The sequence below is a fragment of the Emydura macquarii genome, unplaced genomic scaffold, assembly GCF_026122565.2.
Source record: "Emydura macquarii macquarii isolate MOO-44397 ecotype Brisbane River unplaced genomic scaffold, CSIRO-AGI_Emac_v2 contig_306, whole genome shotgun sequence".
NCBI classification, from domain to species: domain Eukaryota; kingdom Metazoa; phylum Chordata; order Testudines; family Chelidae; genus Emydura; species Emydura macquarii.
Genome location: NW_027130443.1, coordinates 13608549 through 13710552, shown reverse-complemented (window position 1 = coordinate 13710552; position 102004 = coordinate 13608549). Strand labels below are relative to the sequence as shown.

The 102004-nt window shown below is 47.2% G+C and overlaps 4 protein-coding genes across 8 annotated transcripts; 1 reads left to right on the top strand and 3 right to left on the bottom strand.

Annotated features, from left to right (window-relative positions):
• Positions 1–2656: 2656 nt before the first annotated feature.
• On the bottom strand, positions 2657–31327 carry HOMER3 (homer scaffold protein 3). The gene is made up of 9 exons (XM_067554921.1): positions 30758–31327; positions 18989–19145; positions 18275–18406; positions 17620–17727; positions 11091–11212; positions 10134–10290; positions 7224–7334; positions 5290–5370; positions 2657–3753 (listed from the first exon to the last, which is right to left on the bottom strand). The coding sequence occupies exons 1-9, from the start codon at positions 30760–30762 to the stop codon at positions 3565–3567; spliced, it is 1062 nt and encodes a 353-aa protein (XP_067411022.1). The 5' UTR covers positions 30763–31327; the 3' UTR covers positions 2657–3564.
• Positions 31328–35915: 4588 nt separating this feature from the next.
• On the bottom strand, positions 35916–53890 carry LOC137161374 (semaphorin-4E-like). Of its 2 annotated transcripts, none has more exons than XM_067560600.1 (15): positions 53461–53890; positions 51859–52191; positions 50905–51050; positions 49065–49124; positions 48377–48475; positions 47248–47347; positions 45758–45868; positions 44011–44162; positions 43492–43667; positions 40827–40983; positions 40214–40436; positions 38879–38994; positions 38232–38398; positions 38002–38054; positions 35916–36956 (listed from the first exon to the last, which is right to left on the bottom strand). In XM_067560600.1, the coding sequence occupies exons 2-15, from the start codon at positions 51965–51967 to the stop codon at positions 36172–36174; spliced, it is 2454 nt and encodes an 817-aa protein (XP_067416701.1). In that variant the 5' UTR covers positions 51968–52191; positions 53461–53890; the 3' UTR covers positions 35916–36171. The 2 variants fall into 2 exon arrangements, with proteins under 2 accessions (XP_067416701.1, XP_067416710.1); XM_067560609.1 differs by having other exon boundaries at positions 53564–53890.
• A 3826-nt stretch (positions 53891–57716) lies between these two features.
• SUGP2 (SURP and G-patch domain containing 2) lies at positions 57717–78155 on the bottom strand. Of its 2 annotated transcripts, none has more exons than XM_067560543.1 (11): positions 77873–78155; positions 76854–76975; positions 73229–74827; positions 71688–71805; positions 69578–70086; positions 69285–69396; positions 66742–67259; positions 65636–65700; positions 64849–64985; positions 61173–61293; positions 57717–57985 (listed from the first exon to the last, which is right to left on the bottom strand). In XM_067560543.1, exons 2-10 carry the CDS (start codon positions 76966–76968, stop codon positions 61173–61175), a joined length of 3294 nt encoding a protein of 1097 aa, XP_067416644.1. In that variant the 5' UTR covers positions 76969–76975; positions 77873–78155; the 3' UTR covers positions 57717–57985. The 2 variants fall into 2 exon arrangements, with proteins under 2 accessions (XP_067416644.1, XP_067416653.1); XM_067560552.1 differs by lacking the exon at positions 77873–78155 and adding an exon at positions 77636–77703.
• Positions 77787–89508, top strand: ARMC6 (armadillo repeat containing 6). 3 transcript variants are annotated; one of them, XM_067560577.1, is made up of 8 exons: positions 77787–77914; positions 79895–80055; positions 80765–80847; positions 82958–83528; positions 84236–84381; positions 85104–85235; positions 86199–86336; positions 87873–89508. In XM_067560577.1, the coding sequence occupies exons 2-8, from the start codon at positions 79935–79937 to the stop codon at positions 88083–88085; spliced, it is 1404 nt and encodes a 467-aa protein (XP_067416678.1). In that variant the 5' UTR covers positions 77787–77914; positions 79895–79934; the 3' UTR covers positions 88086–89508. The 3 variants fall into 3 exon arrangements, with proteins under 3 accessions (XP_067416678.1, XP_067416689.1, XP_067416669.1); XM_067560588.1 differs by lacking the exon at positions 77787–77914 and adding an exon at positions 78149–78341; XM_067560568.1 differs by lacking the exon at positions 77787–77914 and adding an exon at positions 78149–78443.
• Positions 89509–102004: the final 12496 nt, after the last annotated feature.

Here is a 102004-nt window from a genome sequence, read left to right as displayed (position 1 = left end):
CGCGCTCCATTCTGAGTGGGTGGAGGGAGCCCCGGGTGCCCCCCGATTGGATGATGCAGCGCCAACGTTTTAGGGTCTTGGCCGGCGGGCGGGGCTGGGGCTGCATCATTCAGCATCGCAAGTCAGCCTTGGGCCCCGGCCCCTGCATGGAGCCGGCCGCTCTCGGGCAGTTCAGCGCCTGCGGAGGTGCCTTTGCCGGCAGGGAGCTGCTGGAGACACCCCGCATCGCCCACTTTGCTCCGGACTGCAAACCAGTGCCAGGCTTTGCACCCCAGCGGGGCCCGCTGCAGATTAGCTGGCTACCCCCGGAGGGGGGCTCAGAGCCCTGCCACGTTGCCCTCTGCCTTATCCCCCCTGGAGGGGCAGCGTTGAATCAAGACAGGCATGGCTCCGTGTTGCCGGAGTGCTTCAGGGGTGAGCTTTGTCTTGCTGCTGGGCCATCATAAGGGCCGTGGTGCTGCGAAGTGCTGAGCTCCTGCTGACCTCAGCCCCTTGTGGCGGGACCTGCGGGGTGGTCGTTACGTGGTGCCTGAGTTTAGGTCACCAGCTAGAGGGGGTTTCCTGGTGTACTTTAACTGAATGTCCTGACACGCTGTTTACATTGGAGCCTCCGGCTCCTGCAGGGCGGGGGTGTAGGGGGGGATGTGGCCCCCAGAATGGATTGGGCTGGTTCAGGGCCCACACTTCACATTACGGTTTTTTTTAAAAGTGGTAAGGCCGCATTCTCCTGGCCCCTCACAGGCAGGCAGGGCAGAGCGTGCCCCATCCTGTCTTCGGGCCGCTCCTCCGCTGACTCACCCTACCCCGCCCGTCTGCGTCCTGCCTTCGCACGGCCGGCTGCGGAGGTGCGAGGCCGTGACTCAGGGATGCGATGACAGGGCAGCAGGAGGGAGAGCAGTCCCTGGACCCACGGGACGCAGGCCAAATACTGGACTCAGCCTGCCGCCCATGGCTCCAGAGCCGCGTGCAGCCGGGCAAGCCGGGCTAACTCCAGGCTGGCAGTTCAGGGTTTGCCATGCACCTGGTGCCGCGCGGGTGTTTGTGACATCACGGCATGACGGGAGCCCCCCCACTGGCTGTGCTTCCGTTAGGCAGGGAACCCGATTCAGCTCTGCCGGCGTTACACCAGCCGGGCCGGGCCGGGCCTGTGAGATGTAAAATGCTACCGAAGGGGGGCTGGGTCATTACACACTCTGGGGCACGCTGGGGCGGCTGCCAGCACCGCTCGGTGCTGCCCGGCACACAGGTGTGCAAGGAGGAGAGAGGGCCTGTGAAGCGGGCGGAACTGCAGTCTCAGCTGTGGCTTGCGTCTGCTCCATTCCCCCAGGGCGTAAGTCCTGCCCCGCTCAGCACCCCCTCTTCGCTCTCCCGGGAAGGGTTGTCTGAGAGTCGCCTCCCTGGAGGGAGCAGCTGACTCATCCGGGGATGCTGCTCAAGCCGGTCCAGCCAGCTTCGATCACTGGGAAACGCCCGGCTAGGCGCCAGCCACATGACAGAGATGGAGGATATGGCGGGGGGAGGCTGGTGACCCGCTGGAAGTTAGACCTGGCCCCTTTAACACACCCCTTCTCCAGGCAGTTTGCAGCTGGGCCCAGACACAGCCAGGACACGGGGTGGGGAAAGGCTGACGCAATACATGGGAGATGCCCGCTTACCTCACCCCCACCCCACCATGAAGGAGAGCCAGAGCCAATGCACCTTGCCTGCAGGCTGATCTCTATTTTCCAAAGGGGGCTGCCGCCCCCCCCAACCCCGGAACACAGTGCTGCACGGCCCCCAGCCCTTCTCATCCCCCCGCTCGCCCCCAGCCCCCCCCACACACGCTCTGCGGCTGGCTCACCTGACCACTAGCCAGAGCCCCCCACAGGCGTGGGAGCAGCTCATGCAAACAAGGGTTCCGGACTGCACAGGGCCAGAAATCGCTACATTCCCCCACCCCGTCTAAGCGTTGAAAGGGAGGAAGGGGGGGGGTCGGACTCACCTCGACACAAGCTCTGTCCCACCGACAAACATCACAACTCCTCTGCTCCGGGATCGCCCCAGACCCGCCTCCTGCATTGATGCATTGAAAGTGTCCGGCCAAATTCCCTGCTCAGGGCTGGGACTGCAGGGAACCGTAGGGCGCCGAGCTGGCAAATCAGAGCAGCACCAGGCCTGACCCTTCCTTCGCGTCAGCTTCACCCTGAAACTCCCTCTCAGGTAGACGGGTGGCTCACACCCAGCTGACTGACTCCTTTTAGCCAGGGGTGAGTGTAAGGCGGATTTGACCGCAAAGGGTAGGATCTGGGCCCCAGGGTTTGCTGGAGTTTTAGGCAGACCCTACAGCGTCTCCACAATCCCACCTGCACGTTTTCCAATGATTACTGCTGTCTACACTAAAAAACCAACCAGGCCATGGGCCCGCTAGCTACCGCTACACACACTACTTCACATGCTACTAGGCAACACAGGACCCACAAAGCCGTGGGGGGAGACGTTTCACAGGCCCTCCCCCCACAGGCTGCATGGGATTTATATGACTCAACAACACCCATGAGGACCTAAGGTCCCACAGCCCCTAGGGAGCCTGGGCCCAGCGCGCTACGAATGTCCAAGGCTCTAGATTCATCCAGCTGCATGGCCCAGGGTGGAGCATAGCATGGGGACCTGCACCCTCCACGGGACCTGTCCTCTCCCTGGACCGGGCGTCCCAGCAGATGACAACAGGGATTTGCTGCATGTAACTCAGGTGAATGGCAGCCCTTGAGAGATGCCAGCCTGGCAGCTGGTTGATCGCTCCCCTCAATCACCCATTCCTCAAACCCCAGCCACTCCCCCACCAGCTCTACCGGCTTCTCCCAGCTTAAAGCAGCTTCCTAAAGTAATAAAATCCACTGCCTGAAAACAAAGCACCTCCTGGAATCCGGCAACTTCTTCCCCCGTGGAGGATGAGAGTGGGCAGCCACAGGGGAACGGGGCTGGGTGAGGGTCCGTCCCTGCCCCTGGGGTTCCTGGAAGCCCCTGACAGTGAATACAAAGTGAGCAGAGTCTGTTAAAAGATGGGGCGTGGGTTCTGCTGGGGAGGGGGAGAAGGAACAGCTACCACCCATGGTGTGATGGGCCGTCTCCTCCCGGGGCTGGGACACAGGAGCCAGGTGGTTTGGTTCACAAGAGGCAAGTGGTTCCCTAGAAAAACTACTGAAAAATGCAAAGGCCGCTGAGCCCTTTCCCTAGAAAAGGAGTGTTTCCTGCTGTAAAAATGTCAGAAACATGGGGTGGTGAGCGAGGCCAGGAGAACAGCGTCACTGAGCAGCACGGGGAGACCCTGCCGTCCACCCTGCCGTCCAGACAGGCCTGGACATGACTCCTGGGCACCCCTTGGGTGGAAACACCCCACCCCTGAGTTCAGGTGCACAGCAGCACCCAGCCTGCGCCCAACACACAGCAAGCGGCTCTGGCCAGTCTCCACGTACAGTTCGTCTGTGGCTGGACCCTGCCCAGGTCAGAGCCAGAGCCCGATTCCGCAGCCCTGGCAGCAGTTTGTGACTGGCCCCGCCCGGGAGGGGTCTCTGGGACCAGCCCGGCTCAGTCGCTTTCCACCAGTTTGGCTAGTCCCTGCCGGAGCTCGCTGAGTTCGAATATCTTCACATCTATTAGCTCGGCCACCCTGGTGACTTCACCCTGCATCTTCTCCCGCTCGGCCAGGCTCTTGGCCAGCGTTTGCTCCGCCACCTGCAAACGGTGCTCCAGCTCCTCGCTGCGCCCCTCCAGCTCCTGGCCAGGGATGCAAACAAAAGGGCAGTGATGCAGCTACCCCTGCGCCTTAAAGGTGCACACCCCGCAGCCAGCACACGCCCAGAGCCAGCACACGCCCCACAGCCAGCACACGCCCCACAGCCACGCCTGTACCCGAACACCTGCGCACACACGCACATGCCCCACCTGTTCTCTGCTCCTGACACACACACCTACAGGTTATCCCATACACCACCACAGCTGCCCACATACACACCCCTACACATCACATACACTGGTGCACAATCCCCCGCCCTGCCCCTGCTCACAGGTGCACACGCAGTGCATGGAAAGCATGGCCCTTTATTGAGCCCCTTGCTGAACTCTCCCAGCAGCTCAGGCTGGAGTTTGCTTGCGGGTATCGGGGGCTGGCAGGCTTTTGCAATCAGCCTGAGTGGTGCTGGGCGCCTGCCTGAACCGCTGGTCTCGTCACCACCCCCGCCACACACTGCACGTGGCAGGCGTCCGGGAGCTCAGCGCCTCGTCCCGTGCCAGACATCTCACGGCACCAGCCGCTGGAGACGCAATGCTCGGGTTGTCCCCAGGCCCAGCGGAAACGATTCTCTCCAAGGCGTATGTCCAGCCTCAGAGCTGCAGGCCTAGGATAAGGGCATGGGGGTCTCTCTCCACCCAGCGCCCAGGCTCAGGGAGCAGCTCTTATTTATGAAAACTTTGCCCCGTAAAAGAGAGTCCTGTGCTGTGAGCAGCGCCCGTATCGGAGTCCCAGGCTCCAGCAGGCCCTGACAGGCACAGGCAGGCAGTCCTCTCAGAGCCTGGAGAGATGGATCGGGAGAGCTGCCATCCGCGTCCTAGCCTGGGGGCACAGAGCAGCTTGCGTCCCTCCCCTGTGAGCTGGGGCAGTCAGAGCTCCACCCTGACGGGTCAGCTGCAGAGATTCCGCTGGGCGCGTCCCCTGCCTCCAACGGGGCCCAGCCAGAACGCAGAGCGCACGGCCTCCTGGGGCTGCCGGGATGCAGGGCTACAAGGCACCATGCCACCCCCGCTCCACGTCCAGCGGGGTGCAGCAGGCTCTGGGGAGGAGTGTGACACCTTCATTATCTTTCCAGCGCCCGTCCCGCGTGTGCCTGTGCGTTTCTGGAGGGTGTGGCAGGGAGAGGAGAAGGCGGCACAGCCCAGTCCTCTTCCCCAGCACCCCCAATTACCAGGGGCCGGCCCCCGTCCTCCAGCGGCCCTCCAGTAACACACAGGCAGGGGGCGAACCCTGGCCACTTGTCTCTAGTGGCCTCTTGCTGGGCACGGCTGAGGAAATTCCTGTAACAGCCGCTCTGCAGAAAGAGGAGGAGTGTGTGGGAGGGGGGTCCCCCAGCCTAGATGGGCTGGAAGATGAGTGAGAACCCCGGACCGGCATCCTCACTGTCCCCGGGGAGAGGGGCGAGCCAGGACGGTGGTGCTGGCTGACGCTCAGTCCTTAACGGTGTCTCAAGATGGAGCCAAAGCTGTCCCCAGACCTGCCACTCTACCCAGGGTCTCCCCAGCTGACATCCCCTCTGGCACCTGCAGCTTCTGCAGCATTTCCTCGCGCTCCCCTTCCGCCGCCCACTGGCCGCTCTTCTGGCTCTTCAGCAGCTGAATTTCCTGCATCGGAGAAAGGAAAATGATCAGTGCCAGGTCCAGCCCGTCCTGTCTGCACCGGTGCTGCTGATGCAGGGTGACCCAGTCTGTGACCCGCACACACGCCACGCCCAGGAGAACACGGCTCCTGGGCGCCCCGCTGACCCCCATACGCAGAGCTATGGCCAAATCCAGCCTCCCAGCAAACCCGGCCCTGTCTCCAGGCCCTCCACCCACGTTCTCCTCCTGGCTCACTCCACGCTGCTCGCCTGACACCCCGGCAGGGCACGTCTACACTGCCCCGGGAGGTGGGGGAGGGGGGAAGGGACAGACTCACACCAGTGGGGCTCGAGTTAGCCCACTAGAAATGCCAGTGCAGACAGTGCAGCTGGGGCTGGAGTTGGGTCTCTCAGCGCCTTGCTGGACTTGGGAGCGTGAGGCTGTTTGGAGCCTGAACCCTGCCAGGGTGAGTCTGTCTCCCTGCGCTGGGAGACTTGCGCCCCGCGGCGGGTGTCCAGTTCCAGTGCTCACATCCACACCTCCGTCCGTGCCGCCCCCTCCCGACCCGTCTGCCTATCGCCCCCCTCCTCTGGCAAGCCCCTCCCCAGCCCCCACTAGCAGAGGAGCCCTCGCTCTTTACAAAACGAAGAGCAAAGTAACCCCCCGGCAGCCGGCTCCTGGCTTCCCTTCTGTACATCACCTTCTGCTCCCCGCTGCTCATTCCCAGGGGCAGGGCCCCCCCAGGCCTGCCGCACACTACAGCCACAGAGGCCTTTCCCCTCGCTACTGGCCAGGCGTCTGGGGCGGACGGAGCTCTCGCTTCTGACACACACTCTGAAGGAACGATTCCCCCGCCCCACCCCCCTTTGCCAGGAGCTTCCCCCGGCTCAGCGCCACCCACCCCACTTGGCACAGCTCGGGAAGAAGGCGCAAATGAACAAAGCCCGGCGTCTCTCTCCACATCCCCCCCGCTGCCAGCCCCTGTAATTAAAGCTCTGCTTTAAACCGTTCGTTTACACGCTGGGAGAGCAAGAGGCGATAGTTAGGCGAGCGGTTAAATGTAGCTGCTGAGGAGAAGGGCGCGGGTCTGTGCCATCTACCGCAGAACCAGCCACAGCACAGGCTGTCTTCGGAGGGGGTGAGCCAGGGGGTGTCTGACGCCCCAGCCGGGGATCAGGAGCCTTCACACGGGGACCGCCGGGGTTCACACCTATTCAGCCTCAATTCTCTTTTTGGAGCAGGGTTGGTTGATCGCTCCCCAAGGGACACAAGGGACCCCTGGAGTGCTGACCTGTCCACCCTCTTCTCCTTGGGAAACCGCCCTCCCCTATGCAGGGGCTTTTCTCACCACTCGGCACAGAGGAGGCAGAAGAGACTTCAGGAAGTGTCTTGGGGCCCCGGGCCCCTGGCAGACATCTGCTCCCCTTTACGGGGAAAGCCAAGTGTAGCAGATCCGTTCGCTGGGGAGAAGGGCACAAAGCCCACAGGGCGCGCAGAGCACACTGGAGAAAACGGCAGGGCATTGTTCTCGTGAGGAGGGCTGGGCTGCCAGGTAAGATTCGGCGCAGTGCCGCAGAGCAGAGCAGAGCACTCTCACGCTCCCAGCGGAGGTCACTATCTGAGCACCAGCATGGGGCTGCATGCTCTTCCCCCTGCTCTCGGGACAGAACTCACCTGAGATCAGTGTGAACGGACATGGGGGAAATATGGGTCCAGGATCTCAGGTCAGGGAGAGAGAGAGTGGGGAGCACGGGGTGGGGAGACAGCCCAGATGCACCCCCATTTTGGGCCTGTCCTAGCTGCCTCCCTTGGGGTACTGCAGACATTCTGGCCACCCAGCTTCTGCTCCGGGCCCTTGTCTGCCCCACTGCTGTTACCTCGTCTTTTGCCTTGATCAGCAGCTCCAGCTCCTCCAGCGTCTGATTCAGCTCCTCCTTGCCACCCTCACTGTGGGGATCGTGGCCTCTCTGCAGCTCCAGCTCAGCCACCTACATGGACATGCCGGGAGGAAGGGAATCGGGTCACTGGGCCACGTGCCGGCCGGAGCAGGGATCGCAGGCTGGGGAGGCAGCTACGGGGCTGGGCAGGGGCTGGAGTGCTGAGGCAGGTCGACACAAACCTCTCGGCCGGTGTAGTGGATTCAAGGGCGCTGCTGAGCAAGGTGATTATTCCTGCCCAGGAGAACCCCAGGCACCAGCAGCCACAGAGAGAGGGAGCCTCGTGGCTTCTAACTAGGACACGTCCACCCCACACGCGCAGGTTCTGTGGGCAGCTGAGCGCTTGGTCCTGCTCTCGGAGAATCAGGTGCCACTGCCCTAAAGCTCTCCTGGCCAGAGTGGGGAAGGAGCTTTCCTACGGTCAACGTGGGCCGCGAAAGCTGGGAAACTCCACCCCAGCGCAACTGGGAACAACGCAGCCGAGCCACTTCAGTTCTCCATGGCCTGCCCCTTCACTCTGTCGCTGCCACAGCCCTGCTCCAGAGGTGGCCTCCATCTATCGACGGTATTTCTGAGTGCCTGTCACCTTGGCCCTTCCCCACATCCACTCATCGCCTCTTCCCCACAAGCACCGCTCTCTTCTAGCAGAATCTCCCTTCTCCTCCTCCTCCAAATTCCAAGTCCAACCAGGCTGTCCCCTTCCCCAGACACAGAGACCCAGGCCTTTCGGGCAGCCCTTCAGCCCGTGACCAGTGACGGGAACTCTGTCTCCCTTTGCAAGTGTTGCAAACCCTGGTTCTGCTTCAAGCACAGAAGCAAGATCTTGTCCAATGGCTCCCACCGGGCTGACCCTGAACAAAGATTCCCTCCCTCCCACTGGTGCAGGTCACGCACTCCAACGAACATCAGAGCCGCTCTATCTATAGTCTGCTCCCCCTTCCCCTGCAGTCTGGCACTTCCAGTGAAGCTGGGCCAGCTGACATCAGGCACACGATCCTGAAATGTGCACAGAGCAGAGGGCTGGGTTCTGCTCTCAGTCACAGCGTGGTGGAACCAAAGGCTTTGCTGAAGTCCGTGGAGTTACTGCAGATTTACACCAGCCTAACCAGGGAGAGGGTTTGGCCCAGGCTCTCGCCATTTCTGAAAAATGCTGCACAGAAGTGTAAATAATTCAGCGGCCGGGGATTCATTTTTAAAAGTTCATCCCAGGACCCACACCTCGGAGGCAGCTACGTGACCTGGTCTGCCCTGAGCTCTACTGAGGCAGCTCAAACAGGGGAGCACGTGCCACGGTGGGGTACGGCTCACCACGAGAGGGGCCAGCGGGGTGGGGCTGGCTACAGCGGGGAGGCTGGGCCTGCAGTGGGGTTAGTTGGATGCTTGTGATCACAAGCTGTCAGACTTCCAGGATCACAGCTGTCAAGATCCCCAGAGGTCTGGCCCCTTGGAGGTCCTCACTGGCCCATCGATGGGTGCTCCTTGCAGTACTCTGCTTTATTAATGGGCAACTCTCTGGACACTTCATGACCTGTGATCTTTTCCCTGGTTCTTTCAAGTCACCGTTTATTGCACCAGCAGCCCCACGTCCAGTCTCATTAGACCCACGACCGTTTCTTTGGACGGGAAAACACTGACGGGGAGAGACCTTGGGTTCCGCTGCCCTTTGTTTTAGGTGATGCAAGCTGCCTCCTTCCACCGCCCGCATGTGCGCACACCCACCCCCATCTCAGCCACGCCCCAGAGGCCATCCGCTAGGGGTGAGAGAGAAGTTCATTCTTTGGGGCTCATTCAGTCCTTGGTGTCTCTGCTGAGAATTTGCATCAGGCCTGGCGACTGTCTTTGGGATGCTCACTGGACAACGGCCTGGAACGCGCCAACGCATTGCATCTAGGGGCCACCCACCAGCCCCAGATGGGAACTTACTACAGACCTGGATGTAATTCAAACAACCGGCCTCGTAAGCGGAAAGGCTCCACAAACCTTTTCCGAGGGCTCCGTAGCCCCTTCCCAGCCAAACCCTGCAGAGACTCTGTAGCCGTCTTCCTAAATGCTCTGCAAAATTCCTCTCCCCAATGAACCTTGCCGTGCAACTCTCACTCCTCCGGCCTGCTGCAGACACAGCTGATCCACGACCGCAAAAGACCCTATTGTTCCACCACAGGCTGGGTACAAGGCCTGTTTGTCTCACGCCGCCCGACTATCACGCTGCTGCTGCTGCTGCTCTGAGCTAATTTTAGCAGTGTGGCTTTCGCCCCGTCTGGTGCCAGGCCAGATGACTGCCCAGGTGCACAGCTCAGGGGTCTGGAGGGGACGTGAAGAGGAGCACAGCCCTCACTCACCAAGGGTGGCAGCTGGGGAACCTCAGGCAACGCCAGTGAGGGAGAAACACTCCTACATGCTTCCCTCCCCACCATCGCCGTGGGGCTCTGATCCCCCCGTGTTTTACCATCTGCCTGCCGGAGGGCAGGGGAGCAGGAGCTGCTGTCACTCAGCAGTGACGTCTCTGGCTCCTTAATGAATGCCGGCAACAGGCTCTAATGAGCGGTCCCACCCCACTGGGCCATTAGGTTTGGCGGGTGGAAATGGGAATCTAACTCCGCAGCCCTCCCCTACCAGCAGACAGCACCGCACCGCACCGCACCGCAGGCTAAACGGCCTATGGTCCGATCCATTATAGCAACAGCTCTCTTCCTCTCACACCATGTAGCACCCTTCATCTGCAGCCCATCTCCCGCTGACATCCCTGGGCTGCAGGCAGCCCTTGGCCCGCAAGCTCTGGGGGCCCATGTAGATTTGAAACCAGGGTGCCCCCTCGCCCCATTCCTCGGCAGGGCGCCCACTTGTGCTCACCCGCAGCCGCAGCGTCTCCGTCTCCTCCTGGTACGCGGCCAGCTGCTTCTTCCACTGCTCCACGCTGGCATTGGCTTCGCGCAGAGCAGCCACCAGCTTGTTGTTGTTGTCCTGGAGGGTGAAGAATTCAGCTTCCCACTGGACCTCGGGCACCGAGCTGCGGGAGAGGGGCAGGAAACACATGCTGGGAGTGAGGGGCCGGGGGTGTTTCAGCAGAGAGGCCTCCCTTCCCCCACTGGGCAGCCTCCTGATGAGCCAATGCCCAGCGTGACATGCCCTGATCAGAGCCCATACCTCAGTCCAACATAACCCCACCCACCCACAGGCTTCTCTAGCCTCGCCTCGCACCCTTCTGACCGTCAAGGAGGGAAGGAGCCTGGCAGAGGCTGCCATGGAGGCCAAGACTTCGATGCTGAGCAATGGTGACTTGCAACGCAAGACAGAAATGCTGCAAGCACCCATCAGAACCAGTCCTCCACCCGCCACTGCTGGTGACAGGGTCCCCTCCGGCCCTGCCTCATTGTCCTCCCCTGGCCATGCCTCTCCAGCAACGACTGAGCTAAAAGACCCAGCGATGGAGAGTCTCTTCTTTGATACCCCCAGAAGGGCTTGGAGCTACACGGACACCCGAGCCGTCTCCCGTTCCTCTGGCCGGTGCTGACAGACAGGATGGGGCTGCTTCCCTGGCTCAGGCTGCTTTCAGTCTGGCCTCAGTCTCTCTTCCCGAATCGAGACACTTGGGCCAGGCCTGAACCTGTGTCTCTTTCCTGCTGTTGCCGCGTTTGGCTTTGGGAACCGGGTGCGGGGCAGGGGAAGTGTTAATTCATCGCTGAAGGGAGATGCTGGAATCCCCTTCCCCACTGGGGCTGGCGCCCAAGCCAGGGTGCCTGGGCAGCGTGAGACTGCTCTGAGCAGCGGAGCGGGGACCTGATAGCCCCAGCTGTGCCCAAGTCTCACCCTTCGGAGAGCATCTTCTTCAGCCGCTCCTTCTCGGTTGTCATCTCGACGTCGGCGCTCTGGCTCCGGAAAAACTTATCATCTCCCGGTCCGTTGGAGCTGATGATGGAGCTGGGCGGCGCCTGCAGGGGGGTTAGCACACATCAGGAAGGGCTGGGCCACTTGGCCACGCAGCGTCTCTGCAAGACCCCAGGGTCTTAGAGGGGCTGGAGGGCGGGCTCAGGTGGGGGGCCCTCGGGTCAGTGCCGTGGGGTGACCCCAGGTTCCATTCAGCTCCTGGGGGTGCTGTGCTCATCTCCTGGGTGGGGAGGAAGGGGGATGGAGCCTCTAATATCACCAGCAGTGACCCCCTGTAGCCGGCCTAGACATGACATCAACAGGCACTGAATGGAGAGAGCCGCATCTCAGCTGCAGGAAGGCTGCCGAAGGCTGCAGGGCTTTAGACCGTGGAGGTTAAAATGGGGGACTCTCCATAGAGGGAGGCTGGAGGGGCTGGAACAGGACCGGGGGGGGGGAGGGTTCCTTCCCACCTTGTCTCCTGGTTTTGTTGACAGCAGCACTGATGCCCAAGACACCAAAGGATGGGCCCAAGATTTGACCAGACGCACAAACCAGGATGGAGGGAGGGATAGATGGACAGACACATAGAGGGGGGAGAGATGACTGATCGGTTTCAGATTAATAAGCCCCTCTCCACACTGCTCAGTGGCTCCCCCATGCACTGCCCTATCCCGTGGTGACTGCCTTGTGCCGCTGGCAGCAGTCCTAGCACAAAAATCTCTGAGCTGGTGGGCGCAGAGCCCAGCTGCTCCATTATGCGTTCCCCAGACGTTCCTCCCTCTTTATGTGCATCTCCAGACCAAAAGATTCCAATGGGGGAATGTTGAAATGCCCACAGTGATCCTGGGAGACTCAGCCTCCCCCTTCCTGCCATGGCTCATGAAGCCTTATACAGACAACATGGATAGCAGCAAGGAGCACTTCAGTCACAGGTTGAGCGGGTGCCAAATGACTGTTGAATGGGCACTTGGAAGATTAAAAGCTCGCTGGCGATACCTTTATGGCTGGTTAGACCTAAATGAGGAAAATATTACCATGGTTATAGCCACCTGCTGTGTGCTCCATAATATTTGTGAAGCTAAGGGTGAAAAGTTTCCCCCTGGGTGGTGCGCAGAGGCGGATCGCCTTGTGGCTGAATATGAAAAAATTGGCGTCAGGGCTATTTGAGGGGCCATTTGAATCAGGGAGGCCTTGAGGAACTATTTTGACAATCAGCACCAATAAGGTGTCTTTGAAAACAGCACTGTGCCATGCTATGACTGCTATCTAGCTTGCACTGTGTATCAACGTGAGGTGCAACCACCATGTGCAAGAGACAAATAAAGATTGCTTATCCTTCACAGAGTCTCTTTATTAAATAACAATTATTCACAACAAACTGGGCTGGGACTGGGTCGAACCCTCCAGGGTCGAGAAGAGGTCCTGGTTCCCCACGCCAGCAAACAACCCGGTCCCCTGCTCTGCATCATCCTCCAACTCGACCTCCTTGTCCATGACTTCTTCGTTGGGGTTGAGTCTGGTAGAGTCCACTGTCTCTGGGCCTGCAGAGGTATTCAAGGGTCTCTTGGCAGTGGAAGTAGGGTCGCCCCTCGGGATGGTTTCCAGCTTCTTATAGAAGTGGTAGGTCTTTGGCTTTGCACCAGACAGACAGTTTGACTCCATAGCCTTTTGGTATATCCCTGCCACAGTTCCTTGATTTTCACATAGCACTGCAGTGTGTCCAGTTTATAGCCATTCTCCACCATAAACGAGTAATTTGACCGTAGGTATTATAGTTCCTTCGGCTGGAGTGGAGCTGGGACTGCACAGTCTCCTCTCCCCAAATGCCGATCAGATCCAGAAGCTCTGATGTGCTCCAAGTGGGAGAGTGTTTGGTTTGTGGAGCCACTAGGGTCAGCTGGAAAGATGCAGTGTGAGCTCTCCACGCCATCCAAGCAGGAAGTGGAATTTCAGAAATTTCCGGGACTTTAAAGAGGGAGGGATGGGTGGCTGCATGGCAGCGGAGCTCAAACTGATCGCCAGAGTGGTCAGCATGGGCCTTGTGGGACACTTCCTGGAGGCCATTTACTGTGACAGAACCAAGCGCGGTGTCTACACCAACGCTTTGTCGCTCGAAGATTAGAGCAAAAAGCTCTATGCCTCTCGTTGAGGTGGTTTTATTTTGTCACAGAATCAGGGGAGTTGGGTCGGCGCGGGGGGTGATTGTAGTGTGTACACCACCCCTGTTTTGGCGCAAAGAACTGACTTTGGTCAACAAACGTCTCTAATATAGACCTGGCCTCAGATTGTGGCTCCTGGAGGGACCCAGTGGCTAATGCTCTGCCCTGCTGGGTAGAACACCTGGGTTCAGCTGCCCAGTCCAGTTTCTGGGAGGTGAGCGGTGAGCTCAGATGAGAAGGGAACCCCCCAAAGCCCAGGGATGGGGAAGGCAGGAGCCAGGGGCTATGATTACACATACTGCATCAGCAACCACAAGGCACTAGACACTTTCTGAACGCACAGGAGATGCAGTCCCTGCCCTGAGGAGCATCCTTGCTCTATGGCATTGTGTTGCTCTCTGCTTGCATCAGGACAGAACACCCAAGGGATTTCTCAAAAGATCCTCCCAGATTGTATCTGGAGAGAACAGATGGCACAGAGCAGGGATGTATACGCAGATGGCACGAGCAGATTCTATACCTCGCAGCCCCCTCGGAGCCCCCAGCTCCTCTCGCGTCTGCTGACAGCAAGGCAGGAACTAGATTCCGATGTTACAAACTGATCTCTCAAAAGACAGCTTGAGCGCTAGACATCAGAGACCCCTAGGCTGGGATTGACAGAGCCTTGGCCTTCCAGCCCAGGGGACCACTGCAGTCATCCAGGGTTTATAGGTAGCTCACCCGGTCACCTGATCTCAGTGACTTTCCAGGGTAAGGACAAACACCTGGCCTAGGAATCTGCTGATGCTGATAAACGAGTAAGACACGGGCCTGAGCGATGTCGAAAGCCAGTGTGTGGAGAGACCTGAATAGAAAGCTGCTGACCAGGACGGGTAACTGGGAACGTAACGGCTCCTCAAGTGCTTTATAAACACACAACCTTCTCCCTACTTACCTCTCACCCCCATGTTAAAGATGGGGAAACTGAGGCAGGGAAAGGGTAAGGGCTTGATTTCCAGAGGTGCTGAGCACCCTGAACTCCACTAGAGTTAATAGGTGCTGAGGTTACTCAGCACCTTGGGACATTTTCAGAACTGCTATTGCTTTTCGGGGCCTGCCATAGTTGGGCATCCACTTGGGATACCTTGGGTCTGATGAGCAGAAGCAAGCAGTGCTGGACGGGTCATAGGCTGGGGCCTGGCCCCTACAAAGAGGAGGGCTGCTGCCAAGTGAGACAGTGGCGTACGGAGGGGCTCCAGAGCCCAGGGGCCAAGCCTACATTTGTGTCCCACCCCAGGACTCACGCTTCCCCGCGCAGGGCAGCAGGAGTTCGGGCACCGCCCCCCAAATGCCCTGGAAAGTGGGGTTCTGTACCTGCAGGGTGTGTGAGGCTTCGGGGGGGCACAAATACAGGCTTGGCTCCGATACCTCTTTCCCCCCCGCACTTACCCTCCACGCAACGCCTGCCTCTCCAGCTCCAGCCCGGTGCTGGCTCAGACAGGAGCAGCCTCACCCTCTGGCCTGGGGAGAGGGGCCGCGCCGGCCCTTCACACTGCGTGGGGGAGGGGGGGAGGCACTGAGGGGTGCCCCTCAGAGCCTCCCGAGTTCCCCGCCTCCTATACATGGTCCCCCACCCCCGCTCGGTATGCCACTGAAGTGAGATCCACAGCTCTGAAAGTCTGAAGCCCAAGGTCGCTGGAGCTGAGGGAAATGCGGAGGCCTGAGTTAATTACAGGAGACAGAGCCGCTCTCTTCTGGCCCGCAAACAGTAACACAGTCAATTACTGCAGGACGAGGCTCATGTGAGAAGTCCCGCTAATGGACAGACCCCGAAGCAGCAGCCGCCCAGGGGACGTATGAGGGTGTGGTGCAGGCTGGCAGGGGTATGCGGGCTGAGGTGCATGCGTCCCCATCAGTGCTGGAGTGTGAGGAAGGGGGTGTGTGCAGGCCGGCAGAGGGGTGCATGGGACAGCCTGTGTGTGCTGGCTGGCAGTGGGCTGTGTGGGAAGGGGGCACATGTGTCCAGTGAGGAGGATAGAAAAGGGGTGTGTGTGTGTTCCTGCAGGTAGGTGGGGCTGCGAGGGGCAGCGTGTACAGACTAGTGAGGGGTCTGGCTGTGCATACAGACCGGCAGCATGGTTATGGGCTGGGCGTTGTGTGTAGAGGCTCTTGCCCACCTTACAGTGCTAACAGTACTTCAGCGCCTGCCCCGGGGACCACGCCTCTGACAAGTCCGGCAAACCCCCAGGCTGTGCTGCTCTGTCGGAGTTGTAGCCTCTGAAGTGAGTAAGTGACGCTGCAGCTGGTGGGATATTAATTCCTGACCTGGGAGCTGGAGTATCAGCCGCCTGCTGTGGAAACACACCCGCTTCCAGAACAGCATTAGCTAGGCTGACAGGCCATTATCCCAGAGACTAGCACATTCCCGGGCCGAGTGCCTGCCAGGACCAGACCCAGACAGAGGCACAGGACAGCCCGAGTCTCATCTCGCTCCCCCCGGTTTTACACTGATGTGGCTTCTCTGAAGTCAGTGGCTGAGGCTGGCGTGAGAAGGGCCTGAGGCCCCGTGTGGTTTCCAGAGGGGGTTTTACTAAGCGCCCCGGAGGCTGAGTGGCCCGTAGGGGCCGATGTGCACGCAGCAAATTCCAAAGAACCAGCCACACGCCCCGAGGGGCAGAGCCTGAGAGAGCTGTGGTTAGTGGGATGGAGGGCAGGGCCGGGCGCGGGGATCGGCCCTCCCGTGCCTCTGAGGAGAGAATGGCCTCTCCCCACGGGCAGAGCTGGGAATGAGACACGCAGGGTGCTGCAGAGGAAACAGCAGCTGACCTTTCTGAGCATGTGTGGGGTGGGGCGGGGGGAGAGAATTCTCCCCCCCACCTGCTCCATCCAGCCCAGCATCACGCCTCCTCCAGCAGCCGTCCATTTCGAATGCTGCAGAGGAAGGGGACCTTGCCTTACAATGCACCTGGCTCGTTGACACAACTTCCCCCACGCAGACACCGGCAGCGTGGCCTTGAGCAGGGGACGGGAACATGGATGCAGTAGAGGAGTCGGCGAGCGGTGTGTTGCCATGGCCGTGACCGGCTGCTCTGCGTGAGGCTGCCCACTGCCTGTCTCATCCCTCCCCGGAGAGAGGGGGGGGAGAGAGGAGAAGGAAGCATAAAGGGCCGATGCTTCATCCCCTGTGCCCTCTGCCCCCACCCCCCTTCACAGCAGGAGCCGGTGTGTTCAGGTGGCCGTGGCCCAGTTTCAGTGCTGCTGAGTCAAACAGGTAGCAGGGACCGAGAGACCCCGAAACCTTCCCCTGAGCTACATTTACACGGAGCAATGTCAACTAGCAGCCACTTTAAGGCCTCTGCTGCAAGCCTGCACGGCCCGTCAGAGGGGCTGGAGGTGTTCTCTCCCGGTTCTCCCAGACAGAGCTGGTATGCAGAGCCCAGACAGGTCCCTGGCCACGCTCACTGACTAGCCCCTGGGTTCTCGCTCCTGTAACTCATCGCCGATCACCTTCTCGGACCCCATTACTGATCGCCTTTGTGGATGCGGGCTCTGCGGGCCGCACTCTGCTCTCTCTCTCCTTCCACATTGACCACCCCTTAGGAGGCGGTAGGGAGAGACAATGGAAGCCAAGTTGGAGAGATTTCTCCCTTTGCTCCACCATGTACAACATTTCCAGCCTCTGCCAAGCCTCCTCCTCCTCCTCCTCCTCTTCTTCCTGCAGGCCAAGGTGCTGTTCTCACTGCCTCCTCCTCCTCTGCTGCCGCTCCATCTGCATCGGCCCAGAGAACGCAGCGTCCTCCATCTCCCAGCTCCCCTTCTGTTGCCAGGAGATCAGGGAAATGCACAGCCACCTCTGGGATGCACCACCAGGGTGCACAGCTCTTGAGGAGCCGCCGCGGGAAGACAGGGGGGGAGAATGCACCAGGCCCATCCTCTCTCCTCCATCCTGCTGGCACCAGAGGCTGGTTTAAGGAGACAGGTGACACTGGCAACATGCCACCGCTAGGGAGGGGACCTGGGATGGGGCGTGATCTCCAGGGGAGAAGGAAGTGGAGGGGCTGGCTGCAGACCACCTCACTCGGTCAGCGCTACCTTAAGGACGCGTCCCCAGCGGAGCCCTGGCATGGGCCATTCTCCCGCAGACGGGGAGGCGTTTTGTAGATGCATGTGAGCGAGAGGGATTGGAATTGCTACGGCCAGTTGGCTCAGTGCCTGATGCTGCCCATGGAGATCTGCATGCAGGGCCCTTCCTGCTGGCGGCCGGTACCCTGTGGAAGGCGATGGGCGGAGACCACTTTCCCTAGCAGCCCCACCCCTGGCGCCAAAGTTACCTGGTGAGATGCGATGTTCAGGGCGGGATTGGTCAGCTCCGTTTTGTCCTGCGATTTTTCCCTCGCCAAACGAGCTGCTTCTTTCACCTCCTGGAACTTCTCGGCGAACTACGGGGGTGGAGGTGGGGAGAGGGGCACTTACAGAAACGGCTGGCGAACCAGAATGGACGTTAGGGTTTACTTCCCTCCTCTCCTCTCTCGGTCTCTCTTTCTCTCCCTCTTTCCAGGGATCTGGCAGGTTTTTTGCTTCCTGCCAAAGCTGGTGGTGATGTCCAGAGAGCGGCCCCACCCCACCCAAGCAGGGCCAGCCAGTCCGTGCTGGGCTTTCCAGGGAGCCCAGTGCCTGCTGGGACAGGGTGTGGAGTGTCAAGCCCTTGCTGTGGGGATGCTGTGCTCAGCAGCACTGTCAGAGGGGGCTAGGTGCCATCCCAGGTGTGATGATCTACCAGAGCTGCTTTGATCCCCCTAGCTCCAGTAACAGCAGCGGGAAAGCTGCAGCAGCATGGCCTGGCTGCTTGAACATAGCCGGGGCCAGAGAAGGGCTGTCCAGGCATCACTGCTATTGTCACTGGTGGATTAGATCAAGTAGCGATCCTCCCCCCCGCTCCTCAACTACTCGGTCAGGTCAGCCGGCCGCCAGCCCCCGCAACGTTACCTGGGAGAGATGCTGCTCCGAGGCAAAGCCCAGCCCGTACACTGTGTTGGCGCGGCTGTCTGCCCATTGTCCGAACTTCTGCGAGGTTTTTGTGAAGGTCATGTTGGGGGTGATGGTGCTGTTGATGATGGCCTGGGGGGGGAAGGAAAGGGAATTCCTTTAGCCTGCAAGACGGCTCGTTCTCCCCAAAGTGCCACAGCGGGGCTGGCTCGGGGGACTCCCGCACATTTATTATTCACCCGTCGTGGGGCTATACAGGAGCCTTTTACCTCTCGGAGCCCAGCCCACGCCAGCAGTGACCATACGCCATTCAAATCCACCAGGCCATGGGACATGATGGGTCCTGCGTGTCTAGGGCCTGCCACCAAACCCACCCTCACAACTGGCCAGCAGAGAGCCCAAGGGCCAGAAGGACCAGAGCAGCCCTCAAGGCCAGGCTGACCGGAGGGAGGAAGTGGCTGCCCGTGCTGCGCAGCGCATGCTCTGTGCACAGGGACGTCAGGCCCTGCGCTGTCTTTCCACCGGCACTAAATTCACCTTGACCGTTAAACAGGTCAGCGTCAAGGTGCCGACCGTATCGCTTTTCATGCCCGCCCTCCCCGTTCCGAGGGCTACCCGACATGGTGCCCTATGGGAGCAGGAAGCGTTCAGAGATCGCAGCCCGAGAGACACTTGCTGGCTCGCTGCCTGGTCTGGTCTCCGTGGGGCCCTCACCTTGGTGCCGCCCACGCTGATGATCCGGTACACGTTGCGCGTGGCATCATAGAAGTAGGAGACGGTCAGGGCATGTTTGCTGGCCGGGATCCAGTTCCGCTTCGTGGCCGGGTCGATCTGAAACACGTGGGCCCTCGTGCTGAAGATCGGCTGCTCCCTGGAACAGAAGGAGCAGAGCTGTCAGGGCAGTGGGCGGTGCCGAATACAGCCTGGGGTGGGAAGTGAGCCGGCTTCCCGGCATCGCACTCCACGGAGCACACTGCCTCTCTGCCATTTCTCGTCTCTCCGGGGACATGAGGTGCTGAGCACCCCCAGATCCCACTGACCCAGCACCTCTGGGGAGCACATCCTAAATGAGCAACCTCCAGCCAAGCGTGGCCCAGCCAAAGGAAAGGCAGCGCTTCACCTCCTGGCTTGGAAGGACTCTAGCATCCCGCACTCACCCATAGGAGTCACAGCCAAGGTCACCCATTCTTCCTAGGGGCTCCCACTCCAGCTTCCTTCCTTTCTGGGACTCTGTGCTTCTCCAGAGGAAGACGGCCTAAAACCCGGACATTCCCTGATGCTCTTAGCCAGGACTCATGAACCACTGGGGGCCACCAGCCGACGCCAGCGCGAAGAAAACTAAGGCCCTGCAGCCCTTTTTGCTGGCTCCTCCACCCCTTCCTCCAGCCATGGCAGCCAGCAGCATGATGGCCACAGATTTCTCTGCACCCTGCAGAGCCCGTATTACTGCTACAGAGCAGCCAGGTCTACTAGTGCTCTGCCCCCTCCCTCCAGCCACAAAGTCAAGAGATCAGATCTGTCACGTCAGCCACGACCCAGGGTCAGTGCGTCACAGCCACACACACACCCCGCATGGAGACATGCAGCTTCCAGTGAGAAGAGCTCATAGGACACCAGGTTCTCACACACGGGGGCCCCTGCGGCATGGTCCGCGTGGGGTAGTTATGTTAAAGGGGAGCGGGCGCGTTATTTGAAGCCTGATTTGAACTGCCTTTCACACAGCGCAGCCAGCGCCACAGCAGCTAGCTGGCGGCTGGTACGACCATCGGTTCCTGGCATACGACTGCCCGACTGCTGCGCTACCTCTCCTGCCCAGAGGGCCTGGGGCTTGGCGCTCCTGAAGAAAATGTGGGATGGAGACTGGGTTGGGGATTCAAGCACAGGCAGTGCCTCCCCTGCAGCCCATCTCTTCCTCCTGCGGCTCACATGCGGGACCAGCACGCTGCAGCAAAGAGTCACGTAACGGGACTAAAGGCAGGTCACGTAAAATGAATGAGAAGGAAGCACTTCACCACCCAACGTGCAGCCAGAGTGTAGAATCAGCCGCTGCACGAGGCTGGCAAGCCACGAGCCAGGGCTGGATTTCATGACCAATACCACTCACGCTAAACAACGGGATTCAGATCTCAGGCTTCAAGCCCTGACTTGAGCACAGCAGAAGGCAGGAAGGAAAGCGTCTCCCTTGCTTGGCATGCCTTTCAAACCTCAGGCCCTGGGCCCTGCAGGCAGGAGCCATGAACACCTGGAGGCATGAAAAGAGCTGGTGCGGCCCAGAGACGACCCCCGTAATCTGAAAATTTACTTTCCTGCCCCAACTTAAGGCTTCACTGTTGCAGTGAAGCCAAACTGCCCTTCCAGCCAAGGAGGGCTGGGCCCATGGCGCCCGGAGCCTGTCACTGAGGCTTGAGAGTGGGTTAAGATGCTGCCTCTGCTGCCCGGTTGCCCCTCTCTCCCCGTTGCCCAGTCCTGTACTCATTCCTTGCACAGTGGCATGTCATGCTGATTCTGGAGTCCTGGCCTGCTCCTTCCAAAGGTAGCTTCCGGATTTCCCTCTGATCAGTTTGCCTAACCCCGATGGATTTTCCTCCACTAATACATGGTGCATTTTATCCACAGCTCATGGATTTTGTGGGGAGGGGAGGACTAATTCCTGCCTTACCGCTCTGAGACACAATTTGCACCGAGTGGGATACATTGATCCTAGAGTCCAGGAGAAGGGTGAGACAGAGACAAAGGAAGTTTGTTACCTAGTTGTTGACATTGGTTAGTAATGGTGAGACAGACTATTGGGTAGTTAGTACGCATCAGTCTTCCAGCTGCTTCCCTCCCAGGGCTCCTAGATCTTGGTCAGGCCTCCTCAGCGATTCATTTCCTGGCAATGGAAAAGTCAGCCATTATTTCTCACACAACACAGAGAGCGCCTCGCCGAGCAGCAGTTAGGAGACTCCTTTGGTCCCAGTCTCTCCAAGCCTGCGGTTTCACACCCTCGGGCAAGAACAGCCTGGGACACATTGGAGCGAAAAGTTTGCATTGATTCCACCGGTGTGTCCGGCACTGCTCTGCCCATGGCACTGACCGACAACGGGTAGCCAGACCCCGGGTGAGGCTGTGCTCCAGTGAAAACTCTCCCACTGACTTCACGCTTTAGATCAGGCCCAGAGTCACACCCGATATCCCTGAACAGTCATTGCCTCGCTGCCCCCCCACGAGATCACCCTTCTCAGGGGCCATGAGCTAGTCCACATCCGCTCCCCCACCCACCCTCAGGGTGCAGCAGACACCATGGTCTCCAGGGTCCTCCAGGGCTTGAATCAGCAGGCCCCAGGGCTGTAAGGAACCTTCGTCGTCGCTTTCTGCTGCTGTTCAGAGTGGATGGCGCGTGGGAGATGATTATTGCTGCTAATTTTTGTAAATTAGAATCAGGAGCAAACGGCCCCATGGTGCCTGCCGGGTTATTGTCTGCAGCTCTCCGTGTGACGCAGAAAGCGCAGACCGCAAAGGAGCCAACGTGTCAATCACCACTTGGGGGAAACCCCTCCAAGGGGTACGGGGAGCCCACTCCCCTGGGCCCGTCAGTCCTCGGGCTCTCTGCTGAGGCTGCCCTGGAGGGGGACCATTACTGCTGGCTTCTACTGCCTGGAAACCGCCAAAATCTTTGTATTGATTGCTCCAAGATGGGTAAGACTCAAGGGACAATCTGGTTGGCTGCTGATGGTGTACCCGTGAGACAATAACTGCGCAGGCCAACACTACTTTGCCTCCTGCAGATCCCAAGGCAAGGGGAAGAAAGCGGCAGCCCTGCCGCCCTGGCCATTTCACACCTTTTCTTTGCAGTGGCTTTCCCCACGTACCCCAGGCAGCACTGGGTGCTCTAAATCCATGCAACCGCCTCGCCCCTTACACGGCTCCAGTCCTGCACCCTCTCTCCCGAAGGCTCGGATGCACTGGAATAGGTGGTGCCATGCTGTGGAGGGGAAGTCTGGGACTTCCTGCTGATGGCTATTGTCCGGGCTCCACTCACGTGCCAGCTGATCTCCTACGGTCGTCCCTGGAACTACCAGACTTCAGGCTAACAGGGGAAGCGTCTGTCCCTCCAGGCAACATAGGTCCAAGCCTCACCAACTCCCCAAACCAAACAGGTACCAATGACCTCTGATGTGCCCCATGTGAACAGGTGACAAGCTGGCTGCTTCTGCAGGGGCTGCACCTCGACGCACATTTACCAGCTGCCAGGGAGGCGATTCCTCCATCAACACCGCTTCCAAGGGGCCAAGGACGCAGAACATGCAGAACCCAGGAGGCTGTCTTGCCACCCTGCTCCTCTCCTCTTTGCAGCTGGGAACAGCAGCCTCACACATGCAGATGCATTTGTGAATGGTGGTTAAAGCACAGTGCTGTATGACAGGGATCCGAGGCTCTGTTCCTGACTGTGTGGCCTTGGGCTCAGTCCCTACCCCTTTGTGTGCCTCAGTTTCCCCATCTGCAAAATGGAGCTAAAAACACTAACCTATCTCCTGAGGAGGCTCCACTCACTCATGCACCTTGAGACCAACAGCTGGAAAGTGCTAATGAAGGGTGAAGGATTAAGTGCATTGCATGCTGGGATATCAGGGACACCCACCCCATCCTTCTCCTCCCGCTAGACAGTGAAACTAACTTACACACTGCAGGACTGTGGTAATATTTGCCATCTTCTCTCTCTCCAGCATTCAAACGTTCCTCCGCCCCTGCTAACACAAGCCTGCTTCCTGGAATGGCTGGAACCAGTTTAATGGGTCCCCCATGCTGCTTCCTTCCCCTAAGTACCCCACTACTAAAGAGTCATGGTGCCTCTCTGGCACATGATCTGCGTAGGAGAACTACAGAGATGCTTTAGTTATTACGTCTCTCGTCAGCAGCACTTTCTGTGCCGCAGGCCCCTCTTCTGGTGCTGGAGTTGTGGGGGGAGGAGCAGGAGGCCTTCTCTTCACCCCAGCCAATAAGCGGGTACAGAAATTCATTGCTGAGGACTCTGGCTGGCAGATGAGATCTGCCTCTCGGTTTTGGCTTGTTTGTTCGACAAGACCAAAGCAAGAGCTGAGAAACTAAAGCCTTCCCCAGGGTCTGAGCAATGCAACGAAGCAGTGAGAAACAAAGGACAGAGAGGGGGGGGGGCAGGAAACAGACTCCACAGGAAAGTGAAAGAGAGAAGACAAAAGAGGAATAGGAACTGAAAACCTGCCAGTGAGAGACACCAGCTTTGGGGAAGTCTTGGTGAAAGAGCCAGGGACATGCCAAGACCTAAGGGCAAACCTTCCCGAGGTCACACGACAGTGACTTGCATGGCCTCCACCTATTCCTTCCCATCATTCTTTCTGCAGCTACACACCACCATGCTGTATGGGACAATTCGGCCCAGCTGTGCAGGAGGAGCCCCAGACAGGACTAGCAGGGGGAGGGGGACTGCGGGTCAGGACTGAGGGGCACCAGCAGGGGCGGGCTACGCCGGAGAACCCAGAGCTGGAATAGCAGGGGGGCTGCAGTTTAGGTGAGTGCTCAGCACCTGGCTGCACTCCGCTGGTCTCTCCTTTCCGGGAGCACCATAAACCATTTCAAAATGGCCTCAAAAGGGCCTGGGTTGGAATAGGGAGGTTGTCTATCCTCCCACCCCCGTTTTACATGCCAGTACACATCAGTAAATGGTGCCCATTCCTTTCTGGCTCCCAGCTGGGACTCCCTTTAGCGACACCGGCAGGGCTGTGGAAAGGGCATGTGTAAATAAAGTCACTTGCATCCCCCCAGCTCCGGGGCTGACCCCCTTGCTGATAATTAAGAAATGAGAAGCAGAGTGAAAGGACAAAGATCTGGCTCAGACTGAGACACGATCAGCGAGTGCCTGATGGTAACTGGAAGGGATCCAGGCCCCTCTGTGCTGGCATTTGTTTCCAGCCTGAGGGGGACGGGTCGAGTTTTGTTATTAAGTGTCCCACTGCTAGTTCAAGATGACCTGCTGTCGGAGGAAAGTGCCCTGCCATCCTGGCAGCAGGGCGTCCAACTAGCCACCCAGCTGGACAGAACTCCGCAGGTTCAAAGGGAACCAAGAGGTGGCCTAGCTAACCTAGCTATTTCTAGTGTGCCCAGCACCACGGTATCAAGCACCTCCTGCAAGAATTACAGCATCTCAGTGCTGTCTTAAGACTGTTGTTTTCTCCTCTTGCAGAGAGCTCTTATCCTGAGGGATCTGCCTCCAGGAGGAAAACGACTCCTGCTGAGACTGACTATCAGGTGTTTTGAGGAGACAGGCAATTGGACAAGGAGATATGGACCCATTCACCTCTCAGCCATAGATCTGAACCACAGCCTGGCTTGGCAGGCCCGCCAAAAGGCAGTTTATGTGAAACTCGGCTGGTCTCATTTCTAGCTAGTCTTGTATGGCTGCCATCACCACAGTTTCCGAGTTGAGTTCCTGACGGACTGGTGTCCACATGACAAACACCAGAACAGCTAATCATTGGTTTGTCCCCTTTGCCGGTGGTCTTGTCAGAGGAGCTAAGACCTGAATGGGCCAAAGAGACAGAATTCCCCTCTAGCCCCTAGAGGTAAGCCCTTCCACGTCAGGACACAATGTCAGTGAGGGAAGCCTGCCCGGGCAACGTCTGCCATCCGGGGATAAGGAGACCACGCTGATTTCTAGGACTGCCAATCCAGTGCTTTTCACAAGTGCTACATTACTGAAAGCAAAACCTGGGTTAAAAGAGGGTTAAAAGCCAAAGTCCACCCCCTTTATCCTCTAAGAATTATGGCATGACTGAGCCATGGGGGAGAGCTGCACATCCAGTCCATCCAGGACAGATGCACTACCATCTCCTTTTGGCAGCTTCTCCTACAGGCCAATTCTTAAGGGGTATCTTTTTAAATTGCCCTGACCCTGCCCATTCAGCCACCCCATGCGGGGAAAGGAGAGAACCCGCCTCCCAGTGCAGCCCCCACAAAAGGAACTGCAGCGGCTCCTCCTTCCAAGACAGCACTGGAGATCGATAGGCCGAATCTGCTGAGCACAGGGCGCAAATTAAATTCCAGTCAGACCCCATGTGGTTTAAGCCGTGTATGCATACACGCATCCCCATCTGTCCTTTCCTCCTCCTCTCCTCCCCCCACCCGCAAACACCCGGAGAAACATCTGACATGTGACCCTCTTGAGCCTGCCCTAAGGAAGTCTGCGTGAATGCGTCTGTAATGCATGCACTTGTATGGTTCGATATATGCACACGCATCAGAGATGCAGGCCTGGCAGGCTACACCAAGGCAACATTCATGCTGTAACTGAGAAGCCTGGCACAGCCACTGGGGAGCTCAGCTCTTGAACCCTTCTGTGAATCAGATCCCAGCGTTCACCATCACTGCCCCAAAGGATTGTTTGAGCGAGCATTCACACACGCACCTCGCTACACCTCCAGCATGCCAGCAAGGAGCCAAAGGCTACAGATGCCTTTGATCAGAGCAGCTTGCTATAATCATTCATTAACCCTCGTTATTAGAGCTGCAGAGCTGTCTTACAGGTGTGGAAACTGAGGCACAGAGGGGCAGGGACTTGCCCAAAGACACAGGAGTCAGTGGCAGCGCTGGGATTAGAATTTACTTCCCTTCTAAGCACTAACAACAACAATCGCTTGCCCCTCTCCCCAAGGTGATGGTGCAAAATCCTACAAAAGAAGTGGATTCCCATAGTCAGGAATAAACCAGGTTAGATAAAGACATGGAATTTCAAAAGCCCGTTCAGTAGCATTTATCTCTGGAGTTTCTACAGTGCCATAGCATCTCCACTGCTTCTCACTGGTCATCCTCTCTGTTCTCTCTTTTGACAATCCCAGCAGCCCTGCAGGGCCCTCACCCTGCCTGAGCCCTCAGGGAAAGGATGTTCAGCCACTGCTCTGCTCTCTCGGGATATTTCTGTGCAGGCAGCAGCAATCCGGGGAATTCCTGCCTGACATTTCCAAGCTCTGGCTTCAACTTCTCCCGCAGCTGTGAATTCCTATCCTAACCACAAGGGCATCTGTTAAAATGCAGCCCTCCTGCCAAGGTTCCTGGGGTAGGGTGGAGATAGGGAATCAGGTTCTTATTGGTTGCTTTAGATCCTTATTGGATCCAATGGGTTTCTTTGGTGGGTGGGAACAAGATGAGGGTGCAGAGAGCGGTTTCTTCTGTCTCCACAAAGCTGCCTTTGGCTCAGGCTCTCTCCTTGCTATTTCACTCGCTTCCATCTTTCTCCCCGGCCTTGCCCTGGCTGTGACACACCTCAGGGGAAGTTCTCCCCTTGGAGGCTCTTTTGTTCCTGGCTGCCACCGATCCCGGCCCCGCAATCCTGACTGTCAGCCTGTGGGGCCCACGTTTGGCACATTGCAGTGCTTATCACTGCACGTTCACCTGCCCTGCCCCTGGTGCTGAATGCATGCAAGCAAGACGTGTCTTTTAATCTTTCCGCTGGTGATGGGCCTTAACGCAGCTGCTCTTTCACCAGAAGCTGATGCTTAGTGTCCCGTTATAAATGCTGAAGGATGCGCATGAGCGGTTCTACCAAAGGGAGAATTGTCATCCATGAGTTTTTAAGAGGAAGATTCGCTCTGGCAGGTCTCTGAGTGAGGTTTCCGGGGACCACATAGCCCAGGGGATTCTGAATGAGCCATTTTACCACTCAAGCAGCAGTTGGAAAATCAGCCCAATTCCTACTGACAAGGGGTGTCCACTACAGGAAGCATGACCATATGCACCCAGTACGTGGCCCCCTCCTCGGCCGGCGGCAGGGAGGGGTGGATGGGCCACAGAGCATGAGCTGCTCCCCTTGGCAGGGCATGCCAGTGCAGGGCTGAGCCATGCGGACAGACGTGATGGTGCGTGCAGGAAGCTCGCCTCCCACTGCGCAGGCTAGACCTGTTTCTGGATAAATGAGAGGACTCCATACTGCAGGGCTGTTGAATTGTCTGGTTGTGCAAGGCAGCTTCTCCTTTCTCTGAGATGCCGATGGCGTAACACCTCAGCCCAGACCTGGGCAGCTCCTGGGCCACATTCTTGCAAAACCACAACGCACCTTGCGGCAGGCCAAGGCGGCTCAGCTCAGCAGATAAACGGCTCCCGCAGCAGCCTCCCACCTGGGGAGCCACGAGGGGCCACGGGGCTGGGCTCCCGCTGCCGATTCTGTAGCGTGTTCCATCTGGGCAGCAGGGCATTTCCAAACCACAGAAAGCAGGATCACCGCAAGAAACATGTCCCAGCATCGGGCCCTGCCGGCTGCTAGCCCTGGACTTGGCTGGCTGCCAAAGTGAAGAAGCCCCAAGGCAAAGAAAGTCACGGGGCGATTCAGAGAGCACCTAGGATTTCCCAGCCTCTGTGGAGAGGTCCAAGGGGGCTCCCAAGTTGGGCCTCAGACGTTTTGGGGACTTACCGGAAGCCACTGCAGAGATAGGTGTTCATGCCAGCCCGCAGAAGGTGTAGTTATGTTCTGCACTTGCTGGAGTGTCCAGGTGGACATTAGGAGCAGCTCTAAGGGGAATGAGACTTGGGGAGTTAGACACCCCATGTCTCCTCCCCTTTGATGGTCTCTGTCCCTGCTCTATTGGGCCCCATCTGAAAGCCATTCCCATTTATCACTCAATTTCTCATTTCATATCCTAACCATCCTCTCCCTCCCACAGCCCTGGCTCTGTTTCCTGGGTGGCACAACGCATAGAGAAGCCAAAGGGGTAAGGAAAGGGAGAGGGAGCGTGAGAGGGACCTGGCTCCGTTCTGGAGCTCAGCCCACTGCCACGCTGAGTCAGCTGAGAGATTGTGCTGGATGCAGCAGGCACAGAGCTCTCTCCGCCCTCAGCTCCTTTCCTGACCTGGGAATGCAATTGCAGGAGCCCTGACTTTCAGCCCCTTGCTTTACCCACTAGAGATACTGCCTCTTCCCTTCAGGCTCCCGAGCCCTCTTAGCTGGAGCCTGAGTCCGGTCCATACCACACACCATTGCTTTGTGGAAAGGCCAGGGTGGGCTGAGTGTCCAGATGGGGCGAAGAGTGGCAGGACTTGCAGCCCCTCGCACTATGGGTGAATGGAGGGGTGCAGCCTGTGCCTCTCCGGAAGCTCCCACTGTGAATTCCTATGCGGAATTAACCAGGAAAGCTCAGTGTGAAGAATGAAAAGCGGCTTGGAGAGGAATCCTGGCTGAACGTGCTCTCGGCGGATTAGCCTAGGGAACACAATGCCAAGCATGCAAGCTCAGGCACAGGGGAAGGGAACCAGGGGAGCGTAAGACTCAGCGCCATTGTTAGGCATTTCTTCTACCAGAAACCTATCCCCTCTGGGGGAGCATCCTGAGCAGAGCTGAGCTTCCGCTCCTGGGTGCCCAGCACTTGGCACAGTTTCCATGCTGGGATGGCTGTCGTCCCCCCCGGTTCCAACCTCTCTTGGCATCTCCTTTGCCACACACAAACCAAGGATCTTATTTGCACAGTAATCCACGTCCTCCATTGTAATGGGGCCGAAGTGTATCAAAGTCATTCTTTACCCATTCCAGTATAGAAAGCGAGTCCATCACAGCAGCTAGCACCAGGCATAGATGAGCATGCTTTCCCCACACGGCTCTGCTGATACACCTCAGCCCTGACCTGCAGCCCCCCTACTATTCCAGTCCAGTCCTGGGCTTCCCAGATAGCATTGCTAATGCATCGCCAGCCCCCACCATCTGTGAACACGCTAATGTGCTCAAACATGTTACTGCTCATGTGTCTTCATTTTACAGCACGAGTCCCAAGCATGGATGGCTGCACAGCTCTGCCAATGCCCCTTAGTTCTGCCCTGCTGCTTTTCCAGTATTGCTCCTGAAGCATGAGCAGCAGCCACGCTAGGCCTTTCCTGTGTTAGTCTGACATGGACAGATGCCCATTATGGGCTCAGCTAGGAGGTAACTGAATTCACTTCCCTTGTGACCCAAGTGACATTTACAACTAGCTATTTAAAGGTGAAAGGGCAATGCTTTAAAACCTACTGTACACCAGGGATATGTGAGCGTTCAGGAATGAATTATCCATGAAAGCTACACCATGGATATTACTGGAACAAGAGTTACAAGGAAATCGGACTACAGGCTGCTTTAAGAGTCAACAAGGGGTAAAGGACTGACTCCTTGCTTAAAACATAAATCAACTAAAATCAAAAGATGAAAAATCATTTCAAAGGTGATGCTTTCCTACTCTCTTGGGAATCCAGGGGACTAAACCTGCTGCTAGCTATTCAGCATTTCCATGCAATCTATCCACAACACAAAGAAATTTCAGCTCAGAAGTTCTATGTGACTGAAAACAGGGGTTTGGGTGGAAATATAATGTTGCTGCCTCAACACTATAATTATCGTGAAATCTAAGAAAACTGTCCCAGTGGCCGCAGTCTCAACATTTTGCATGAGACATAGCAACCTTCTAAAGAAATTGCACAGCCATTGGGTGTAGCCATGACAGTTCCAAGAAGAATGATAATCCTGGAAAATAAGGTGCCAGTCCTGACCTAACCTTGGAATTACCAGGAAGGATGGATGAGGGGCTATGGAGTGACAATACGGATTGCAGAGATGGTACAGGGAAGCAGGGACAGTTTCTGATCTAAGTTAGCCCACTGGAAACCCCACTGATGTCGATGGACTTTTTCTAGATTCACACTGGGACTCAGAGATCAGAATCCATGCCTGCTCCTTCTGCCACTTGAATCTGTTTCACCCTCTTCAGTCATTTTATCCAGGAGGTTGCCCAAGAGGGAAATAAAAAACTCAGCAAAAAACACAAGCCACTAAAATGTTACTTATTTCTCCTCTCATGTCAAACTCAAAGGCTTGGAGAGATTGAACAAGCAGGGACTTTCTCCAGCCCCAGCACGCGTCTAAAGTGGCCCAGAAGTGTTCATTACACAAGCAACTTACTCACAGCAGCATGTCAGATCCTTAAAATTACTCAGTTGGGGTTTGTTACCAGTACATAAATTAATACCAGGCTCAACACCCATTTCCATGCCTATACCTGGTAGCCACTTAGAGTATATTTCACCCCTAAAAGAATGTAGGGGTTATGACCAGAAATTTTCAGTCAAACTATTTACCCATTTAGAAACATTAGTCAGATCATTTTACTGAACCTCAAGGTCACAACACAAAACAAAATCAGAAATCTCTAACTTCTGAGAAGGTCTGCAAAGGCAGTTACTTCACCCAAAAGGACCATTCTAAATTTCATTCAAGATATGGATCCCCCTGGAGTCTTGCACCCCCACCTGGGGTCACTTAAAGTAAGTTGCAAATCTCTGCAACTATCTCCTGAACCCCTAAAGGTGAGGGGACTTTTTTATATTTAAACTTGCATTTCTTTACTGCAACTGGAAACCCTAATTCCTTCAACTCTGCTACATTAAGCACACACCAGGTTATTTAAATTATTAATAAAATAACCAACACGCAAATTATAACCAAACCGCTAATCTCACCCCATCTCCACGTTGGCGTCAGTTTTTTTCTCCTCGTCCCTTCTTTGGTTGCCTTAGATTCTCTCCACGTTTTGATTTATTTTTTCCTTCCTCTTTCTCTCTCTCTCCGGATCCGGATGCTCTTTAAATTTCCTCCGGAATTTCACTTTGAAATCCGCTAGTTTTGTTGTTTGTTCAAAAATGACCTATAATCCCAAAGCGTGCGTGGCAGGGGGATGGGGACAGGGTGAGAGCGAAGGCAACCTTCCCGGGTGGGGGTTCTCCCCACCAAGGGCTGCAGCCCAGGGGATCCTTCCTGGGAGAACTTTGGAGCACACTTTGCTGCTGAGATGTTGCAGTCTCTGGCTAGCAGTTTCCTCCTCGCTCTTGCTCACAGGATTCCTTCTTCCCTTCAGCATGGGCAGCAGCCACAAGATTATTTACTCCTTTCGCAAACCCTTTGTGACAATGCAGCCTGCCCCCTGCTATTCCAGTGACTAAGATGTCCTGGAAGTTTTTTCCACACCCCCAAAAGTGAAGCTGCCTCTTCAGTTTGTCCCTCGATTGTGGCTTCTTTGTTCTCTCTCTCATTTTTTTATCCGCTTCCTTCCTCTGCCAACTGCCCCATCTCGGTCACATTTCTCTTTTCTTTCTCCTGACTTTATTTCCAATGGGTTCCATCTGGCTCAGAGGCACCATCTGCTGGGCACAGCTGAACTCTGCACACACTGCAACACCAAGCTGCTAAATACCAGTCACGCAAAGATGTCCCAACCCCACTTCCCACCTCCTCTTTTCCTGGGCTCTCTTCTGGGGTTTGGCTCTGATCCTGCAATCTGATACAGGCTTTGGGTCTGTCTAGAGTCGGAAGGAAGCTGTTTGATCAGCTAGTCCATGTTAAAATACAATTTACCCTTTCTACACTAGCATTTTCAAACATATTGGCTAACACTTATAAAACCAAACCCCACATCTTCTATCAGAGTCTAGCCAGACCCTTTCAGAAAAGGGCCTGATCCCTCTACTGCTCTGTTCCTTTCTCCATCATTTACTGCCATGCAGGGCGAGTGTGAAACACTGACATTTTGATCTGGTTGCATTTTACATCCACTTTGCACAGGTGGAAATAACTGAACTAGGTTCAAAGCAGTGGAGAAGGAGGCCCCTAGAGAAGATGCAGGAATAAAGGGAAGGTTGGATGAATAGATAAACACATTAGACTCTAGAGATGGAGACAGAGACAGACAAACAGAAGCACTGGGATCTAGGGATGGAAATAGATTAGACAATAATAAAGAAAATATATCTTCAGGCCTACAGCATGTAGCTTAGCAGTAAATATACATATGACAATATCCCATTTTACTCCATTTGAACATTGTGCTGAGTGCTGTTCAAACACAATGGGCCAGACCCTTCCCAGCTGAAAGTCCAGAGACTTTCCTAGCATTCCACCAGGGAGGAGTCTAGCCCTACATAGTTTGATGACTATGTGCTCAACTCTCTGATGACCTGCACCTTGTGCAATCATTTGCACCAGTGCAGAGTACAAACGCTCCCCGATTAGAAGGGCAGCATTTTACATGCCCTTTGCACTGCTGTAAATGACAAGGCACAGTGCAGAGCAACACAGGATCAGGCTCTAAATATTCATCTCCAAGTTGTTGATAAAGAACACTAAGACAATGGGGCCAAATCATCCCCTTGGGTGGACAAACCTATGGAAGAGTAAAAACACTTGAAACAACAGAATTGCTACCACCTCCGTCTTTGAATGAGCTGCTGTCTTCTAATGCTACATACATTCTGATTCTCAAAGTCCTTCCCATCCAAAGTATCCCAGTGGAGTCTGCTCTTCACACACACCCTGTTAAACCTGCATGCTAGCCCCACACAAGAGACAGAAGGCAGGGAATGGAAATGAACACTACTCTTCTTCTGGCCTTTCCATCAGGTTGCTAGTGGGGATTCTGCATACAGCAGCTGCTCACTGGCATCATTTTCCCACTGATCCAACATGGTCCCCAAACCCACAGCACCATAACCACACAAATGCTTCCGGGCCCACACAGGAAGCATTCTGGATGCAGTACAAACACAGGCATAAGCATGGCCTCTGCTGTGAACAGCACTGTCTTTCTGTCTGAGGGACCAAAAAAACCCAACACATCTCCCTTTGAACAGATCCGCTACATTTGAGGCAGTGGTGGTGGGGGAATCATTGTCTGTTGCAGCTACTTTGCACATTGAATTCTGGCAGCTACGTTTGCACGTGGGTCTGAGTGTGTGAGCACATGGACCCACTAGAACAGGCAACAGTTCTGCACGTGCTCACATTCACACCTCTAGCTACACACATGGACATTCCAGAGTTCTCCCCATCCTCACGAACACAGCTCTGCCAATGTGCTTCTATCGTGATTTAGATCGATACTACTCACCGGGCTCCCACAAACAGCACTGTCGCTGTGCTCAGCACTGACCTCCAACCCCCCACTAGTCTAACGCCAGGTCTCCCCTCACCAAACTACCAGTGGTGTTCAGTTGTGTGGTTGCTGGGGGAGGCCAATCTCATTTTTGCTTGTGATTTTATTAGTTCGCCTGCATTAATAAGGAATTTCCCCAAGAGAGTTTGCATTAATTCCAGCCAGTTCTGCACATTAACTTTTCCTGGCCCTAATAACTGCCGGCTTGCACTACGATAAGCTGTACACTAGTCATTTTACAAGGAAATGCAGAGGTAGCATCCATTCTTTTAGCAGTACTTGGACGGAGCTTATAAAAAGCTAAGGGAAACCTCATGCTAGGACTGTAAGCTCTTCAGGGCACGGGACTTTTTGTTGTATTTGTGCATAGTGCATAGCATAACGGGGACTTGGTTCCTGACTCAAACTTTTTGATGCTGCAACAGAACTGCTGCTCCTCCGCCTTCTCTCTATCGGGGTATCCCCTTCATCTGTGTTTCAAATCACAGTATACACAGAAGGGAAATTTATCTAGGATCCTTATCCTTTGTCACCAGTGTTCACAGTGCTGGGAACCTCTAGTGCCAGAGTTTTAACCATTAAGTGAGCTACAGCTAGACCTATTCTGAGAAAAGTGAGATGATGCAGTGCTTCAAACAGCAGCGGCAGCCAATGACCCATCTATACCAGAGCTCCCAGCCCTGACACCAGTGGAGCTGAACCAGTGTTAGAAATGACAGAGAAAATTTTGACATTTCTCAAGTGGACACTGGGGTCAGAAAGGCCATGGCAACAGGGGAAAAACAGCCTCTCATGCCTCTCTAACTTAAGCTGTTTGATAACCCAGCAGCTTCAGGACTGCCTCCTCTCCCAGATCCAGAGCCAAGTTCAATATCAGGACATGGACGAATTGAGTCCTGACTTCTTCTGTTCCATTTTCTCTGTCCTTCATATACACATCATGGTCACCAGTGACAAAGGGACTAAAATAAACCACACTGAAGACTCTGCTGAAAGTAGGACGCACAATATCTTTCAGAGTGACCTGCTAACAGTGGGTTATCTATGGCTCTTCTTAGAAGCTAATTATTTTACATGTCAAAATTAGGGCAATTAGATCAGCAGGAACTGAACTAAAATCAGGTGTCAGTAACCTTATGAGGATGTCCTTTAACAGGGGTTTTGTTCCATTTGTGCCTTCTCCCTCTGAGGGAGGAGAATTAATGTAGCCTGCCCTCCAGAAAAGAACAGACGTGAGATATTTTGACCACCCCCATGTGATTAGTTACACAGCTACTGTCAAGTTTGCACCATTAATCTTCCCGCAGCTCTTTACACAGTGACTCAGAACAGAGACAAGAGCACACCCCAGATTACTACCTAAAGGGTATCCTGAATGGCCATATAATCCCTTTCAAATTACTGGCCAAGACACACACCTTAGGACTAGCTCTTTGCATTTCACTGATACAACTGGTATTGCAGTCAGATGGCCCTTAGCATTATGGTTTCACAGCAGTTGTTCAGCCATCTCATTTTCAGCTGTACATTTTTTATGTGAAATCCTCTTCTCCTCACTTTCCACCCCCATTACTTCATCCTGCTAGAAAGGCTGATGGCTATTCCCTCCCTTGGCTCCTTCCATGAAAAGTGCAAATGTTATTAATTAGCATCTGCACAGCTGCCAAATACAGAAATCTGGGAACATGAGCACTGCTGGTTGTTTAGTAAGTTTCAACAGCTGGCCACAATTTGTGTGGCATTTACACATAACAGTATACAAGAGCCCTTGTAAAACACAACAGTTTTAAAGAATAAAAGGAGAGATTGACACTCTGCTCTAGCATAAAAACACTTTAACTCATAGTGCGAAGGAAACATTAAACGACAACTGATTTAGTCTTTTCTCTTTGTAATCTATCTAGGTCATTATATTGCACTCATCATGCTGGTTTCTGAGCATCTTTTTCAATTATCTTTTTAAAGCAGAAGTGATGGAATGGCAGGTAAGTGCTCCTGCACAGGAGACTCAGGTTTGAAACAGGCCTGGAAACCTCTGTTTCTAAGGCTACTTAAGAACTGGAGAAAGCAAACCATACATCTTTGGGAGAGGAGAGAAGGAAGCAGTGGAATCCACTCATCCTCTTCATGCCTCTGGCACTAGGCATAAAGAGAGGCAGCACAGCTCTTTGTTTGGGGATTTCAGTGTGGGAGAACCCAGGCTGCTCACCAAAGAAGGAGACGGAGACATTTTAAAAAACGTTTCAGGAGAATATGTAGGGCATTCAAAGATATTCAACAAACAAGGTTATGGTACTTGCATTTTGGCCATGCTCTGGGGTAAATAAATTTGCATCAGCTATGCAGTACATGAATTGGGTCATGATACTGTTTGGGACAGGGAGAGATATCTTGTAAAGGTAATTAAAAATACATTAGGAACTTAAGTTAATGTATGTACAATGCTTTAAATCTTCAAAGACCTGGAAAGAGAGAGAGAGAGAGATGGAGGCTTCGTGGTCAGTGGTGAGAGCGAAGGAAGATTAGATTTTCCTAGCTAATCTCTAATCCACAGATCTAACACTGAGTCCATCTGTTGTCATGAGCAAGTTGTTTAATCTCATTTGTAAAATGGGGATAATACTTTCTTCACAGGGATATTGGAAGAGTTAATAAATTGTTATTTGTAGATTAATTAGACACTCTCTGAAGGTGAAAAGCACTATTTAAATGCTAAAGATTATTAACAGCTCCTGAAGTTTTAATGTCTATTTTGGTGGAGCAACACATGATGTTATGGAAAAGGAGCTCAGTACCAACTTTTAACAAATGTTTATTTTTGCAACACAAGTTCAAAACATACCAAAAATTGATGTAACAATTTTTTCAAAAGCAGCAACTGGAAATGAGTATATGTTCAATAGACTTTTTGGCTCACTAGCCTTTGGGCTTTTGACTCCTACTCAAACTTTACATTCCACATTCCTCAATAGGAAACATCGAATCATCCTCAACCAAACAGCTTTGTGAGCTGCAAGTCCCAGATCTCCTTGTGAGACTTGTGTTGTGTTGTACGTTAGTGCTGCATTCCTCTTCTGAGGGAGAGCTCACGAGTGGTACTGATTCATTAACAGTGGAGGTGTTAGTTTGAATGGCTGAACTTTTCCGCATAGCGCCCGGCCCTTCTGTAGCCAACGTTGGACCTGGCAAACAATCTGCATTTACTGTTTTTGAGCTTTTTTCTCTGCTCTTCCAAGGCAGAGACAGATGGCCTTTGCAAAAGTTCCAAACCAGCAAACAAGAAAAAAGGAGTGCAAATCCAGCTCCCAAGAGTTTTAAAATAAGCTTTTCTTTTTGGTCTTCCAGGGATTTTTTTTTTGCCATGTCATTCAGCAAAGAAGATGATACCAAAGATTTAATCTTCAGAGTTGTGTCTGCATTTGGTTGATTTGTTGTGTAATTTTTAGGAACAATGAAAACACTATCCCGTTGGGTATAAAGAACGTAACTAGCCACAGAAACAGGGAATTCTTTCCCATTAGCTCTCTCCACAGAATGACAATCATAAAATCCAGCATCGGCCACTGTCACATTAAATATGACTATTCCTCCATCATAAAGCAGATATTTAGAATCTTCTGCCTGAAGACTGCTTCCATTAAACTTCCACACCATCCTAGCCAGGTTGGATATGGGTGCGCATTTAAGATGAACACTGTTGTCAATGATAACGGGACAGTTTCTGACTTTATTTCCTGAAATTATGAAGGTTAGTTTAATTAAAAACAATGAAGACCTAGTTTAACTCAAATGACCTCAAATATGTTCAAAGAAACATCAAGATTAATTAAGGAACATGACACAAAGGACAGTAAGTGTTTTAAGATGCATGAATAAACTAGAGAAATCCACAGATTTAACTGTCTCCTCCTATCTGCTAAAAGGGCATGATAGCACAGATTGGTTCTAGCTGGCCTTATTCTCAGTGATAACTAACAGTCTGAATATGGGCTGGAATTCAGGAACTTGAGTTTAAATTCTGACTTTGCCACAGACTAACACAGTATGTAGCCTTGAGTAAATCACTTCACCTTTCTGTGCCTCTATTTCTGCACCCAATTTGCACACTTGTTATTCGATCCTCACAAAACAGTTAGTGCTTGAACAGGGCTTTGAGGATACAAATGCTCTCAACTTCACCACATTACACTGATGCCCTATAATCTACAATGGTTGCCTCTTAGTTTTCAGTGCAGTTTAAGTCCCTAATCCTGCAAATATTTAAAAATTAAAATTTTTTAAAAAATTAAAATTTCATATTTTAAAATGTCTGTCTCTGAACAAGCAGGGGTTTGGTTTAAAAAAAAAGTTGACTATTTGAGTTGTATTTCTGCAGAGCAATACCAAGTGTCAGTCACAATGACAGAGTTAACAGGACATATTATGCGCCCCGTGAATTCTGTAATATGGGGTGGGGGAAACATACCAACAACCTCAAAAGTCATGGCTCACATTTTCTACTTCCCTTGAAATTAGTGGTTTCAGTCTGAATTAAAAAATCCTGACTCCAAGTTCAAAACCATTAAGAACAAACAAGGCAAATCAGCTCAGTGTTTTCTTTAATAAAAAAAAACAAACAAAAAAAAACCTCAACATTGTTTTTACCCCTGGGCTGTATTTTAATTTAGCTACAATATCAGGCATTTCAATAACCATAGATATATGACCCACAAGATAGTACAAAAAGGAAATTAATTCTATGTTTCAAAAATATTTTCTTAAAGATAAATGTTCACGTACCTACTTTAGGACATTTGGAAGCATCACCATTTTTAACACTCTGAATTAAATTCCTGGAGAAAGAGAGATGAATAAAAAAAAATACCCCATAAAGGTATGAAAAAATATGTTCAAACTTTTAGGACATCAGCTGTAGAATGCATCCTGGTTTACAGACAGTAGAACTGAATTTAAAAAGCAAGATAAAGATCATCTCAAGCATGGATCTCAAGCAAAATCTCTTTACTTACTGCAAGTCTCCTGTTTGATTAGCCACTGGAACACACTCATCAGACGACTCAGACCATGCACAATAAGGATCCCTTGCCAAAACACAATCCAAGCAGTCTTTATATCGGCTGCATACTGAAACTGGGAGTTGTACCACTTGGGATGGAGACCCTATATACAGCAGGCCCTAGAAATGCAGTATTGAACTGTTATTTTATAAGACTGTGTGAGTTTTTAAACTTTATGGCATACAGAGAGCAATTTCAGTGATCTGACAATAAATCAACTATATGCTTTGAAACAATAGATTATTAATGAAAGAGAATGTGAATATACACAGTGCTTTGCAGAACATATAAAAAACCAAGGTTCCTGACCTGAAGAGATTATAGTCTTTATGAACACTTTGGGAATTGCTTATGAATGACAGTGATGTAAATTGCTGAATGCCTGTTTGAAAGTTTGTTTCAGTTATATTAAAATGCAAAAGAAATCTACTTCCACAGACAAAATCTTATATACGTTTTTATTATTGATCAGCATGATGCTAGAGTAGAGCTGTGCAATATACACCAAGCATTGAAAAATCAAATGTACAGTGTAAAAGAGGAAGGCCTGAAGCATACCATTATACCAATCCCTTTGCAGATGTAGAGAGAGGATCTACCTTTTTGGAAGACAGTTTGAGAGACTGTACAGGCGCTGGGGACTGAAACAGCTGTATCTCTTCCATAATGAACATTTCCCCGTCACAGTTGAGAGCTTTATGCAAATATCCATTATCTGCATAAAATGAAATGTATTTTTAAAGAGAAACGTTCAAACATAGCATAACAGCATTTTCACTTCAGTTTTAAAATTCATCCACCTTATCTGGAGAGATTTAGAAAACAAATCTTGAGGACAGGAAATTTCCTAAATATTCTACAGCAATATTTTTTCCCCACTCACCTTACAATAAATAAGAAGTAATGGTTTTTCTAAGCAAAGGAATAGTCCCTGATTTTGGAAGATTTCCCTGTACTGAGGCTCCTCTGATATGAAAGATTTCCAAACAGAGCCTCTTAGCATCCAGCAAAACAAACACACACTTCACCTAGGAACTGGGCTAGAAATCTACCCCCAATCACTTATACAAAAATCTTAATCTTTCCTTCAAGGAATTCACGACTCTTGATAAAATGAGATTCACCCCTGTGCAGAGAACCAGCAAGGTCTATACACCACTTATGTCCCATGTAAGGCTCATTTTGTTAGAGAAAGCCAGCTGGAGACATTTCCATGATGAATTTTTTGTAAGTAAGTATATATATAATTTTTTGTAAGTATATATATGTTGTGGTATATTTTTAAGTGCCACTTTCTTTGGTATTACAACTGAAAAGTGTGTAAGTAGAAAATAGGTATCATTGCAGACTTCCTGACGAAAACAAGACAGACAGTGAGGCTACAAAGAAAATTCTTATCCTCAGTAAAGCTAATGATAACATAGGTTAGAAACTGTATCTACAAGCTTTAAAAAGGAAAGAAACAGACAATAAAACACCATTAATCAAATACTACACTAAGGCCTTGTCTACACTCAAAACTTACATCAACCTAACTACAGACACAATGGTTTCAGTTCAGCAAAGCACCAAAGGATATGCAATTCAGCAAAGTATCCAAGTCCCACTGACTCAAGCATTAAGAGCTTTGCTGAAGGAGGGCCCAATGGATGAAATTTGTCCCCACACATTAGACAATATCTAATACTAGGGAAGTAAAGCAATTCAGCTAGAAACATAACATGGAGGAAAAAGGAAACTGCAGGCCCAATACATAAAATTCCCTGCCTGGTTGCTGTCTGATACATTACAAAGTGGTAAATTAAGATGAAAGATTTTTGGTGTATTATTAAGAGTCAGTAGATCCTTTTACTTTTTGAAAGCTCAGAAAAAAAAATCTAAAACAAATGCCTCCATAAGAAGTCTTTTTGCCCCCCTAAAATAAAACCACTTACCTGTTCCTATAAACAGAATATCATATGTTTTTTTATCGAGGCCAGTGATTCTGTCTACTACAATCTTGGTATAATTTGAACCTCTTTTCAGTAGCACTGGCCTATCACCAATTGGATTTACGGCATTATCTATTAAAGGATGGTCTCTAATGAACTGCAGAATTTTATCAGGCAAATCAAGAGAAGTGTTGTATCCAATACTCCGGGCAAAATTATCAATGCACTAAAAACAATATACAACAAACAAGATTATAACCATTTTTATAGTCCACCAATTTACAGACAACTGTTACTATGTACTAAATTTGTAGGTATTTCTACCCAACTTCTACACTGGAAAACCATCATTCACTATGAATGAAATTCACCCAGGTGCTGAGGACTTGTGTAAGGATAGCCGCAACACTTAAGCCCTGTGGTGGAGTTGAGTAGGGGAAGTCTTGACTCAGAAGGGCCTCCACACACACCCATGGCTGGTGGGGAGGTAAGGGGAGGCGGCTCTGTGCTGGCTATGGAATTGCCTCTACATTGCCAAAATTTGGACAAGTAATTCTCTAGCAGAAAGAAAAATTTAGAGAATGTTTTCTTTAGAGGAGAGTAAATGAGTATTTACAGCACCGGGACGTGGGAGTGGTACTTCTCCCCTGAACATCACCCATTTAACATGGGAATGTTCCACAGTCACTGGCTCTTTATAGTTTCCTTTGGTGAAGACTTCTTGGACAGCTTTCATGCTGAATGCACAAACTGCAGAAATGTCCAACCTTCCCCTTGGAGGTGAAAAAGAAGAAAGAGAAAATTTGCGTTATTTTGCCTTTTATGTAGAAAGTAAGGCTGTAAAACAACATGCTTTTCACAGTGCACGCTGCTATTTGCTCTTAGGGTTAGTGAATATATGTCCATATAAATATACATCTAAAGAGCGTCTCACTGTTCTTGTAATTTACCGAGAAAGGCTTAGGAAAAAGAGATATTGGGTAAAGGATTTTATTACAAATATGTATTTTGTTAAAAACCAAGCAATATTCTTCAAATAATAAAAACAGCCTAGGAGACATACACTTTAAGACTAGTTCTTTACACTTCACTGATAAATTAGGTGACCGCAGTCAGACAGGTCTAAGCATCACTGTTAGTCAGCTTCTCACTTTCTGCTCTCCACTTTTTATATATAATTCTCTCTAGCCAGATGAAATAATGGGGCCTGGGAAGGAGAGTACGTCTTTCCTCTTTGCATCCAGTCTTAAATATTTTTCAAAATTAAGTCTGAAAGGTTAAATGGATTACAGGTAAACTGGGGCTTTGGGTCAGATTCTCACCTCAGTAACACTAGTGTAAATCCAGAGAGACACCAGTGACTTCACTTGAGTTATTATGGATTTACACTGAAGTAACTGAAGGCAGAATGTGGCCTATTCTCTAATCTAGGCAGAAGATGCTCATAGCTATATTGGCCCTTGAGAAAACACAAACTAGGTAAATAAGTCCTTTCATTTGAATTCCATGATGCTGAAGTGTCTGTTTTCCATAGCCAGAAGTTTAAGATGAGCTCTCACAGAATCCCACGTATGCACATTGTGGGCCAACATCTGTGGTGTTGTAAATGGTGATGTAAATTACACAGTGGGCATAAACTGATCAGAAAAGGATTGTAAGTGGCAAAGTAATCAAACTTCCATTGATCTGGGTATTAATGTATCTCAGGGTTTTGATGTCTTTACAAAATCACCAGAGTTACCTTTTCATGATTACTTTGCCACTGGTACCCTTTGACATGTACAGTTCTGCTGCTGGTACATTCTGTCTGTGCCTCTTTATATTATTTATATATCCTTTAGAACAGTGAGTTCAAATTCATCAGCTGTAAAAACATGTAAAGCAGTAGCATGAGGTCCTGTTTTATTTTCAGAAAGTACTAGATTAGACAAATGGGCCTTGACAGATGCTGCATTTGGAAGAAGGGTATTCAGCACGCAGTGGTTTCCTCTCATGAGGGTACTGCTTATTTTTCTGCATCTTGGAAGGCCAGCTGTTTCATTTGGTGGAGGAAACAACAATGGAAGAAGTCAGGATTTTGGTCTTGGCTAGTCTTCAACTAAAAGCTTTAGCTTTAGCCCAGAAACTGAAAATACCTGGCATCAGAAAATGGCAGTGTTAGCTCAGTAAAATCAAACTAAGTGAACACAAGTCTGGTCCATTCAAATATGTAGAATAACTGATCCATTCTCATTATGAGTCACTGATAAATGGCAGCAATCAGGCCATTAACCCTAAAGTGAGAGCTCATTATTCAATTTTGAGCTTCATCTGCATTCATTAGAGACAAGTTACCACTGGAGGAAAGACAGTGAACATACAGATCCAGAATGGCTACTTCACCATCAGGAAGCGATAGATATAAAACTATGATATAAATAGCTAGCTGCATGAGTTCCATTATACAAGGACTGAATAATCTGTAGTTATTTACTTCAGTGTGAGTGTTACAGTACTGTGTAGAAAGCCCAGCCAAGATCAGGGCTGCACTGTGCTATGCACTGCACAAACACATAGTTAAAGACAGTTCCTACTCCAAAGAGCTTACAGTCTATGTAAAGGGTTCACAAATAATGCAAATTCACATCAGCGTGGTTATAACAAGAGACAAAAAGTACAGAAGCTCTGCAATAGAAGATGTTTTTGAATTCACTGTTGATTCTGGTGATGGATTCAACTTTGAAGTACTTTCATAATCCTTTTATTATTATTATAATTATTATTACAATATAATAAAAACCAAAAGAGAAAATGATGCAGAGAGAAGATTGTGTCTTCAGTGAAATCAATTTCCATATGCAGTTCAACTTTGATAGGGGATGGTGAAGACATAAATAAATAGTTTAAGCTTTTATGATGCAAATAACTCACCAATACACCTCAAAGCCACAGAGAAAAGTTACTTACCTTTACAGTAATTCGAGTCCTTTGAGATGTGTTATCCATATATATTCCACTCTGGGTGTGCACATGCTGCATATGCTCAAGATTCCACAGTAGCGGGGAAAGAGGGTAAGTTGTGGAATATATATGGACAAGTCCTCAAAGAACTTTATAGAATGAACTACAATAGTAAAGTTTTGCTTAGGGGCTGAGTCTAATGCAGCAGCAATTCATGTGCCAGAAAGCTTTTACATTTAAGTTTACAAAATCTCTGAAAATAATTCAGGTACATAAATGCAATCTCGGCTTTGAAAAACTATTTTAAAACATTAGTAATAGCTGCATTTCTTATATCTTACCATTGCTGAGTAAAAATCCCATAAAAAATGGTTTCTCGCCAGTCTGCTCTCTTAAGTAAAAAGACATCCTGAACAATATTAAACTGGAAATTTGATTCTGGAACAGAACATACAAGTCTGGATTTTAAAAATGACGTCCATCTTTTCTGCAATATGCGTTTTCCACCATGATCACCCTGTATGAAGGAAAAGTGTCATCATTGTAGAGTTTATAAATAAGGCTGATTTCACTCACGTAAACAGATGTGGTAGCATTGTCACACAAGGGCTTGGTTCAGTCTTCCTATACATATCTGAATTTTCAAAGCCAAGAGTTTTGAATGTCATAGGGAAGTTTGAACAGGGGATTCTGAAGTCTGGAAGAAGGAAGAAATGAGTTCAATTATAGAAGGCTGGTGATAGAATTTTAATTGACAAGATGGACAATGCAGGTGGAATCATATTTGCTCATTCTGCCATGAAGCTTTATCTAAACTACTTACATATTTTAAACAAAATTAATATACTACAAATACTAACTTTGCAGACACGAGCAATTCTTGACACCAGGAGTTTGTCATAGAATTCATATTCAACAGCTGTTTCAGTGAAGAACACATAAATTTTATCATCATCTCCATTTGGATTAGATTCACTTTCCTGTACTATATCCATATAGACAAAGCTGGGCTCTGGAATATATAAACACACATAATGCTACGGAGTTTTTTCTAATGTAGAGAACGAAAGTCAATGAGATACCATACACATTAAAAGGTTTTTTTAAAAAAATTGTAGTAAAATAATGTTTTGAAAGAACTTACAAGTTAGTACTTTTTTTTTAAAGAATCTATCAAAGGGTTACAAATGTGTTTGCATGAGTGAAAATGGACTATTAATCGTCTCTTCACCTTAGTCCTTAATTATAAGCTCGCTAGTCCTCTATTTAGGAGCTTGCTTCTTCTGGATACAGCAAAATCAGTATATATTAATTTCAGACAGCAAGAAGTACACTGATGCCTAGATTAATCTTTTATGGGAGATGAAATTCATTACCACTAATGCTAAATGGGAACCTTTTACATTTCCTCAAATAAAGTTTATAGAGGAGTGTAATGCTCTTCTAGCTCCTTCCAATTTTATGCAGAATGAGGTTTGTATGGAAAGAGGAGTCTGTTTATGGACAATAAAGTAGGCCTAAAGAAGTAAAAAACAACACCAGTGCTTAATTTGTGCCAGGGCTGAGCCTCCGCACCTCTGGGCTTGCCACATCAGTTATGAAAGTGAAAAAATTGCTTGAGCCCTGGCACCTCTTTCATTACAAATTAAGCACTGAACAACACTCCACAAAAGTGAGCATGGCTAGAATAGGTTTTGATGTTTACAGATCCTGCAATACAGACATAGAAGATGAAGTGAGTTAAAGATGGCAGTGACAGCCTTAACTCTGAAGAAAACTAGGAAATTCAAAGTCAGCATCTGATTTTTTTAAGCAGTTTATTTTTCTTTTAATTTAGGACCTGTATAAGAGTTGATGTAATAAATTGTAGCAGTTCCTACAAGGATGCCTTAAGAGTCATGGTGTTTACTAATAACAGGACTAAAGAAGCACTGAAATCCATTATTGATGCTTGTCTATTTGCATTTTGTCTGCCTATATTATATTAATTGGTGAAATCTAGCATGCCATGGAAAGTGGTTAGAAAAAAGCTGAACCAGTTTTTGCTCAGCACACTATTCACAGTGTGGAGCACTTGTCACTGTGTATAAGATATAAATTGTATTTGAAATACATACACACAATCTGTTTTGCTAAATCTATTGCTGCCTGTGCTTACCAAAAAGGGTTGTTAGTTACAACACTGACAGAATTGGGATGAGATCCTAAACCAGTTTCTGCTTTATTGAAATACTTATTCAGTAACCAACAAATGTTATTTTTTAATATGTAAACACCTGTTTCATAATCAAATAAAATTCAACTGAATTTTAAACCGGTATTGAAAAAGACTGAAAATAATTATGATCTAATATTTGGCTCCCATGCTTCCAGATTCATTACTTATGTCACTTTTCAGCAGGCATCTTAAAAATGACAGCTGTATTTAAAAACTAAGATTTTAAATTACATGTCACTGTTTACATATGGCAAAGGAGAGTACCCACGTCAGACTTCCATAACTGCATTGAGAAGAAAAAGGGGCGAAGTTCTTACTTTGTGTTAAAAAATCAAGCAAGATGGAATACTTGCCCTTCAGGGGCTAAATTATGTACTAAAACTTCTTACCATTAAGCCATGATGCTTTAAACTCTGTCCTTAAATGATTTCTCAAACTGCGCAGTATAATAGGCTCAGTGCCCAAGAAGTTGTTTGAAGTGGCTGAATAAAATGCACTATCTGTGAGGAGTTTAAAGAAATAAAAGTGCATAAAATACTTATATTTTTTTACAATGCAAAGAAACAGTCATAAGTTATATGTATTTATCACATGCAAATATTTACAGCAAGAGTAACTTAAGGAGCACGTATAGGTATGATTTTATCTGCTGCAAAGTCTAGGCTGCTGCTCTTGCAAGATGCTGAGTGCCCTCAGTTCCTACAGAATATATTAGGAGTTGAGTCCACTCAGCATCATGCAGAATTAGATTAATAAAATGGTAAGATGCTGGGACAGGAAGGTGTTTCATTGTGTCAGCTTTGTAGACATTTGTCTTAAATGGATCAAGGCACAACTAGGTGGAATTTACAAGATGCTTGTAACTAAAGATCTCTGAATATATACCTTTTATACATTGACATTGTTCAGAGTATCTATAGGACCCTACAGTGGACTTTAAGAAGTATTAACAGGAAAATGTGAAGAACACTGCTGTGTGAGCTCTATATTTATCCTCATCACCATTTATAATGAATCATGGTGAACTACATACACTAGACATCAGTCCTGTTAGGCATCTTGTTGTCTTAAAAAACAGCCAAATATCCCTAAAACCTGCCAAATATAATTCTGTTTTATCATTTTTTGAAGGTCATCTCTTTTAAGCAATTGATTTTGTCAGTCCCTTGAGCAGTCTCTTTAAAACAGATTCCACTCTGTATTTGTGCATATGCCCAAAATGGGTTGACATAGAGAGAACCCAACATGAATTTAAAGTTCCAGTAAGATCAAAGGATTAATATAAGAATACTTCAAGAACATGGTTTAATAGGCAAAGGACAAAACATACAATGAATGCTTGAAAGCCAACAATTGCAAGGCAGACTCTCAGAGAAGTGACCTAGATGACCCATCTGGTAATCTCAAATGTTGCTAAGGGACAGTGAATAAGGTTTCAAGGATAGTTTTTGCACAAGGAAGAAAATCTTTTCCATGTGGCTTTCTAGTAATTACATCTGAAAGATTTCACAGTGCCTGTGTGACCTTCAAACACATCTGAAACCCAAGACATTCAAGAGGAAGCGGTTAGATTCAAGGATATCAGATATGGTTGCAAGAGTCATACTAAGGAAGTCATTAACAATGAGTCTTTCTGAAAAAGTCCCTATAAATGAGCCAATAGAGGCCAAAAAGTAAATACACATGTCAATGCACTAAAAACTGCTCCATTTAGTTTTTCATATAATAATTTCATCTGTATTCTCTTCAAAGTCTTAAACAACAATCATTGGTTTGGACTCCATGAACATGCACAGGCATCAAATTAGGATCATAGTATCTGACAGTTGTGATTAGCGGTGAAAAATTATTTAGGCTTACATGGAATTCCCAAACATACCAACTAACAGAGATGCATACTTCAGAGTAGGTTCAAAAGGACATCTTCCTCTGCTTTCTTCAGCTTTCCCTTGCAGATGAATATCTGTGCTGTTGATGACCTGTTGTAAACAATCATTCTATCAGGATGAAAGCAAGACTCACATCTGATAAAATAAAATGCTTAATTTATTTTAAAGGAGAATAATCATGAAGTGAATATGGAAACGTGAATATTTGTACAAAAAAACATGTATTTGGTCTATTTTTTCTGGGCTTCTTTGTTTTTTAATTAACAACTATGAAAGCTCCTCTCTAACTTAATTGGCCCTTGTCAAAATACCATACCCAGAGTAGTGGTTTAAATCTACTGAGATTATGTGGAAGGTAAGAAACCAAGTCAATACATTTTGGATTGGAAAATGTATTTCTTTCTAAAATGCATGCTCTTCTATTGGAAGTAATAATGCAAATTCCCTAAATACTGATGAGCAAAATTCAAATCTGATGTAAGTGTCACTACACTGAAGCCCTCAGTCTTTATAAGTTGCCTGCTACATGAGAAAGTAAGTTCAAATTAAAAGCTAGGCTCTTACAGTTGCATTTGGTGAAAAAATATCATTCATCCAATTTGCAGCCTATTGTCAGCATTTATTATTATTTATATAGCATTAATTGTGTTCTTGGCACTCAACTGAAATGTAAATCCTGTTTCATTTTAACTTTTCTTTTTAAACAAAATTTGTTCAAAACAAACAAACGAACAAAAAGATTAAACTAACATAAGAATAGTGAAATATACATATAGTAAGTAAACATGAAATGCATCCCTAAATATATACACAGAGATAAGGCAACAACACAAGAAATGACCATGTCTGTTCCCAGAAATAAAATTTTCTAACAAGAAATGGAAAATAACAGAAGTCATAACACAAGTACTTAATGCTGCTGTTAAATTTGCTTCATAATGACCAATTATACATTAAAAATAATTAATTTTTAAATTAAAAAATAATTACAATAAAATAATTAATATCAATTTTCAATAGGAACAATACTCGGAAAAGTGTTTAAAGATCTACCATGTTATTCAAATAATTTTATACATATGCAGTAAAGACTGTTTTTAAGTATATAAAAATGCTTACCACGTAATCACAAGCTGGGTAAAATGCATTAGTTCCACAAACATATAAGTTAGTGTCATTTATCTTATGAAGGAGGAGGATGTAGTTTCGGCAATCTACCTGAAACAGAAAAAAATAATAGTAAATTTTCATACACTGGAGGCGATTGCATGAGAGCTTACAGGTGTCTTCACAAAAAGCAAACACGACTTTAAACGCACAGAATGTGTCTAAATACACTGGACTCAAGATCAACAGATAATGAGTAATGCAAATTTTAATGACTCAACAATTTTCAGTATCAGATCCTAAAAGTATGTTTACAGTATTTACAGAAATTACTAATTATGTATATAGTCGTCCAAAGCCCAGACCCAGAAAAGCACTTTAAGAACATGCTTACCTTTAAGCATGTGAGTAGTCCCAATTGACTTCAGTGGTATTGCCCATGTGCTAAAGTGCTTTTCAGGATCAGGGCTTAAATGTGTATAGCACTATACAGATAAAGGGTATTGCAAAACAAGTAATAGTCTGAAAATAAATGCAGGACAGAATGCATGCAGAATGGGGTGTGTCAGAAGTGTAGTCATTGTAAAAGAACAGAAGTTTCAGAATCAGATTCCTATATACTTGCTTATTGTTTTTAAAAAGCTACTCAATATGGTAACTTATTTAATAACTAGCTAGTGATAACCATCACTTTACCTACTTTGTCCTTTCCTCTGCGAATGCATTCCAATTGTCTATCCCTTGTTGCGAACCAGTCCTCCTGGAACCAAAAAATATCCCATATTTAGAACACCGTGATTTTTGGTCTAAAATTCTAAATGTAAAATCAAAACCAAAACACATCTACATTTTGATTCTGTTTTAAGGAGCAAATCCAGCTGCCACCTCCATGGAGATCCCTCTAGCAATGGTGCTGGTGTGGCTCCACTGCATAAGGACAGGGAACTAGATTTAGTGGGCTATACCAATGGTAAGGGACCCAAGAGAACACAGAGCTACGTAAGCAGGGGCTTTCTGCTTGGACTGGGCAATGAGTTCCTGGATTCGGTCTTTACTGAAGGTCTTTGTGTTATCACATGGAACACATGCTAGAAGCACATTTTATAAATTAATTACATCCAATGACATCACTTGAACACGGCAATGAGGTCACAAAGCGCAGACACTTTCCTCTGTAGACTCTGCAACATGCTCAGCCACACTCAAATCCTGTAAGCTGCTCTGTGTGAGTAAAATCCTCACTTTCACTGGGGTTTTGCACAGGCATGTAGGGTTCACCCACATGGAACAGCTTACAAAAGGAGGGTCCCAGTTTGTACGGAAACCGCACAGAAGACACAATTTCCTCATTAGAGGCATGTTTTTCACATTTGATCTAAATTTAGATGTCTCATAATATCTTGGTGTTCTTTCACTTCTAGTCTTGTAAATTATTTACATAAAAAATGCCATATCACAAAACAGGTTTCATGAGTGAGGAACCTAATAGAAACATTAAATCCACTTTATTTGAAGTCAGCGAGAGTTCTGGGTACTCAGAACCTTAAAAATTAAACTGTTACTGTCTAAAGGCACAAACCAATATGATACAGAGGTGCACAATAGAAAAAAATAGCATGCTACCCAATAGAGCTAACTCTGAGTGGGCTGTAGTCTTTATAGCTTTGAATGCTTCATAGAACAGCTATGTCTTCAGTTTTAAAAACAGGAAGTACAAAGAGATGGGCAGGCACTGAGTGGCGCATAACATCACCTTGAACTGAGGTATTTATTTACCTTGGTTTTATGAAAATATTTCAATTAAAATAATAATCATATTGTGTCATTTAGGTCATTGTTCCACATGAGGGCATTGGTGGGTTGAGATGCAGTCTACAGTCAGAGAGCCAACAGTTTTTAAATGATAGTACTGTGCTGCTAACAGCAGCCCAGAGGTTTTGTAACCCACACTTTTATCATTAACTAAGATGACTGATCCCACAAGGGGGGAGAGTAAGTCAAGTGAGGTTCTGAGCAATCTCAATTCCAACTAAACTCAGTGATGCTCAACACTTTGCAGCACCAAGAATCTAAACGTACAAAAAGGGCCTTACTTCTACAGTCATTGACAATGACAATTGACAACACACACTCATATGCATTAAGCATGTTGATCCCAATCCGGCAAACGCTTACTCATGGGAATAATCGTTAAATAGTCCTACTGCTTTCAATGGTTCTGCACACATAAGGGCCACACACAGGAGTAAGAATATGGCCTTTGATCTACATTTTCACATATCTGAAAGGTATATTATCATCGCTGAGCACTACACTGAATGTGTAAACTCTTAAGTACAGTGATCAATATTCCTACTGGAAAAACTTCAGACACAGTTTGCAATTCCCCAGATCATAGGACTAAACATCTCTCTCTTATTAACTGTTGCAAGACATCGCTTTGTTGTCTTTACAGATCTGAAAATTAAATGATTTCAGAAAAAATATAACCTTAAGCAAGATATGTTTTTTTAAAAAGGAATAAATAATGTTCAGCTTACACTGGCTATTTCTCTAGAGATGTCATTCAAGTCAAGAGCAAATATAGCATCTCTGGCTCCAACAAATAAGGTATCAGTTTCTTCACTCACCAAGAGTGTGGAAAAATTGGATAATCCTGGTTTCATAAAAGTTTTTATATTTCCATCTAAAAACATACAAGTTCTAAAGTTATTTGAAAAATTATTTGCTGCTGGAGTACTATTGCCATGAAACAAAAATGCCAGATTGAAAAAGGGATAACAGTGGGAAAAAGGCTTATATTTTATACAAATTTTCCAGGATTGGTTTTAAATAATTTTCAGTTATATATGGATATTTTATTCCCATTGTTATATAGGAAAATAACCAAAACACAGTAATTATTAATTAGACATCAAAATCTCAGGCCACTAGATTTAATGTTAGGGTAAATCACAGCAAAACATGCATACAAGAGTTTTTTAGGGGGGGAGGAAAGAGTGACCAATGCTGTTGAAAATTGTGTTGTCTTCAAGACTACCAGAAAGGGCTCTTTGCACGAAAAGGGAAACTCTTCTACCTGTTAGATCTCACAAGTGAAGCAGGTTTGGGATGTGTCAGTATTTGGATGTGGAAACAACTAAGGGATGACAAAAGAGGTGTTGGTGATGCAGTAGGTGGCATCTTCTCTGATCCTGTACAAAAACCAATGCCTCAACTTGGTGTTAGGTGACACATGTTGTTGAAAGTACCATCTTTCAGATGACACATAAAGCCTAAAATGTGAAAACTGCTTATGGGCATTAAAGATACGATACCATAGCATTTTCCAAGAGATTGGAGTTCATAATACTAATATCCTGGCCAAAAGCTCACAATGAAAATGAAATAATTGTTTCAATCAGTTTAGCTGGCAATTCTTACGTACCTACCACACAGGGATCCCTACCACTTTTCAGCATGTATCCTTAATGCAAGAGTTGTATCACACTTACTTTGGTATGTTATTGTTTTTCTGGGAATGCAGTTCAGGATAGACGCTTCCGTCTGTTGCATTAATGCACAAACAAGATAGAGACAAAGGACAGCAGCGGTGTCACTCATTTTCAGAAATCCAGTTAGAGTATTATCTATTCAGTTTTAATTCGTTGACATTTAAACATTTACAGTCAGCATTTTCTGCATGGTTCTTGAAAATATCTTGTTAGGACATCTCAGAAGTAGATATTTGTAGCTTTTAACATTTTATGAAGCTTGTGCAAATCGAAGTAGCCTTTTACATTTTTTTTTCCAAATAAACTTTTCCACTAACATCCAACAGACATGCCCTAAAATTAAAAGCAATTTAAGATCAACTCAACTGATTACTTCAACTGATTACTGAAAGACCAATTGATTTATTACCTTAGTTTTCATAACAAAAATGTATTCTTCACTCTTAAGTATTTTTTCATTTGTATTTTACAGCTACCTCGTACATTAGTGGCCTTTCCTAGCCAACTTGTCAACCCTTGTTTGTACGTATGAATGTTTAGATCAGATCTAACAATACATCCTGCAGTAAGTAGGTACAACAGAGCTAACGTAACAATGTTGTGTGCAGCTCTCACTTAGACTATTTTTGCTTTCCTGTGTTTCTGGTCTTTGTTCCACATTGGTCGACTTTATCTGAATCCCCGGTCTCCTTTTGGGAGAGAGCCTGAAATATGTTCTTTGTGCAGTTGTACCAGTGTGGAGGGAAAGGTGTGCGTGAGTGGATGGGAGGCAGGGCCGGCATTAGATTGCTGGGGCCCAGGGCAGAAACTAAAGAGCCAAAGCCAGAGCTCTGCCTGAAGCTAAAGCCTGATCATGTAACTTAGCTTTGTGGGGCTCCCTGTGGCCTGGGGCCCCTGGCGATTGCCCTGCTTGCTACCCCCTCATGCCATCCCCGGTGGGAGGGCAGCAGTGGAGAGAGTTCGAAAGCCTATGTTGCGTGAAGCCCACAAACTCAGCATTCCTAGCCATCTGTGCCAGGGCTCACTCCAGAGCCAATTCCTTCCACTGCCCATTTACTTCTTCGCCCAGGCTGCACCCGGCAGGGTCCCCGGACTGTGGAAAGGACACCTGCCCCCTGCTCGCCCATGGAAGGGGGGGTATCTCCAGCCCCGCTGTCCCCTCCCAGGAGACAGGAAGGCCAGGCCAGGCTAGGCTGTGAGGGCCTCAGCTCCAGGCCTCTGCCAGCAGTCCCAGGACTGCCTGGGGGGCCGTGGGGGGCCTGTATCCTCTACCAGCCCCCCCAGTCCTTCTTCAACCCCCTTCCAAGGCTCCTGCTGCCTCAGGGACTAGTCAATACACAGCAAAGCAGGTCCCAGTGCAGTCAGCGGGGGCCCCCCTCCAGCACCCCACCACCCTCCACAGCAAACCCTCCCCCCTCAGCTCCTCTGCCTCAGGGCCACCCCTCATCCAGCCCCACCCCGGCACTGGAGCCGCCCCCCAACTGCCTCATTACCCCCTGTGAGGAGAGCGGCGGCGGTTGGGCCCCCCGCCCGCGCCACAAACCCACCCCTCCCCCCAGCCGCCCGCGGCCCCGCTGAGGAGAGGCGGCGGGTTAAGTTAACCTGCTCCCCGGCGTCCCACGCGGGCCGCGGGCAGACTCAGGAGCCGGCCCGGCCCGGCCCGGCCCGAGGGATTCCTTGTCCCAGGCACGATCAAGATCCCCACCGCCGCGCGTCGCTCCCAGGCGCTGGGGGGCGGAAGGGAAGGGGCAGGGGCAGGGTGGGTTTGTCCGTCCTGTCACCCGAACGGAAAAGGCTCCGACCCGCGCATGCTGCCCGGCTCCTTCTCTGGCACTTACACGCGGCGCACGCACCTGTGGGGCCGCGCGGCCAGAGCCAGCCCCACACCCAGCCCCAGCGCCGCCAGGGAGGAGGTTTTCAAAGGCCGAGTCCTGCAGCACTGGGGCTGCCCCGCGGGAGGTTTTCAAAGGGTAACTCGCACCAACACCACCACATACGTCTATCAGCAGTGCCCTCAGCGGTGCAGTCAGGGGTCGGGCGGGCTGGCTGCACCCCCACGTTTCGGGCACCTGCTGCTCTCACACCTGTTTCGGCTGCACTGCCTGCCTTTAGCCTGCCTTTTCCATGGGTGACCCCACCACCACCCTGAGACACTTTAGGGAGGGGAGGGGAGGGAAGTAACATTCTACTACATTTCACTAGGACGGAGTGTGACTTTCCTTACATACCCTTCCTCCCCTCACGCCTAGTTGCTGCACCCATACTGTTGGAAAGACAACTATAGAAAAGCACGGGGGAAGCATAGCAAGAAACAAACAAACAGGGGACCGCCAATTAGCTTGTGGGGGAAGTCTGACAGTCACTGTGTCTTGTATAACTTTTATTTACTCCAAGAACCTGAATTACAAATGTGATGAAATACATTTTTATTCACTCCTTAAACTTCATCTCAGAAGAGCTACTGGACAGAAAACCTGTTTTAATAACAGCTTGCGGGTGGTTGTAGCCATGCAGGCCCCAGGCCATAAGAGACACAAGGTGGGTGAGGTAATATTGTGTATTGGGCCAACTTCTGCTGGTGAAAGACAAGCTCTTGAGCTACACTGTGCTCCTCTTCAGGTGCTAAATCCAAACACCTTCAAAGGTTTCGTCAACTAAAAGGGCCCATTTTCTCCCACTTGAAATATAACAGAGTAACTAAGGAGCTCTCAGGAGAAACCGACATCTTTATATTTATACTTACCAAAGTTCCCTAAAAATTTGCTATTTTAGAACCCAAGGAAAATCAATTAGAGATAAAAGACCTATTAGTCATCCACTTCACCTCCTTAATAATGTAGCTTTTTTTCTCCCCTGCAGTACATTTTCTAGTATTCTAGCTCTTCTAATTAAGTGTGCTAGAAGATGGTATTTTCCTCCTCACTTCCTGCAAGATATTATTCAAGTAAAGTAGACCAGGTGGAAGAAGTTTTTCCTACTATTTAGCACAAAGTTTCCTTTTCAGTTTTATCCCATCTCAGATTACACAGCTGCTATAGTTCCTCTTCTTTGATATTTACATCCCTCACATTTTTGTAGATTATAAAAATACATATAAATGGTTTGTGCTTAGGGTAATCATTTAGATAACATTAGGTCTTGCTGATCAGGAGTGTTGCAGAGTAGAACACAATACATCTGTAATTTGTATTTGATGTATGTGGGGTGGTTGCAAGTTAGAGTTGACCATACATTACCAGCAAGAAGGAAAAGATAATCTGTAAATAAACTTATTGATCAGATTGAAAACACCACCATAGCAGGCGGCTCTTGTTTTCCACTCGTGCTGTGATTTGACTACTGTAGCCTCAATAACTCAGGAGACATTTTAAACAGTTTATGTTCTTCCTGATATATATGGAAAAATGGTTGTACTTTCTGAAACAACACAACTCCTTCAAATGGGGAATGCTAGATGATTCCAAATGCCTCAGATGTTTCCACCATGAACTTTGGTGTGAGCTGCTCTTTTTTAAACCAAGACATGTAGGCAAAGTGATAAATGCTTTGCTTTGTATGCGTCCTTTTATTCTTTCTTTATTAATACTCAATGAGACAGCTAAGGGAAGCAATATCCAGCTACTATCAGCCCTTCAGAGCTATGTAGTAGTTGAAGGTCAACATTGCAGCCTTTCTTAAGACCTTCTGGCACAAAGCTAAACTGAACACACTAGTTGCCAATGGTTTCTTAAAAAGCAATGATTTAAGTGCCCAGAGCTAAGGCAAACATCTTCCATACCTGCTCTAATTTAGCAACGTACCAACTAAACAAGGTTCACAAAAGCTATTACTTCAAAAGTAATCACTTTGTGTTGTGTTTAAATGTATTCTCATTTAGTGGGCAGCTGGTAACAAGCGGAGTGCCCGAGGGGTCAGTGCTAGGGCCGGTTTTGTTCAACATCTTCATTAATGATTTGGAGGATGGGGTGGATTGCACCCTCAGTAAGTTTGCAGATGACACTAAGCTAGGGGGGAGTGGTAGATATCCTGAAAAGTAAGGATAGGATACAGAGTGACTTAGACAAATTGTAGGATTGGGCAAAAAAAATCTGATGAGGTTCAGCCAGGACAAGATGGAAGAATCCCAGGCCCTACTCCAGACTGGGGACCAACTGGGCAGGCAGCAGTTCTGCAGAAAAGGACCGGGGGTTACAGTGGATATGAATCAACATTGTTCCCATATTGCTAAGAAGGGTCACAGCATATTGGGCTGCATTAGTAGGAGCAATGCCAGCAGATCAAGGGAAGTGATTATTCCCGTTTGGCACTGGTAGGCCTCATTTGGAACATTATGTCCACTTTTGGGCCCCCCCACTACAGAAAGGATGTGGACAAACTGGAGCGAGTCCAGCAGAGGGCAATGAAACTGATTAGGGGTCTGGAGCACATGACTTAAGAGGCTGAGGGAACCAGGCTTTTTTAGTCTGCAGAAGAGAAGAATGGGGGGGATTGGATAGCAGCTTTTAACTACCTGAAGGGGGGTTCCAGTGAGGATGGAGCTAGGCTTCTCAGTAGTGGCAGATGACAGAACTAGGAGCAATGGTCTCAAGTTGCAGTGGGAGAGGTCTAGGTTGGATATTAGGAAAAACTTTTTCATTAGGAGGGTGGTGAAACACTGGAATGGGTTACCTAGGGAGGTGGTGGAATCTTCATCATTAGATATTTTTAAGGTGCAGCTTGACAAAGACCTGGCTGGGATGATTTAGTTGGGGTTGGTCTTGCTTTGAGCAGGGGGTTGGAATAAATGACCTCCTGAGATCCCTTCCAACCCTAATCTTCTGTGATTCCATGATTGCTCGACCCTGCACTCTGGCTAGGACTCAGTAGCCACAGCCATGAGATACAGTGAATGATAAAGATGGTACAGAATCTTCATACGTGCATTTTTAAAATAATGATTTTCCATCTTATATCCAAGATCATATTTTTACAAATCAAAGTTTGTATTTAGACTGGGTCCAGACTTAGTTTGGGCAAAATGACCCACAACTAACTTTAGCTATAGCACAAAGTAACAATACAAATAAAAACTGTGTGCTATATTTGAGAAGCTTATTGTTTAAACGTTATATATTAAAGATGCTATAGATTTTTATAAATGTTATAATAGGAGGAAAATATATTATTGGTACTACATCTAATTTAAGATATGAAAGCAACAGAACAATAATTGTATGGATTAGTCCAACACATTTCCAACAACAGTGCATTATTTGCCCGTCTATTCCTTTAGGGCACCTTCCCAAGCAAACAATGGAGGACCCCTGCACCCCACTCAGCGCTCCCCACATCCACACAGCTACCAGGAACAGCCAGTATAGGAGCAAGGGACAGGTCTTATACCCTGGTTTGTATCTCTCTCAAACACACACTGAGTAGGCTTTACTTCTCAGATGACACTTGTGCAACAACTACTACTGATAAACTGTTTCAGTTTGCTGTGGCTTCTCCCTTCCTCCCCCCCATGGTCAGATTTGATTTATTTTTATATATATAAAGCTATTTTTGCTTGTTATTTGAAACAGCTCAATGTACAAGCCATAATCATAGAGATAAGGTTTGGATCCTGGGATGTGGGAGCACTGAACCTAACTCACATTCTGGCTGGTACAAACTGGTATTGGCATTCAAGTCAGAGTAATGTTTAATGCACTGGAACCCTAGGAAAATCAAGTAGCTCTGAAATAATCCAAAAAGTAATCCTGTCAATGGATGATTTTGTAGCAATATAACACTACATAATCCCAATGTCATGTGTCAGTACCAAAAAGTGGTGCATATTTTCCACATTCACAAGCAAAACATCATTGAAAGAAGGAAACTGTTTACCTCTACATTTATTGCAGATTTTAAAAGATTAACAACGTTAACATCTTTATTTATACTAAAAAGAAACTTCAGTTATCCAATAATAAGCATCTATTTATTACTAGCTTAGCACTACTGCCAATTTGCACAGAACAAAAACTAGCAAATTGCTCTACAAGATCATCAACAGTAAAAACAACCAAAAGACAGCAGACACACCACTGAAGTTAGTTAAAATGTTCACTGATGCTTGTAGTCTTCATGGAAGAGAGCCTGGAAACTAAAATAACAGAAAAGAAACTAGTAAACAAGGCAATGTATCTGCACAACGTTTCACATATGTACCTGTATTTAAATTTTCAAAATCAGAACTGCCTGCAAAAGCAGGTCAAAATAAAGGGGGAGGGGGGGAATTCCTTTTGCAAAAGTAGAGTAAGGTCATCTCTTGGTAAAACAAGATAAAAGTGGTACACAGAAACCCACTTGAGAGCAACACTGGAATCTTAGCACCAGTGCTGCTCTGCTGATATCTTGTCCAAAAGTAAAGCTTGCACAAGAAAGATTGACCATACTACAGTTATCCAGGGCAGCAGATTAAGATTCCCCTAAGAACTATTGTTCACATTTATTTTCAAGAGTGCATAATACTCAAGGAAATTGTTCTAAATTGAGTTGAAATCAGCAGGGAATGTACCATTTTCCACTCTGGATACTGAATTTTTCCAGACTGGATAAGTTCAGCAAATGTACCCCAAATGGTACTGTGCCCAATCTGTTTAAACCAGAACAGCCCAGAATGCTGATCAAGGTCGAGGGGACTGAGAAAACAGATCCCAACATAGTGTGAAGCCACACACTGATTTGTGTCTTTTCCTGCAAATAGCACAGCATGTAGTCAAGAGAATGCTTCCAAAATGTAAATGTGAAAGAAGAGGTGAACAGGAAGCATGTGGAAAACAAAAAAAAATTGTAAACAGCAACAATGGCAGCTTCATCAATGAAACTAAAAGGAAAGTTAAACCCATATTAGAGGGTATGAGAAATAACTCTGGGGCCAACAGTATTGGTTCCAGAGTGTCATTCTAAAACAGACCATGAATGGTGGAACTCCTCTTTAAAAAAAAAGACTCAATTTTTGTATCCAACACAATGTCTAATTAAGCACAGGAAAGGGAAAAAGTGCACTGCAAAACACTTCCAAACAGGTCAGTGTAATATTGCCAAATATTGTACCAACTGAACTTAAAGGCAGCCTCTGTCCAGCATGATTGTGCTGTTTATGATTCTAAACATTTCCAAGCAAGGCCTATGGGATAAATCTCTGTGGCATCACCAAATATCTTGAATAAAGTAGGATGAATCAGGTAAACTTTGAGAACAGACATTTGTATTTATGGTCCTGATGCTTTAACTTCTTGTAATGTAAAGGTGGAAAAACGTGATGTTCATGGAAAAATTTAACTGTATCAACATGACAATCATTTCTATATCTGCTATTTACTGTTTTTAGTGGTCATGTGCTTTCAAGCTATTAAAAGTGAGTGACCAGAAAATTATACTGTAGCATGATATCGTGGCTTATTGCTTTCACACACACACAAAGCAAAGGGAAATCTCGCTTTCATAAACTAAGTAAATTGGTTTTACAGGAGTGGAAAGGTTTGCTGCTAAAGAATGAAAATTAAGATACTCCCTTACAATGGCAGGTTTATTTATTTTTATAGCAAGGAGAAGACTGCCCTTTGCCCAATAGGCACAGGTGAGTTGATAAATGGAGATCAAGTTTTCTTGCATATTCATGATTTAGGAATTTCAGACACTGCTGCTTTACTGTAAAGTCTTGTATTGACTGTACTGTAAGCTATTTGCATTATAAGCAGCATAGTGCCAGATGAAATCATTAATACGCCTGCACTCTCCTAGTAAGCCAAACATGCATCAACTCAAGACAAAGCCTCTTTCAAGAGGACTGAAATGAAGTAATCTTTGCCACCATCACATAAAATAGTGAAGGCTTTCAACTATTTTTAGAAGTGTAATGATGGAAAAAAAAGGAGTAAGCTAAAAAGTGCAACTAATACTATGAAATTGTCACTTTCAGCAATCCAGTCTTTACTGACATGCAAATCTGGTGAAAGATGAATGATCAACTAAACCTTGAACATTTGTCTCTAATACTACTGCTAAGTCTTCCATCATTTCTTCAGAACTGCTTCACCAAGAGTTTTGTTATTGAAGCATAGAGTATACTACTTGAGTCTCCTCTTTGATTTAAATAAAGATAGAATAATGGAATACAAAGTTCTTTAAAAATTTCAGGTTTTGTTTTATTTTCCTGGGGTCTTGCAGTAAAAGAACTTCTGAAGAGCAATATTCATAGGATTAGAAATATGCTGACTCCCTAAAGGGATGCTTTGACTTACAAAACAGATGTTTGGCTTCCAGAGGATCTTCAATATTTGACCTCCAATACTATTTTAAAACACAGTACCAATCTTCTGTAGAACCCAAGTTACACCTTGTTCACAGCTTTATTTCTTTGAGGGAAAGAAACTATACAAGATTTTGAGCAAGATCTGCAAATTCACGTAAAAACAAGAAGTACGTTTAAAATTGGTACAGCTTGCTTGTTACAGTGAAAATCTCAGCAGCTGAGATTTTTGTTAAGCAGTAGAGTTGGATGTTCTCATATGGATTCATTATATTAGTCCTACATAGGTAGGCATGGATTCCTAGATGCCTGTGTGCTTATTTTAAAGGTTTTGTTCTCATATTGTTCTATGAATGAAAAAAATATCAAGAACTCCTTTGTTCAGATCACAGCAGTAGTTCAAAAGATGCAGCCATTCAAAAAAGCTTAGTAAAATAAAACATCTGGTACTGAGGAAAATTCTCTCTCAAAGAGATCTGAATTTGAGAAGCTTCTCAGCCTGAGAAAGGGGCAGACTGCTTTTCCAGCTCATATTTTCCATGTTGCTTACATTGTTTGAAGCAAATCTTCGTGTTACATAGTAGGCATTCTTGGCCAAAGAGAGAGGGAAACAGGCATGTCTGAGAGCAAATCAGTTGTTTCTTCCTCAGAAGATGACATCCAAGTTGTCAGCTTGCACATCTAAGTACAAGGCTAACTTTAATCTTGGAAAATGTTTTTGGTACATTAGTATTCAAATTCACTGCTACAATACACAATGTTCTTCAGACTAGCAGTATGCTGAAAACCTTTCACTCAGCAGCTTTTGCACATCCATGTTTTCTAGCAAACGAGTCTCTTGTGTCAAACCTAGAAAGTAAGATGTTGGGTAATTCAGCAGTCCAAAGTAGTTCTGGATTTTCATGGAAAAAATAAAAACCCAGATGCATTTGTGGAAACATGTAACACTTTGACTTCTGGTAAAAGGAAGGCTTTTTAACTGCAGTATTTTAATGTTTGCAGGAATTCATAAACCAGACTTGTCCATTGCACATACCTATTTACTTGCTCTTTTCTGCCTGTACATTTGTATCATTCTTTGACGGAAAACATCAAATGTATCTTCTTTATTTTCTTCCCCTGCAGCACCCAAGCCCTCCCCTGCAGAGGTAGTACCCCTAGGGAGTAAAATGGATAGTTAGCACAATTTGATTCAAATACATTATTTGACAAAGTGCAGAAAAGATGTAAAACAACAACAGTTTCAAAGAGAGAGAGTTACAGAATAAGAATCTAACTCAGTTTCTCCATGTCCCTTAATATGCTAGGCCAACTATGTAATAGCTTTTCCTCCCCACAGACAAACAAAACAAAAGCTCTTGTGATATTGCTGGGTAAATGGAGATAGAGGTAATCATCTAGCAGATCAATTTCACACAAACTCCTCTGGGTTGATCAACTGATTCATGACACATTCAAAATGATGACACCCAAAAATTGCATTGTTTCTTAAAATCCGAAATGGCACAAGAGCCACCAGATCTTTTGGGAACTGTGTGGAACAGGAAATGACTCCCAAGCCCGTACCACAGACCCAGTCTTCCTTGAAAGAAATTGATGGTGCCTGATAGTTTCTAATACTCAGCAAGCTGAAGTTGAGTGGGGTCCACTCCTGGAAAAAAACGTGGTACCATTCATCTAGGAGGAAAGCATGTCATTAATTCATGTCTTTGCACATAAAAGGCCAACAGAAGCTGAGGGGGCCTCTGGGATTATCTGATAAAACTTCTTACTATGGAAGAAACTGGATGGGGTGACCCAGAAGTTTGAGCTGGGTAAAGCCCATCTCTTTTCAGGCCATGCTGGCAGGACATGTACTTCCCAAAATCTAGGCTTACTGAAACCTCGCCCCAAAAGTAATGATCTACTGTAGTAGTTTTATCCTTCAAGTCAGCTACATGTGAATGATCTTTAAAGGACTTCACAACATGAACTAAGGCCCCCTGCCTTTATGTTGGAGAAAAAATAATTAGAGGGCAAGTTACCAGACCTGAACATAACCACAGGGCCTGGTGAGTTGTAATTGGGCTTGCTGTGCCACAAACAGAAACTCATATGGCATAAGTGGCATCAAGAAAGAAACCATCTTCATTATCCAATTTCTGTAACCACATTCCCATGGCTATATAGCTCTGGAATATTCGTGCACTCTTTATCAGATTCAGTTTTGCAGTCCACAGGGACTTTGTGGCTGCAACCAAGTGCCAGGAAGGTGGTTTTTCTTTGCAATCCCTGCATTATTAGACTCTTGAGTTGGGAGATGCAAGATCAACTTAAAAACCCTTTAGGAACAGCATAAAGCCACCTAACAATCCTATGGCTTCCTGGCAGGGATAGGCCACTGTCCAAAACCTGCCCCTTGCTCCATGGAAACATGCCATTCCCAACCATTCCAGGCAGGGACTGTCTTCATTTTCTGTCTTGGACAGCGTCAACCATTGGTGCTTAAGTAATAATGGATTTCTGAACCAGGAAGACTTTATAGTCCTTCTTATCATATCTACAATAGAGTCCTCCTTCTGGGACAACTTTCAGGGCAAGAGTACAAGGGACTAATCAGAGAAGTTAGGTGATCACTCTTAAAGCCAGTCTAATTTCTAATGACCTTCTGCCTTCAAATTTTCCCTTTCCTCAGTTCAGCCTCAGGACTGGCCAGATCCACAGCTGTAACATCACTTCTCTGAAAGGGAGAGAGAACACAAGACCAGTAGAGGATTCCCATAACTGAAATTTCTGTAACTACTGGCTCCAGCAGGAGGCATCGTGTTCCCCATCTCTTATCTCCATGATGGAAGAAGAGAAACCCAAGAGGAGAAACAGGTTGTTATTCTCAACCTTTCCAAGATTAGCCATTATCTTTTCCCTATCAGAGGCTGGCCTCAATTTTCTGCTCTATTTTGACATACATGAAGACTGACGTGGCTGTGTGCATCAATCCTGGAGGCAAGTGCTCTTGTTGCTGTAACACAGCAATCAATGGCTACTCTAACATTACATTGGACTGTCTCCAAACCCTCTCATATATTAATTCTGTCCATTTCTCTTTGGTGAGAGAATTAGCCCCAACTTGTGGGCCTTCTAACCACATCTCAAACTGATACTTGTCCACAAACGTGCGGCTGGTTTCCAAAGCATAGAGCATTTATAAAGTAAGAGCCATGGATCACCTTGAGTAGATGAAAAGCTGCATTGTATAGCAATTAAGATCACCACAGTGACACAAAAAGGTAAATTGCAGAGAATGGCTTCACTCTCATTGAGATCATCTCAGACCTCCCTCTGAAGACAAAGGAAAGAGCAATGGAGACCATTAAAGAATCTAGTGCTTTGGTGTTACCTAAAGACATAGCTGCAACTCCCTCTATACATTAAACTGAAGAGGGCAGCACAATTTTCCTGAGAGTTGTGTACAAGAAGTACAAGCACAAGCAGTTCTCACTTCTGTAAGCTATGGACAAGTGCCTTTCTATAAGGGGGACAGCTTCAGTTGGGAAAAAATAGCATATTTTCATACCTAAAACATTTCCCCTCAGAGGGCTCTAAACTTTCTTCAGAAGCTGGTAAGTTAACTAGATAGGCTTTAACACTCAACTATTAATTGCATGCCAAGGAAACCAAGGGGCTGCATGTGCTCTTGGCTCCTCCAAGTATGTTAGGACGAGGAGATCTGGAAGCTAAGGATCCAGTATCCTGGCAGAGGAGAAAGTTATGGACCAGATGGGCTGATTTCCCATAGGGTGTTCCCTTCTGAAGGAAGGAGCTGGGAGACTAAGGAGGTAGGCCACCTAACCACAGGGGTCCAAGAAATGCAAAGAAACTTGCACACCCAAACTAAATTAACTAATTCTGTTGAAGAGAAGGACAGTGGAAAATTTTCCCTAAGAAAACAAACAATAAACTAACGAAGTACTTCAGTCAGCCAGAGAGTTTCCCATATAGGTAGGGGAGTAAAATCACAAATGTGTTTTGTGCTCCTTGTTTCTGTATGCAGGTTGGAAGAGCTATTACCTACTATCTGGGCTGGAATAGAACACTGGAGAAGACATCCTTAAAACATAGAAAAGATGGGAAAATAATAATGTATGCATTTCAAGAAAAAAGCATTCTTACCTTCTGGGAGATGCACTTACCTCTTTGCAGGATGCAGTGGAAAGAATCTTATGTTTATAGTGAGACGGTGTATTAACCTTAACTCGTAAGTACTGTGTGTGGAACTCCCATGAAGTCTATTTATATATTACAATGTACCCATTATTGTAATATCCAGGCACCAATTCTGCATGCAGAGAGCTTGCAAGTAAAACCGTTTTTTCCCCCTTCTAACAGAGCAGGGCACCCCTATATCATTACAAGGCTTCCACACACAGCAGGGTGCCATCCAGGGTTTAGGTGGGTAAATAAAGAGCATCAGGAAGCATTTCCTCCCAGCCGTCAGCAATGTTCATTCAGATGGCAGGAAATAACCTCCCCCTAAAACACCAAGTTCCACCCAATCTGATTAGCAGAGGCATGACGTCTCCAGTCTCAACTCTGACCAGCCCAAGGAGCAGACCAAAAGTGGGAATGAGACACTGGACTGATCCTCTCAGGGCAGGCAAGAGACCCACAGTTGCTACTAGTAGCACAGTATTTTCCAAATACGTCTATTTCTGCAGTTTGTTCCCATTACATACACTTTCACAGGCTCTTTGATTCCTTTTCCTTGTGAACCAAGACCACGTCCTTCTTGCCAGCCCATCTTCTGAAGCATCTGGAAACCCACATTCTTAACTGTCAATTTCTTGTGTAAAAATTCAAAGTCTTTTGGTTTCTGCAGAGAAACAAAGAACAGGGGGAGCGTTTTCGGTACAGAAAGCAACCACGTTTGATTTCTTCACCAGTAATCTCCTGCAAATTGAATGTGTCCAAGGTCCTGGATGTACAGAAATAGATTTAAAAGTAAATGCTTAAGTGATGTTTCTTCATCTGGATGAAAAATGTCTGCTGAAGAGTAGTTTGGGTCAAGCTACCTTTATTTTGTGTCATCGTTTGTTTAGTCACACTATCAAAAATAGGAAAGTGGTAGAGCACACTATTTTCTGTTTTAATAATTGTGTTTTCTGATAATAAAAGCAGATGAAAGGTTTGAACCGTTAACCCAGTCATTATTACAAAATTTCCATTTTAAACACATTTACATCAGTCTTGCAAAATTATTATGAAAAAGGTAAGAGAAAGCTACCAGATTAACAAATGATTTAATTCTTCAATAAAGACCCAAACCTGTGGGGTGGTGAGCTGTCACCTTGCACTATCTTCATTGGGAGTAGAGGGCAGTTGGCTACTCTCAAGGGGTGCCTAGCTCCTTGCAGGATCAGGGCTTAAGGTTCAGATTGCCATGAAATCACTGGCAGACATTTATAGAACCTGCAAAAGCACTATTTTCACAAGACAGAGTGCAATTACACACAGGTTCCTCACCTTCTTCTTCTTTGTAACAGGGCGGCCTCGGGGTCTGTCATAAGCAATTCTGACAGGTTCATGAACTGGGAATCAAGCAAAGAAAAAGGTCAACCATGAAGATGATCAATTTTAATATAGAACTAGCAAAATACATACTTATATACATGACTCCCATTTAGTGCCTTAATCGAATACCACTACAAAGGACAATAAAGTTAGAGGCACAAAAACAAAGGAGATTTTCAAAGGCACAAATGGGAACTAGGTACCTAACTCCCATTCACTTTCAATGGGAATTGGCACCTATCTGCCCTTTGTACCTTTGACAATCTCCCCAAAAAGTAATATAGGCTAAGGATCAAATTCTGCAATGACTTCATATCTCTTTCAGCTTCACTGACTTTGAAAATGTTTTGGTGGAAAGCCAAGTCAAGACTGACACTTAAATCAATTCATTGGGTCTTGTTCCCACAGCACATATGGAGTTCATCTATTCATAGACCATTTTTATCTATATGTGGTAAAGCCACTCAAGAAAGTAGTCAGTGAACATGTGTCAGTTTTCAACGTAAGTATCACTCAACTGTTAGAATTTGTTCTTTTAGAACACAAAAAAGATAACATGACCATACTGTCAAACTACTTTGACAAATTCCTCTTAGCTTTTGAGATACGAACATTAAACCAAAATACTTCCTGATTAATACTTTCATGTTGTAAAATATTCAGAACAGTTAGTCTGACTTTCTAAATATGTTCATTGCCAGATTTGAGACATTACTCAAAACTAGAAACAAGTGATGGATATCCCTCACCAACCCACCTTTCTCTGGCTTTGTTTAACCAACAGCAAAGAGGAGTGTGGGTATGCAATATCCACATATACTCACTGAATACAAGGATTGTTGAGACAACCTTACACCACACACAAGCTAGAAGCAAGTTTTACTATGGCATCAAAATGCAGTGATTTGTCCACCTGTTCACTGGGATGTGCCAACAGCTACTGAATGGACACCTGAAATGCATTTTTTATTCCCTTTATTAAATCAACAACCACAAACAGACTGGAATTCAGGGACTCCTTGCTGAGGGGTAGAAAACATCCTTGAAATGATACTTACCTTTTGGCTCCTCTATGAGACACACCCTCTTAGATGCAGGAATCATGCCAACTTTCAGAGATTTGCTGCTGATTCTTTTGCGAGGGAAAGGGGTACCAGGAGCAGAAGCTGGCACCTGTGTTGACAGATTTGGTGTAGTACTATCAGAAGCTGAGCTTGGCTGCATTTCACCAGTTGAAGTTTCTTCTCCTGTTTTGGAGAGCATCTCTTTGGATGCAATCTCCTCAGCTGCACCTGCTGAGACCTCTTCTTCCCCCTCCTCTGCATGCTCCATTTCCACTTCTTCCAAGGTTTGGGAAATATCCTCTTCAAGCTCAGCTTCTTCCTCTTCTTCCCCATTGTCCTCCTCTTCTTCCTCCTCCTCCTCTTCTAAATTATCCAAATTTTTCTCATCAGGTTTAGCACTATCCTCAGGTTCAACTGTTTCTGACACAGCACTAAAATTGATGGACGGGCACAATTCATAGACTTTCATTCGATAAAATTTGAAAGCAGAACTGTTTTGGTCTTGTAGAAACCTGGACAACAAATTACATTGAAAAGCATTTCAATTCAACAATTAAAAGAGAAATCTTATGAGCTACCATCAAATTAGGTATTAAAAATGGATTTAGTTAAAAAAAAAAGATTAGAAGTAGTCATTACAGTGGTACTTTCATACTATTATGAAATACCATAGGAACTCCCAACCACATGTAAAAATGTCTCTTGGTTAAATTGAGACAAACACAAATAACATTGGATCAAATCTTTTGCTGGAGTAAACTGGCAGAGCCCCACTGAAAGTAGTAGAGCTGTGCCAATTTACAACATCAGAGGACTTAAAGTTCTAAAAAGTGTTAAGAACATAAAAATGGCCATGCTGGGTCAGATTAATGGTCCATCTATCCAGCATCCTGTCTTCCGACAGTGGCCAATGCCAGATGCTTCAGAGGAAATGAACAGAACAGGGCAATTTGTCAAGCAATCCACTCCCTGTTGGCTAGTCCCAGCTTCTGACAGTGAGATATTTAGGGACACCCAGAGCTTGGAACTGCATTCCTGACCATCTTAGCTAATAGCCATTGATGGACTTCTCCTCCATGAATTTACCTAAATTTTTTTTAACCCTGTTATACTTTTGGCCATCACAACATCCCACGGCAGTGAGTTCCACAGGTTGATTGTGCGTTTGTGTGAAGTACTTTCTTATGTTTGTTTTAAATCTATTTTCTATTAATTTTATTGGGAGACTGCTGGTTCTTGTGTTACATGAAAGGGTAAACAACACTTCCTTATTCACTTTCTCCACCTTATTCATGATTTAATAGACCTCTCCCATATTCCCCATTACTTCTTTTATAAACTGAACTATCCCAGTCTTTTTTTAAATCTCTCCTCATATGGAAGCTGTTCCATACCCCTAATCATTTTTTTGTCCTTTTCTGTATCTTTTCCAATTCTAATATGTCTTTCAGATGGAGTAACCAGAACTGCATGTAATACTCTAGGCATGGCCATACCATGGATTTGTATTGTAGCATTATGATATTTACTGTCTTATCAATCCCTTTCCTAATGGTTCCTGACGTTTTGTTAGCTTTTTGGACTGCCACTGCACATTGAGCAGGTGTTTTCAGACAACTATCCAGAAAGACTCCATGATTTCTTTCTTGACTACTAATAGCTAATTTAGACCCCATCATTTTGCATGTTTAATGGGATGTTTTCCAATGTGCATTACTTTGCATTTATCAACATTGAATTTCATCTGCCATTTTGTTGCCCAAAGTCACCCAGTTCTGAGAGATCCCTTTGTAATTCTTCACAGTCAGCTTTGGACTTAACTATAAGTAATTTCGTATGGTCACCAAACTTTGCTACCTCATTGTTCACCTCTTTTCCCAGATCATTTATAAATATGTTGAACTACACAGGCTCCAGGCCACTACAGATCCTTTATAAATAACGAGGTCTCCCTCTCTCCACCGTGAAAGCTGACTGTTTATTCCTACCCTTTGCTTCCTACCTTTTAACCAGCTACTGATCCAGGAGTGGAACTTCTCTCTTATCCATTAACTGCCTACTTTGCATAAGAGCCTTTGATGAGGGACCTTGTCAAAGACTTTCAGAAAATCCAAGTATACCATATCCTCTAGAACACTCGTGTCCAAATGTTTGTTGACACCCCCAAAGAATTGCTTTGTATTGCATGTAAAAAAATTACATCTCCCATCTATCACGACTGTGCATTCTGGAAAGATTTTTGCCTCCTCTCAAGCTTCAGATATTGAAAAAATAACTGAAACAATAAGTTAAACAAGATGGATGAATGATCTGACTTGGTAAAACAAATCCAAATCCTACATTCCTAAAAATATTTAAATGTTACAGTTTATATCTTTTTTAAGGACCACAACACAGTGATATTACACAAACATGTATGTAATTTAAAGCTGCCAAAAGACAGCTCTATATGTCAAACAGTAATTCTACATTAAAAGCTTGGTATTGTAATTTCTCTTATTAGATTATTTACACAAATGGATTTGTAGGTTACTCACCAAAGATCTGGATTATCTGCACTGTTATCTATGCTGAACTGCTCAATTTCTGGTCCCACCTGAGCCACAAACTTAGCCAGCTTCTCAGCAGTTTCCATTGTTTTAGCATCAACTGCAAATGAGGAAACAGTATGTTTGTACATTGCCTAGAACAATGGGGTGTAGAGCAATTGAGATCTCAAGACACTATGACACGACAAATAATGCCAAGCAGAACATTTTACTGATATCCAAGCTAATGCCTTGCTCATACTACTAGAGCATTTATGATATAATCTCAAATCTTCACCTACCATCAGGAAATTGAGACAACAGTGACTGGGAATGTCCAGTGGATGCTGATAAATCCTCAGTGTCTGCCACTTCTCCCAGTGACAGAGAAACATCTGGACTGTTGCCATGCTGTGAGGATCCAGTTGTGTCCAATGAAGAGTTCTTCTCTGAGAGGCTGGTTTCTGACATGGAAGGTTTCGACTGGACTGAGCCTTGGGTAAGCTTGTCTTGACGTTTCAGCATCGTACCAGCTGAAAGCACAGTCTGTGTCCCTATGGTTGATTTTCTCACTTTCCTGCCTCTCACTCCATGTTGTGTAACAATTCCAAGTCTTTTTCTTTTAAAGAGCCTTTTCTTGATACTTGCTACTTTCCTCGCGTACAACATTGCCCTCACTGATTCTGTTGCAGATTCTTCTGGTGTTTTTCCCTCTCCGCCTCCCTCCTTTGTAGATGATGTCAATCTTTGCATCTCTGATAACTTCAGTTTGTAATATTTGTATTCTAGACTATCTTCCTCCGACAAGAACCTACATTAGAAAAGAAAAATTCATGCAGCATGTATAATGAAAACATATACCGAAAGCAACCCTCAATATCTCAAAACCTTCATGGTAGCTGATGGTATATTTGAGGGAAGAACACATGCCCTTCGCCCTACTAAAAACAGCCTGCAGATATGGGTTTTCCTCAGATAAGCAGTTGTTCCATTTCCTAAGCAGTAAGCAAAGATAAGTTGTTCCAAGCTGCCAAATCACAGATTGCTTTAAGATAGCTTAAGTTGCCAGTAATAAAACAGCTATACTGTGGCTCATATTAAAAGTGACACTGTCAGCTTGATTATTAATTTTTTCGAAGTTGACTCATTTAAAATAATTCCATTTTGGAAAAGAGTGTCTTTTAAAGAGTATGTCCCAGATTTAAAAAAAACAAGTTTTCTTCTTCTTCACTCTTGATGTTTATAAATGTCTTTTCAACAAGAAAAGAAACAATGCCTGTATAGAAGCAACAGTTAACACAAACTATACTTCCTGGATTTAGGGAAGTACTTAAGCATGAGTAGTCCCATTGACAATGGGGCTACTCACAAGCTTAAAGTTAACCACATAGTTTGAATGCCTTCTAGAATCAGTGCCGAAGCACTGTCCAAACTACAAAGTGAACAAGCTGGAAAAATAGAGAAAAATTATTTTTTCTAGCTATAACTTGTAACTACAGAAGCCAATTCTCAGACTAACATAACATTCAAATAGACAGTTTCACTTTAAAATAAAAGGATATTGTTAAAGATCTGGACAAATTGACTGGTTTGAAAGGATTCAATGTTGGTTTGCTCACATGAAACCTAAACCAAGATTTAAATTCAAGTCTTTACTGACCTGCTATAATTTAGACCCCAACCTTGCAATGAGCTCCTTGCAAGCAGTTCCCTGTGCCTGTCTGGATTCATAGGGACACACATGGTGGCACAAGGATCTGCCCACATAGAGGTCAATGCTGGATCAGGGCCTCCGCCCTCTTATGCATCTTCAAAAGGAATATTCATGTTAAATTACTGACATTAAATCAACTTCATATAAAAGCATTTTAACCTGGACCAACAAGGTTTCATACAGCACTACAAAACTTTTCATTTTCAGTTTAATACGAGTTACAACTTAAATTTCACACCCAAATTGCTGTTAAAAAATTAAGACATCATCACACATATGAAATTAAGTTTCTCAAGTTCTGTTTCCCAACATTATGAGTATGGGACTGAATACATAATTCACACAAACATACATTCATTATCCCCCAATGTCTTATGGCTTTCTACTCAAATTGTTTTTGCCTTCCTGCATTGGGACTGACAGATGAAAAGGAATCTAGTCTACTAAACAGAGCAGGTGACTAAGAATTAGGACTTCTGGGCAGATATCATTTACTTTCCAGGTATGATAAGAAATTTAATTAGCATTTGTAAAGTTTTCTCAGCTAATCAGATGAAAAATTCACTATGGGCTTGATTTTAAGCCCATTGAAATCAATGGCAACGCTGCCACTGATTTCAATGGAGCAGGATCAGACACTAAATAGGGGGAAAGTAGCATTATGCTATATTTACAACTAACGTCACCAAGATACCTACCAATATTCAGGGCAGCTCTTTTGAGCAGTTCTTTCTTTTGCTGACAAAGTGCCTGTAACAATACTGTTCACTAGCTTTTCAATCGTCTCTACAACTCTCTGATCAGCTCGCTGTGGAACTGTAATGACAAAAAGCACGGTCATTGTATTATTTTTGTGAACGGGATGTCAAGATGTCCAACCAGGTTTATAGCAATATTCCAGGAGTAAGCCAGTTTAACACACTATAGACCCATTCTCAATAGACTGACATTTTAATAAGCATAATACAAGGGGAAATTGACCATGTAATAATTAGAATGTGGGGTTGGGAGATACATGCCAGGATCATATTAATTATACTAGTTATATAGCATGACAATTACTAGCTGGTAAGTCTAGTTTCAATTCCCAGTCAAATAATGGAACAAATATTGAGGAAAGAGTCAACACATCCAGGATGATGGAATCAAGAATAAGTAGCAGGGGGCATTGTAAAGAACAAATCTTTCTGAATTAATAAGATAACTTTTCTCTTAAGATACAAAATTATTGTTTGCAATATACTCAAATTTTAGCACATCATTTGATAGAACATCTCAGAATCTCACTCAAAATTATTTCAAGTTGGCTTAGATAGGAAGTGTTACATGAACTGAACATAAGAACGACCATACTGGATCAGGCCAATGGTCCATCTAGCCCAGCATCCGGTCTTCTGACCGTGACCAATGCCAGGTGCTTCAGAGGAAATGAACAGAACAGGCAATCATCAAGTGATCCATCCATCACTGAATAATCATAAAAAAAGGCTCAGGATAAATAGCAATATAATAAATTGGTGAGAAGTGTCTACTGAGGTACTGGAAGGGATTGGTGTGAGGTTTCATCTTATTTAGAGGAATCTAGTCCAATTTGAAACTTAAGTCAAAATAAAAAAAGTCAAAAGTAGCGTCAGGTATGACATTTACCTCTGAGTCTGCCTGTCAATATTTGTGATTTTACAGTTACAGTTTCCTATCTTTTCAAACGTAGGCAGAAAGATGCATGTAGAATTAGTGAGAATAAATTAAGAAAGGGAAAATTTAGGCTGAAAAAATAAAACAGGAAAAACTTCTGAGGATTTCTTAGGTCTGGAAGTGTCATTATGAGAAGCCATATGGATTAAAGGACTGAGCAGGGGGCTGGAGCCAGGACCCTGTAAATTCTAATCCTGGATCTGTCACTGGCCACCTACTTAGTCTGGGCAGACTAACCTCATCTACAAAATGAGAATTACTTATATGCATCAAAAGAGCATTATGAGGATTAGTTATATTTGAATATTACTATGAAAATGTAAAGTGCAAGTTATTTGTCACACAAGGCAAAGGTTGAAAGTCCCACCATTTGGAACATTTAAATCTAGACTAGACAAAACACCAATGAGTGTATTATAGGGAACAGTCTTACACTGGAGAGAGATTAATTAGATGGTCTAATAGGACTTTTTCCATCTCTAACTGCTATGAAAAAAATCTAGTAATTATGTATCAGAAGGATATTTGATGGCACTTTACTCACTCTTAGTTTTAGGTCGTGTGTCAGGAGCAGTTTTTTTAAGCTGTACTGTGGACTCGGGTTCTATTTTCTTCATCTGAATTGGATAGCCACTCTTCTCGAGCCAAGCTTTCAAGTTGTCTATGTACTCTCTTCCAAATAACGTTGAATCATCAAAATTTGGGAATGATGTTGGTGCCGGAGCCATTTCCTGGAGACCAACTGCTTCAAGTATTTTCTCTTGCCTGAACGCAGAAGCTAATGCAAACGTTTGGCCCAGAAGTGCCAAAGATTTACGACACAGAGAAATGGTGGTTTCAAAAGCACCTGCCATATCTCCAGAATTACTGAAACCACTTGTCTTGATGCTTAATTCATAGGCATTGCAGGCCATAAGCAGAGGCGTAACACTCTTCAGAAGGCGGTCTTGGAGTCTCATTATGTACTTATCAAAAGGCTTTATTATTTCAAAGAAGCAGTTCTTTGTCTTCATGGCACCCTTGTCCAACAACATATTTAAGAACTCATTGTCTACTTTGGGAGTCTTCAAAGCAGCATGTTGTAAATTTTTGATGGTAAAGAAGCAATAATCTCGGTGTTCTGGCTTTAGTGAGCACTTGAATGAAGCAAGCATTTTTGCACACGTTTCTGTCTCCAGCTCAAAGAGAGCCCCAAAGAGCTGTTGAAATTCTGCATCATTTTTTATTGTGTGAAATCCAGCCCATTTTATTATTTCTATTCCAAAGGTTGAAAATATGTCAGACTTGTCCACAAGATCAAAATTAAGATCTCTGAAAACATGTGCAGACTTAGGAAGTCGGAGGACAGGCCTTTGGGTTGCCACAGTTGGCCTCTGATTAGGTCGTAAAATGAGCTTCTGAGTAGGGCGCTGGACAATTGCAGATCTCTGGTTAGGTCGTTCTGTAGTTTGTGGCATCTGATTAGGTTGCAAAGATGGCTTCTGATTAGTTACTGGTAGTGTTTTCTTGGTGTTCCATTTCTTTAGAGGAGTTTTGATATCTCCTTTAAATACTTTATTTTTAATAATGCCTCTTGTAATACGTTTTCCTCGCAGAATCCTTCCTCTACCAATGTTGCCTCTGCGTACTGGGGGTCTGAACTCATTCTCAGATTGAATTCCATATTCCAGGTCATAATCCTGACTTTCTATGTTCCCATAATCCTCTTCCAACAGTCCTGGTGACCTAAAATCACCCAAGAGCTCAGAAGAGCCAAAGTCTGTGTCATGCAATCTGGAGGATTCCCGAGGGTGTGGGCGGCCATAGTCCCGGTCCCGAGAGGCAGGGCGGCCATAGTCCCGGTCCCGAGAGGCAGGGCGGCCATAGTCCCGGTCCCGAGAGGCAGGGCGGCCATAGTCCCGGTCCCGAGACGCAGGGCGGCCATAGTCCCGGTCCCGAGACGCAGGGCGGCCATAGTCATCATGATAGTAGTTATCTTTCCTCGTGAGAGGGCTACTAGATCTATAAGAAGGCCCTGGATAGTCTTCTCTAGGGTCTTCTCTCCAGTCATCATGAGGATGGTGTTGGGAACCATCGTGTGAATATCTTCCATCATCATGAAAACTATCTTCATACCTGGGTCTTGGCACCGATCTTGAATGAGCTGCAAGGAACAGTTTAAAAGAAGAAATGAGTACAACATGAAACATGTTAATGTACTAAGAGGTCAAGCACATTTAGACATCTGAGCAACCAGCACTCCTAAACATCCCTTAGAATTAGAATCCAAGTCCAATTCTATGAAATATTTCTCTCTCTCTTCTTGTACTTTCCACCTTGTAATAGAAAAGCAGTAAATGTTAAAAAATGTTTGAGTTTTTGAATGAGAAATAATTACTTAAAATATTTGTTTTATAGACTTATAAATTTAATAAAGGACAGAAGACACTATTGTGATCATCTAATCTAACCTCCTATATAAACACAGGTCCTAGAATATTCCCCAAAATAATTCCTAGACCTTATCTTTTAGAAAAACATCCAATCTTAATTTAAAAATTGTCAGTGATGGAGAATCACCATGACCCTTGGTCAGTTGTTCCAGTGGTAAATTACTCTCACTGCCTTACTTCCAGTCTAAATTGGTCTCGCTTCAACTTCTAGCCATTAGATCATGTTAGATCTCTCTCTGTTAGATTGAAGACCCCATTATTAAATATTTTCCTATGTAGATACTCAAACTGTAATGAAGTCACTCCTTATCTTCTTTTGTTAAAAACTCGATAGTTTGAGCTCCTTGGGTCTATCGTTATAAGACGTGTTTTCTAATCCTTTAACTCATTCTCATGGCTCTTTTCTGAACCCTCTCCTATTTATCAACATTCTTTTTGAACTGTGGACACCAGAACTGGACAAGGTATTCCAGCAACAGTTGCACCAATGCCAAAATAGAGGTAAAATAACCTTGCTACTCTTACTCATGATTCCGGTTTATACAGCCGAGAATGGCATTACCTCTTTCGGCCACAGTGTGACATTGGGAGCTCATGTTCAGCTGATTATTCACCACAACCCCCAAATCTTTTACAGAGTCACTACTTCCCAGGATTGAGTCCTCCATCCTGTAAGTATAGTCTATAGATAAGGACATTTACATTTAGCCATATTAAAGCGCATAGTGTTTGCATGCACCCAATTTACCAAGCTCTGAATGAGTGACCTGTTGTCTTCATCATTTACCATTCCCCCTATTTTTGTATCATCTGCAAACTTTATCTATATTTTCTTCCAAGTCATTGATTAAGATGTTAAATAGTGTAGGAACAAGAATTAATCCCTGGGGGACCCCACTGGAAACACACCCACTTGATGATGATTACCCATTAAAAGTTACATTTTGAGATCCATCAATTAGCCCATTTTAAAACCATTTAATGTGTGCCATGTTAATTTTATATTGTTCTAGTTTTTTTAATCAAAATGTCGTAGTACAAAGTTAAATGCCTTACAGAATTCTAAGTATATTACATCAACACTATTACCTTTCTTGCTTGGACAATTCACATTTTAATGGAAACTAGCTTATTTTAAAATTTCCAGCCCTATGGAAGTAGTCCTCATCAAGGACTGGTACCTCTAACATGTTTAAAGACATCAGATTTAGATATAATGAAGTTAAAAGCATCTGAAGATCACATACTGCACACATCCAGGACATTACTCCAATATCCCGCACCTTTTTCTTCCTTTTAAAAAACAACATGAAGTGCAGATGGCCAAATAGTGACATGTACCCATATGAAATTATTAGGGGCTCCCCTCTCACTCCTGCACTTATTTCAATGATTAGACATGCTGGATAAAATTCTATGCTACGATTATGATTCTGAAGCCCCAATGAAATCAGAACAGTTGCATGGTTGTGATTTGAATAGAATTTGGTCCCAAGTGTTTATCCAAATGCACTATAAGATATCTGAAAACGTTTGGGACTCATTATAAACTGAAATAAATTCACTAGGCTGATGTTGGTCACACCTCTTTGCCTTTAAGGGAAAACACAGAAAACAAAGAAAACATGAAAAAGCTGTATTAATGCAAATTTGTAGTAGTCAATTTAAAAATACCAAAAAATTATGATTCCTACTGCAACTAACATCCCACAGGCGAGTCACACTTTGGGGCCTTACCTTTAAAATGATGGATTGTCTCTTCTATAGCATCACTTCGGTCCATCCGATACCTTTTAACTTTATCTTGCACCACAGCATCAAAAGTCTCCCGCGTAATCCGTCTCGAGGCCATTTTTACCCTGTGAGAAGAAAGATACTCAATCTCTGATTTACACACATTTACTATTTGCAAATGTATTTTTCTCACACAAAGGAGAGCGAGCTGCCTCTTGAAAGGCAGGGCTAAGCCAGGTGCATTTAGCCAGCCACAGAAGAGTGGTATGTTCCCCTGGGAGAGGGCCTGCGCAGCATTTTCATAAGAACACAGGGTGGATTTTTTTCTGTTCCTCTTGGCCACAAAAATACATCAACTGGCCATTCAGAGCGCAGGGCCTCAGCACAGGACGGGAATGAAACTCAGGTTTAACTGCTAGCCTGGGGGAAAGTGGTAAGTGCCTCCAAAGCCTCCCTGCTGGCTTCCCACCGACCCTTCCACGACTCCTTGGGGGTTGGGGCTGCCCCGCCCCCGGGCTCTACCCTGCCCCCAAGCGTCGCACTCTCGCGGGGCAGAGGGAGGAATGCGGGTCCCGTTTCTCTAAAGCGAGATTTCCTAAAGCCCCACTCAGACTGCCCCTCCCCCATCGTACCCCGAACACCCCCCACCCCCCGGTTTCTCCACCATGAGCCCCCCACCTCGCCCCGGCAGGCAGGCAGGCAGGCAGGCAGGACGCACCCAGCCACCCACTCCCAGCTCGCGCTCGGGGCTGTACAGGAAACTCCCAGCAGCCTCTGCGGCTCACCTCTGACGCGCGAGGCGAGACCCCCGTCGCTCATGCGCCTCTGCTCCTTGCCCCCCTCAAGCCCCGCCCTGCGCATGCGCAGTCACTCCCCTCCGGACACGACTCTCGGCTGTTGAGGGCGATTTTATTTTGTATTTAAAACCCGAAAACGTTAAACCCCAGGGACGCTCCCCACGCGCGGGCAGCTGAGGAGGCGGGACTGACTAGGAGCGCGCGCAGCGCAGCGCAGCCTCTCACCCCCGGGGCGGTGCAGACGGCGGCTCGCCAAAGCCTTGCCCGGTAGCAGCGATTTATCCACCAGCTCCGATAAACTCGTCCAGGTCGCGAGTTGCGCGAGCGACAAAGTCTTCACACAGGCAGCGCGCCTGGTCTGGGCTGAACGATCGCGTACCGCGCATGCGCTGGAGAGGGTGAGGGGCGCCCGCTGACTGAGCAGGAAGAGAGAAGAAAAGGCACGCGCAGGATGGTTCTGCGCGTGCGCAATCCCTACCCCCGAGGCCGTTAGAGCGATGGAGAAGTGCGCATGCGTTTTTTTTGCGCACGCGTACCGAGATGCCTTACGGACGCATGCGCACTCCGCATCCTCCGCGCTCTTTGTGCATTGTGTGATGATAGTAGCGGTTGGCGCCCCGTAGTGCGCTTGCGTACGAGCTGTAGGGCGGTGACGGATCTTCGCGCTGCGGCGGGCGTATGGCGGCCGGGCTGGGTCAGTGCGGCAGTCGCGTTCTCAGCGCGTCTCAGTCTTCGTCGGCTGGGCCGGCACTAGCAAGGGGGGAGGGGCTGCTACGGCGAGCAGCGAGGCCCACAGGTGAGTGGGGAAGGGACTGAGAACGGATGGGCCTCAGCAGTGGCCCCAGTGCAGGCTGCCCGCCCGTGAGGTGATCCACCCCCCCCCCCCCTCAGGTAGCTCCCCTCCCCCCTCCTCAGGTAGCTCCCCCCCCCCTCGGGGGTGTCACACGAGCCCCCGCCCGCTGCCCTTTGTGTGGCCCCTCAGCAATACCCCGCTTGCACCCAGGCTGGCCAGCCCCTCTGTTCCCCCGCCCCGTGCTCCCGCTACGTGCCTGCCGCCTCCAGCCTCCGTGCGAGCTGCCCCCCGCGTCCCGTGCAAGTCTGGGGCTGGCGGGGCCCTTCATTGCCCGCCAGCTGAGTGACGTTTTCACCAAGACCCCCCGCCCCAGCTCCAGGGCCAGGGAGAAGGAGGGCAGCCCGGGCGGGAAGCCGGAGCCTAGTACAGAGGAGTATCTTTAGTTTACAGGTAAAAGCTGAGCATGCTAGTCAGTGCCTAAAAACACCAGTCCTGGGACACACCCCAGGGGCTTATCCCCGTGCCTCTTGACCGTCCTTCGCCTCTTGGTGGGCGCACCCGCCCCAGGGCCTTGTGATATAAATAAGGTAAAGATCTGCCCAGGCAGGTACTCCGAGTGCCGCGTCAAATCTCCATGCAGTCATGTCTTCCTCCTGCGGCTGTCTCGCCAGCGCAGCCTGCCAAAAGTGCCATTGCCATAACTCAGCGGTTTCTGTTCGGAGGCTGTGGAGAGGCAGGGCTGCAGTGAGATCAGTGCCATGTGAACGTTTGCATCTGCAGTCAGGAACAAAGAGCCCTTGGTTCCAGGTCTTGTGGCTTCGAATTTCTCGTTTTTAAAAAAAAAAATTGAATGAATTTTAAATAAATTATAAAAGCACAGCTTCTCCTTGGAGATGACTCTTATCTATTGAGTGTCATGCTGTGATGGAAACTATACAAAACATAGAGGAAAACCTGGTGCCTGTTCCAAAGAGCTTACAATCTAACAGGATAGATGCCTACAAATGAAAAGTGACACTGCAAATGTTTAAAACAAATAAAGTTATAACTGCTGGGATCAGGTGCTACCTCCTATTCCCAGTCCCCTTAGCCATCTTTATTGCAGCAAGGGAGGTTTAGGCTGGACATTAGGAAAAACTTCTTAACTGTCAGAGTAGTTAAACACTGGAACAAATTACCTAGGGAGGTTGTGGAATCTTTGTTATTGGAGGTTTTTAAGAACAAGTTAGACAAATACCTGTCAGGAATGGTCTAGTTATTATGTAGTCCTGCCTTGAATGCAGGGGACTGGACAAGATGACCTCTTGTGGTCCCTTCCAGTCCTTCACTTCTGTGATTCTGTGTTCTTTGCTTTCATTTTGACAGATAGTAGGGTGGTAACATTTTTGTTTCTCGCTGTCAAAAACTTCATAATGTTTTGGAAGAAGTCTAATTATGTGTTTTCCTGATGGCAGGTCAAGAAGCCATTGAATCTCTCTTTAGTAACCAAATAAAATGGCATTAAAACGGATCACACAGGAAACGTTTGATGATGTGGTGCAAGAAAACATCACAGAATTTGAAATGGATCCAGATGAGGCTATTAAAGAAGCTGTCCAGCAATTTGAATCTCAAGGTATTGCAAATTCATCTCCTTCTGAAGTAGTAGGATATGACGTGTAATTAAAATGCTTTTAACTTATTAAAAATCAGGGGTCAGCTGAGCTTTTGGGTATGTGTTAGAAATGCTGACTTAGTTCTCATGTAAACCAGTTATAGGTGTTAAAGAATCCCAAAATATATGTTCAGTTCTTCTGGAAACTGACCCCTAATAAAGAGCAGTACTTCTCTAAACCATTTTGTTCTTTTTCCTATGGCACTTCAGTCTGAAAGATCCCAAAGCTCTTCTGAGAATCTGCACATGAGGATCAGTTGCCTGCCTCTAAAATGTAACCTCTTCTGGGGTGGAATGTGAAGTTGTTTACAATACCCCATTTTTCAGGAGTGGTCATGATAGAAAAACTGCTCTAGCTGAAACAGCATGGGGGAATTTAGAGAGGCAGAATGAACTTTTCCCAAGCTGGAATTTAGCCTGGACTGCCCCTTGTTTGTTTGTTTTTTTGTTTGTTTGTTTGTTTTTTTTGTTTGTTTTTTTAAGTGCTTTCTGATCACAAATGGCCAAGACTTTGGTTTTGTGTCTCTTCCAAAGGTCGTAACAAACATCCTAAAAATACATGCTTGTGTGTAGGCTTATGTCTACTTACTGAATGTTAGCTTAATGTTCTTCACAATTTTCACCACAGCTCCTGTATCTATGGCCTCCTTACTTCTCTGTTGCCTTTTAGGTGTTGATCTGAGTACTATTGTAAAAGCTGCACGGAAACCCACCTCTGAAAATGGCCAAGAGCAAAAACATGACATTTTGCAGGTAGGAAACATTAACTGTAGCTTTTCAACAAGCTGTGTGGTCTAGTGGTTCGAATAAGGAGCTAGGAATCATGAGCCCTGGCTTCCACTTCTAACTCTGCCACTGATTCCCTGTGAGCCCTGAGGAATGGCTAACCTCACAGGGCCTTAACACTTCCTCATTTGTAAAACGGGGATATGCTTGTGTCGCTCTCGCTCTTGAAGCATCTCAGGTGGAAGATGCTTTGTAAGTGCAAAATAATATTTCCTGGCCAACAGGAGCAAAAAGTGCCTTGAGTAGCTTTCAGCCAGCCCCCTCTTGGCCAGTAGGAAGGGTCAGCCTGACGTGAGACCTTGTAGATGTTCTGAAAAGGACATGAATAACATAAATGGGATCACTGGCTGTTCTGAGGATTGGGAATGCAATGTGGAGCCTTTCACCTCTCGTCTTCGGTTCCAGTCTAGCCCTAGGTCAGCAGTGAGTATAACGTTGGAGAGAGGTGAACAGTGGCATTCCTCAAGGATCTGTATTGGAATCTGTGTCGTTCAATATATTTGTAAATGATTTGGGAAAAGGAGTGAACAGTGAGTGAAATGGCAACTATTAACTAGCTCTTGCTACCCAAGAAAGGGATCTTGGAGTCACTGTGGATAGTTCTCTGAAAACTTTCAGTGTGCAACAGCAATCAAAAAGGCTAATGGGCTACACTACTGCTTAAGTCAATCTAACTTGCATCACTCGGGGGGGTGAAAAAGCCCCCCCCCCCGAGCGACACAAGTTACACCGACCTAAGAGCTGTCCACACTGGTGCTATGTTGGAGGCAAATGCTCTCCTGCCAACATAGCTTCCACCTGTGTGGAGGTAGAGTAATTATGCCAACGGGAGAGAGCTGTCCCATCGGCATACAGCGTCTTCACCAGACACACCACAGCAGTGCAGCTGCGCTGATGTAGCGCTTCTAGTATAGACCTGCCCTTAGTAACTCTTAGGAAAGGGTAGAAAATAAGATGAAGTGTCATAATACCCCTATATAAATCCATGGTGCACCAACCCCTCAAATATTGAGTCTAGTTCTCATCACCCCATCTCAAACATGATACAGTGGAACTGGAAAAGGTTCAGAGAAGGGCATCAAAGATGAACAAGGGCATGGAATGGTTTCCATATAAGGAGAGACTAAAAGGATTAGGATTGTTCAATTTAGAAAAGAGATGACTAAGGAGGGGATATGATAGAGGCCTATAAAATCACGAATGGTGTGGGGAAAAAAGTGAATAGAGAAGTATTATTTGCCCTTTCTCACAATACAAAAACCAGGGGTCGTCCAATGAAATTACTAGGCAGCAGGTTCAATGCAAACAAGAGGAAATACTTTATGCAACACACAGATCAGTGTGAGTGAAACTCATTGCCATGGATGTTGTGATGGCCAAAAGTATAACGGGGGTTCAAAAAAGAATTGGTTAAGTTCATGGAGGATAGTCCTTAATGGCTATTAGCCAAAGTGGTCAGCGATGCAACCCAGTGCACTGGGTGGCTGTAAGCCTCTGACTGCCAGAAGCCAGGAGTGGATAATGGGCGGATCACTCAATAATTGCTTTGTTCTGAACACTCCTCTTGAATCTCTGGTACTGGCCACTGTCAGAGACAGGATACTAGGCAAGATGGACCATATTCTGACTCAGTATGGCAGCTTTTATGTTCTTATTTACTGATGCCTGTTTGTTGGCCTGTGTGAAATGAGTTAGTGGGACCCAGTCCAATTGCTAATGGGTAAGTTCACTCACTTTACAAAAATCACCATTAGAAGAGCACTTTCCAGGCAGACTCTGCAGAAAGGCCAAGGGCTGAATGGGCCATGGGGATTGAATTCCTCTCCCATCCCTAGAGGTGTGAGGAGTGAGGCACACTGTGGGGAAAGTGCAGTGCTAGGCTGCCTCTGACCCCATTGTGTGCCTAAAGACTAACTTCCATCTCTAGGGCTGTCTAGCATTTCTCATCTGTGCCAAGTTTGCTTAAATGTAAGGGGAGAAATGGTTACAAATATGCAGATGTGATGATGCAGTGGATTTTTTTCCCTCAGGAGTTCAGTTGATGGGGAGAACATTATCTTCCATTTTCCTTCCTTAGACATTAGACTCACTCAGGAAATCCATTTCTGACTCGGTGCTCGATGAGGTTGGTGGGCATCTAGTGCGCTTCAGTGAGCAATGCAGAGGACAGCTGGCTTCCCGCTACTTGGCTGGGCAGAAAGATGCCTATTCTGTGGTGCTATCTGCCTGCAAGATGGCCTCAGGAAACAGAAGTGCTATGCTGAAGGCTCTGCATGCTCTGTCTGCCATCATGGATGGGCAGCCGGACCTGCTCGACTCTGCTGGCCAACAGCTGTTGCTGCAAACTCTGAAGGAAAATGCAGATGATGCTGAAATGACTCTAGCTGGGATCCGGTGCATCCGGCACGCCTGTCTGAAACACGAGCAGAACCGCCAGGACCTGGTGAAAGGTGGCATCCTGCCAGTGCTGACAGGCTCCATTGTCCGGCATGGCGACTGTGCTGGAGTGGTCCAGGAGGCCTGCTCAGCGCTCAGGGTCATGACGTTTGATGATGACATTCGTGTACCCTTCGGGAATGCCCATGATCACGCCAAGATGATTGTATCAGAAAACAATGGTTTAAAGATCCTTATAGAGGCTGCAAAAGGTAGTATTTACCCTTTGGCTGCTGGTTGTTATCGCATACCCTCTGTGTTCTCCTACCCCAAGATCACACTGCTTAACTGCAGGTTTTATTTGTAGTACTTTATGTTGTTGTTTAGTGGTCAGAGCAGAGGACTGGGAGTCAGGACTCTGGATTCTCTTCCAAACCTGCCACCAACTCTCTGTGTGTGACTTTAAGCAAATTGCTTAACCTCTTTGGGCCTCAGTTTACCCCTTTATAAAATGGTGGTAATAACTTGCTAGCCTCCCAGAAAGGGTTTTAAAATCTGCTGCTGCTAAAATGCTTTCAGATCCTCTGAAAAGTACTGAAGAATTGCTCCAATGGTTGCTGAGAGGGTTGGCATTTCAGTTTTCAGAACTAACAGTCACCTGGCTAGAGAGCTGTTAACAACCCAGGCAACAGCTGTGTAAATTTATCCCACGCATGTGTCTCATCCTTGGCCTGAGAAGACCTGTGAGTCCAAAGGCAGGTCAGGCTCCATGGCTCATTCAGTTCATAGCCTGTGTCTTCTGAGTCTCCACGCAAGGGTGGCAGTCAGTGTCAATTGTGATGGTGAGTTTTGGAGCATGGACTCTTGACCCACTAAGAATTGATCCTTCTTCTAAAATCCATGTAAAACTCTCTGGTTCTGCCCCCTCCTTTTCCCCAGCTCTTGTTTATTTTCCTCCCTTGTTTTCCTCCTCCTGCAGCATTCACAGACGACTCCACTGTTCTCAGTGAGCTTTGTGCCACCCTGGCTCGCCTGTCCGTCCGGAACGAGTTCTGTCAAGAGATTGTGGACCTTGGAGGCTTGAATTTCATGGTGGCCCTGATGGCTGACTGCATTGACCATCAGGTACAGTGAGTGGGCTGCCTTCCTGGAAGAGAAGGTATTCGTGGATGGGGGTTGAAAATAATATTTCCTAGCACTTAACATGGTGCTTTTCATCTTCAATGCACTTTCCAAACATAAATGAGCATTAGGCTTTGGTAACCTCTATCCTTTGGCTCTTACCAGACGAACAGCACTGCTGATACCCACTTACTACCTTCTACAACCCAAGGTTGCATGTGCTGAGTTGGAGGTAGAACCAAGAACAGAACCCAAAAGTCCCAGCTTCAGACACATCCCCGCTTAGCCTCTGTTCTATAAACCCTTCCAGATCCATGAATAGAGCCTTCCTAGTTCTCAGAAAAGCTGGACCATTGGCTATCCTCTACCTTACCTATTGTCTGATTTTTCTAGGGAGTTAGGTGCCCAAATCCCATTTAATTTTTCCTGGAATTTGGATATTTAATTCTCTTGGGCTTCTTTGAAAACCCCAGTTACTCTGAACAGGACAACTTGGACCTTCTGTCTGGGGCCAGTGGAAAATGAGAGTCCTGAGGAAATTGTCACTCTTCAGCTGGAGTCTTTGACCCCCAGTGGTCCTGACTGGAGTTGTGAATTTGAGTCTCAGTCAGGTGTGAGGTGGAAGGTGCTGCCTTTCAGGCAGAGTTGCTGTGACCCATTTTGCCTGACTTACAGGGAATCTGGTGAATTTTGTTCCTCTCTGTTGTCTTTCTTGCTGATTGCAGGAGCTGGTGAAGCAGGTGCTGAGTGCCATCTGGGCTATTGCAGGCAACGATGAGGTGAAAGACGCCATAGTCAACACTGGAGGAACAGACCTCATTGTGCTGGCTATGAGCCATCATCTTGCCAACCCTCAGGTATACAACAGGATGTGTGCTGGGGCTCACTGTGATTTGGAGCTCTGTGTCTGGGTTTGGGGGTCAGAGTTTTGCCCATTATTTCAGTACTGATAACACCATAACAGTGCCCTCGCCTGCATTTCCTCCCAGGTAGTGTTACTCGCAACCCATACAACTACTTGTGACTTAAAATAATGGCCTGCTTATGTTGGGAGCAGAACTGTGCTGGCTGTGGTTGTGTGTTTCCATGGTCGTAGCTAGTAGAATTCTGCTCCCAGCATGGACAGTGTAATAAGGCATGCATTGACCTCTCGAATGCTCGCATTTTCTAGACAGGTTAAATGTATACTTTGGCAAGGTTTGTATGACATCCAAACAGTTAACCACTTTCTACCGTACTAGTATGTTTGTCATCACTAGGCCAGATGGCCCAGGGGGATTGGAAACTGGATACTGAGCTTTACACAACTAGGTCAAGCGTTCAAATCCAGCCATCACTGGAAATCATTCTTCTCTGATGTCTGTGTGGTGGCCTCTGTGTAAAAGGAATGCATGGGACTCAGACTAGTTACTGGCAGGCAAATGTTACCATCAAAAACCCCCCATGCCTTATTCAAGTTGCCCGTCTTATTGGCAAAGCTGAGGTCTCAGTGGACAACAGAGATGGTCCCGCCCTTTCTTGCCCGTTCGCATGAGGTGTTGTGAGAAGGGGCCGTTTGTCTGGCTGCTGGCCATGCTGTGCCTGTTCTGTGGAAAGATTGAGGATGTTGTTCTCTAGGCCTGTCAATCTGATGTGTCACACCAGCACCCGACTCGCTGTGTGAATCCCCTGGGAGTTGGCGTGCTGACTCACTGGGATACTAACCTCCTTGCTCCCTGGGGCACGAGTTAGGGGTGGCGGAGGCTTCGGGGGATGCTGACTCTTTTTTCCTGCTGCAATTGGTTCAGCCAATGATTCCCTTCTTCTTCTTGGTCCCTCAGATCTGTGAGCAGGGCTGTGCAGCCTTGTGCATGCTGGCCTTGCGCAAGCCAGAGAACTGTAAAGTCATCATGGAAGGCGGAGGGGCCCTGGCAGCTCTTCAGGCCATGAAGATACACCCAAGAGAAGTGGCTGTGCAGGTACCTGGCTTGGAGCTCTTTATTACTAATTCAGCACCATAGGGCTCACTGCCTCCCTGGGCTTCTTTGTCTTTCATCCAGCATCTGCCTGGGGTTTGCAGCTGTGTGGTGAAGATAATGAAAGAGTTGAGGGTGGAGCAGGGGTCTGTAGTTCTTTCAGAGGCGTCTGTCTGAGCTGCTTTGTCCTTTGCCTGGGTTCAGTCCCAAAGACCTTGCTGTGCAATTTGCACTCTTCAAGCTATGCCTGTATCACTGATGCCTCTTCCTGGGTTTTTTTGGCCTGTGTAAATGTAGTCCTGAGCCCAGCCCCTCAGGGCGCTTCTGACACTTCCAGCTTTATCCTGCTTTGAGTCTTTGAGGCCTTTAAGGAAAAAATGGCCGGGTGGGGGAGGATGGGGTTATGTTCCTTCCAGAGCCAGCCAGCACTGCTCAAGATGATCACAGGAAAAGCACGCTGCCTGACCCCAAGGCAGTGAGACCCCTGCACAGCAAAAAATCAGCCCCCTGTCTCATTCCTCGAGTTCTGTAGGATCTTCTACCTGCTCTGCAGCTTGTCTAAATATTTTATATCATTTTAAAATGTTTTAAATGAAACCTTTTTGTGCTAGACCATGGTAACCCTCATAAGAGCAGCCAGACTGGGTTACACCAACGTCCATTCAGACCAGTATCCTCTCTGACAGTGGCCAGTACCAGAGCTGAAGGGGGCAGTGTACAGAACAAGGCAATTTGTAGAGATCCACCTGCCTTCCCCTGCCAGCTCCCAGCAATCAGAGGTTTGGGGACACCCAGAGGATGGGGTTGCATCCCTGCCCATCTTGGCTAATAGCCATTGAAGGACTGTCCTTCAGGAACTGATCTAGTTCTTGTTTGAATCCAGTTATACTTTTGGCTATCACAACATCCCATGGCATTGAGTTCTTACATGCCAAAAGTATCCCCAGCCCTCAGTGAATTCAGGGACCAGAGTGGAAGGCTGATCTGCTGTCCTCGCCTATGTGACAATTAATGGGCTAACTTCCTAACCTCTCAGCCCCAGGAACATCCGTCTGCCAAAGGCCCAGGACTGGTGCGCCTAGCTCCCCAGACAGCGTCCTGTGTCCCTTGTTTGAGGGTGGTAGGAAGTCACTTTGGGATGCTTGGGTTCTGTGTGTTAAGAGAAGGATTTGTTTAAACAGGGATTAACCATGTGCCTTGTGCCTATCTCTTGAGTCAGCCAAAGAGGCAGAGAAGATCCTAGGATTGGTTAAGGCAGCAGTTAGGGATAACACTGGGGAGTTGGACTGTTTTTCCACTGAAGCAGGTTTTAATCTGTGAGCCTGAGTGCCAAGTGGCTGCCGCGTCTGTGGCTGCTACTTTGTCAGGATGGAACTTGTGCAAAGCATGTTGGAATCCCTCATGTGGGAAGGAGGCACTAGACTAAGCCCAGCTGTGCTGTGGCGTGTGCACCATCTGATTCTCTTGTAGATGGCCTTGTGCTCCTCCTCATGCACCCTCCGTGAGGCATTCACTGTTCTCCTTTGCCTTTCTCCTCAGAAACAGGCATGCATGCTGATCCGCAACCTGGTCTCCCGGAACCGGGACTTCTCTCAGCCCATCCTGGAGATGGGAGCTGAGAAGCTGATTGTGGAGGCTCGCGCGGTGCACAAGGACTGCGATGACATAGCCAAAGCTGCCTTGAGAGACCTTGGCTGTAAAGTGGAGCTCCGGGAGCTGTGGACAGGCCAAAAGGGAAGCCTGGCTCCCTAAACCAGTGCCCCAGAGAGCCTGGAACGTTGAGACATCTCGATATGCAGCATCTACAGGAAAAGATGTGGCTTTGAATAATCTGCACTTCAAACTGGCCCAGAGCAGCTGAAGACAATTCCTGGGCTGTGGTGGTGCGGGCACTATTACACAGGCGCATCTAAGCTGCTGCAGAGATGCCTTTGTCTGCATGTGTAGGCTACAGGTAAACTTGGTATGATGATCTACTCCCTACAGTTTAATGCCTGGAAAGACCCACCCTCCCCCCCGTACTCTCCACTCCCCCACACCCATTGCTGTCTGTTACTCATTTCTAGTATGGAGCTGTTCCCATGTGTGTCTGTCTGTGCTGTGATCCAAGTAGATCTCTTCCTGCAGCAGTTTGGCATCTGCCGTGATAACTAGCCTTGGTTCTATCTACCTGATCCCTGCTCTGTCACTCTGGTGGCTAGACACCCCCAGTACCATTTGGGGGCGATGACCCCAGTGTAGCGAATGTGCACCGTCCTGTCCCAATGCTGTGTTACTAGCGTGCTGTGTGTTTCAGTGTGTTGACTGTAGCCATTTCCATCCGATAGTGTTTTAAAAAAATGCAAGATACTCACTGGAAAGGTCATGGCCCAGTGTGTCACTTTTATAATCGCTGAGCTTCCAGAAATAAATGTAATGTGACAGGGTTATTCCAAATGTGAGCAATCAAATGATATGAGAGAGCGAGAGCTTTGGGGGCAGGGAAAAAATAGCTTGGTGCACCCCCGTGATAAAGCCATGTTTTGCTGTGATCGTTAGAGACACCCTCTCCCAAAGCCAAGAGTCTTGTATCCTAGTTGTCTGCTCTGATCAGCAGGCCATGCCTCTCCTGGGAGAGGGAAGACAACAGAACTAGAGCAAAAAGAGAGAGGGCAGTCTGAAATCTCTTGGCTTCTCCCTCACTCATGCTAAATATCCCCCTCCCTGCCCAGCCAAGAGGAAGCATTTTTGTGAATTTCATCCCTTCTCTTGCTGTCCCAGTGGTATCCAGTTCTGCTCCAGCTGTTAGCCTCTGTGCTCTGTTCCATTGCCACTTGCTTCATTCTTGAATGACTTTGAGCTGATACTTTGCAGAGAAATTCATACTGCAAAAAACGTAAAGGGTGCTTGGCCCCATTCAAGCCAATCTGTACAGAGGAGAAGGTGGAAAAGATGACTAATGCCTTTAGGCATTTTAAACAAACTCTGCCAGGTGTGTTATCTACCTCTCAGGCATCAAAAGACCTGACCAGCTGTGAAAGCCCCAAAAGCGCTAATTTTATGTGCAGTGTGTGTTTGTTTTAAGCTGCTTACATTCCTCCCTTTCTCAGTTGCTTTTCCGGTAAAAGCTGCATCTACCTGTCTGTCTCTCTGCAATCCCAGTTCAATAAACCCTGCCAGGCTGCACTTGATCATCTCTCTGTGGTACAGGCCCTGATTGGGCTTAACAAAGAGGCCAGAATTCAACTGTGACCTGGACATTCTGCATTCGAAAGGGGGCCTGGGAGCATTCTGGAGGGGGCATTTCTCTGATGCTGGCCTGCCCTTTTGACACTGCTTCAGCAGTGGGTCTGGGATGGGCTGGAAGGGCCAGCAGCTCATTAGGGACTGAAAAGTGGGACAAATTGTAGCCCAGAAGGATGGGGATGGATATGAATTTTCCTCCTGTCTTACACAAGTGTTGGTATGATGACTCTCTTCTGCAGAGTAGCCCCAATCTTTCTCCCTTTACTCCTCTCCCATTGTGCTCGGTACTATACAAATGTGACAGTACTGAGTGTCTATCCCAGGGTCCTGTCCGGCTGCAGAGGACTAGGCAGGGTCTGTGCTGCCCTGTGTTAGCTACAGGGGGATTCCAAGACATGAGGCATTGCACTTCCATGGAGAACAAGGGTATGGATCCATGCTGGCTCTTCAGAGAGAATACCCAGGCCCCCCCCCAAGAAAAGCAAAACAGGAAACGGGCAGCTGTTACAGAAATAATATATTTTTAAAAATAACCGGCCCTTGGTGTGTGGCAGGTCGTCTTCATTTTCCTGACGTTCACAGAGGCCAGTTACTGGTTGGAAGGTGGATGGGAGGTGCTGTAATGGGGGTGAATGCGGTTCCGCCTACGGTAGATCCACCATCTCAGCCTACTGCCCACTCGTCCCCTGGCCTCCTCTGTCCCCCGGCTGCTGCCAGCCTGTGGCTGCACTGTAGATGACCACCTGAAGATCTTTCGCACCCAGCTTACCAAGGAGCGCAGACTGAGCCGGGAGGGGGTAGATCGTGGCTCTTCACCAGCAAGGTTGCCAGAGGTCATGGGACGAGAGCGCGGTGATGTCTTCCCATGCCCGCCTTCCTTTCCACTCACTGATGCTTCGATCTGCAAATACCAATGACAGGGAGGAGTTGGAGGGAGAAGCTTTTTCTAGCCCATCCTCCTGCAGGTGGGCTGGACTGTCAGCGGTCACTCTGGCCGCAGGCTTGTAGTTAGCACTTGGGCCCATGACACTATCTTAGCTGTAGCCATGCTCTAATAGTACCTGTTGGAAAGGAGCAGAGCACCCCAGGGCTTCGGGTTGGCCACAGGCACCAGCATGGGAGTTTCCATTCTCCTGCACTTCTCTGCAAAGGTTCTGGCTTCCAGGGAAACTGAGAACACTGTAGTCCCCTCTTTCACTGGCATGGTCCCAGAGTGAGGGGCACAGGGGGACTTTATTTAATTATTTGGGTATTATTTTCACAGAGAGATTGTACTTTCCTTAAGATCACACAGTGAGAGTGTTAGAGCTGGGAATGAAACCCAGGAATTCTGTCTCCTATTCTTCTGCTCTCACCACGAGAGTTGTCTCTTTCCGTGCTCTCTGCTGGAGATGGAGAATGTCCAGCAATGTGGCATTTGGGTGCCAAGTAAAGTGTATCCTCAAGTGTTCAGATTAAGGCCAGTTTGAGAGCAGGCTGGTCCTGATAGCACAGGTGTTCCAGCACTCAAATAATTAAGTACCATAAGTTGGAAGCAAAAAAGGTGTCTGGTGCTAGGGAGCATTAGTTATTATTTCTATTATGGCAGCGCTTACAGGCACAAGTCATGGATCGGGACCCCGTCGTGCTTGGTACTATACAAATGTAACAGAGATGGTGCCTACCCCAGAGTCCTCACCCTGGAGTGTCAGATGAGACAGACAGAAAGGGGGAGTATAAGGAAGATGCTGGTCAGCATGATGAGCCACAGTTGGGGCACCCCAGCTGCCTGGCCATTATCAAGCTTTGTTTAGGTGTCGCAGCCCAGAGGAGGTTGAAAGGGGGCAATGAGGTGGCTTTGTGGCTGCTTACAGAGAGCAGCTCCCATGTGTGCGTGGCAGCAGGGGAGAAAGCATGAAGGCGCTTGTTCGAAAATGTAACCAAGAGCGAAGTACCATAAGCTGGAAGCAAAATAGGTGTCCAGGGCCAGCTGGCATTGCTTCCCAACCTCACATACCTCACAGTGCCCCATCTCTGGGCTGCGCCAACATGGAAATCGAGAGCCTCTTTTCTGCCCTGGCACAGCATCCCCTGGGCCCAGCCGCGGGGCGAGCTCTGGAAGGCGGACAGCCTCATCCTCCCTTCCACATTGCTTTTGCTGTTTCTTCGGGGGGGGGGGGGGATTTTTTGGTGGTGGCTACAGAGTGTAATGATCTGGGAGCTTTGCCTTTGCTGGGCAACAGGTTGCTCTGAGACTCAGCCCCTGGTAGCTGTCCCGAGTCTTTCCTCACAACTGCCTGAACAGACCCTGAGGACGTGTTCCCCTGCATGAGTAATTCAGAGGCAACCTCCTTTGCGATGGTCTCTTCAGACTCCTTCAGGTTTTCACTCACCTCTGGATGAAATCCCCTTCTTTTCTCCAGTGCTGGACGCTGCTCACTAGAATTTCCATCATTTCGACCTTCTAATTCCTTTCCACATGTTCTGTGTCTGTTGCCTTCAGACAGTGGTCCTTTGCTTGGTGCGTTGGGATTGCTGTGGATGGTCTCACCAGTCAATCCTTCACCTTGATCTTTGGAGTCCTGAGTGATGTCACTGTCTCTTGTATCTGAGACATTCAGCTCCTCCTCTGAGCATCCAGTGCATTGGACGCTGGCATCACAGCTGCTTCCGGTCCTCCCCTCTGCATCGCCTGGTGGAGAACTGGTACTGCGGGGCGGCTGGTAGCGTGGGAGCTCAACGTATGTTCTGTAACAGGGGAAGTAGCCGGTGGAGACAGCAGAGTCGCTCAGGATGGAATCCTCATCTAAGAAGCAGTAGCTCTCATAGTCCTCAGGACTGTTCTCGGGGTGTTCTGGCCTGGAGAATGGAGGGGTAATTTTACCCTCTATGTCGAAATTATGCGAGGACGAGCCCAGCTGGAAGGCAGAAACAAGCCAGCTCAGACAAAATATAATCATTCTTCTCAACCTCGCCTGCCTTTGCCTAAGTACCACACTTATTGCTTATTTTCATCAGGCCAAGTCCTGCAAGTTTCCTCCCTCACTATGCAGACAATCACATGGAAACCAGTAGGCCAAATTCACCGTTGTTCTGAGCATTTGTAATTAGTCTGTTTTCTGTCCTAAACTAATGGGTAAGGTGATGGTGAAACTGTTTCAAACATGATTGTATTGAAGCCTTCAGCCAATATCTACCTACCCACCTAGTTTACATTCCTTTCCTCACTGTAGTATCTGAGCACCTCCCCAAAAGAAGCATGGTACCTCACTCATTCTGGACTCCAGCTGTTCCTCTGTATGGCTGATGAATGTTGTCCAAAGCTCCTGCTGTGCACCATCACTAGAAATCTCCTTCATTGCCAGCCCTGAACATCTGTCTTCAGTGATGTTGCCTGGGACATCTTGGTGTAGTTTCCCTTCCTTCTCCTCCTCTTCCTCTCCCATCTCATGTAACTGTAGAACAGAAACAATCAGAAGTCTGAGAATCACAGAACAATCACTTTGCTTATTATGCAATCCATCCACCTTCCAGCACGTTTGACAGCCACCACCATGGCCATCAAAGGAAAGGAAAATGTGTAGAGCGATGATTCCTAGCCTCTCAATCCCAGGGCCTGATATGCAGCTCCTGCTGGTCTGATCAGGGGATCATGGGGATGCAAAGGTGAAACCACTTATGAAGCACTGAGCAAAATAACCAGTACTGTGGAAACAACTTGGGATCTTTCCTGATGGAGATAAGGAAAGGGGCCTCAACAATCCCCTGCCCAACAGTCATGTGGTAGATAACATATCGGACAGAAACAGAGTGATCCCACTTTGATGTTGCACTGCAGTATTTGCACCCTGACATCCCAGCGATTTGCAGACATGTTCTGTCACAACCACACCATATTCTGACGCAAACATTGTAACACAGTGTCAGGGCTTCTCGCTGGGATCACTCTCTGGGTGTGTGATTCTGCCCAATAGCAGCAAAACCGCTTCCTCTGCCAGCTGTGCGGAAGTAAGAGGCCCCTGTTTGCAAAGAGTTGACCCAGTGTTCTTTCCTTTTGCTTTCAATGGTTTCCAACCTTGAATTTCACCATGAGTTTTGGAACCAGAAAACTCATAGCAAAGCTCAGTCTATGTCACCAATTTCACTTGGCCTCCCCCTGAAATCAGATTTAAGCACTGCCTTTCTCTTTCCCCATCCTAATTTAAATTTGGAATAAATAATGGAAGCTTTGCTGTGCTCTTCAGTTTGGCAAGGTGGGGTCTTGTCATAGCAGGAAAAATTCCAAGCCCATGTGGATGTTCAGCCCTTCACTTTTAATGTATGTGTATCTAAGTTTATTATCCGAAATTCTCCTACATGAGCAATGCACCAGCTAACCCCTCTTCTCTGCCAAGACTGACCTCCTCCTTTCTGTGGGACAACTGGACTTTCTCTGCATGAGTTACACAAACCTCATGAAATAGAGAAGATTCCTGCACTGGGGCTACATGAAGAAAGAGCAAATGTGTCTCTGAAATGTTCCTTCCTCCTCTCCCTCCTACTGTCATGGGGAGGGGGTGTGGAGCTGGGGCACAGAATCTCTATGAATCTGTGATGATCCTCCACTGTTTGCTTCATTTCTGTGATTTCCCTCCAGCGAATCCTTTCCCAGGGCATGGATTGTTTGTTCTCTTTTCCCTGGTCTGTGTGCATCTGCTTCGCTCTCTCTCCCCAACACTGCATTATAAAGAGGTACGTCTCCACATACCCATCCAAAATCAAGCAAAGACATATACACTGGCTTCTGCTGCTGCTGGTTTCCTTCACCCTCCTTGCATGCTCCAGTTTCCTCAGGGAGCTTGCATTTGTTCTCTAACCCAGGCTCCTCTTTACAGCCAGAACCATCTCCATCCTTTTGCCATTTGTATTCAGCAGCAAACTCCTGACGTGCAAAGGATGGACACAGTGTATGAGTCGCCCTGATTTTAATCTGAAGATGCCCCCTCCCTTTCTATCATCAAGGGTTTTCCCTTCCTCACAGAGAGAACCTAGAATGACCCAGCAGCTCCAGTGGTGTGATTCTGCAGGATATCTTTGCCAGGTAAGCTATTCAGCAAAGGAGAGCAAGGTCCAGTGAGATATGAGCAGTGGGACCTGGCAGCTGAATATGAGTGAAGGAATTTTGGCCACCAATGTACAGTAATTAGGACAGAGCATTAGGACAGAATTATTTCTCCTACTTAGAAAAACAGGAGGGATGTTTATGGTCTCCTATGAAAGGACTGGTACCTCTCTTCTTTCAGCAGAGTCTGCTAGACTGTTACTCTGATGGGATTCTTCATCTGCACTTAACGGGCTTGTCAACCTCACATCTCTTTTGGTACCATAGGTGTTTTTTCCAGTTGGTGGTTTCTTGTAAGTGTCCTCAGAATCACCTATGAATATTTCAGGGAACTGTAGGGAGAGGAATTAGGAGCATCAGCAAAGTGGGCCTGGAGGAGGTACTTTGGCAAAAGATTTTTCCCCTGTGCTTCCCAGATGTGTGAGACAGAATGAAAGAGGAAACAGCTGAATTTCATCCCAAACTAGAAGTTGTTGGGTTACACAAAACATCTGAGTGGGTCAAATTCAGATCCAATGTAAGTGGCTGCAGTTTCCATTGACTTTGGCAGGGTTGCATCCACTTACTCTAGAATAAAGAATTGACCTGAACTTTCACCCCAAACTCAAATCTAGCATTCCCCAGATCCAAGACAGTTTGGTTAACTTTTCGTTTTCATCTCTGGCTACCTCTCCTCAGCTGAGCCGAGACCAGAACCAGAAGGATGGAATTACTGTCAGAGAGGCTATTCAGCAGGTAGTCCCATGACAGAACTGGAAGCCTGAGGAGAAAGTCATGTTCTCAGGAGCCCTGAGCCTTATTTCTAGAGGAAAGAGCTTGTGATAAATTTGGGTTGGCTGCTTCTCCATACAGAACCTTCCCATTTTTTGAGGCTTTCCCATCTTTATCACCTGTAAAGTCCTGTTGAGGACCGAGTGGAGAAAACATGCATCCCAGTCCCCCAGGTGACCATTTCCAATTGTGTTTGTAAAAATGCAACTCGCTCTGAATATTACATTAGAAAGATGGATGAATAAGGGATGATAGGACTGTCCTCTGCTTGATCCCCTGTACCCTATGCAGAATAACTACTCTGGCTATCATGTCTGGTGTAATGCTGCTGACTTCAGGGAGGAATTTGACCCACAATGTTTAAAATGCAGAATTTTCCAGCCTAAAATCCATAAAGGTTGCTGGGTTTTGGTTAATATTCTCTGTCTGTTTTAGGTTAGACAGTGCACTTACCAGCTTTCCTGCCATGCCTCGAAAGGGACTGAGGAACTTGGTCTTAAAATGGTCCAGCTGTAAGGAGTGTTCTTGTGGGGCTTGCTTCCACCCTTGAATTTCATCTACAAAACAGAAGTCAACATCCCTTTGCCCCCCCTGGCTGAGTTCCCCTCCAGGCTCTGTCCAGCCCACATAGGGGATAACGAAGCAAACATTCCGACATGACATCATAAAGGGTCTGAACGCATCCCTGGGGGATGACACAATAAGCAGACATCAGGGAAGATATATCTATGGAAACCAGCAAAGGCAGGCTCGCACCCCCAAATATCGGTCTTGATAAAGATTTCAAAATGCCTGAAGTTCAGGGATGCTCCAGATCGTGGGTTTTGGTTGAGCCTGTACTTAAGGTAAAGGGGCACTTGCAAAATTCAGATCTGGATCCAGGTTTGGAGCCAAAGTGCAGGAGTATTTGGATGTGGACCTTGGGTTTGTGGCCACCTCTAGAAATCAAATTGATTTAACAATTTATTCCAGCCCACGAATGACCCTGCCACAATCTGTTAGATTTATACATTCAAATGGGATCAAGGATTGCATCAATGTGCTTTCAGAGGTGGGCCTTCAGGGAACAGCCACATTGTCTGGTCCTTTTCACCTAGGAATCGCAGCGTCCCTGAATAGTTGCCTAGAAACTCTGTTGTTTGAACCCTCATGCCACTGCTGAAATGTGCAATCACCTCTGGGGTGGAGCATGGATATCGTTATGCAGCAGTACAATACAAACAACAGCTGAGAATCATAACCCAATGTATTTTTCAAAGATTCTCTGGAAATCCATTAGTAGGGAAATAGTACTAGATTAAGAACGTAAGAATGGACATACTGGGTCAAACCAATGGTCTATCTAGCCCAATAGCCTGTCTTCTGACAGTGGTCAATAGCAGGTACTTCAGTGGGAATGAACAGAACAGATGATCATCAAGTGATCCATCCCCTGTTGTCCACTCCCAGCTTCTGGCAATCAGAGGCTAGGGACACTCAGAGTATGGTGTTGCATCCCTGCCCATTCTGGCTAATAGCCATTGATGGGACCTATCCTTCAAGCCAGAAGGGATCATTGTGATCATCTAGTCTGACCAGCTGTATAACAAAATTATTCCTAGGGCAGATCTTTCAGTAAAACATCCAGTCTTGATTTACAAATTGCCAGTGATGAAGAATCTACCACAACCCTTGGTAAGTTGTTCCAGTGATTAATTACAAAATTTACCCCTTATTTTCAGTCTGAATTTGTCTTACTTCAGCTTCCAGGATTGGATCATGTTAGAGGAGACCTTTCTCGGCTGCGTTGAAGAGCCCACTATTAAATATTTTTCCCCACATAGATGCTTACAGACTAATCTAGTTGCCTCTTTACCTTTGCTTTTTTAGACTCAGAGCTCCATCTAATTAGCTTATCACTATAAGGCAGGTTTTCTAACCCTTTTGTCACTCTTGTGTGTCTTCTCTGATTTATCAACATCCTTCTTGAATGGGCACTACACCTGGACAGTTGCACCCGTGCCACATACAGAAGTAAAAAACCCCTCTACTCTGAGATTCCCCTGTTTATACATTCCAGGATATCATGAGCTGGCTTGGCCACAGTGGCACAGTGAGAGCTCATGTTGAGATGTCTGTCCAATCCAACTCCCAAACCTTTTGCCCACTCCCTGCTTCCCTGGACAGAACTCCCCATCGTGTAAGTGTGACTGGCGGTCTTTGTTCCTAGATGTACACACTTACATTGAGCTGTATTAAAATGCACCTTGTTTGCATGCACCCAATTTACCGAGTGATCCAATAACTCTATCAATGACCTGCCCCCTTCATTATTTATCAACCCCTCAATTTTTGTGTCTTTTGCAAACTTTGTCCAAGATAATTTTATGTTTTCTTCCAGGTCATTGATAAAAATGTTAAATAGCACTGGGCCAAGAACCGGGGCCGAGCCCCAGCATAGCTCTCTCCACCTAGGTGTCAAAGAGGACTGACTGGCTGTGGGGATCAAGAATGGAATCTGGACCTTTATTTTTCCAGGTTGCCATCATTTCACTTCCAGCCTGGGCTGTGAGAGCCCTGTGGTTAGTGCCCTCCCATGGCTGCTCAGTGGCTCCTGTATGAACTGAGCTAGTGGGTCTCAGCCCATTTCCTAGGAGATTGAAATCTACATCACCCACTAAAATCCCCTCCCTGGCACGTTCTGCAGAGAGGCCATAGATTGAATGAACCGTGGAGATTGAACTCCTGTTTCTCTCATGGTTGCATTTATCCTACCCAGTTTCAGACAGGTAAGTCCCCTTGGTCTCCCTTTCCACATGATAGCAGTGGTGGAAACTGTTTGGCTGTTATTACCATCAACTTGCTAACCACTGGTGGGGAGAAATTTGGGAGGAGCCTGCCCTACTGCAGTCCTTGCTCTGTGGATAAACAGAGGACATCAAGCTCCAAATCTGCCAAGCCAACCCCCCTGCACCAGCCACTAAATGAATTTTCAAGTGAGTCCTGGCCATGGTCCAATGAATAAGAATGGGACCAATGGAGGGATGGAACTAGATATGGTATTGCAGCCACATGACCTTTAGTCCAGCTGGCCCCATCCCTGTGTTTCTGGGGCACCTCTGCAGGAATTCCATCCCTTCCCATCTCTGACCATGGGCACCAGAGGACACATAAGGAAGCCTTTATTCTACCTCAGGGCTTTCACCCCTTCCATTCTAAAAGCCTTGCTGGACGATGCAGAGTTTATTTTGTTTGGCAGCGCTTCTCACAACAAGGAAGGAGCTACAATCTCATATTCCCCAGCGGGGAGGAAGGAAATAGAAGCAGCTTTCAGACCATGGGAATGTGGGAAGTTAAATTTATCACCTGTGAAATCAACTAGTTTAGAGCTTCAGACAAAAACAGCCGAGGCAGGGAAAGGGGGCTTTGCCCAAGACTAGCTCCTACTTTACACCAGCGAACACAAAGATCTCCAGGGCCAAGGCATGATCGATCTGGCAGGTGATTGGCTAAAGGGAACTAGACACACTTTATAAGGCTAGAAAGTGGAACAAATCAAGTGGAACTCTTATCTTGTGTTCTAGATACGGGGGCTGGGAGCTAGGACACCTGGGTTCCATTCCTACCTCTGCTACTGACTTCTTGTGTGGTTTTGTGAGAGTCACTTTGCTGCTCAGTGTCTCTGGTATAATACTAAAGGGATAATTAATACTACTACCACCTTGCCTAACCAGGGGTGGGGAGAAATTTGGGAGGAGCCTGCCCTTCCTTACTTTGTATTAGGGAGGCCAGAAAGTGCTTTGAGATCCTCTGGTGAGAAGTGCTGCTGAAATACAAAGTGGAATCATCACAGAAGCAACTTGGCCAATGAAATGGCCTCTCAAGCAGGCCAGGCTCCCCATCTCCACCCTGCTGTATCTCTTTGTCCTCTGCACTTTCAGTTCCTCCTTTTAGAGCCTCAAGATTGCCAGCTCCTGTGATTTTATTGCAAGTTTTATGCTCTTTGATCTCATTCTTAAAGCCCCAGCTCCCAGAGTCACCGGATTACAAGAGAATCTCGTCTTTCATTTTGTTTTAAGTTTCTAGCCCTCTTGGTTGCAGAGAAATGGTGGCCTCTAAAGCTCCTGGCACCACAGAATCCAACACTACACGTATTATTTTAAAATCTTATTCATTTTAAACCAATCTCGTGATGCCGAGGAGGGGTGTGGAACTCATGATTTGGGGTTGGCATGACTGGAGCCCTGCCAGCCAAAATGCAGACAGTGGTGCTCAGAAAGAAGGAAAGCAATTATACAGACTCCTGAAGCAAATGGGGATCTCTGGGTCCTGGCTGCACTGTTCCTCCTCCCTCTCTAGATTGGCTAGAGAGCAGATTCCTTGACAAACTGGCTAAAGAAAATTCCCCTCAGCTCAGAGTTCACAAACACCTGGGTTCATTGGAAAGCACCTCCCAGAATGCAAACAAAAAGAGCTCCCTGAGCCACCAGCTGTCTGCAGTGGATGTGATGCCTAGTGGACAGAACGCTCGACTAGAACACAGGCGACGTGGATCTACGCTGGTGCGCTGGGTGACCTTGGGCAAGCCACTTCCCCTATGGGTGCCTGTCTAAAATGGACACAGGAAGCCTGACCACCTTTGTAAAGCGCGTTGTGACCGGCAGCTGCACAGTGCTCTGTAAAGCTAGGTATTATTTATTATCGCACTGCCCTTGGAGTCCAGTTTCATTTACTTCAGGCTCCACGGAGCAGGTCCAGCTGCTTTCATGGCCTGTCACGTGCCCAAAAAACAGGAGTAAAAAATCCAGATGCTGCCCAGTGAACTGGCAAAGAAACCAGACCAGACTGCACTAATGCCCGGCATGATACAATGATACAATGCTTGATGCCCATCCACCCCAAGTTCCTCAAGTTCCTGGCTTTGCACAGCCATGCCCGTCGGGTAAGAAATCTAGCCTTGGTTGGACTGAGATCTAAACCAAGGACCCCCTGTGTGGGAAACCTTGGCCACGAGCTCCTTTTTCCAAAGGGAAGGGTTACTAGATCCAGTGCCTCCACCGAGTGTGGTGGCAGCTGCCTCACCTGAGGAGAGTGATCTTTCAGGTAGGCAGCGCCCAGATCAGCCACAGCTGCGTAGCCATGTATTCCTCTTCACTGTCCTGAACTGGTGCTCCACCCCAGAGGTGGCTGCATTTTGGGAGTTAATAAATGACTCTCTCATCCTAGGCAAATAAGTACAGGGCAAGGCCCAAGTGGTGGCTCACACAGCGGCTCGCAGAGGTGCTCCTGGAAGTGATTCTTCTATAGTTTGTGAAAAGTGCTTTGCGATCCTTTGGATTGAAAGTCACTATAGAAATCTGAGATACTGGTTCTATACATTTCCCAAAAGAAGCCCTGAATTCCAGGCATTACGCAGTAATTTGCGGATTAAGAACTGACTGCCAGCATTGCATCCAGTCCATAGACATCCGCTTTAAAAGCATTTGCTTTCCACATTAAGCCCTTTATTATCAACGTTAATTTTCTCTCAGGCTCAACATTTATCTTAGTCTTTCAGAATTGAAAAATTAAATTGAACAGGTTCACCCCAGTGCTCTAGAGCATGTGGGATGGCCACATGCTCTGGCATTGTTTGTCAAACACTGAGGGCACTTGCTGTTCTGTTCTTCAGAGACTAGCAGCTCCTTAGTTACACTGAACCTTTCATCTCGGGCTATTCACACACTCGGCAAAGATCAGCTGATAAAGCGTTGTAACAGCCTCCGGAGACGGGGATTATCACCCTTTTATTAATAAATAATATTTGTCAATTTGATAGGAACCTTTTTTCCAGAGATCTGTAAGCACTTTACAAAAGTGAGTTAGTGTCATTACCCTCACGGCGACATTGAGGCACAGAGCAGGAAAGTGATTTGCCCAATGTCACGCAGTGAGTCAGCAATGGAACCCAAAAGTCCTAACGCCAAGCCTCATGCTCTATCCCCGGACAATGCTTCCACCCTCAGACAGCTCTACAGTCTGTGCTTCCTTCAGTGACATTGTTCATCCTGTCTTGTGTCTAATGTCTCAGAGAGCTGCAGTCATGACACAGAGAGATTTCAGGGCCACTCTGACATTATTTACTGCCTCTACAGGAAACTACTACCTTTAAAAGATACATGCTAGTAATCACAGGTTTTATTGACTAATAAAGATGCTGGTGTGGATAAATATCTTCCAGCTCATCAGGTGAACTGCTAAGAACCCCTAACTCCAGCTGAAGTCATTGGGAATTGTGAGCACTCAATACTTTGTGGCATCAGGTCTTAGATGCAGCCCCCCCCCCCCCCCATTGCTAATTATGGACTAATCGCTTCTTTTGATTCATAGGCATTTCTATGATGTTCACAGTATCTGAGCATTCCACAAACCTCAATGGATCTATCCTCCCCACACTGTTGTGAGGGAGGAATATTATTATCCCCACTTGACAGATAGAGAATTGAGATGCAAAATCACTTGCCCAAGGTTACCCAGGGAGTCTGTGGCAGGGTCAGGTACTGAAACCAGATGATCTGGGTCCCACTCCAGTGCCTTGCCCATAAGGCCAGATTCTTCACACCCAGGGCTTTACATG

Coding starts and splice junctions, on each gene's coding strand:
- SUGP2 (XM_067560543.1), bottom strand. CDS start 76,968: ATGGCCTCGAGACGGATTACGCGGGAGACTTTTGATGCTGTGGTGCAA. Junction 69,397..69,577: donor GTTGTCTCAATTTCCTGATG/GTAGGTGAAGAT, acceptor CCTCATTTGCAG/TTGATGCTAAAACAATGGAA. Junction 64,986..65,635: donor CTGTTACAAAGAAGAAGAAG/GTGAGGAACCTG, acceptor GTTTCTCTGCAG/AAACCAAAAGACTTTGAATT.
- ARMC6 (XM_067560577.1), top strand. CDS start 79,935: ATGGCATTAAAACGGATCACACAGGAAACGTTTGATGATGTGGTGCAA. Junction 84,382..85,103: donor CTGACTGCATTGACCATCAG/GTACAGTGAGTG, acceptor TGCTGATTGCAG/GAGCTGGTGAAGCAGGTGCT. Junction 86,337..87,872: donor CAAGAGAAGTGGCTGTGCAG/GTACCTGGCTTG, acceptor CTTTCTCCTCAG/AAACAGGCATGCATGCTGAT.
- HOMER3 (XM_067554921.1), bottom strand. Junction 11,213..17,619: donor TGAACATCGCATCTCACCAG/GTAACTTTGGCG, acceptor ACCCCCCTGCAG/GCGCCGCCCAGCTCCATCAT. Junction 5,371..7,223: donor TGATCAAGGCAAAAGACGAG/GTAACAGCAGTG, acceptor TCTCCGATGCAG/GAAATTCAGCTGCTGAAGAG.
- LOC137161374 (XM_067560600.1), bottom strand. CDS start 51,967: ATGAGTGACACCGCTGCTGTCCTTTGTCTCTATCTTGTTTGTGCATTA. Junction 40,984..43,491: donor GGGATTTTTACTCAGCAATG/GTAAGATATAAG, acceptor TTCACCTCCAAG/GGGAAGGTTGGACATTTCTG. Junction 38,399..38,878: donor TCAAACTGTCTTCCAAAAAG/GTAGATCCTCTC, acceptor CTGCATTTCTAG/GGCCTGCTGTATATAGGGTC.